The following is a 144,179-nucleotide window of genomic DNA, read 5'->3' as shown; positions in this document are numbered from 1 at the left end:
GAAGATATGCCCGAGATCTGGGAGAAATAATCAGCAGCTATGTTGTCGGATCCTCGAACGTATTGTACATTAGTTGTGCATTGTGAAATGAGGTCGAAATAACGGAACCTCCTAGGAAGTGGGTCGGCTGGAGGGTTTGTGAGTGCTTGGGCGAAAGGTTTGTGGTCTGTAAAGATCATGAGGGAACGTCCCTCGATGTCTTCGTGGAAATATCTAATGGTTTCGTAGACAGCTAAGAGCTCTCTGTTGAAAGCGGACTATTTGCGCTGAGAGGGGGAAAGTTTTTTTGAAAAGAAATTAAGACGTTGCACCACCTCTCCTCTGTGTTGTTGAAGTACTGCGCCGATAGATATTTCGCTAGCGTCTGTGGTGAGCGAAAGTGTTGCATCCAGGTGTGGATGGGCAAGCGTGATGGCTTCCGCGAGTGCGGTTTTCAGTTTTTTGAAAGACGCGTGCATGACCCCTGTCCATGGCACGCACCGGTCGCCTGATGTTTGCAGCCCGCACAGTGTGTCTGTGAGTGGGACCTGTAGTTCGGTGGCTCTAGGGATGTGGCAGAGGAAAAAATTGATCATTCCTAATAACCGGCGGAGTTCATGGTATGTTTCTGGTATCGGTAGCTGTTTGATAATGTCTATTTTCTCTTGTGTGGACCGGATACCATTGACTGAAACTGTGTGTCCCAGCAAAACAACAGAATCCTGTCTGTTTGCATTTGTCTTTGTTGACGATTACATCGTGTCAAACAGTGCCCGGATGTGAAGCTCATCTTTCTCCCCAGAGGAAGAAAAGATCAAAATGTCATCCAGGTACATGTAGCAGAAAGGTAGGGGTCATAACACTGTGTCTAAGAACCTCTGCCAGGTTTGGGCGGCGTTTTTCAATCCGTAAGGCATGTAAACTTATTCGAAGAGGCCGAAGGGTGTGGTGATGGCGGTTTTAGGGATATCTTGTTCGTACATTGGTATTTGGTGATACGCTTTCTCACAGTCTACTGCACTGAAAATTTTAGTGCCTGCCAGCTGAGAAGCGAAGTCCTGAATGTTCGGTACTGGATAATTGTCCATGATTGTGCGGTCATTGAGTCGTCTGTAGTCGCCACAGAGTCTGTAGGAACCATCCTTCTTCGTTGTGAGATGAATTGGTAACGACCAGTCACTGGAGGATGGGCGTACAATGCCTGCTTTTAATAGGTCTGAGACGATTGCTTTCGCCGCTCTGAGTTTGTGTGGATTCAGGCGTCGCGTTTGGTGTCTGTCCAGAGGGCCCTCAGTCATATTGAGTTTGTGGCATGCGCCACTTGTGATTGATAACATGCTACGCGCGGGGTTCGTAGTTAGCGTTCGAACACTCGTGCAATGAGTCAATGATTTGAGCGCACGCCGGTTTGTTCGAAGAGCGAATACCTCGAAGTGAGACAAGTTCTGATTTCATGCTCTGTAATGTTTGTTTGGTATGCTTGATAAGGGAGGTGAGCTTGGCCTGCGTTTGCTTGAGTTCACTGATTTCTTGTCATTGTAGTAGCATGTCGCAACTTTTACTAGTTAACTTGGCCGCAAGAAGAGCACTGCAATAGTGAAATGTCAATGTTTGTTGACCGAATGGGTGATAGACGCAGTGGCCATAAGGGCGATAGTCTTTTGCGAAGGTTGGTGGACTAGTGTCCTTCGCGGAATGTCTAGCAAAAATTTGTGGTGTCGCTGAAAGTCAATGCCTAAGACCGGACAAGTCACCCGTGCCACATGAAAAGTCCACGAAAACTCAAGTCTTTTGACAGTTTGAGCGTTAAAAGGCGCCATACCTGACACTTTGATATGAGAGTCATTAGCTGCGTGTAACAGTTTGGGCGAGGAAGTTAACACGGTAGGTGCGAGAGCTGGGGGTATTACACTCGTATCATCTCCATTGTCATTGAGGAATTTAGTTCCTGAGGCGAGGTCAAGAGCGAATAGACAACTGTCGGTGCTTACCGTGTTAGATGCTGTTGCTGCTGTAAGGCGTATTTTTTCCTGTGCGTGCAATGCTGCACTTATGGTGCCTCACGAGCTGTTTTTCCCACCACGCAAGGGCTGCCACATTTCCTGGCTGCGTCGCTAAAGTTGGTGTGGAACCAACACAGCGGCCAGGCTACATTAGGTGGGGGTGATGTAGAACTCCTGGTGTTGGCTGTGTCCATTGTGGAGCGCTGCAGTGTGGTGTCAGTTGTCATTGCAGATGTCGTGGAGGCTGTATCTGGTTACTCGCGACGGTGGGCGGATGTCACCACTGCTGTAGTGTGAACGCTGAGGAAGCGAGCTCGCCTGAATCCTGGAAGGGGAACGGGGGGGTGGCGTGCTGTTGAGATCGCTACCCTCACTCTTCATGCTGTGCGCTCACCTGTTAATAATCCTGAAAGCTCGATCCGCGACCGAAAGCTTCTCATCCAAAGTGCTGTTGGTGAGCGGCAGGAGCTGTAGTTGTAATGCTTCCGGCATTTTGACAAGCCACATCGACCATAACACTGTATCGGGTAGCAAATCCACAGGTGCGAGGGCGTGGAGTCGTCGCCATAGTCCGGATGAGGTGAGGTCGGCAGGTGTTCCTCGTGAATGATATGATGAATAATCTCATCTGGAGCTCGAGAAAGTCTTTCACAAATGAGTCTTTTCGCGTTCGTATATTTCGGTGAAGGCGGCGGGCTGATAACAATGTCGCTGATCAAATCCAAATGGTAATGCAAATGTCCCACCAAACACTTGAAGCGTGATTCTTCTGAGTCAATGCCTGTGGCGGCGAAAATAGAGTTGACTAACGCGAACCATGTGTTGGGTCGCATTTTTGCGAAAGTCAGCAGTTTAGGTAACTTAGTTGGTTTGGAATCCACGACCACTGGGTGTGTAAGAGCCACAGGTGTGGGAGCAGTAAATATGGCGTCTGCCGGGGGGGGGGGGGGGGGGTAGGCCCTGTGCCCCGTAAACTGCTACACCCCTCGGATTGGTCGTTATTGCTGTCTGATCTCTAGCAAAAGAAAAGTGGTTGAGGTACTAGGAGAGGTCACATTCACTATACACTGTTGAGTTCGATCAGAAAATTGAGGCTGTGCGTAGCCAGGTGTGGAACCAATTCGCGGCGTGGATGATGTAGCAGCCGTGTAGTGGCACTGCTCCGAAAGTTGGTGCAAAGTTCTGAGGGGGGGGGGGGGTGCGCACCCCTGAGCGTGTGACGTTAGCGGTGGAATGTCCGGATCTCTTTTCACACTTTGTCCTGTATGTTCGAAAGAATGATCTTGAGGAAAGATGGCGGACGGTACGTATGCATTGTCTGTGATTGTTGTGGTACTGCAATCCACTCGCAGGTCAGAGGGCCTCATGTTAGATGTATAAAGTCCATGCCTAGTGCAGGTGGGTGGCATGGTCGGATTCTGACCGTAGAAATCGTACGGCGGTACACCTCGTTGCGTAGGTCACATGACAATTGTTATTGAACTCAGGTAGAGCACAGGAAGAGTGTCACAAACTGTCGTCGGGGTCACCAGTGTGGGTGGTTTGGGTCCTTATCGTTATAAATAACAACCCGTCGATCCACTTGTTAAAACAATGAGCATATTTATTGTCACACTTCAGATATAAGTCATTACACATCGAAAGTATCACATAGACAGAACATAATGGCCGCCTTGGCCCAAAGAGTTTTTGCGCACCAGAGATGTCATGGCACGTCAGTGTTGCCACGAGTTCTAATGTTTTCTTACTTAGATTAGAATTGTTACATTAAAATAACGAAGGAAGACATTCTGAAAACTTTATGCACATGCTGTCAACATTGTTATGATTGGAAATTCTTTCCCAATTTTCCCTAGCCAGTAAGAAATTAAAAATTCTGATTTTTTTTTTTTTTTTTTTTTTTTTTTTTTTTTTTTTTTTTTTTTTTTTTTTTTTCAGAGGAAGTTCTTTTTTTTTCAAGTACTTTTATGCTACTGCTGCTACGTGTTCTCTTTAAACATATCACTGTAACAAATGCTCAGTACTCTGCTTGTGAATTTGTAGTTTGTGTCTGTGATGAATATTGATCAGTAGTGGAATTTGTACATTCTGTTAATTTTGTTGGGCAGTTTGTGTTGTGGATCGTATTGAATGCAATAGACCCTCCCTCCTCCCCCTGCACCCTGCATAGCTGTGTATGTTAAAGCTTCGCTTACAGGGCAGGGAGGTGTGCTGGTCTCAGATAGAATCCACCTGGCAACTTAACAGTGAGGGTCAGTGTTGTGCCTGCCAGCCTGGATGTGGATTTCAGGTAGTTTCCCACATCCCACTAGGTTAATACCATACTGGTACCCAAGTCCTACCTTAGCTACATCATTTGTAAAGATTTAGAAAACTTTCACTCACTTCCACATGAATAATGCTATATGCAGGCAGTTGGGATACATCTATTCCATCCCAGGGGGTAACAGGGTGGTGACAGGAACCTTTAAATTAACTGTGCCGAATCAGTTAATAACCATGTCAGTCCTGCACTGATGTGGCACAAATGTGAAAAGAAAAAGAAGACTGTGTTGTGGTCATATTTATCAATGCATTTGTAGCACTGCTGCCTTTTCGAAATAATGTCCCACTCGTATGATGTAATGTACATTGCTCCACCTTGTGAGACAAGAATGTGAGCCAGAGCAGGATTGAATGTGTGTTGCATAATAATGACGTGTGTGTGGTTCTTATGTGGTTTCCCATGCTCATTTAGGTAAATGCTGGGTTGGTCCCCAGTTCTCATCTCAGAAAATACAATACACAAACAGTTAAAATACGTTCCTTACAATTTCTGGAACAATGTATTTGCTGGGAAGGTTTTAAATTTCACACGTAAAATTTGATCACACGGAGAACAAATTTTACACAATTGACATACTGGTGGTGCACACTCCCTTAAATGAGTGACAACTGCGGCAGCAAAAAAGAGCATCTGGCCCCTTGAAATAAAATAAACTTGCTGAGTTCTGAGGACTGGCAGATTGCCACTGGGTGCTGTGCATATGTTTAATAATCATGAAATTAAGTTCCGGTGATTTAATAGTAAAGTTCTTAGTCTTTTGTGATTGGGTCAATACAGTGTTTGAGATAGCAGTAAAAACCATATTTTGAGAACTCTCTGCTAAAACAACTTGCTAATATGTATGTTGCTATTGAAGCTAATTATACTTCATTGTCCTGTAGCCAATGTTCAGTAAAGCAGATTATGTCTATATTCAGTTTATACTGGAGTAGTGCTTCTGACGTTGTAGTTCTATTCTTAAGTGATTGAACATCATGGTGTAATACAATAAAATCTGGGCATTTACACTTCAGTTAAAACGTTTTCTAGTTCTTCGTCCATCAGCATTTGTAATACTGCATTTACCCTAAAAAAATCTGCAGTGACTTTGTTGTGTGGGGCTTTTATTTTCTGGTGGCTATCAGTGAGTTTGTTAAAAATTGTGGTTCATCAAACTCTGTCCTATGCAGTTTAAACCACTTTGTAATCTGCGTCAGACTGATGATTTTATTGTTTACAACTGACACTAGACACTGTAATTTGCATTTGTTTGCTACCAATCCTATTTTCCACATTATTATTATTGTAGTGTAGTAACTCCTGTTCTGGCGCATTTAAATGAAGTCTGTGGACTGCATGGAACCTTTACTGCAAGCTGCTTGTATATGTAATATAGACATTCTTGAAGTCTGTATCTATTTCAGTGATACACTTGTTTACAACACCAATTAAAGCCATTGGCTAAACTTTGGAAGAATACTATGTCATTTCCCCTGTGGACTAATAGAGCTCCATTTCACTGTTTATTTTGTACACACTCCATGGAATTGCTAATCTTGTTTTGATGATGGAACAACCTCAAACAGTATGCATAGAGTGGCTGATGAAGGAGACAGTTGAAGGCTATGTGTCTAGCAACTGCACCATGGCCAGAGGATTAAATACAGAAACACAAAACTAATAAGAAATGAACATCAACAGGAAGAAAATCTATACCACTGAGTACTGGCTGTTCCCAACACACACAAAATATCTCGCATCTCAGGAAATGTTTTTCCCTTATGTATCGAAAATTTTCATAGTTTTTACCAATACTGTTTACTGTAATTATATGGAACACTTAACTTAAAACACAGTCTTTCACAAACCTATGAAAAATTGTCATGACTGCTTGAAATAATGGCTGTTCTTATCGATATGAATGACCTGTACCTCTTTCTAGTCACATAGCACATGCAGTTGTTCCAGTGACTCATGGTAAACTGACGCCAGTGTCAGTTTTTCTACGTATTCAATATAGAATATAATGGGAATCTTGTCAGGTCTGTAGGCTTTTTTTATTGGACAATTTGGTCTATTATTTAATTCTGTCTCATTTATCTCTCTATCTTGTAGGAACTGTGTTGTGCTCCCTTATTTTCAAAACATAGAATTTCGTATTGCAGTCGTAATTACATCACTTTCCATTTTAGTGCCCTCTTGGACAGACAGCCTTGTTCTATTGAATGATTGTATGTAGAATCAAGTGCTAAATGCTGCAAATTGACTTCGTTAAAATTAACTCCTTATGTGTCAAAATGAAGTTCAGATTGCTCATTGGTCACATGATCTGGTAGCACTGTTCACAGTATTTGCTTAGACACATGAAGACCCGTTATTCACATTTCTCATTGACAAGCTAAACCATGGAAAATATGTAGTGTGGACTCTATGATAGTTATTTTGATGACTGTCATCATTCATGTGCATTAACTGAATCATGATAATGAAATTTTCAGAAAAGTTTGCTGTCCAGTTTAAAGATAACTACAGTCTCACCAACATGCTATCCAATGAATAGAATGTCTTCGCCATGTCACATGACAAAATTGCTGTGGATGGCATTGGAGGCACTGTGGGAAGAGCTGTATGGAATAAACTAAAATCCCACACACACATTGTTGATAACTGAAGATTTCATTTTTTAATGTGGTGGAAACCATTTGAAATGTTCCTTTGCGAGGGTTTCAGCAATTGAAGTAAATGGGTGTTGCTTTGTTTGAAGAGAATTTATCCCAATTTCAAAATTGTTTTCCCTGAGGAAGAATAGCCAGGCTCATTATTGTTACTTCAACCTATTCAGAGTTGAAGCTGTCTGTTGATACAACAGGTTTTCAAACAGATAACAAGTCCTAAAAGTAAGAGATTTTATAGAAGTTGTTAAACATGTTATTTGGAAAAAGTTTGTCCAGTTGCAGTCATGTGTGACACAGATTGAGAATATTGACTTAGAAAAGAAGAAAACAATTGATGTTACAGAAAAAATGAAGAAAAAAAAACTGATTTGACTGAATCTAAAATGAGTCCACTTAAGTTAGGAGGGGAGGGAAAGGGGCACAACCGAGTGGTTCCCCATTCAAAAGCTGTTACGTAATTATTTAATGAGGTCTCATTGACTGAGTTCATGACTACATATCCTCTGCTTCTTTAAGATGTGGTGATCCCCTAAAGCCAAACTAGTTATCAGTTCAAATAAATTAAAATGCGCCCAAGGCTGAAAATTCTACCGTTTATTTTGATTACTAATTTAAGTGGCTACTGGGGTTATTATAGGAACCGGGCAGCTTATGAGAGGGTATCTGGTGGCATCTGCATCTACGTCCTTCACTGCCTTTACAGTGAGTCTGTCCCTCCACAAACACCTTTAGAGGCTGTTGCTGTTCAGGTATGGACGCCTCAGGCTGTAACACTGCAGTCTCTATCTTCCACTGGATGGTGATGTCCCGCAGCATGTCCTGGCTGCACTGATAGCCCAATTGCCACCACCTTTTCTGTTACTGGGCGACTTCAATGCCCATAACCCTCTGTGGGGTGGATCAGTGGCAACAGGTTGAGGCAGCATCGTTGAGCAAGTATTGTCTCAGCCCGACCTTTCTCTTTTAAATAATGGTGCCTTCACACTTTTCAGTGCGGCGCATGGCACATACTCAGCCATCGACCTTTCGATCTGCAGCCCTAGCCTATTACCATCTGTCCAATGTAGTGTGCATGACGACTTGTGCAGTAGTGACCACTTTCTGATCTTTCTGTCATTGCCATAGCGTCACTCTCCTGGGCGCCCCTGCAGATGGGCTATGAATAAGGCTGACTGGGACTTCTTCACCTCCACTGTCACTATTGAGCCTCTTTCCCATGACGCCATTGATGTGGTGGTTCATTCGGTCACCACTGGCATCGTTACTGCTGCAGAATCTGCCATTCCCTGTACTTCTGGGTCCTCTCAGCGGAGGACTGTGCCTTGGTGGTCGCCCGAGATCGCTGAGTCAATTAAAGGTCACAGGCAGGCACTCCAGCGTCACAGGCAGCATCCCTCATTGGAACAACTCATCGCCTTTAAACGGCTCCGTGCGCGAGCCTGCTGCCTCATTCGCCAATGGAAGCAGGAGTACTGGGAAAGGTATGTCTTCACCATCGGCCTACGTACCTCTCCATCGCAGGTTTGGGCCGAGATTAGGCTACTCTATGGCTATACTATCAGACCCCCGTCAGCATACCTGTGCTTTCACTGAATAGAGCAGTCTGTACTGACTCAGACACAATTGCAAACCGCTTAGCGGAGCATTTTGCTCAGAGTTCGGTTTCTGTGAATTACCCACTGGCCTTCCGCTCCCTGAAAGAGCGGTTGGAACTTCGGAGCCTTTGATTTCACACACACCACCCTGTGTTGTACAGTGCTCAGTTCAGTGAGTGGGAATTAAAGTGCCCTAGCCGCTTGCCCTTATATGGCTTCCAGGCCAGATCGCATCCACTGTCAGATGCTCTAGCACCTCTCGGTGGACTGCCAGTGATGCCTCCTAGACCTTTTCAATTGTATCTGGGTTGAGGGTGAGTCCCTGTCCCAATGGCGGGAAAGCGTCGTAATTCCCATGTTGAAACCTGGTGAGAACCCACTGGAGGTGGACAGCTACCGCCCATTAGCTTCACCAACGTTGTTTGCAAGTTGCTCGAACGCATGGTGAGCCAGAGGTTGAGTTGGCTACTTGAGTCTCGGGGCCTTCTGGCTCTGTCTCAGGGTGGGTTCCGTAAGGGCCGCTCTGCCACCGATAATCTTGTGTGCCTGAAGTCTGTCATCCATACGGCCTTTGCCCGCCGTGAGCATCTGTTCACTGTCTTTTTTGGCATGTGGAAGGCATACGATACGACATGGCGACAACACATCCTCTCTACACTTTATGGTTGGGATCTTCGGGGTCCGCTCCTGATTTTCATACAAAATTTTCTGTCGCTTCGTTCCTTCTGTGTGCAAGTTGTGGCCTCCCATAGATCCTCCTGAGTTCAGGAGAATGGGGTACCGCAAGGATCTGTCTTAAGTGTCTGCCTCTTTTTGATTGCAGTTAATGGGCTCGCTGTGGTGGTGGGAATGTCTGTCTGATCTTCCTTGTATGCTGATGACTTCTGCCTATACTATAGCTCCACTGGCAATGTGACTGCTGAACAGCAGCTGCAGGGTGCTGTCCAAAAGGCACAGCCTTGGGGCTGTAGCGCATGGCTTCCAGTTTTCGGCTGCCAAGACCCACGTTATGCATTTCTGCCAGTGACACACTGTTCACCCTGAGCCATGGCTATCTTGATGGCGAACCTCTTGCTATGGTGGAGACGCATCAGTTTTGGGATTGGTATTCGATACCCGGTTGACTTGGCTGCCTCATATTCGGCAGCTTAAACAAACGTGCTGGAGGCATCTTAACGCTCTTCATTGCTTGAATCACACCAGCTGGGGCGCCGAGAGGTCTACCCTTCTACGACTGTACCAGGCATTAATTCAGTCCGATCTAGATTATGAGAGCCTGGTTAACGGTTCGGCATCACCTTCCACATTGCGGTTGCTGGACCCCATCCTTCATAGCGGGATCCGACTCGCCACTGGAGCTTTCCGGACAAGCCCTGTCAACAGCATACTTGTGGAGGCAAGTGTCCCTCCATTGCGGTTCTGGCACCAACGATTACTGACTGCTTATGCTACACATGTTTGTAGCTTGCCCAGGCATCCCAATTATCGTCTCGTGTTCCGTCATTTGGTCGTCCATCTTCCAGAACGGCGGCCCCAGTCAGGGTGTACGATCACGCTTCGCGTCAGAGCTCTTCTCTCTGGGCTTGAGGTTTTCCATCTTTCACCTCTTTTTGTGTGCCCTGCCAGTGCCTTCAGCTCAATTTGGCACAGGGCCTGAAGGACTCAGTCCCTCCTGAGGCCCTCCGCCGCTGCTTTCTTTCAATCCTTGCCGCGTTTCAAGGCTCTGACGTTGTCTGTACTGACGGTTTGATGGTTGCTAGTCGTGTCGGTTATGGTCTTACTCTAAGGGATCATTATGAACAACACTCATTGCTGGCTGGCAGCAGTGTTTTCAATGCCAAGCAGGTCGCCACCTCTTGAATGATATATTCACTCTGCAGTGGAGTGTGCGCTGATATGAAACTTCCTGGCAGATTAAAACTGTGTGCCCAACCGAGACTTGAACTCGGGACCTTTGCCTTTCGCGGGCAAGTGCTCTACCAACTGAGCTACCGAAGCACGCCTCATGCCCGGTACTCACAGCTTCACTTCTGCCACCTCTTGTGCGCTAGAGTATATCCGCTCCTGCTCAGGTGAGTCCTTCATTATCTGTAGTGGCTCCCTGAGCGGTTTACGAGCTATCGACCAGCGTTTCCCTCGCGCTCATCTGGTGATGGCAATCCAGGAGTCCCTCCATACTCTTGCCCGTTGCGGCCACTCTGTGGTCTTTGTGTGGACCACGGGTCATGTAGGCATCCCGGGAAATGAACATGTTGACACGCTGGCCAAAAAGGCTTTCGGTGTACCAGCCTTGGAGATTGGCCTTGCGGAGAGTGACCTCAGGTCAGTTTTGCGGCAGAAGGTACTTCGCGCCTGGGGTGAAGAATGAGGTGCCCTGCCTTCACCCAACAAACTTCGGGCCATCAAGGAGGCTACTGGTGCATGGCGCTCCTCCTTGCGGATCTCTTGCAAGGGCTCAGTTGTCCCCTGCTGGCTGCGCATTGACCACACCTGGATAACGCACAGCTATTTATTGCGCCGCGAGGTCAGCTTTGACTGTGGTCCACATCTTGTTGGACTGCCCACTTTTAACTCCACTCAGACGTTTGCACTGCCTGATATGCTTCCTGCACTTTATCAGATGACGTTGCGATGGCAGATTTAGTTTTGAGTTTTATTCGTGCAGGGGGTTTTTATCGCTTGCTCTAAGTGTTTGTCCTTTTTTTCTTTGTGTTGAGTCTAGCATTTGGCCTACGATTTTAGACTGGGGTTTTTAGTGTGTTTTTTGGTGGTTGGCTTTTCCCTTTTTTTTTCCTGTCGTCGGCCAGCCACTGTCACACTCGGTGTGATTTTAATTCCTTTTGTCTGGTCTCTGTCTGTGTCTTGCTTGTCCTGTCAGCTCTTGTCATCTCCATTGTTTGTTTTTATTCCTTGTGGGGGTTTCAAGTTCATGGAAAAAGGCACAGATGGCCCTAATAGTCTGATCCCTTCAATCCCACAAACCAACCAACAAACTAATTTAAGTCAGTTTCATGGGATTAGAGCAAAAATTGCCGTAGGACAAATAAATATTCAGTGTTCCTATTTATTTTTAATGAAGGCAGACTTTACTTTAATATCGTTCAGTATTTCCTGATTAAGAGGGTGGTTTGAGAAGTTCTCAGAACAGAATAGAAAAAAGTACTTACATCACTGAATTTTTGTTATTTTTCAATGTAGTCTCCTTGTAGATTAATGCACTTGATCCAACAATGTTCCAGTGCCTTGATCCCATCTCAAAAATGAGTTTCCTCCAGGCCTGCAAAATAGTTGTCAACTCTGGCTATCAATGAAGTGAATCTTCCTCCACCAAGAAAAATTTTCGATTTCGGGAAGAGGTGGAAGTCTCACGGAGCCATATCAGGTGAATAAGGCAGGTGTGGCAACAATTCATACCTTAGTTTGTGTAATTTTGTGATGGCTACGGAACGTGTGCGGGCGCACGTTGTCTGATGGAAGAGGACTTTCTTCCTTGCTAAACCTGGCCTTTTTTTGTATCTTTCGTTGCAATTTGTCCAGGAGGTTAGCATAGCATATTCCAGTAGTTTTTTGCCCAGTGGGGAGATAATCTACAAACCGAATCCCTTTCGCATCCCAGAACATTGATGTCATGACCTTTCCTGATGAAGGAATTGTCTGTGCTTTCTTTGGCGGTGGAGAATCAGTATGTTTCCATTGCTTTGACTGTCGTTTTGTCTCTGGGGTATAGTAGTGCACCCAAGTTTCATCATTGGTCACAAACCGGTGCAAAAAAATCTTTTTCATTTCTCCTAAAATTGGCCAAACATTGTTCAGATACGTCCATTCACGTGCGTTTTTGATCCAGCGTCAAGAGTCGTAGCACCCATCTTGAAGATAATTTTTTTGTTTCTGATTCTTCAGTTAAAATGTGATATATCCTTTCACATGACATCTGGCAAGCTTGAGAAATTTCACACGATTTCAATCGGCAATCTTCCATGACCATTTTGTGCACTTTTGCAATGATTTCTGGATTAGTGACACATCTTGACTTACCACTGCGTTGATCATCATCTGAGCTCCCCCGACCAAATTTAAATTCATTCGTCCACTTGGCAACAGTTGAATATGAAGGAGCAGAGTCTCCCATTTTTTTCCTCCCATCTTTGCAAATCACTACGCAGGAACAACAGAGCCACATCACCACCACAGCTCTCTTCCAAGAGCACTGATGTGGCACATGTTTACAGGGAACAGTCCAATAAATTTCACGTGAACAACTCGTTGTGCTAGTGCTGACCTCTGGTGGTGATTCTGAGAACTTTTCAAACTACTCTCGTACTTACTGTAAATAGTGTGCTGAGAAAATTGTCCTACCCAGAATGTGTAAATATTTTTAGTGCTCAGGGAACCTAAGCATGTTACCCATGTGCTGTTTATTCTGACTCTTTCAGTACCATATAGAAGTGCTGATTTTGAGATCACATCATTAAATATGATTTGTATTTCTTTCCTCATTTGTTTACTTAAGTTTTTATATTCCACTTCATTTTTTACACTTCATTAAATTCTTCTCCACAATTATTGTGTTTGCAAATTGTGAAGTATGGCTACATAAATATATAAATCACCTGTTATTTTATTATTGATTGATATTTTTACTCTTTGTATTATTCTTTATGGGTAGTTTTAAAATTTATATGCAGACCTTTCTAAATCACCTACACTTTCAGTCATTGGTATCTGATCCTCTGCAAATAAAAATGTTAACAGTAACACCTTTTTATCAATTGTTGCACCAGGTGAGTTCGTGTCTTTCCATTTGTCTGTTATTTGGAAGGTACTGGAATGAGTTGGGAAAAAAAAAAATTCTGGCACAACCAACCTAAAAAAGGATCTGTTGATAGGACACATCTGAGGCATCAAGGATGTGTAAGGTTGCAGTAATTACATAATGATGAAGAGGCTTACACAATACAGACTAGTGTAGGCAGCTACATCACACTAATCTTTTGAACACAACAGCATAGACAACAGCAGTGACACACCACTTCCTTACCTATATCTTTGATTAATTTCTGTGGTTTTTGTAATTTTCCCATGCCCTAATTTTGATGTGTGTAAATTGGTATAAACTTTTTGTTGCATAACTAAATTAGTTCAGCTATTGAAGGATTGAAGGTAACCACCCACTACAAAGGTAAGGCATTGACCAATCTATTGGCTCATAAATCAGATTGAGCATGTTGCTGAGCAGAGATGGCAGAGGTTTGGGAATGTGCCACCAGTCAGCTCACCCTGTAACTGACAGGAAGACTTGTGTGGGGCACCTGAGGAATGGAGTGAATTGGGGAGTGGTTACTAATTGGGTGAAAAGGGGGGGGGGGGAGCATGGAGACAAGTTGAGGTGCTGTTGTCTATTGGAAACTGAGGTTAGGAGGGTTGCTGGGTTGAAGAACGTGTTGTAAGGATGATTCCCAGTTATCTAATTCAGAGAAGCTGGTTTAGAGGGGCTAGAATCCAGAGGCATGGATTGAGAAGTGGCTGTAGAAGTTAAGCATGTTGTGCTCAGCATTGTGTTCTGCCACTGGATGGTCAAATCTGGTCTTGGCCACATTGTGGTGGTAGCCATTCATCTGGGTTGACACCTGGTTTGTGATCATGCCTACATAAAAGGCTGGTCTAAAATTATAGCAGAGCTGATATGACATGGCTGCTTTCACAGATGGCTCTACCTCCAATAGGGTAGGATATGCATATGATGGAGTTGGAATGTGACAAAAATTATGGGCCACTGAGGAGGTTTCAGTCTACCATTAAGAAAAATATATTTGTGTTTCAACGTATTGACTTTAATCATCTGATCATTTACGAAGATTTTTCATAGGCAAAATTATCCAAAGTTTGCCAGGCATTGATTGAATTGTAGCCCACTTAGAGATTACATTTTTTCTGTCATTTTGATGATGATGGGCAGCAGTTTTATTATTAGAGAATGTAAAGTAAGTTTCATCTAAAAATCTTGGAAGTATGCTGTAACAATTTTTAAATAGTGGTATATCTACGTCTACATAGATACTCTGCAAGACACTGTATGCTACATGGCAGAGGGTACCCTGTATCATCACTAGTCATTTCCTTTCCTATTCCACTCACAAACAGCACGAGGGAAAAATGACTGGCTATATACCTCCGTATGAGCCCTAATTTCTCCTAACTTATCTCTGTGGTCCTTAAACACAATGTATGTTGGCAGCAGAAGAAAGGTGGCAGTCAGCTTAAAATGCCAGTTCTCTAAATTTTTTCAATAATGTTTCTAGAAAAGAACGTCACCTTCCCTCCAGGGATTCCAATTTGAGTTTCCAGGGCATCTCCATAACACTTTTGTGTTTTTCAAACCTACCGGTAAGAAACCTAGCAGTCCGCCTCTTAATTGCTCCAGTGTCTTCCTTCTATCCAACCTGGTACGGATCCCAAACACTCAAGAAGTACTCAAGAATATGTTCCACCATCCTATATGTGGTCTCCTTTACAGGTGAACCAATCTTTCCTAAAATTCCCCCAGTAAACTGAAGTTGACCATTCACCTTCGCTACCACAATTCTAACATGCTCATAATATTTCCTATCGCTTTGTAATGTTACGCCCAGATATTTAAATGAGTTGATTGTGTCAAGCAGGACACTACAAACATTATAAGTCTGTTCTTCCTACTCGTTCACTTACATTTTTCCACAGTTTAGAGCTAGCTGCCATTCATCACATCAACTAGAAATTTTGTCTAAGTCATCTTGTATCTTCCTACAGTCACTCAAATGTGACAGCTTACAGTACACCACAGCATCATCAACAAACAATTGCAGATTACTGCCCATCCTGCCTGCCAGATCATTTGTGTTTATAGAGAACAGCAGCAGTTTTATCACACTTCTCCTGATGGTACCCTTGTCACTGATGGACACTCACCATTGAGGACAACGTACTGGGTTCTATTACTTACGAAGTCTTGAAGCCATTCCATATGCTCCTACCTTCATTAACAGCCTGCAGTGGAGCACCATGTCAAATGCTTTCCAGGAATCTAGAAATATGGAATCTGCCTGTTGCCCTTCATCAATAGTTCCCAGTATGTCATGTGAGAAAAGGGCAAGCTGAATTTCATGCGAGGGATGCTTTCTAATAACAAACTGGTTCTTGGACATAAGCTTTTCAGTCTCAAGAGAGACTGCTTCAAACTGAAGTTAGCTATGAATCTGGTGATCCTGTATGTAAAAATGTAAATGTTTTAAGACTTTCATGATGCTGTAATTATTCCTAAGTAGTTTCAAAAACTGGAAGAGCATATCCAGAATATAAACAAACATATTGTTTTTCTTTGCAGGAACTTAATTTTTGAGAAGGCTTACTGCCAGTATCGCTTAAACCAGACGCATGAAGCTCTGAAGACAGTTAATTCATGTTCAAACCTCTCACTTAAGTTGAAAGAGCTTAAAGCTCAAATTCTCTATAGGCTTGAAAAGTGAGTAAAATTGGTTTTGACTTTGTTTCTAGTAATGAATGAAAGTAACTAATGATTTCAAAAGTAGTATTTAACACAAACATGAAGTGTATTAAGGATTATACTGACCCGCTTATGTTCTGTGTAGGTATGAAGAATGTTTTGATGTCTATCGAGATATTATCAAAAATAGTAATGATGATTATGAAGATGAAAGAGAAGCTAACTTATCAGCTGTAATTTCTAACTTGTGTGTGGAAGACCCTGTAAGTTAAAGCCACTTTTATGTCTAAGTTATTTTCTAAATGGCAGTGACTTATAAAACGTAATTAGATTTAGAGACAAAAATAAGACTATCTTATTCCGCATTGAGATTTTTGTTTTTTTATTCTCAGAAAAGAGATGTACCTCAACTTCGTGAGCATACATATGAGCTGTCATATAATGCTGCTTGCCAGCTGATTAGCAGAGGACAATATCAGGAAGCAGAAAAGAAGCTTAAAATTGCAGAAAAACTTTGTAGGGAATCTCTAGAGGATGATGGTGCATCGGAAGAAGATATTGAGGATGAACTGGGAATTATTAAGTAAGTAGCTTTAATTGATTTTTGTTATGAAGCTTTGTAAGTCAGTGGTTTTTATTTGAAGTATTTATTTTGAAACTCTGTTTTTGTAATCAGTAGTGCATTGTCTGAAGGCTTAGAGAACTTTAACATTACTTGAGAACAGTGCAGATTGTATGTAATAAATGTGTGATGGGTCAGTTCTTTACTCTTGCATGGTGCTGCTGCAGGTACAGTTGAGCCTCCATAGTGTATGCACTTATACACTCCCTGTTAACAAACAGTTAAGAGTTCACTTTTCTGGGCTTTAATAGTGTTACAACTGCTCTGCTAAATTGTGCTACAAACTTCAGACATTCTGTTGTCTTAAATGCACATTACAGAGAAACAAAGGATGTGTCTAAAACAATTTGAACAGGTATGTTACTGATCGCAGTTCTCATCTGCAACTACTTGTGGCAACTTGCATCTGTAGTAGCAATGTAATACGACTAAATTGAAGAAAAGAGAAGGGAAGAAATATCCAAAATTATTCTGTGATTGGTTGCTACTGTAGTAGCTGCCCTGGGGGAAAAAAAAACCATCCTTGCCCAGCTGGTAGAGTGCTTAATGCCAGGTTACACTAATGATTATTGGTCATTGAATTATAACTCCTCATGCAACATTTATTACCCTAAAGTTCTTATCAAACTAACAAAATCATTCCTCATATTTATAGAACAAATTAATCACAGCAACACTTCTATTTTGTAAATTATAAAAATACTGAAGAAAATAGGTACAGATTATTAACAGGTTTATGGTCGTAGAGTCTGTTTGAGAGTCGTGCAATGGAATACGAGCACACCAGAGGTTTAGCAGGAATGTCGGAATACTAGGACAGCATTAGAAGGGCCATCAAAATATGGAACTGAGACAATCCTATCAACTGGGCCTGCAGCTATAGTCTCTGCAAGGATTGGGAACCAGCACTGGACCAGATCAAGAAGACACTCAGCAAATACAAGCTGACAGTCAGGGTGGACAGAGTGCATACTTTTGCTCTGCCACAGCATGGGCACCTTGTGTGGCACTGCTGGCCGTAGCTGCTGATGCTGACGCCTATTTGGCTGCAGACGTGCATTATGGATCATGTACAGAGTAGCCCGCGGGGTGGGGGTATATATGTCATCTGTTTGCACCCAGGAGACAGTTCGTCAGTGCACCTGACAGTGTGGACATGTCTGATTGTTAAAATGCTTGGCCCCTACTAACTGGCAGTACACCTGTGAACTGTTCAGTCAGATATAGAATACATTTGATTTTAGAAAATAGAGTTGTTACTACTTTGATCTGTGGTTATGTAGATACTTTTTGTTTGTTTAAACCATATGCATTGCTGTTGTCAGAGCAATTTTTGATCCTCCAAAATATGCAAATTTATTCCATTTACCATTAAGCCTCGAGAGGGAGCACAGTTTTTCATAATATGAGCGGGTGCACAGTGTATTCTGTACACATGTAAAGAATAGCTCTCTGTTACCAAGGTAAATGTGTATGAGTAAAATCAGTTTAATCTTAGTTTAATTAAATGGTGACTTGCATTATATGAGCTAACTCACTGCTTAATTAAATAATAATAAAATATAGTTTCGTTATACAGGGCTATTACAAATGATTGAAGCGATTTCATAAATTCACTGTAGCTCCATTCATTGACATATGGTCACGACACACTACAGATACATAGAAAAACTCATAAAGTTTTGTTTGGCTGAAGCAGCACTTCAGGTTTCTGCCGCCAGAGCGCTCGAGAGCGCAGTGAGACAAAATGGCGACAGTAGCCGAGAAAGCGTATGTCGTGCTTGAAATGCACTCACATCAGTCAGTCATAACAGTGCAACGACACTTCAGGACGAAGTTCAACAAAGATCCACCAACTGCTAGCTCCATTCGGCGATGTTATGCGCAGTTTAAAGCTTCTAGATGCCTCTGTAAGGGGAAATAAACAGGTCGGCCTGCAGTGAGCGAAGAAACGGTTGAATGCGTGCGGGCAAGTTTCACGCGTAGCCCGCGGCAGTCGACGAATAAAGTAAGCAGGGAGCTAAACGTACCATAGGACGGTGCTCCACCGCACTTCCATCATGATGTTCGGCATTTCTTAAACAGGAGATTGGAAAACCGATGGATCGGTCGTGGTGGAGATCATGATCAGCAATTCATGTCATGGACTCCACGCTCTCCCGACTTAACCCCATGCAATTTCTTTCTGTGGGGTTATGTGAAAGATTCAGTGTTTAAACCTCCTCTACCAAGAAACGTGCCAGAACTGCAAGCTCGCATCAACGATGCTTTCGAACTCATTGATGGGGACATGCTGCGCCGAGTGTGGGAGGAACTTGATTATCGGCTTGATGTCTGCCGAATCACTAAAGGGGCACATATCGAACATTTGTGAATGCCTAAAAAAACTTTTTGAGTTTTTGTATGTGTGTGCAAAGCATTGTGAAAATATCTCAAATAATAAAGTTATTGAGCTGTGAAATCGCTTCAGTCATTTGTAATAACCCTGTATAACTCTGTTGCTGGGTACAATTATTATCCCATGGTAATGACCTGCTTGCACTATTAGACAGCGCTGTTGCCTCGGATACCTGGAAACTGCTTATTTGATTACTAATTATCTTGTAGGTAACTGCCTCATTATGGGATTGTGCTGCTAGCATGGAATCTGGATCATTTTATTGCACAGATAGTAAATTTTTTCTCACTTAGCGTGCTGTTTACTTTATATTACTGCTGTTCACTTAGATGTATCGCAACACATTTTATCACTGCAAGAAATAGGTATGGGTTGGCAACTGTAAAACAACAATGAAATGGTGCAAGATAGTGTTGTTTGTGATTGGCATACTTTATGCATAGGCCTGCCTACTTGAGGGTTAAGAACAACATTTTACTGTTACCTGACTGTAATTAATGGAACATGAGTTAAGTTGCTCATATTGCAGAAATGTATTGAGGAAATGTTAGCTGTGTTATTTTTGTTTAGTATAGTCAGTTCATTATTTCAGTACATTTTAAGATGTGTATGCAAGGCTTCACATTTGTGTGTAAGCCATGTCCAGGTGCTGTACACAACAAAAATTTAAAATATGTCTTTGTTTAAATACTTTGGTGCAGGCTTTCATATAATTGTAGATGGTGTAGACGTAATTGTTTTGTGTGGTCTTATTGGGCCGAATTCGTTCACTTCTCAAACCTCATGCTCTTCTGCACTGAATTCTCAGTCACGCCCAGTCAAACACGTGACTTTGCACAGCATAAAGTTGGTAACTTTTAAAATAATGATTAATGGAATTTGGGCATTTAGAAGTTAGGGAGATTTTGCAAAAAGTCAGTTTCCCTGCTACCTCATTTCATTCAAACCAGAACCTATAATTTTTTTTCACCATGTCATCAGATGTGGAATCTTGAGCTGTTGAAGTTCGAGAGAAACATTTTTAGATAATTGTATTTATTAATGAGTTGTTGTGGGAAGTAGTTGTATTTGAATTAAATATAAGTAAAATTTGCCTGGTTGTTGTTTTTATGTTTTTTTTTGCATTTTCATAAGAAATAAGTTTCCTTATAGTTGCAGTATTTTCTGTAGTTGTTCATAGCAATTTTAATAATTAACATCCTAGTGATCTAAATTCCTTTCATATTTTTTGTGTCTTGGTAATTCATTAAATTGTAAACTAAAATTTTACTCAGTAAAGTAAGGAACTTTTAAATGCTGCATTATAGCCTTTTAAATGGAAATTTTCTGTAAAATACTGTTTTTGCAGGTTAGTTGTCTCAAAATTTCCTCTGGTAGCTTCCACACCTCAGGTTAAGCCTAAGGGTCTGTAGATCCTAAATACAACCCTATGTGTACATATGTATTTAGTCTTTGTCAATGCTGAATTGTTTTAATGTGATGCTTGCAAATCATTGCTCTGTAAGTAAACTTTTAGTAACAAGATGTCAAGAACTTGTCAGTATCTTTTTTCATAAATCATTAAAGTGCAGGTTAATTATTAGCTATAATTCTGATTAACACTAAAGACATTTTGCTTTCATTCAAGGGTCCAGCTGGCATATTGCTTGCACGTTCAAGGTCGTGAGAAAGAAGCCCAGGCTATTTACGCAGCAGTTCTGAAACAAAAACCAGCAGATATTGGCCTAGTGGCCATTATAAGTAATAACTTGATTACTCTGAATAAAGACCAGAATGTATTTGACTCAAAAAAGAAAATAAAAAGTGCCACGCTTGACGGTCTTGAACACAAACTAACTTCACGACAAAGGAAAAAGATAGCTCTCAATCATTGCCTGTTGGCACTTTATACAAATCAGGTATTACTAAAATTTTTTCTATGTTTTTTATGGATTTTATAGTGCTATAAATCTTAATAGTGGCCTTCTCAAACTTTTTGCCTTAATTTTTCATTATCTGAGAAATAAGTGTGTCAAATGGAGGTGGATATGTTTTCAGCTGACTTGTACATATATTATAATGGCATTAGATGTTTGATATTTCATTTATCAGAAAGACTTCAAATCCACACTCATTTTACTGTGTTAGTCTCATTTAAACAAGTGTTTTAGTGTTATTTTAAAAATAATAAACTACTTTTATCTAGGTTACGTGTAGTTAGAAAATTTTTCATTTTTGTTATGCTATGCATCAGGCAACTTTTAAGTACTGTTTAAAACTATGTTCCAATGTTCTTTGTACAATCAGGGAGAACAGTGTCAGCAACTATGTGAACGATTACAACAGAATTACCCAGACATGGGTGTAGAAGCAGCACTAATTCGTGCTGTACAGTTGGCGAAAGATGGGAAAACAAAAGAAGCTGCTACTGTGCTGGACAAATGTTCTGTGAAACACAAGGACAGAAAGCTGGCTCTGAAATTAGCAGCTGTACAGTTGCTCCTGACAGATGTAAGTCGTAAAATGTATTTATCACTTACTAAATCAAATAGTACTTCATCCGTACTAGTTTTATTTTATTGTCGTTCATTTTGTAGGAATCAATGAGGTGCCTAAAATGGCTTAGTATTGGTTTTTGCATATTAGATTCTTAATTATTGTTTTTAGTCTGAAGATAAGTCTATCAAAATTACTTTTCTTGTAATCGAGACAATACTGTGATATGCTGAAGTTCACTCCCAAGCATATTTCTAGCTAAATGTATGATTTTTCAGCAACTCATTCAGCCTCTCTTTAAAACAATTGGACTAATTCAGTAGTCTAGTATTTCTAATGTTTCCTTGTTTCTGCATAAATGTCACTTTGTGTCAATAACCATGTTGGCTACTGAATGGTGAATTGTGAGCATTTCACTATTTTCTGTGATAGATTTTCCTTCCACATGAAAGAAAGATTTTTAGCATGTTTGTGGCATTAGAAGTGACTGTTTAGTCTGTGCATCAACTAACATTACAAGCATACACTTTTCAGATAAATTGACATTGAATAATGCTAATAATTGTGTTAAAATTATCAGTTGAACATTCTTCAGTAACTTCATGATTAAATTATAGAAAGAGTAAAGGCAACCATATAAAGTAATTATTAACCAGTGGATAGGCACTTGGACAAGAAGTTGTACTTAGTTATTAATATTCTTCACTGGGGTGGATTAATGAACTTCTTTGTGATGAAGAATAGAGAATGACAAGATCCAGGGAGACTGAGGGACTAGAGGGGAAGAGGGTTGGTATATGGGCGAGGCAAAGTATCTCATCCTGGCAGTGGTAGTTGAGAGCTCACATGCATATAAAGAGGTAGAGCTGGAGCAGAGATAAACAGGATAAAGAAAACAGTGTGGCTGATGATTCAAGGGCTTATGAGAGTGAATTACATGCATAGGCCTATGTACACTCATTCACACTGTTTACACAGCAGCCTGTCTGTATCCTACTCTCCACCTGACACCTCTCCAATTCTCTGCATCAACACTTGTTAGTGTCCATGTTTCACATCTGTGTATTATAACTGGACTGGTCATGACGTGATTCTGTTCTTGGATAAGTGTTCTCTGCTCTTATCCCCTACCTTTGACAGTATGACATCTGAAGGAACTACAGGTTACCACTTGCCTTGTGAAAAAGCAGAAAATGACAAATTGTTACAGTTAAACAGAAAAGGTTACAATGTATGTTATTTACTGCTAGTAATAAACTACAGGCAAAAAATTAACAATACAGGTTACACACACATGTGAGATATGGGGGGGGGGGGGCATTAAAAAAAAGACGGCATTGTGAGGTTTGATCCAGAAGTTTCCAGTTTAGATTGTCACGGTTGAACAGATTTATCTCCAGACTATGGCCAAAAGTGGTAACTACCGGCAGGGTCACCCGAATTGGAGTGGTTCAGACTTAGGAGACAGTGTGCCCCAAACCATAGGGTAGGGGGGGGGGACTCTATAGGCTAGGTCGTTGAGACCACTTTAGAGGAGCTAACCCTGAAATGAAAGCCCAGTCCTCCAGGTTTGGGCTTGAATGCAGGGTTAATACCTCTGCCTTGTTAAAATCTATTATTGCGAATAACTCAACAAGGAATGCTGGACTTCCCCCTACGAAGACAAACTGTGCTAGGAAACAGGAATATGGATTTATCAGTGCTTAAATTTGGAATGTGGAACATGTGTACACTGTTGCAAACAGAAGTGATGAATAGTATTTTAGAAGAGGTGCTAAGATATGGAATGGGAGTTGTTGCACTGCAGGAAATCAGGTGGAAGTGAAGTGGAGAGGTTTATAAGCAGAAATTCTCTCTGTACCATTCAGGAAAAGACAAAAGACAAGGGGAGTTTGGAGTTGGGTTTATAGTCTCCAAGGATATGCATATGTCTGTTATTGCTTTCACCCCACATAGTGAAAGAATATGTACTCTGCGGATGAAAGGCAATGTGACCTTTGTGAATGTATATGCACCTACAGAAGAATCAGATGAAGATACTGTGGACATCTTCTATGATCAACTAAGGGAGGTTTCTAATGCAATACCCAGATATAATTCCAGAACAGCTCTTGGTGACCATAGTGCAAAACTGGGGAAGGAAGAGGCATTTAGAAGTGTGTTTAGTAAGGAAAGTCTGCACGATGAAACTAATAATAATGGTATGGGGGTTGCCCAGTTTCCTTCTGCAAACAATTTGAAGGCAGTAAGTACCTGTTTTCCAAGGAAAAATCTCTACAAATGGACATGGAAAATACCAGGAACAAATGAAGCAAACCGAGTAAACCATATATTAATATAAAAGAGGTGGGCATCCGATATGGAGAATGTGCACACTTCCAGAGGAGCTAATTCTGATTCTGAACATTACCTAGTAGAAGACAAAATGAGACAAACTTTCCATGGCTGCAAAAGGAAGTAGTACCAGAGCAAAGGAATGGAATATAAAACAACTGAAAGATAGTGCTACTGTTCAGGAGTACTAGAACAGATTGAAACAGGAGTTACAAACAAAAGATGGTGGAGATGATATAGACAGAGAATGGAACTCTAGTAAAGATGCCATTAGGACAACGGCACATGAAATACTGGGAGAAAGAAGATGACTTAGGAATGAAGACTGGTATGATGTTGCATCTAGACAGGCAGTGGAACGTAAAAAGGAAGCAAGGTTGAAATGCTTGCAGCAGAATACTAGATAAAGTCAGGCATTATATAATGAAAAGAGAATAGAGGCGGCAAAGGTATGGAGGAGGAAAAAAAGGGAAGCCATGAAGAGAAAGATAAAGGAGATGGAGGAAGAGCTGTACCAAAGGAATGAAAGCAAGATAGACCAGAAATAACAGCTTGTAAGGACAAAGGGGGAAAATTCAATAACAGATAAACAAGATGTTCTGGATGGATGGAAAGAATACTTCAAGAAAATTTTGGAGGGCAATCCTATAAGGAATGAGCAGCCACTCTATTATACCACAGATCTAGAAATCCCCCCTGCGGGTCTGGGGATTAGAATAGGCCCGCGGTATTCCTGCCTGTCGTAAGAGGCGACTAAAAGGAGTCCATCCCCCTCACGGGGGTAGTTAGCGCCTGCGTCCGGAGACGGACGGTTTCACGACCTATAATCGTGGTCTCTTTGGTTTTTCACTTCTCGTTTCTTCCTTCCTTTTGTTGGTTCCTTTCCTTGCTCTTCTCCACTTCACTGTCTTCCTTACTCTTTCCCTTGACTTCTCCTTGCCTTCTCATTGCCTTTTTCTCCTTGCCTTCTCATTGCCTTTTTCTCCTTGCCTTCTCATTGCCTTTTTCTCCTTGCCTTCTCATTGCCTTTTTCTCCTTTCCTTCTCATTGCCTTCTTCTCATTGCCTTCTTCTCCTTGCATTCTCATTGCCTTCTTCTCCTTGCCTTCTCTGGTCTCCGCCTCGGCGTTTGAGACAGTCTGTCCTCTTTCTCCCTCTCTCTCTCTTCTTTTTCCTCTTCTTCCTTCCTCCCTGTGCGTGTCTGAAGGCTGACCCACGCGTTCGCACGCGTAGCCGGTGACGGGGTAACGCGTAAGTCCCCGCCCTGGGTAGACATGTAAGGCACGTGCGTACCCCCTGGTAAAGGCCAGGCCCGGGGAGGGGTGATTGCCTGAGCTGATACCTTCTGACCATGCCGATTGGTCCCTCCGTCTGTTTCTCGGGAGGTGTGACCTGAGGTGTAAACATTCACCTAAGGCGGGAGTGCCCTCTGAGAGGGTCCCCACAAGGAAGGAGCGCGCCATCGGAGACGCTGGCAATCATGGGGGATTCCTCCGCAATGGATTCTACTCCATCGCTTTCGACTTCGACCCAAAAACGGAAACGTGACCAGCCAACAGTGACAAAAGTACTACCGCCTGCCCCACAGTTCCTCGTAGTTTCTCGATCTGAGGACGGAAAGGATTTTTCCTCTGTCAACCCTTTCGTCATTCAGAAGGGCGTAGATGCCATAGCTGGATCTGTCAAATCTTGTACCAGGTTGCGTAACGGTACCTTATTACTTGAAACTGAGAGTGCCTTTCAGGCGCAAAAACTGCTTCGGGCCACACTCTTGTACACGTTCCCTGTCCGGGTGGAGGCCCACCGCACTTTGAATTCGTCTCGTGGTGTAGTCTATAGTAGCTCCCTCGACGGATTGACTGACGAGGAGCTTCAATCTTTCCTCGCTGAGCAGGGTGTGACGGCTGTCCATCGGGTCATGAAAAAGGTCAACAATGACCTTGTACCGACCCGGACACTTTTCTTGACCTTCGATAGTGTAAGCTGCCATCGCGCATCAAGGCGGGCTACGAGGTTATTTCTGTTCGCCCCTATGTCCCGACACCTACGCGCTGCTACCAGTGTCAGCGTTTCAATCACACTCGACAGTCTTGCTCCAATGCGGCTAAATGTGTCACTTGTGGCAGGGATGCCCATGAGGGTGACTGTCCACCTCCGTCTCCTCGTTGTGTGAACTGTCAGGGTGCCCATGCCGCATCCTCCCGCGACTGTCCTGTCTATAAGGAAGAACGCTGTATCCAGGAAATTCGAGTCAAAGAGAAAGTGTCCACCTCGGCTGCTCGCAAGCTATTGGCTAGTAGGAAGCCCACGCTGCTCCCAGTGGGGAAATACAGCACTGTCCTCGCCTCTCCTCGGACTACCCGGGAGGTAGCAACCCAGACATGCGATCTGACCTTCAGCACCACGGTCGTCCGTTCGGCCAGTGCTAAGATCGCGCGGTCGACGTCTCCTCTTCCTCCCGTCACCCCACAGACACCAGCCACTTCCTCAGTTTCTGCTAAGTCGAAGACCCCGAAGTCAGATGCATGGGCCTTCAAGAAGGAACCATCCCGTGCAGACTTCCTCCGTCCCTCGACCTCCCAGCCTTCGACTGGTACTTCCACCAAACGTCCTTCTAAAAAGGCGCATAGGAAGCACAGTTCTCCTTCTCCGCCGCGGCGCCTTTCTTCTCCTGCGCCACCCAGCGGTTGCCGCCCCAGGCCGTCATCCGTTTCGCCTGGCCGCACCGCTGGTAGCCGAACATCTGGCCGTTCACCGGCGGAGGAAGCTCCCCCTCCCGGCCATCCTCCCGAGATGGCCGATGACCCTATAGACCCCATGGACGATGACTGTCCGCCTCCTGATAGCGGCGGCAGTGCTCGCTTGAAGCCAGGCCCTAAGCGGCCTTCGAGGTGACCACTTCTATCATCTTCCTTTTCTTACGATGGCACTTATTCACTGGAATATTCGCAGCATTCGCTCCAACCGAGAGGACTTGAAGTTGCTGCTCCGCTTGCATCGTCCGCTCGTCGTAGCCCTCCAGGAAACGAAGCTACGCCCATGCGATCAAATTGCCTTGGCACACTACACCTCTGTGCGTTTTGACCTACCCCCTGTGGTAGGTATCCCAGCTCATGGAGGGGTTATGTTGCTGGTCCGGGATGATATTTACTACGATCCCATCACGTTGCACACCGGCCTGCAGGCAGTTGCCATCCGCATTACTCTCCCCACTTTTACATTTTCCTTTTGTACCGTTTACGCTCCATCGTCATCTGCCGTTACCAGGGCAGACATGACGCACCTTATTGCTCAGCTACCTGCACCATTTTTGTTAACTGGAGACTTCAATGCCCACCATCCCCTTTGGGGCTCTCCAGCATCCTGCCCGAGGGGCTCCTTGTTAGCAGACCTTTTCAACCAGCTCGATCTTGTCTGCCTCAATACTGGTGCCCCTACTTTTCTTTCGGACACATCTCACACCTATTCCCATTTAGACCTCTCTATATGTACTCCCCAACTTGCACGCCGGTTTGAGTAGTATGCACTTGCTGATACATATTCGAGCGACCACTTCCCGTGTGTTCTCCATCTCCTGCAGCGTACTCCCTCTCCGTGCTCCTCTAGTTGGGCCGTCTCCAAGGCAGACTGGGGGCTCTTCTCTTCCAGGGCGACCTTTCAGGATCAAACCTTCACAAGCTGCGATCGTCAGGTCGCACACCTCACGGAAGTCATTCTCGCTGCTGCTGAATATTCCATCCCTCACTCTACTTCTTCTCCACGTCGCGTACCGGTCCCCTGGTGGACCGCAGCATGTAGAGACGCTTTACGTGCTCGTCGACGTGCTTTACGCACCTTTAAACGCCACCCTACAGTGGCGAATTGTATTAATTATAAACGATTACGTGCTCAGTGTCGTCGTATTATTAAAGAAAGCAAGAAAGCCAGCTGGGCTGCTTTCACAAGCACCTTCAACAGTTTTACTCCTTGTTCTGTTGTCTGGGGTAGCCTGCGCCGGCTATCTGGCACTAAGGTCCACTCCCCAGTTTCTGGCTTGAAGGTCGCGAATGAAGTCCTTGTGGCCCCTGAGGCTGTCTCCAATGCCTTCGGCCGCTTTTTCGCTGAGGTTTCGAGCTCCGCTCATTACCACCCTGCCTTTCTCCCCCGCAAACAGGCAGAGGAGGCTAGGCCACCTGACTTCCGCTCCTCGAATTGTGAAAGTTATAATGCCCCATTCACCATGCGGGAACTCGAAACCGCACTTGGCCGATCACGGTCCTCCGCTCCAGGGCCTGATTCTATTCATATTCATATGCTGAAGAACCTTTCTCCTGCGGGTAAAGGTTTTCTTCTTCGTACATACAATCGCATCTGGATTGAGGGCCATGTTCCCGCATGCTGGCGCGAGTCTATCGTTGTCCCGATTCCTAAGCCGGGGAAGGACAAGCACTTGCCTTCCAGTTATCGACCTATCTCGCTTACCAGCTGTGTCTGTAAAGTGATGGAGCGAATGGTTAACTCTCGATTGGTTTGGCTGTTCGAGTCTCGACGCCTACTTACCAATGTACAATGTGGATTTCGTAGGCGCCGCTCTGCTGTTGACCATCTGGTTACCTTGTCGACCTTCATTATGAATAACTTCTTGCGGAAGCGCCCGACCGCGGCTGTGTTCTTTGATTTGGAGAAGGCTTATATGACACCTGTTGGAGGGCGGGCATTCTCCGCACCATGCATACATGGGGCCTTCGCGGTCGCCTCCCTCTTTTTATTCATTCCTTTTTACTGGATCGACAGTTTCGGGTACGTGTGGGATCTGTCCTGTCCGACACCTTTCGCCAGGAGAATGGGGTGCCACAGGGCTCAGTTTTGAGCGTCGCTCTCTTCGCCATCGCGATCAATCCAATAATGGATTGCCTCCCAGCTGATGTATCAGGCTCCCTTTTCGTGGACGATTTTACCATCTACTGCAGCGCGCAGTGTACACGTGTCCTGGAGCGCTGTCTTCAGCGTTCTCTTGACCGTCTTTACTCCTGGAGTGTCGCTAATGGCTTCCGTTTTTCTGCCGAGAAGACGGTCTGTATTAACTTCTGGCGCTACAAAGAGTTTCTCCCACCGTCCTTACGACTCGGTCCCGTTGCTCTCCCAATCGTGGAGACAATCAAATTTTTAGGCCTTACCTTTGACAGGAAACTTAGCTGGTCTCCACATGTGTCATATTTGGCCGCCCGTTGTACCCGTTCTTTAAATGTCCTCCGTGTTCTCAGTGGTCTGTCGTGGGGAGCGGATCGAACCGTCCTACTTCGTCTATATCGGTCGATCGTCCGCTCCAAGCTGGATTATGGGAGCTTCGTATACTCCTCTGCACGGCCATCCATCTTACGCCGCCTCAACTCCATACAACATCGGGGTTTACGACTTGCGATCGGAGCATTTTATACCAGTCCCGTAGAGAGTCTTCATGCTGACGCTGGCGAATTGCCACTCACCTACCGGCGCGATATACTGCTTTGTCGGTATGCCTGTCGGCTACTGTCAATGCCCGACCATCCGTCTTATCGTTCCTTTTTTGACGACTCTCTTGACCTTCAATACGGGTTGTATGTCTCTGCCTTGCTACCCCCTGGAGTTCGCTTTCGTCGCCTCCTTCAACACCTTCATTTTTCACTCCCTGCAACCTTTCGAGTGGGCGAGAGCCGCACGCCACCTTGGCTCCAGGCTCAGGTCCGCGTTCACCTCGACCTCAGCTCGCTCCCAAAAGAGGTCACCCCCGGTTCGGTCTACCACTCCCGTTTTTTGGAACTTCGTTCGAAGTTCATCGACATGACTTTAATTTATACAGATGGCTCTAAGACCAATGACGGGGTCGGGTGTTCCTTTATTGTTGGGGCACAAAGTTTCCAATACCGGCTCCATGGCCATTGTTCGGTCTTCACAGCTGAGCTCTTTGCCCTCTACCAGGCTGTTCTTTACATCTGCCGCCACCGACATTCTGCTTATGTCATCTGCTCAGATTCCCTGAGCGCCATCCAGAGCCTCAGTGATCCGTACCCGGTTCACCCTTTCGTACACCGGATCCAACGCTCTCTTCAGCAGCTGGTGGACGTCGGTACGCCGGTTAGCTTTATGTGGGTTCCTGGCCATGTCGGTATCCCTGGGAACGAAGCTGCAGATGCCGCGGCCAAGGCTGCGGTCCTCCAGCCTCGGACAGCTTCTTGTTGTGTCCCTTCGTCCGATTTTAGCAGGGTCATTTGTCGGCGCGTTGTGTCGCTGTGGCATGCCGATTGGGCTGCACTTACCGACAACAAGCTTCGGGCCTTAAAACCTCTTCCCGTGGCTTGGACGTCCTCCTCACGCCCTTCTCGGCGGGAGGAGGTCGTTTTAGCAAGGTTACGAATTGGACACTGCTGGTTCAGCCATCGCCATCTGCTGACGGCTGCGCCGGCGCCGTTCTGCCCATGTGGGCACTTGCTGACGGTTAGACACATTTTAATGTCCTGTCCAGATCTTAACACACTGCGCCTCGATCTTAACCTGCCTAATACTTTAGATGCCATTTTAGCGGATGACCCACGAGCAGCTGCTCGTGTTCTTTGTTTTATCAATTTGACAAACCTCTCTAAGGACATTTGATGATGCTGTTTTTTAATCCTATGCCTGTCAGTCTGCCTTTTATCGTGTTTTCCCTTTTAGTTGTTGTTGTTGTCAACTTGTGCCTCGCGGTGCATTCTTAGAGTAGTCAGGGCGCTAATGACCACTGAAGTTGTGCGCCCGAAAACCACAAAAAAAAAAATCTAGAAATAAAGGAACTGACATTAGAGGAAGTCTAAAAAAATTACAAAGCACCAGGAAGTAACTGCAGAAATGGTAAAAAATGGGGGGAACTGATCTTCTTAAGCAGATCCACAAACTTATTAAGCTGATATGGGATCAGGAAAGAATCCCAGAAGAATGGGTGTATTCAACCAATACACATGAAAGGAGATAAGACCTGCCGTTCAAATTAGTGAGAAATTTCCCTGCTGAATGTAACCTATAAGATCTTCTCTAGTATTATCTATAACAGGTTAGCACCATGTGCAGAAGGAATTCTGGGTGTGTATCAGTGTAGTGATTTTGGCCTAATAAGCAGACGAGATATTTGTGTTGAGGCAAATGCATGAAAGGCATACGAGTATAACATTGAGCTTCATAACCTCTATGTATACCATCAAAGTATGTCTCACTTATTCAAGCAACATTGGCTGGTTCCAAGGCTGCAGTGTGAGTGGATGGAGAACTGAGCAAGTGGTTTAACCTTAGTAAAGGAGTCGGACAAGGGGACACAATCTCTACAATGCATTTCAAGCTGACTCTTGACACAACCATGTGGAAGCTTCAGATCTCTTGTTACATAGGCACAAAGTTGACTCAGATATGTGCATATGCTGATAACGTAGCAGTTATTAGTAGGAGGGTATCAATAGAGGACAATATGCAAGCTGAAAGAAGCCACAGAACCTAGAGGCGTTTCTATAAATGAAACAAAGACTAAGTACATGAATTTCACCAGGAATGAAAATAATTACTTGCATGGATTTTCAGCGGGGAGTTTCAATTCTGAACATGTGCAGAACCTTGACTGTTTGGGCTCTAATATTAACAGCACGAATTCCATGTCAACTGAAATAAAACTGTGTGTCCTAAGTGGTAACAGATGCTTCCACATGTTTAAGAAATTGTTGGCCTCTAGGTAATTAAATAGGCAACTGAAGCTGCGCCTATGAGGTCATGATCAGTCCAGTTGTAACCTACGGATGTGAAAGATGGATGCTAATAAGTGTTGATGAGCAGCAGCTCAGGAAATTTTTGAATGGAGAGTGCTGTGCAAGATCTGTGGGGCAGTTCAGGATAATAATGGTTTCTGGAGATCTAAGATGAATGCTGAGCTGGACTGCCTCATACCAGGAGCTGACATCGTAAGACTTACAAAAAGTAGAATAATAGCCTGGCTTAGACACTTCCTCAGGATGGATACTGGAACAACTAAAACTGTTTTTGTATGGAGGCCAACCTGAAGAAGATGGGGGGGAAGGCCATTAAATGGTAGACATTTCACGAGTGTACTGTGAATATCAGGAATCCGGTAAAACATCAAATTGCTGCGGCCAGAACAATATCCTGCTAGATCGAGACCAATGACAACTGACAAAATTGTTCAGTGTGACAGAAGTACAACCCTTCCACAAACTGCTGCAGATTTGAGTGCTGGGCCACCAACAAGTGTCAGGGTGCGAACCATTCAATGAAATATCATAGTTTTGGGCTTTTGGAGCATTGATGACTGCATGACACAAAACTTTACATCTCAGCTGGGCCTGTCAACACCAAAACTGGGCTGTTGATGACTGGAAACATGTTGTCTGGTGAGATGAGTCTTGTTTCAAATTGTATTGAGCAGATATACGGGTATGGAGACAACTTCATGAATCTATGGACCCTGCATGTCAGCAGAGGGCTGTTCAAGCTGGTGGAACCTCTGTAATGGTGTGAAGCATGTGCAGTTGGAGTAATATGGGACCCCTGATACGTCTACATATGACTCTGACAGATGACACATATGTAAGCAAGCATCCTGTCTGATGACGTGATTCCATTCATGGCCATTGTGCATTCCGATGGACTTGAGCAATTCTGGCAGGTCAATGCCTAGATGTCCAGAATTGCTACAGAGTGGCTCCAGGAACACTCTTCAGAGTTTAAACACTCCCGCTGGTCACCAAACTCCCCAGACATGAGCATATCTGAGATCCCTTGAAATGTGATTTTCAGAAGAGATCTCCACCTCCTCATACTCTACGGATTTATGGACAGCCCTGCGGGATTCGTGGTGTCATTTCCCTCCAGTACTATTTCAGACATTAGTTGAATGTATGCCACGTTGTGTTGTGGACTTCTGCAGGCTCGCAGGGGTCCTACACGATATTAGGTAGGTACACCTGTTTCTATGGCTCTTCATTGTATAATGCCTTTTAAACCATTATGTCCACATTGGATGTGCTGACTGACCTCGTGTGTGAGTTGTGCTCAAAGGTTACTTTTTCATTGCTTATGTGTGAATGCAACATGGATGTCAGGATGTCATAACATGGGTTTCCTAGTAAATTAAAAAGAAAGATCTGGTTCATTCACATAGCTTATCCAGGGTTTTTTTTTATTAATGCTAGTGAAAATTAGTACTCTGAGGACTTTTTCACAGCATTGAGATTCACCTAACCATTTGCCATAGCAGGATGAATCCTCATTTTGAAACATTTTCCATTGTCACTATCAGATTTTATTCATATTGGACTCCAATAATACCAGGTGGAAATATTTTTCCATGAGAATTTGTCACATGTTTCATGCTTTTGCATACTAACCCAGAATGGTATGGAATGCTGAGAGGTTACAGCAACAGTGCAGTTTGGCGTGACAGTGGGAGAACAAAGTGCTTCTAACCTGCGATTTGTAAACTATACTGTAAATTGAAAGATTGTTTGGTATCTACTGGTACAATGTCTAAATGATGACAGTCACAAAATTCCCTTCCATTCTCAAAAATTCCGAATCTTATAGAATCTTCACCCTGTCCCTGTCATTATTTTTATTGGTTAGCAAAAAAATAGGAAACAAAAAAGTTTCCTACAGCAGAGTTAGGAGCAGTCACTTTCTATTATTTTGAGAAAAGTTTCTTACACAACTTTATTTACTGACATTGTTGCTGCATGTTTCCAAGTACAGTCTTGTCTCACACTCTCTACACACTATTCAAAGATTCACTAGCTTGAAGAGCATGCTCTTCCACATTTTTCAATTGAGATAATTCACACATTAAGAACCTACTGTGGCATATCATTTCTGGAGGGCATTCTGGATATTTGTAAATTTCATTATAGAGTTAAAATGATTTTCTGTTTTTGCCACAGCAGTGTAAACATGGAGGGGAGTGGGAGGCCTCTGTGTGAATACAGTGTGTGTCTGAGAATATGAAAAAAGAATGTCATCATACATGACAATCTTGAAGACTGTGATATCTTTCTTTATTGGAAATGATATGAATCATTATATTGTGTATTCAATCATAATTGCACACTGAGTAGTCTCTAATAAGTAATGTTGCAACTCAAAATTTGCTTGTACACAGCCCTGACCATGTAAGTGTACCTCCTCCTTTTGCACTTACACTTCAAAGCAAAACTTGTCACACATAATAAAAATTGGTGCAGAGAGATGGTATTCCAAATTAGAAATATGGGGAAAATCTCTTTTAGGCGATGAAGTAACTGTCTTGTTACTTAGATACATTGCTACATCATCATTAAACTATACATTGAATATTGCTTTCAGGGTGATCGCAAAGAAGCTTGCAAAATTCTTCAGACACTTGGTGATGCAACATTTAAACCTGGAATTGTAAGTGCTCTGGTTACCTTGTACCTTGCTGACAACAATCGTGAAGGAGCATCAGTTGTATTGAAAGATGCTGTGGACTGGTATAGAAAGAATAAGGTAAAACTAGAGGTCAACATCACATAATTTTAGATTATTTTATTGAATTTATAAATGTGAAATGTGTCCCTGTTTTTCCAAATAAATGTATTTCCTTATCTTCTACCGTCCCCTGATTAACAGGAGAGCACGCAGTTTTATCATTAGTGAAGTATAAAACTATTCCATGTGTGCTATAGATTTGTAGCATTGTGTTGGTGTTTTCCTGATCAGTGTATGTGATAAATGTTAAAATTTATTTTCTCTTCTTAAAGTAATCTGTTGCAAAATGAGAATTGAAAAAATATTTTACGTGACAGGAATTATGACTGGGTCATTGTTAAACCTGTTTGACTTGAGTGCAAAATATGTGAAACAATCTTAAGCCATTCTTGCAAATTTTGACACTGATATTTCTCTTGAACTGATAACTGGGTAAAAAATGCACAGGTCAGCACAGGAGACTTGAGTACCCTTTGGAGACAAGCTGCAGAGTTTCACTTGCGAGGAGGAGAGCCAAATGTTGCTGCAAAGAGCTTGGAGGAGTTGCTGAGGCTGAATCCAGGAGACAAAAAGACACTTGCTCAGCTAGTTGTTGCATATGCTCAGGTAAAATACTTTGTGTTTGGGGCGGGGGGCTTTAAGAAAGTAAAACTTTTCTGTTTTTGAACATAAATTTTGGAATGTCTGTTACAATTAAAACTAGTCACGCCTTTCTTGATGCCTTAGGAAGTAAAATAATTTCTGATTAGTGTTACTCATTGTATCTGTCAGCCATTTCACATTTTGCCACATCTGAGATTAATAGGTGAAGGGCCTTGAGTAATAAATAGATTCCAGTTTTACATAATTCCCAAAAACCACTCTTAATTGATAACAAGATGTCATAAAACTGATATTTGATGTAGGGCTGTCCCTTTACTGCCTGGTGTTAAAATGTAGTACTACAATGACATTATATGATCATCCTTCTTCAGATTTTTACAGCTGATTTGAGTTCAGTGGCAGTATAGTCAGGCATTTTGTCGTCAGTAGTTGTGTGAATGTCTTTGTCATTGAAATGATACATGGTTTCAGTTTGATCCAGCAAAGGCTCAGGCACTGAGCAAGGAATTACCACCTCTGGACTTCACTAATAGAGCAGATGTAGATGCCCTGGAAACCTCCAATTGGATGATGGGCAGCAAAGTGATAAAGAAAGCAGCAGCAAAGGTGGAGCCCTCACCTAAACCAGAGTAAGGAAGACCCTTGATATGATATGAGAGAAAATGTATTTGTTCATTGTGTGCATGTAATTTGTGAGTTCCACATTTTTTAAAAATGTGTGTACTGTATTTAGACAACTGACATTGGTACTACCACAGCTTTCTTTGTGGATGGATCACCTGGTCATAAATTGTTATTTGTACATGTGTAGATTTAAATATTAATCAGCACTGATGCATTTCAGCTTTTAAGAAAATTGCATTGTATTGTATTGCATTGGTACAGTGACCTAGGTTTTGACACGTACTAGGGGTTTCATCAGAATGAAATGTTGTTGAATCCTGTAAAATAATACATGGGAAATAAAGTATGACAAAAAACACATTAACCCATATGACAAGTTTCATGATGCACAAAGGTTACTTAAGTAAAATTACATTGCTAAAAAGCAATAGTCAGAATTTGGAGCAGCTATGCTCAAGTGAAAAGTAAGATAAAACATTCTAGCCTTTGCCATGCGTGCGGCCCAGCGGGGAACATAATGAGACTGATCAGCCCAGTGGCTTACATTGCTGCCACGAAAACAGTATGTTGTGCCGCCTAACTGGCACGGGCAGTAACATGTGCCCATTTGAAACATTATGGCAGAAATAACTGAAGAAAATAACAGTTAATCTTAAAAACAAAGTATAAAAAGAGCTTAAAGCCTTTTTGAAAATACACAGTAGTCAAGCAGATTAAATATAACAGATAGGTCTGTTAGGCTTTGCAGAAATTACTATTACATAAAGGACATAATGACAGAAAAAAATGTTACAAACTGCTGTACAATCCAGAAAATATTTGCATTAAGGTAACATCAGCAGCATATATCTGAGATTAGAAGAAAATAATGTTTTGAAACCAGAAGCAGGGTAAATGTGGTAAATAATAGCGTAATAAAAGTTTTATGAGCAGTGGATTGAAAAAAAATTTTGTTACATAGTTGTAACTGTTCATTGAGGATGAGGCCATCGTTCTTAGAAATATGTCTGAAAATCTCCAGCTCCTTGAGTACGTCAAGCCTATGACCTTTCCTTTCTCTATATAAAATGGAAATTTCTTCAGTGTGTTTCAGTTTGTATCCGGAAATTAGCAGATAAACAAGCAAAAGTGGAATTGTGTACATTAGTGCCTCTTTTTTTCAACAAGTATTGTTTGTACCTGACACTAAAAGACCTTCCAGTTTGCCCTGTGTAATAAATGGGACACACATCACAAGTGATTTTATGCATCCTAAATTATGTATCGGAGCTGCTGTGGACTTGAGATTGTGAATGAGATTTTGTTGAAAGTTATTGTTTGTAGAAAAGGCAACATTGAATCCACATTTTTTAATCAGAAGATGACAAATTTTATACAAAATATGGCCTAAAAATGGAATCAAGAAAACATTTTTGTATTCGTTACTGTCAGGAATAGCACTGTGCTGCCCAAAGTGGTGACCTTAGTGTTGGTTTAACTTTGAAGATCTTGTCAACTAACATGGGATCATAGCCATTATTAACTGCAGTAGTTTTTATTGTGTTCATCTCATCAATAAGCTTGTCAGGTGACAAAGGTACAGAGGCTACACGATGAATGGCTGAATGGAAAAATGGTTTATGGGAATGAGGATGCACTGAACTATCAGACACAATTTGATCTGTATTAGTGGTTTTCCGAAAAATACCGAAAGTAAGTCTGTCATTGTCAGTAGCAATACTGAGGCTGAAGTAATTAAGCAGTCAGTCATTATTTTCTAAGTCACAAGTGAAGGTTTGTTTTTATATTTTTAATGAAGACTGTAAAAATTTCAAATAAATGCTGAATTCCTTCCTGAGAACCATTGTATACGATCAAAACGTCATCTACATACCGAGCATAATACAAAATACCAAGATGAGCAACTGAAAAATATTGAAGAATTTCTCTTCCCGCAAATTAATGAAAATATCAGCCAAGATGCCTGCCAGGCCGACAGGCTGGTGGTAGAATTTGCCAGCTGAGCACACGTGGCAAAGGCTAGAATGTTTTATTTTACTTTTGACTTGAGCATAGCTGCTCCAAATTCTGACTATTGCATTTAAATCATGTAATGTACAGTGGGGGCCATTAATGAAATATAACAATTTGATTTTTGTTTTTCACTTGATGTTCATCAGTGCCTTCTGCCTGGTGGCTAGTTGCAGCGTCTGTCATGTTGCCCAGAACTAGATAGAACCACTCTGAAACTCACATGTTGAACCATCAGCAGCTAAATTCACATGTTGCTGACGCAGTAACGCTACCTAACTGTGCATATTATGATCTGGCCGACCAATAGGGATGCTTGGAGAGGGTCAAGTGGGGGTGGAACTGCAGCCAGCTACTGGGAGCAAACACGGTGTTCGCTCTCTTCTGCTGGCAGCTTCTGACCCGACCAGACGTTCTCTTCTCCTGCTCTCTTGGGTGGCTGCCCATTCAGTCTCGGTGGCTTCTCCAGGCCTGCCTGCCTTTTTTATGGCAGTAAACATTCGTACAGTAAAAACTGTTTGATTTTTCACCTCAGCGGGTGCCTACTGTTTCCCCCTCCTGGCCAATCCTGACGCATTAACACCAGTTTTACATAAGTAACCTTTGGGCATCATGAAACTTGTCATCTTGGTTAATATGTTTCTCTCCATAATTGATTGTCTATGTACGGTTTTATAGGATTCGACATTTCATTCTGATGAAGACACCCCTGTAGGTGTCGAAACCTAGGTCACTGTACCTACCATTTATGCGCAACCAGTTAACTGTTTAATCCTATGTTGAAACTAGTATACAGCTGCTGAGTAATAGCGATGTTCAAAACTGTAAGCTTTCAAAAGAAGCATTATTGGATTGTGGTATCCCACCTATATAAGATGGAAAAAGTATTAAGTCATATAGCCTCAGGAGGGAATAAGACAAACTCTAATCTTTGTGAGCTCTTTTCAGGTCTTCTCTTATTTAGTTTCACCATTCGTATTGAATGTAGTAGGATTTTACCCAGACCTTTCCTTCTTCCCTTCATCATCCCATACTGTTCATTCTCATTGCGTTTCTTGTTTTCTTCCATCTTTGTCTGTTTGCCAGTCCATCTTCTCCCCTCTTCTCTGCTGGTATCTTTTTGACTTACCTCTTTTTGGTATTGTATACATCCCTTGCATCTTGTATCCTTGTCTAAAAATACGTCCCAAATTTTCTGTTATGTCATTGTACTGCTGCTTTAACTCTCACATTACACCAAGTTTTTTCTTACATCTTTATATGTTGCTTGCTCTTTTACAAACTGATACTGTAGTTTCAACAGGTGTTGTCTTAAACTTTTGCCATTCCTCTTCCCCTGATCTGGGCTCACCTTACGGTATCTTGTCTTTTTGATGCTTTTGTCTTGTTTCTTGCTTTGTTTCCACACTTTTACTTTCTCTCCTGTTTTAGTGTTCTCCTTATTCCTCCATGGTTCTCAGATGTGCAGTAGCAGCTGGTTGTATTTTGTCATTATGTAAGGAATGTTAGGGTGTTAAATTTTACCTCAGTGGCATGCCCTTCCAGTTCCCTGTAAAAGATGATATAATCCACAACAGCCTTCATGCTATCATCTCATTTCTTTCACGAAGAATTTCCAATCGTTAATGTATGAAGAATTTCCTATAGTCAGCCTGTTTCTCCAATCTAATAACCTCCTTCCTTTCTGAACCTTCTTTTTCCAATAACTCATATCCATTTCTTTCCATGCTGATATGAGCATTCAGGTAACCTGTAATGATTGTATTTTGGCAATTTAGCTGTATTGGCATTTTCCTCAATCATCTTCTTTCCTGCTTGGCAGTCTGCAACATCTCAAAACTCTACATCTTTATCTATACTTTAACTTTCATTATCCTGTCATATTTCTGTCACTTCAGCTTTAAGTACAGTTCCCAGAACCACCCCCATTCGTTTGTTTTTTTTTCCTTATTTTGACTGCAGTATACTGGAAACCTCTCCTAAACTCTGTTCTTCTTATTTGCTGAACATTGCCTCTCCTGATCCTAATATGCCGAGTTTCCTACTTTCCATCAAATGTACAATTTCTTATTTTCCTGTCAAATCTGTAGGTTCAGTGTTCCAATTCTGAGTCAGTTTCCACATTCAAGTCTGCTTCCTCCATAATCATTCTTTCTGGGACTTTTTTTGTTTTCTTCTGCTGGTTTGTTAGGCCTAACCAGAGCTCCCCATACAACATTTTGTTCAGGAACCTGTGTGGCATTCACAGGTTATGGTAGCAGTCACAGGGTATATACATTTTCCACTGTACTTCACCCTTAGAATCATTTTGTATCTGTATCCACATCTACACTCACAAAAGCACTATAAGTTCACAGCAGTGTATTTCTGTAGTACCACTTATTACAGTTTCTTCCCATTCTATTTGTGTATGAGTGCTGGAGGAATGATTATTTTAAGGCATTTGTGCACACTGTAATTAGTCTTACCGTATCTTTGTGCTCACTATGGGAGCAATACCTTTAGTGCTGTGGTATGTTCCTAGGTTTCTCATGTAATTTTTGGTTCTTGAAGCTTCAGAAATCTTGTCAGTTCAGGTTTTTCAGCATTTCCGTGATGCCATCCCATGGGTCTAAGAAATCTGTAACCATTTTTGCTGCCCTTTATTGATATATTCAACACAGTTCAGCAATATTGTCGGATTCGTACAAGAGATTTTTAAGCAATCTCCTTTGTAGAGTCACTGTGTTTTCCCATTATCCTACCAGTGAATTGAAGTCTGCCACCTGCTTTACGTACAAAGTGTTACACCCAGGCACTTCTATCAGTTGACTGATTCCAATTGTGCATTATTGCTATTGTGGTCGTAGGGTATTATGTTTCTGTGGTTTGTTAGATGTACAGTTCCACATTTCTCAACAATTAAAACACATTGCTAATATTCACTTCACTTTGTGAAGTGCACAATTTCAAATTGCTGATCATTTAAAATAAGTTGCCAGTCTCTGCACCTCTGTGAAATATTATAAAGATCTGACTGAATATTTGTGCAGATTTTTCATGTTCAAAAAAATCTGACTTCGCTGTTGTCTGCCAGATTAAGACATTATGAACAGAAAGGGCCCCAGTATGCCTCTCTGGGGGCACTCCTGAATTTACTTTTGTATCTCTCAGTGACTCTACATCCAAAATAGCATGCTGTCTTTTGATTGAATTCTGCTACAGTAGTCATTGAAGGCTTGCTCTTTTGACAACCAAGTGTTTTTCATAGGCTTATGTGTTGTTTTACATCTGTTGTGCAGTAGTCCCTGTTTCTTTACAGAGCCTGTATACCATGGAGGGTCACTTCTATTATGAACTGTTATACTGAGGTACAGTTTCTCTATGTGCTGCTGTTCAGAGCTAAATGTTTGAAGTTCCTCCTTGAGCTATGATAGTAGTACCTCTTTATCTAATGTACTGAACATCTTGTTTTAATTACTTCTTCTACTTTGCTAATATTTGTTGCTACAGATGTCTTACGGTCACACTTGGCTTCAGCATGGACATCCTCAAACAGGTCAGATCTGTTTGTTGCCTTTAGAATTAATACGCTACATGATCAAAAGTATCTAGACACTTTTATGTACTGCAAAACTGACCATTAGATGACACAAGAGGCGGACCAACCAGTATAAAACAAGGTGGGATGTGTTGTTTTGTCACTAAAAAAGTAGTAACAGGATGGGTCACTCAGGACAGTTCAGTGACTGTTAGTTGGCATAAAGCATGATGCCACTGGGCAGTGGAAGAGGAAATGAGTGATTTGGAGCGAGGAATCACACTGTATCCTGTGGCAATCTCATGGAAGGGTGTGGGTTTGCAGATACCTGGAGAAAGTTACCTGTCATCATATGTAATGCCAGCACTGAAGTATGGGGGAGGTGTTACAGCATGAGGGTGTTTCTCAGTGTCGGTGTGTGGCCCTCCTATTTCACTTACAAAAATGCTAAATATGTAGTGGTATATGCACATCTTGCAGCATTGTGTGTGCTTACAGTAGAGGAACAGTTCGGAGACGATAATAGTTTGTATCGGCATCATAATGTACCCTGCCATAAAACAGCACCCGTGAGGCAATGGCTTGTGGACAACATCATTTCTGAATTGCAGTGGCCTATCTGGAGTCCTCACCTGAACACAATGGAACACCATTGGCATGAATAAGAAAACTAACTTGGCTGCATATCCCAGCGCCCACCTCCTTCGGTGTCTGTTCTTGAGGAAGAATGGGCTGTGATTCCTCCACAAACAATGGCATCTCATTGAAAGTGATTGAGTAACTTCAAGCGATCATAAAGGTGAATGATGAATAGATAGTGTACGTTTTTGACATGAGTGGGCTTCATATTATTTGGTGTAATCATGCAGTGCAGGCTCTCACAGCCAGTATTTATGTACTGGTTTATTTTTTGTATGGGTATTAGACTGTGGGCTAAGGCATATTTCCATGCTTAATGTTTTTTCTTCTGCTGCAGGAACCATCCTCAGATGTTACTAACCTGTAGATAGTTAAGGTCTTTATGTAGTCTGAGGGTGTCTGCCGCAGTAAGAGACAAAATGTCAGGCATAAAAATGTGGCTTAGACCTTGGCCTGATGTCCATAAAACCAATGTGACAAAAGATATCTGTTCTTTGTAATTAACAATGTAAGAAAAGACAGATTGCTACTTACTATAAAGAAGACACGTCAAGTTGCAGACAGGCACAATTAAGACGTTGTGCCTGTCATGTCATGTTGCAGACAGGCACGATGTCTTAATTGTGCCTGTCTGCAACTTGACATGTCTTCTTTTATGGTAAGTAGCAATCTGTCTTTTCCTACACGTTTGATATTGCTACCCCCAAGTTTCCATTGTTTGATTTTGTTCTATGTAATTTTCAGAGAAAGCATTTAATATTGTTTTACATGGTATCTTGTCACGTTCCCTGCTAACAAAACTAGTTTCATCAATTGAGTGTTAGATGATTAAAGTCTCCTTCAGAGATGAAAGTATAATTGGGAATCACAGATAATACTGAACCCATTTTTTTTCCTCTCTCTAAAGTTTTTGGTTACATCTGGGTGTTGGTCTGGTGATTGGCAGAAAGATTCAGTTAAAAGTTTTTGCCCATCCTTGATGCTGTGTATTGCCCAAACAGTCTGCCATGTGGCTTCAGTTTAGATGTCAATGGATTTGAATTTCTCTTCTGCAACAAATCCAACACATCCATTTCCCATTAGCCTATTCTTTTGATATATATTTTGCTTTACTGCAAAAATCTCACCGGTGTCAATTTTCGATTTTGGCCAAGTTTTTTTACGTAGTAGTACGTGAGCTGCTCTGGTTTTTAGGAGTGCTTCAAAGTTGACTACTTCAGCTGTAGGTCACTGGCATTTTAATAGCCTCATGTGGCATTTCTTTGGATCCTACAGAAATAGTTTGGTATCTCCTACAGCTATCATTGTCTGGAGTGGGTGAAGGGTTTAGAAATAAAAAAAATCCCTAATGTGAGGTCAGCTACCTGGATAGAAGCCTCTGATGAGTAACATATCCCGATATAATTTAGGGGGGCCTGCAGTTCTCAGTCATGTGGTACAAAAGTCACCACCTAACTTGTCACAGAAACTTTGAGGTCTATTCCAACCCTTCCACTTGGCTCAGAATCAGGAGCCTATGGTCAGTGCTGGAGACAATGCTGCAAATGTGAGCTTGTTTGAAATTCTATGAGCAAGGCTGGTATTCCAAGCTTATCTGCTAGTTGCTGGAATGCTCTTCTCCCAATGTCTTGGAGGTAGGGTTGGACTTGTAGGAGACAGTTTCAGTTTAAAATATTTAAAGTCTAACTACACAGTCATTAGCAGTAGATTTCAATACACACTGATGAGTATAAACTAATGGGGCTCTTCAGAGTGAAAAAAGAATAAAACTATTTGAAAAAGAATGTGTAGTCTACTTGCTAGGAACAACTGGAGCAGGGTCAAATAATACACTTAAAAATCATGGTTGCATCTGTAGATATTAGTCTTTGGCAAGTTTGTTGTGGAATCTATGGAAAGTAGGAAGAATAAAAAGGAAATACCTAAAACTATTGAAGGGAAGGAGAAATTGTTACAAACATGAAATATATAGTTTCTCTCCCTAATATTTGATTAAGTATGTTGTGGTTTTTGAAGAGCAGGATTATGTTGCCATACTGGAATGTTTGCTCCCAGGGTTTATTTACTTTATCTGACTGCTAATTTTGTGTGTATCCTCTAGGAATTTCTTTAACTTGTCTTTTGGGAACTGTGACCAGTTTTATCTTGTAGCACTCAGTTAGTCTTTCTATTTTCTTCACTCACATTCCCCTCCTTCCCAGTCTCCCTCATCACAGTACTGATAAAGTTCACAGAGTGGTTAAAAACACTGGACCCGTATTTGGAATGAGGGGGGGGGGGGGGGGGGTGTCCAATTCCTTGTTACTGCTGTCCTGTTTTATGTATCTACAGCTTGCTTATTCAATTTAAACAAATGCCTATTATTTGTATTGTTTTGCACCCTCTGCTGCTCCCTTTCCATTCCTAATTTAGCTAATGCTCCATTTCTAATGACTACAGTGCCAGTGAGAAGTTAAACTCTTAACCTTTATTCCCTTCTTCTAATATTACCATGTTGTCTCCACATTCTACTCCATTAGTGTTGTCTGTATCAAAAATTCTCAGGACTGTGTTACAGTCAAATTTCCCATAGCAATCTTTCACAGCAAAATAAAATATTTGTTATTTTAAATATGTCAAAGGCTTCTATTTTTTAAGATACATTCCTTAATGTGCTCCCACATAACCTTCAATACTACCATGTTCATCTTTTCTTTTACCAACTATACAGTTTCCAAATACATCACATATGATCTAATTATTCTTTCAGTCCACACATTGTGTTTTGCTGATTTCATTGTAAAGCCAAACATTGAGGGATAATGAGTGCCAAAAGAAAGAAATTGGCAGATTTAAGACTAATAAAAAGTTACTGGTTATTATTAGTTTTCTTGGATATTGATCAAAAGCTTTAAAGCTGTAACTGGTAATTAATTTGACAGGTCTTTTGTGCAGTGTCAAAACTTACTATTATAAATCTTGATTACAAAATGTGTGTGTGTGTGTGTGTGTGTGTGTGTCCAGGAAGTCGTCACTCATGGCTACTAGTTCAGTAGAGGAATTATTATGTGAGAGATGCATGCAGCATATTCTCCTGGTTGGAGGTCCAATGTTAAAGTATCGCCTTCACTACTATCTCTAATTTTGTCCGGAAAAGATGATGCGCCATTTTAAAATATACTGATCCAAGTTTGTGTTTCATCAGTTTGCAAAAATGATTTTCTCTAGTTCCTCCTAAAGTATGCCCATGTTAAAACAACTCCTTTTGTAACGCTACCTTTCTTTCAATTTCTTCTTGGCTGATGAAAGCAGATTTAATTACATGAATGCTCTCACCGCAGAAGTAAAATAGATTGGGCCTCCAGTGAGGACAACATGCTGAATGCATTTTTGAAAAACTTATGGACTGGAAATGTCTGTTAGACTACTGCTGAGGAGAAGAATGCTTTAATAAGATTTATTCACCCAGAAGTCTCAGCAAATTCATTTTATTGCCCATCAAGGAGTGACAAGTGTTGGATTCCGTAACAGCGTGTTATTGCAGTTATTATAGCACCATCAGTGGCATTGTCTGACTGGCAGTATAGTTTTCGTCATGAAATTATACAGAAAATCAATAAAGCTGTAAAAAATCCATGCTGCTTGAGGGGAATATAATCTTAGGGTCCTAAAAAGATAGCTCTTCTAGTTTTAAAGGAACGTACAATCAGACTTGGAATCCTGTATCTGGCTTGGGAACCTGTGGTGAAGAAACCCACCAGTGGCTGCTGTTGCACAACTATTGGGTGTGGCCCCTGTGATGATGGGGATGTTGGTTTTCTCAGTTTAAAAGAAACCAGTAGTGGTTAAGCCACCACTTACACAATTTTTCATCAGATCACATAAACCGCAAACTATGCGAAAACAAAATACTCTTAAACTATCACGTCGGTAGCACTGCACATTAAAACGACTTGCACAAAATTCTCTATAGCAAAAATCCTTAAAAAAAAAAAAAAAAAAAAAAAAACACACTGCTCTGAACTTCCCTACAACTGATGCAGTGTGAAGTGGTGTAAAACTTTAAAGCAGTTTATATGTTGTATGTCACAGCCATTGTACACCAATTTTACTGCCTTGATGCCCAGTGCCTTGTAAATGCACAGTAAAATTTTGAAGTTTATAACCATTTTGATTCTGTAGTTAACATAGCAGAGAAACAGACTAAAATTTTGTGATGAGCCATGATAAAAATACACCCTTTTTTCAGTATCTCACATCCTAGTAATCAGGACTTTTGATATTACTTTCCCCAGAGAGTGGTAAACAATTGTGGAACATGATAAAAGATGCCAGATTTGAGTACCAGTGGAATAGGGCACCTCCACCTTGTCATTTTTTTAGGGCCTTTATGCTTGCATTGCAAAACCAAATCTAGTTTTTTAGGTGATTTAGAACATGATCATACTAATGAAAAGCTTTTAAGAGTTTGCAGAAGATCCTTCCTTTTTTTCTTTTTTTCCTTGACATTATTAATATGAAAATTGCTCAAGAAATCTTGAGAGAACAAAAAGTTGTACACGACTGTTTAATATTATTTCTTTACAGAAAATATTGCCAGAGATTTGTCTCAAAGTTGCCAAAAACTCAGGGTGCAATTTTGATAGTTGCACTATAGCGCCAAACAAATGACTATATCTCTGGAAGTATTATATTGGCAGAAGTAAAACTTTATCCATCTTTCAGAAAAACCTGTGGTCCTGCAGGAACCCCCAGACCACTTGGCATGGAATGACACCATTGATTTTTTCATGTAAAATGTACAACTATCTTTCTATCGCACACATGATTTGTACTCTCTCTCTTCTCACATGTTTATTGCAATATCTAATTCATATCCCTTCAACAGCAATTTATCCAATAAGGTTTTGTGATTTTTTTTTTTCCATTGTTCTCTTCTGTGATTAAGCAGTATATCTAAATTCAGTAATGCATTTGTTAACTAGCAAGAATGAGGGAATAGACATTATGAACTATTATCAAAATTGGGGCAAATTTCTATTAATAGTATATGATCCAAATAAAAGTTTTATGTGGGTATTGTATTCCAGTTTATCTGTTTGAGTGAAAGACACACAGCTTAACTATTTGAAAGGCCATATAACCAAAACAACTGGAGATATAGTTGACACTTGGATGACCTTATTGTACGTGTACAGCATGTACCAACCAAAAACAAAATTTGATATCAATACTATCTGCATGCCATGCCAAGAAATATTCCCTTTGTATTGTAATTGCTTGGATCTTCTTGCATTATATGTAAACTTAAGTATCAGCTGCTACATCAAAATGGGATTTCAAATGAAGGATCTATCTTTTAGCACACCTCGTGATGAGCTTCTGCAGAAGAAAAAATCCAAACGGAAACGTAAGCCCAAGCTTCCAAAGAACTATAACCCTGATGTCCCTCCTGATCCAGAGCGCTGGTTGCCACGGCATGAGAGGACTGGTTACAGGAAAAAGAAGGATCGTCGAAACAAGGATATTGGAAAAGGTACTCAGGGAGCAGCAACAGGAGCAAGCGACATGTAGTAAGTATCTCCACCTCATCTCCTGTCTTATGCTGAGTAATTTGGAAGATTTCATCCTGAAGACAGCTTTTCTTGTATGCAGTGGGGAACTTACTTTTTGGAAAAGTGTGTGTGTGTGTGTGTGTGTGTGTGTGTGTGTGTGTGTGTGTGTGTGTGTGTCTGGCTTTCTCAATTTTGATAAGTGTAGCCACAAAATGTAACGTATGGTTGTCAAGTACCGAAAATAATTACAATCAGAAAAGAGTTCTATTTCAGAACATTGTTGCATAATTCAAATAGACAAAAAACCAATTTAAAGGAATTAATGTTTCATACAGTCTTTGCTGTTAATAGTTGCTGCACATATTGTACTAACATTTTAGAAAAGTGTTATGACATTTCACACTTGGAAATGTGTATGGCAGTTAAATTACATTTTGCAAAAACAGACATAATGTCTTATGGGATAACAGCAATCAGTGATTTTATAATGTTACTTAAAATCCGTCTTGATTGAAAATGTTTTTTTTATTCGTATGACCGGTTTCGGTTCATTCAGAACCATCTTCAGATCTGATATTTCAGTTACAGGAGTACAGGGTTACTCCTGTAACTGAAATATCAGATCTGAAGATGGTTCTCAATGAACCGAAACCGGTCATATGAATAAAAAAAAAATTTGCAATCAAGACGGATTTTAAGTAACATATTTAAATTACAGTTTTAAGTGCTCCAGCAATAATAAATTTCGTTGTTGCTTCTCATATTATCACATTAATCTTTTCCCTTTCTCAGTATTACAACTGCATAAACAAACAAGATTCAGTTGCACAGAATGTAACTAAAACATAAGAAACATGCTGGACAGGACTCACACTTTGTATAATAGTGACCCTAAGAGGATGGGAATTCACTAAAACTCACAGTTGTGAGGTAAAATTATTGTTTAATATGAAGACAGAAAATAAAAGGAATATGAAGTGGCATAAGAACAACATTTTGATACTTTCTAAACAATTTAAGATTAAAGAGCATATGGGAGAAGGTGGAGCATGGCTCCATGTGAAATGATTAGTGGCTGAGCAGGACAGCCAGAGGTACATTGAGAACAGTTTTGAATATTTCTGAGCCAGTATCTGATTCCCTTTTTAGTATTACGGTGCATTCTCAGATGTAATGTCTTGAGATATTTTGTTTCTCTCTCCTGCTTGGATTTCTTTTTGAAATGTTGGAAAAAAAATGGTTTTCATATGAAAACTTGTCCTATGAAGAGTGAAAGTGTTTTGTTACGGTCAGTGATATGAGGAAAGACAACCACTCACCATATAGAAAAAGTATTCCACATCATACAGACATTAAACCCCTTACTGTAGGTAAGTTCAGCTCTTGTATTCTTCATTAGGGCATGCTTATTGGAGTTTTCTCAGCACCTCTCCTACACTGTGAATGTTCTTCCTTGATATTGTAATTCATATTCCATGCAGGCTTTTTCAGAGTTCTGGAAGTTATATAATTTTTTGTAGTTTTGTCATTGGTAAACATAGGCCAGAAGTAGTAATATTATTTCATTACATCTAAATACAATGTACTTTGTTAATAGTTCACATATATCCTCATGAAAGCACAGTTTTTGGTAATGCTGAATGTATCATTAAAATTACTGACAATAAAACTTTGTTTTAGTGACATCACAAAGATGCCAAGTCAGCAAGTCAAAGCATCTCCCAACCCTCATGGAAGTCCTGCACCAGAAAGTGCTGGTCCAAGGCAGCAGCAGAGGAAGGTGCAACAAAAGAAGAAGAAAAAGGGTGGAAAATGGTGATGAGATTTACAAGATGACAATGACAATTATAGTTCATGTATTAAATTACAGTATAAATGCTCTGTGCTCATGTCAGATTGTATACAGTTTCAAATAAACATACTTTTTGGTTGAAAAGCAGAAATGGAACTTCAGGACTTAACCTTTTCTTCATTTTCTTTTACATGGATTTTGTTACATGTCAGAAATTCCCTATTGTTTAAAATCTTATAAGTTTCATGTCAGTAAGCTTAGATAGGTAAGAAAACATGGGTATCAATTTTCCACCATCTTTACTGTACTACACTCATCTGTACACAGAAAATTACCAAGACATTATGTGGTTACTCCAAATTACTATACATAATAGTTATAAACTGTACTAAATTAACTTCATCTAACTGCAATGTTAATTAAGTGAGAACAGTAACGTAATAAAATCTTTAAATAACAAAATACGATTATTTGAGATTTTCTTTAATACAGTCAGAACATTTGAATTACTGTTGGTGTGACAATCTGTAGAAATATTGACGCACTTTGTTAATAAACAATTAGTACATTTTGTAAGAGATGCTGTCAGGATGTTGGCAGTCTTCCAATTACACATCTGTGCATTTCAGCAGTATCATTGTGGACGTCATATCTGCTGGGAAGATTAGAAAGAAATGACTAATCTTCTGTGTACTGATGATACATCAAAGACAGGGATATGTCATGTTGAAACTAGAGGAGACAAAGGTGTGAGTAAAGAATTTTTGAAAGTATGGTTGCAGGGATTTGTTGCAGTATTTTTTAAATAATGGATAAAAGGATACCAGCAAGATCACATATTATTTGTATGTGTGAAATGTATGTGTGAAAACTTAAAATCCTATGGATGTTTGTATGTGAACAACAGGATATCCTTGATGAACAGGGTGAATAATCCCAAAAAATGAATGGAGTTAAGTTTTTGACAACCACCTTGACACACAGTCACAGAAAACATTCTGACAGTTATATTGAACTTGTGGTCATGGAATAGGATGTGGGGGTGGGGGATGGGGGTGAGAAGGGGTGGGGTGACATAGGGAAGATAAGCAGGGTGGTAGAGTAAGTCTGTATACAATGGACATAATGTTTTAAAGTTATTTACAACTGCTCCTATTGGGCTTAGTGGTTATTGTGAAGTACAGTTGTCAAGATGGTGCAGAGTGAGCTGAAGATTTTAGAGAGGAAAATTTGCAGAAAACTGGTGTACAAACTAACTGATCAAGCATATTCTTGGGAGCCAATTTACTGAAGCTTGTGACTGTATGGACTTGTCTCTTGGTGGTGTCAACTGTGACGTACATAATGTCTTTTACACAGTTGGTGATGGCTTCTGTACCTGGTTTCCATTGTCCGTGTGAAATGCTCCCTCTCTGGCAGTTAGAGCTGTTGTGGCTCTGGACAGGCCTTTCTTCACTCTCTTTGTGCCACTGGCAGGGAGGTTTTGCACTTTGGCACAGAAGCAATCTCTGAACTCTAGCAGCTGTTGTAATTGCTGCTGCCAATAGAGGGCATAACTAATATACTGTCTACTCAGTGATCAGTTGCCAGCTGACTGATGATCTCTCTTCTTCACCACTAGTGTTTCTGGCTGGAGGGGGGCGGGGGCAGATGGGGTATGTTGCTCTGGTTAAGTGGTACTGCCTGGCATCTGGTGGGCACCAGCAGACTCTTGACACGTCTTCTTCTTGGCATTGTTTTCTGTGTGATATGAAGGTCTTGCAGCATTGCAGCCAAGTTGACTGTCACAGTTAGCTCGTCTGCATATTACACCCCCCCACTCCCACTAGCCTGTTTGCCAAAACATTTGAGACAGGCAGGATTGCACCCACCATACCCACTTCCTGATATGCTAGAACGCTTGACATCAGAAGCACTGCTGGTCTCATTTGAGGCCTATTCTCATCAAGATTCCCATTATACTGGAGATAGAGAATAGCCCTTCAAAGTCTGGCACCACTTTTTGCTGGTTGACAGGTGGCTCCAGTGGATGAATGCTCATCTGCAGGATGAACATTGGTGGCCGCTTCTGTTTTGTAAGCTGGTACTGATGGACAGTGCTCCACCAGTAGTCCAACATACAGAAGAAAGCCACCTACATAACACCTATACGTTCCATCACTATTCATGGTCCTCAGATGTGTGATACTGGATTGCTTGTCTTACTGCATTGCAATCTGCAGCTGTAGTCAGACCAATCTGCAGAACATGGCCATTGCAGATTTCCTTGCTGGCAAAGCCAGACTTAGCGAGCCTCATAAAGTTTTATCTTGGTCCCTGAGGTGTTGCCTGTGTATTGGATGGATACAGGTGTCAGTGGAGTCATCTCGCCAAGCACCGGCATGTTCAACTGACTGAATTACCTTGATTTCACTGGTTCTGAAGTTTAACTCTGCACCAATGCATGCCAAGTTCCATGCTTAGCTGTAAAGATCATCTTTGTCAATTTTCATATACAGAATCTGTATGTTCCAAAATTTTTTTCGAAATAGCTAAGTCAGATGGTGAAAGTGAATGTTTTTGAGATCTGCATCACTTGCAAAATGGTTTTAACATTCTGAAATGCCACTAACTGCAGGAGCCTAGATACTTGAGGCGAAATGGGTGTCTCCAACCTAATACTCATAGGTTTTATTCTGGATAGGTTAATGTTTCTTTGTGTTGTTACTCACCAATGGTGGCTTCTTGCTCTACAGAAGCAATAAGCCTGTCCTGGGAAATTAAAAGCAGTTGGGGCATTATACTTTTAACATCAACTTCTTAGTACTGGAGATATTTGCTGGTGGTCAGGACATTCTAGCTGTCATCCATGCCCAAATTAATGCAGAATGTTTCAACTAAAACTTGCACTGCTCATATCTGCTTCTCTGGAGGACTAAGAGTTGAGTTGGAGTAATACCAGTGTATAAGGCAGAGCAAGCAAGATAACACAGACAAGTGTACGATACACCAAAGCTACATTGCTCACAAAACCACCATACTGATACAACCGAACGCATTGATCATATATCAGCAGTTGCTGATTAAGTGTGAGAGATACAGCTGCCAAAGCAGGTGTGGAATCAACCTCCATGAAGATTCTAAAATGTGGATAGTATCTCCTTAGAAGGGGAGCCAAAAGGATTTAAAAAACTATATTGGTATTACTCTTTTAGCATTGTGCAAATGTATTAGAAAAGAGTCAGGATAGAAGAAACTGGAGAACAGTGGAAAAGTACCTGAGAGAAGAAAAGTATGGTTTCAGGTCAGAAAGGTCCATAGTATATCTTGTATTTGCAATTGGGAAGCTGCAGGAAAACCACAAAGTATGGGAGAGATCTAGTGAAGATCTTCGTGGATTTTGAGAAAGCATCCAGAAGTAAAGATTGGCAGGCATTAAGAAGGAAGTGGGTTGAGGAGCAGACTGCTGTTGATTGAAGAATTTTACAAAGAAAGTGAAAGTTGGGTGACAGTTGTTAAGAGAGAACCATGTGGCTGATGCATGTCTGAAGTAAGGAAGCGCATAGTCTGTTATTTTCATAATGGTGATGGGTAACAGCAATGTTATTTTCTGCTCATCTGATGGTGTGGGGGAACTAGGAGGAGGTATGAAAACAATTAGATGTTTGGAAAGAGTGCAAGAGAATGACCGAAAATATACTGCTAATAAATGTGAGCTGGTGGCTCGAGATAAGAGCATACACTCTAGTAAGTGTGACATTAGGAGAGAAGCAGCTGAGAATAGTGAAAAGTTTCAAGTACCTGGGAGGAGTATAATACAGTAAAACAGAAGAAATGACATATGGGTGAATGCACAAGGCAAGCTGGAAGCTCCACAAGTAGTGTGTGAGGAATGATATGGGAAAAGAAATTTGCCAGAAAACTAAGAGAGTGATACACCAAACATATTATGTATTAGTTGTATCCAAGAATAATTTGGTTAAGGAAACTAATAAATTGAGACAGAATTGATGGCCAGTACTTATCTTCTGTAGATGAAGTCAATAGTACTGCCATAGACATGCATAGAAATAAGATACACTACCTAGCATTTGTTAGGAGGGGAGATGGATATATTGGGAAGGCAAAAAGAATGGGTTACTAAGACCCCAAGATGAGGCACCCACCTGTAGTGAGAACGGGTTGAGAAGAAATGAAGGGGAAGATGTCAGGGATTTTGCAGTGGTAAATACTGTTCCAGCCTCAGTTCAGAGATAAGAACAGAGTGAGAAGTGAAAATAAAGGGCAAGAGAGAAGTAGTGCAATTAAGAATTAAAACAGAAGTCTCCATAAACAAAAATGAATTAATTGGCCTCTTAAATGTGAAGGTCAGTGTGAAAGTCTGCAATCGTTTTTATGCAACAGTGGGTGATGATCCAGTAATTCACTGTTTTCTCTTTGTGATAATAATTTATATGCATTTACACTAATGTAAACAAGTTAAGCATCACCAGAGAATGAAAGCATATATATTGGACAGAAAAGTGAAATAAAATACTTTCCATGCAGTAAATTTGGTGTAGAAAATGTGTGATTAAGGAAGTTCCCAAAACAAAGACACATTTCAGAAAAAAACAATATCCTTCAAACAATAAAATTGATAATGTGGAAACATGCTTATGGAGTTTTTGATTATGGCTATTGTTGATATGGTATGCCCAACACACAAGTGGCATCAAATCAAAATTCAGATTTTCAAAGACTGTTACCAGCATTGCCATCAGGAAATCAGAAGTGGGATATGTTTGGTCCTGACATATATGGTGTGATGTGTAAATAGCTATATTGGTATTCAGTCTCACTTTGGAGGAAGAGCTTTGTTGAGATTGAAGAGACTTTGATGGCAGCTAATTAGCTACAGTTAGTCTCCCCCACACATCCTGGACACAATGTGTAGAGTTCAAACCATGAGATCTCTCTGGCTAGTCCATTTGCTGTAGATTTCTTTTTATTTTTGTATTTTGACATACATAGATGTGTTGGATATCTTTGCCTATGATAAATTCAGCCAGCAGAGCAGCTCAGTGGTGGCTGCAATTGAATTTTGTGCGCTCTCTTACCATGTCACTGCCATCACTTCACATAACCATTGCTGTGTTTGTTTTTTGGCCTCTTTCTTCCACGGTTGCTGATGTACAAGTTGTACAAGTTGTATAGGTTAAAGACGGTATTTAACCTATACAACTCTTTTTTTCCCCACAATGATATACTAATTTTGCTTGACACAAAGGAATTAAAGACATTAGCTGCCATTGGCATTGATTAATATCAATGGGGCAAGTTGAAAATTTGTGCCACACTGGGATTCAGACTCAGGTCTCTTGCTTACTGCGCAGATTCAATGACCACTACACTATCTGAATGCATTGGTCACCGTAACCACATGAACTAGCCTACCACTCATCTGCAGGAGATCTGGGTTTGAATCCCAGGCTGGCACACATTTTGAACTTGCCCCATTGATATAAATCAATGTCCCCCAACATCTAATGCCTTTAATTCTTTTGTGTCTTGATCCTTCGTGGCTACAGGATCAAAATGTCTGTTCTCTCAGGTATGTCCAAAAGACAGATACCACATATACAATTTGACACGCTATCACTCTGCTTCCAGACAAAAGTGCAATGAAATTTATTATGCAAACTGAAGTGGGATTAATCTGTGAAGAGCACATATTTCCCTCAGTTGTGCAATCTCACTGCTATTAGCATGAGAGACAAAAGCACATCGGCATGTAGACCACCTGCTCTGAATCTTTTGGGAAACTGGATTTCCTGAAGCATCTGGCAGCCCTGCGCGCTATTGCTTTGTGGACATAACTGGATTTCAGTCTTGCTCAACAAGCTACTGCTTTACAGTGATACAAGCACCCTGTGACGTTCGCCTGCTTTATTTCCTCATTGATTGTCCTCGGTACCGAAGTACTGCGTTGCTACACTGGCTGAAAAAATGGGGGGGGGGGTGTGTGTAAGTTCAACACTGACTACTTTAAATTATATAGCCGACAGGTGCACATTTGCATTCCACAGTTCTTTACTTTCAGTGTTCACTACCCCCCCGCCCCCTCTGGCCAATAATACACAGTTATATGGCCAGCCCACTATTGGTTAACTTTGATAAGCCTCATTAATAGGTTGCGAGCAAACATCAACATACTGCTACAATAGTTTACTGTTGAAGATCTATGAGGAGTAAAAACCTAACCACACACTTAACAGTTCTTGCAGAATAATACGGTACGTATTGAACAGAACTGTCATTGTTTTAACAAACAGCCTATTTGTCTTACACTTATCTCACAGTTAAGTTAATGCATTGTTGTTGACCTAACCAGCACAGGTTTCTCATCTGAAAATCGACCATGGACTGACTGTCTCTAGCCCAAAAACTGGGCCTTTATATACAATAATAGGTAGTGAAACTACAAATTGTTTTATGTTTAATTTACAGAAATTACAGTTAAGACATTACTCATTAAATTAACTGACTGTGGAAAAATTCTTTCTTTTTAACAGTTTCTTCTACTATGAGGGTTAAGCCAAATTATTTGTTTAAATGGTGAAATTAACAGACAATGCTTTTGGCAAATCTGGTAATTACTTTGGAATTAATTAAGGGCTGGCTTTGTTAATATATATATTTGAACAGAACCAAATAAATACTTAAAGGATGCTGTTAGTTGTTCCTTCAAAGGTTCATAATTAGTATAGAATTTATATTTATTTATAAGTCAACAATAGTCACTCATTTGGATATCTGGGCGGGGACTACTCAGGACGACGTTGTTTTCAGGAGAAAGACAACTGGCGTTCTATGGGTCAGAGCATCGAATGTCAGATCCCTTAATCGGGCAGGTAGGTCAGAAAATTTAAAAAGGGAAATGGATAGGTTAAAGTTAGATATAGTGGGAATTAGTGAAGTTCAGTGGCAAGAGGAACAAGACTTCTGGTCAGGTGAATACAGGGCTATAAATACAAAATCAAATAGGGGTAATGCAGGAGTAGGTTTAATAATGAATAAAAAAATAGGAATGTGGGTAAGCTACTATAAACAGCATAGTGAACGCATTATTGTGGCCAAGATAGATACGAAACCCACACCTACCACATTAGTAAAAGTTTATATGCCAACTAGCTCCGCAGATGAAGAAGAGATTGATGAATGTATGATGAGATAAAAGAAATTATTCAGATAGTGAAGGGAGATGAAAATTTAATAGTCATGGGTGCCTGGAATTTGATAGTAGGAAAAGGAAGAAAAGGAAACGAAGTAGGTGAATATGGAATGGGGGTGAGGAATGAAAGAGGAAGCTGCCTGGTAAAATTTTGCACAGTGCATAACATAATCATAGCTACCACTTGGTTCAAGAATCATAAAAGAAGGTTGCATACATGGAAGAAGCCTGGAGATACAGACAGGTTTCAGATAGAATATATAATGGTCAGATAGAGATTGAGGCAGTGCAAAATGGCTAAGCAAAATGGCTAGAGGACAAATGTAAGGATGTAGAGGTGTAGATCACTAGGGGTAAGATAGATACTGCCTACAGGAAAATTAGAGAGACCTTTGGAGAAAAGAGAACCACTTGCATGAATATCAAGAGCTCAGATGGAAACCCAGTTCTAAGCACAGAAGGGAAAGCAGAAAGGTGGAAGGAGTATTTAGAGGGTCTATACAAGGACAATATTATGGAAATGAAAGAGGATGAAGATGAAATGGGAGATATGATACCGCATGAAGAGTTTGACAGAGCATTGAAAGACCTGAGTTGAAACAAGGCCCCGGGAGTAGACAACATTCCATTAGAACTACTGATGGCCTTTGGAGAGCCAGTCCTGACAAAACTCTACCATCTGGTGAGCAAGATGTATGAGACAGGCGAAATGCCATCAGACCTCAAGAAGAATATAGTAATTCCAATCCCAAAGAAGGCAGGGGTTGACAGATGTGAAAATTACCAAACTATCAGTTTAATAAGCCATGGCTGCAAAATACTAACACAAATTGTTTACAGACAAATGGAAAAACTGATAGAGGGCGACCTCGGGGAGGATCAGTTTGGATTCCGTAGAAATGTTGAAACATGTGAGGGAATACCGACCCTGCGACTTGCCTTAGAAAATAGATTAAGGAAAGGCAAACCTACATTTCTAGCATTTGTAGACTTAGAGAAAGCTTTTGACAATGTTGACTGGAATACTCTGTTTCAAATTCTGAAGGTGGCAGGGGTAAAATACAGGGAGTGAAAGGCTATTTACAATTTGTACAGAAACCAGATGGCAGTTATAAGAGTCGAGGGACATGAAAGGGAAGCAGTGGTAGGGTAGGGGGTGAGACGGGGTTGTAGCCCATCCCCAATGTTATTCAATCTGTATATTGAGCAAGCAGTAAAGGAAACAAAAGAAAAGTTTGGAGTAGGTATTAAAATCAATGGAGAAGAAATAAAAACTTTGAGGTTCGCCGATGACATTGTAGTTCTGTCAGAGACAGCAAAGGACCTGGAAGAGCAGCTGAACAGAATGGACAGTGTCTTGAAAGGAGGATATAAGATGAACATCAACAAAAGCAAAACGAAGATAATGGAATTTAGTCGCATTAAGTCAGGTGATGGTGAGGGAATTAGATTAGGAAATGAAACACTTAAAGTAGTAAAGGAGTTTTGCTACTTGGGGAGCAAAATAACTGATGATAGTCAAAGTAGAGAGGATATAAAATGTAAACTGGCAATGGCAAGGAAAGTAAAGTGTTTCTGAAGAAGAGAAATTTGTTAACATCGAGTATAGAGTTAAGTGTCAGGAAGTCGTTTCTGAAAGTATTTGTATGGAGTGTAGCCATGTATGGAAGTGAAACATGGATGATAAATAGTTTGGAGAAAAAGAGAATAGAAGCTTTTGAAATGTGGTGCTACAGAAGAATGCTGAAGATTAGATGGGTAGATCACATAACTAATGAGGAGGTATTGAATAGAATTGGGGAAAAGAGAAATTTGTGGTACAACTTGACTAGAAGAAGGGATCGGTTGGTAGGACATGTTCTGAGGCATAAAGGGATCACAAATTTAGTATTGGAGGGCAGCGGGGAGGGTAAAAATCATAGAGGGAGACCAAGAGATGAATAGATTCAGAAGGATGTAGGTTGCAGTAGGTACTGGGAGATGAAGAAGCTTGCCCAGGATAGAGAAGCATGGAGAGCTGCATCAAACCAGCCTCTGGACTGAAGACCACAACAACAAGAAGTGAACAATAGAATTTAAGTTACAAAACAATTACTGATTTCACCCTATAACAATAGTATTAAGTAGGAATAGTCAAAATAAATTACAAAATCTATTACATACATAAAACTAAGCACAAAATTAGATCTGGTGGTATATTCTTTAAGACTGAGGGCCAACCTTTCTCTTTTATGGAGAAGCTGAGTAAGCTCATGTAAGTTAACAGTAATTAGTCAAAAATGAATTTTAAGGTGGCAGATGGCAAAACAAGAGGGGAAGTAAAATTATCACAGCTTGCTTTGTCACAGTTCTGAGATAATTCGAAGTCCAACGGACCCCAGAAAAAGAATGATTGAGCTTGATTTAATAAAAATTAAGGAATTAAAAAAAGTTTGAAGTAAGGGTATCCTCTCCAAATATGAAGTTAAAAACTATCACTGCAGTTTCAATAATATTTGTATATATTAGAAAGCAACAACTAGAACTCAAGAGAAAATTTATGTTTTTACCAAGTTTATTAAATTTTATTTATTTTAATATTGCAGATGAAAGACACTTTCAAACCAAAAATACATAAGGAAATTACAGTTTTATTCTGCTCAGAAACTGCTCATCTTATCCTGCTTCAGTGACCTCGAGCATGCTTGGTCATGTGCATTTTCTATCATTACCAAAAAACCGAAATATATCATATACTTCCATTCTAAGGATGTACAAGCACATTTCCAATGATGACTTTGTTTTTGAGTCACAGATGGAACTCTCTCTAGTTCTCCTTCCAAGTCACCTTCATTTTTGGCACCCGGAACAGCTGAAATTTCAACATTAGTCAGGGTACTGCAGACTTCCTTATGATAATGTTGTAATGTTTGAAAAAAGCTGTGCTAATAATCAGTCAGATATTGATAAGATTTGAAAGTGGTGCTTTAAATGTTCAAAAATGTAAAATTGTGCACTTCACAAAAAAAAAAGTAGTGTCCTATGACTATAAAACCAACAAGTTACAGTTGGAATCAGTCATTTTACACACATACCTGAGTGTAACACATGTACATGTTATAAGACTCAGTAATAGAGTGCAACTATTCAAATCATGAACCTATCGGTATCAGACTGAGATTGCTTACAAATCACTTGCGTGACTCATCCTAGAATATGGTTCAAGCGTGTGGGATCCATACTAAATAGGACAACAGGGGATATTGAATATAAACATAGAAGAGAAGCATGAACGGTCTCAGGTTTGTTTGACCAGCGGGCAAGTGTCACAAAGGTGCTGAAGAAATTGAACTGGCAGGTACTTGAAGATATATGCAAACTATCCCAAGAAGTTCTACTTACAGTGTATCAAGAATTGACTTTAAATGATGACTAGGAATTCACTACAGTTCTCTACATGTCATTGCCACAGGGATCGTGAGGACAAAACTAGATTAATTATAGCATGTGTAAAGGCATTTTGAACAATCATTCTTTCCACATTGCATACATGAATCGAATGATAAGAAGCCATAATAAATGGAACAGTGGGAAGCACCCATTGCCATACTCTTTACAGTGGTTTGTGACATTTGGATACAGATGTAGATTGTCAAAATCACCAGATGTCCCATTTTCTCCTACCTCTCAAACTTCACAGAAACACTCCTGCGAATTTTGGAAGGTAGGAGATGAGGTAATGGTGGAAATAATGCTGTGAGGACAGGTCATGAGTCGTGGTTGGGTAGTGCAGTTGATAGAGCACTTGCCCATGAGAGGCAAAGGTCCCGAGTTTGAGTCTCGGTCCAACACACAGTTTTAACGTGGCAGAAGTTTCACATCAGTGAACACTCCAATGCAGAGTGAAAATTCATTCTGATCTACAGTATTTCCTAATTCCTATTACACTTTTTTATCACAGAGGAACTATATTCACTTTATAAGTATTCTCTTACATACACGTACTATGTGACAAACAAAACGCAAATTTGTGTCATTGACAAACGAGTTTAAGTTCTTCAGAGATGTTTGTATAGTGAAGAAGCTTGGTTTTCACAAAGTAGACGAGTCAGTCTTGTGGGAAAAGTTAATGTATAAAGATTTTTTTTCAGATTTTGTTAACGAATTTATTCTAGCAGTTTGCAGCTCCGTTATACAGAATGGAAAATAAGAATCTATAGTTCACTAGTCTGCACCGCAATTGAAACAGACAGTTCACCAGCCTCTTGCATTACAGACGTGTGGAACCACTGAGCTAATGAGACGCTGCTGGGAGCTGGTCTCTCTCATCTGAATATTGTTCACTGAGCCTCAGAAGAACAGTTGTCACTTATGTGAAGTATGACAATCCTGTAGTCCACAAATTAAATGTTCTGCCTCAGTGTCTCTTCTTACATGAGGATTGTATAGCACAAGTCAGCGAAGTGGAAGGGAATTCTAAGTGAATTTAGAGGAACAATCCAGAACCACATACGGAAGTAAATGCAACATCACAAGGTTGCCAAATATTTGCAACCATGTTGCCAAGTCTTAAGTTTGCTAGGGACAGATATGTGGTGAACTGCTTGTGGTGTTCGTCTCACACGGGCTCAGAGAGTATACACGAGTGTGTTTAGCTTTTATGCAGCATTACCACCTGACACTTTCTAATGTCGCTTTCAGGCTATCTATATTTAGGGGTTCAATTAGAAATCTAGAATTTGTCATTTTTGAAGCTTTCTGGCTTGGAATGGAGATGTTAATAATCACGTTATGCAATTTCTGCACAGGGACAGCAAAGCTAGTGATATTAGTTTTCACTCATGCAGCGTATGGCATCTGAAATGTTGAGACATATAATTTTCCATCACAATTGCAGTTTCCTCAAAATACAAACAAATAAAACACCTATTTTACAGTTTGTGATAGAAAGTAATGGAATAGAAAGTAACTGGAAATCAACTTTAAAACACATCACAAAACAGTAAGATATCAAATACTTTGCACCTCGAAATCGACTGTGTCTATGTGCAGTCAAGTACCATGTACAAATAGAATTTTATGACTATCAAAAGAATGCCAGAGTATATTGATGGAGATGGAAGCAGGAAGAAACACAGTCAATTAATTATTTGGTGCCATACAGTAATCAACTGATTTAGGATTCATAGAAGAAGAAACTGAAAATTATGTTAATTAGCACAGAAACTAAACTGTTAGTGTGGGCAGTGTGCAGTTCTGTGCCTTCATATCCATACCTGCAAGGGTAGTTTGATAAGTCTCCTTTAAAAAAAAAATAATAATAATAAAAAAAAAATACCTTTTGAAAAATAGGTTCTGCAAATTCTGCAAAATACTTGGCTAAAGTTTCAAGTTGGGAAAAGGATAAGATCACTTAGGGCTAAGTCTGGTGAATAGGGTAGATGAGGAACCAATTCAAAGCCCAGTCCATGCACCTTCGCAATTGTCATCGCTGCTGTGTGAGCAGGTGCATTATCCTGGTGCAAGACCACTTTTTCTGTTTGCCAAACTTGGTCTTTTTTCGACCAAGTTTTAAATGATCCAGCTGTGAAACATAGTAGGGTCCAGGTATGAATTTGACTTTTTCCAGGTAATCTATGAGGGCTATTCCTTGGGGATTGCTAAAAACAGTGGCCACCACCTTACCAGCTGACAAAATGGTCTTTGCCTTCTTCAGTCCACTTTGACTAGCTTTTGTCCATTGTTTTGGTTGCTATTTTGCTCTGGTGTGCAATCATGGAACCTGGTTTCACCAACAGTCACAAATCAGCGCAGTAGATCTTGCGGATTGCGGTTAGACATCACCAGACATTCTGTTGAAATGTTGCACCAGATACGCTTTTGGTCGAGTATGAGCAGTTGCACCACCCACTTTGCACACAGCTTCTTTATAGCCAATAGTCCACATAAAAAATTATGCACTCACTCAATTAAGATGCCAACAGTTTCAGCAATCTCACAAATTTTTATTACTATGTCATGGATTTTGTCAATGGTTTCCTTCGTGGTGACCTCACTTGGTAGGTCAGTGCATGTTTCATTTTCCGTACTTGTCCAACAATGTTTAAATTCATTAATCCAAGAGTAAGAGGCGTTCAGTGACAATGCAGAGTCAACATGAACTTCATCCAGTCCTGTTTTGATTTGTGCAGCAGCACAGTCCTTCAAATGAAAATGTTTAATACATTACAAAACGTGGTTTTCTTGATTTTCAGTCATCGCACTGGCTAGTTCAGACAGCTGTCGACAATGAACTGTTTGCTGTACATTGTTGAAAATCTTTATACGATCCTTGGAATAATCAAGAATAGCAATCAGAAAGGGGCAGCAAAAATATTCCATTTTTTCAGGGAAATTTACCAGCTTGTCAAAGCATCCTCATATAGTACATACTAACTCACCTGTTCATTACTTTCAGAATTCTGCCTTCTTTGTTGATCTCTAAATGATGGAAATAATCCAAATCCATGTCAGTGATAGTTCCTTCGAATCTTCCCAGTGACTTTTTTTTGTGTGTTGTCGCTTGGTACTGATAAAGTAGACCGCTATGCCTGTTCAGCCAGAACATTATGACCATCGACCTACTATTGGCGTAAACCTGTCCAGGCGATAGCAGTGTCACCTGGCAAGGAGTGACTGCTAGTCAGGCAGACTTACAGTTCATGTAGTATCAGTGAGTATGCTGTATGTGTGTACAATGGGGAAGGCATGCAGCCTATCTAAGCTTGACTGAGGGCAGATTGTATTGGCCCAGAGGCTCGATATGAGTATTTTGGAAATTGCACAATTTGTCGGGTATTCAAGGGGTGCTTTGGTCTGTGTCTTCAGCATGTGGGAAAACCAACACAAAACCACTAATGTGCTACACGTGGCTACCCATGTCCTGCCTGTGCTAGTTCACGTTGTGTCAGGGTTCCTCCTGCAAAAAATCAGCGTCATTCAGTGAAGCCTATATATTGCACCCTGGGCTACCCTAGTCACTCGGAATGCCTTCATCGTGATTTTGCTGGGTGCTGGGTTAATACCTTTATCGGTTTTCTGGGCAAGGACAAAGCCACATCCTACCTCCTTCCGTTTATGGGTAAGTGTCATTTGTAATGTTTGCCAGAAATTCGTCTTGGCTGGCTGCAGTTTGTTTGAAGCAGTTCGGTGCATGCCTTCTACTTGCTTTTCAATTTCAGATGTGCGGCATTACTGCATTTAATTGGTGATTATTTGAAGGATCCCCTAGCAAGTACTCAACTCTCTCCTGTGTGGGAATTGGCCGATCTGTTTATAGTATTTTTTTTTAAATAAAAATTTGGGTGCCTAATTTTAAGTAAAAGTTCAAACTGTTGTTTTCTTGTGATTTTGATTTTAAGGCCTTGTGGCTCAATTGTAATTTTACACTTTATCTTGCCACTGTGTAGAACTTAAGGAAGGGGAGCCTCTTTAATTCGTGGCAGTGACTTGGTTTTTGCAGTCAGCAGTAAATCGCCCTCCTCACTCTTTAGTGGAATATTTTGTATGGTACTCAATACTTGCATTAGATTTAAAATATAAATAACCTCCGATTCTTGGTTACCCCCTTGTTACAATCACTCTAAATGTGATATCTTTCAGAGTTGCACTAAAAGATTTAGTTTTGCTTTATCCTTTCACTGTTAAGGGAATATCTGCTATATATGTTGTACATTCCATTTACTCTCACTTGCCTTGTTGTCGCCGGGATTGGGGACCCGAGGTCTGGGCCAGGGGCTGTCGTACAGTCAGCAGACTTGTGCCCCGATCTGACATCAGGCTGTTCAGTTGTAATTCATTAATATTTAATGTGTTTGATCTTTTGTAGTTGTTTTAAAATTGTGAATCATGTCTAAATTGTTTAATGTCTGGTATTTGAAGTTTAATAATTTTTCTTAAAGCTGGTCTTTAATTTTTTTCTCTTTTTAAATAGAAAAGAATAATTCTCTCTAGAAGTAATGCTGATTTACCAGTTTCAAAGAAAAAGTATCAATTAATTTCTTATTGGGTAATAAAATTTTTGGAGGAGGTACTTAATAACAAATGACATACAATGATTTTCCCCAGCCCTTCCTCTAGGACCTGACTGTTTGTGTCCTCTACGTACACACCCTTGTTACCTGTTCCATTCTGATAGCAGAGCATGGTTACATTCTATTCTAACCCTCCTTTTTTGAACATAATTTGTTTCTTGTAAATTTTCGTACTGCGTCATAATGTAAAAAACTATACCAGAGAAACCAACATTCAGTCACAGTTACAGTGGCCTTTGTCTGGGTCTACTCAGTTTGGCTTGCAGTGAAATTTTATTTTAACAAAACCAAAAATGTGTGCAAAATGACATTATCCAAAATGTCAATACACATTATGTTTACTGCAGACAGACTGTATCCATGTCTTGTCATACACGACTAGAATATCAGGAATACCACCAAAATAATGAGATGATATGGATAATAAGTCATGGTTATAGAGTAGATACATAGAGGAAAATGGAATGTATGACTATTGATGCAGAAAAGAAACAGTAGAAATAAGCAAATGTGCACTTTCACACTTTTTCACTTCTGGATCTACCATAGGTCATACCTGCTAACAACCTTTTTCATTTCTTCTGTGATCTATGGTAGAGTAGTCAAAGAGGCGAAAATTATGTGGAATGGCAATTTGATAAGAAACTCATCTAACAAAATGAGATCTACGTGGAGAGTTATAAAGAAAGAAACTTGTAATTCAGCACCAAAGGAAATTAACACTACAAGGCTCAAAAATCACAGACCCAAATTCAGTTGTGGAAAAATTCAATGAATACTTAACTTCACTAGCTGAAGACCTCATTCAAGTACAGTGTCAAGGACCAGTCTCAAGTTTCTCCAGCAAGTCAGTGATCTCGACTGCTTCTATGTATGTTTATGAAACAAACCCCAATGAAATTATAAGTAAAATTAAATCATTATGCAATTAAATGTCAAGTGATCTTGATGAAGTACCTGATTTCATATTAAAAGCATGTGCTCACCACATAGCAAACACCTTGGCAAAAATTTTCATCTCTTTAAAAACTGGTGTATTTCCAGATATTTTTAAAATCGCAAAAGTTTCACCACTACTTAAAAAAAAGGTTGTTCTGAAAAAACATCAAACTACCAACCTGTGTCACAGTTAAGTTCCTTCTCAAAAATTCTATAAAAACTCTTCTATGGCAGGCTTTTAAGTTTCATAAAGACAGCAGTTTTCGAATTCTTAGATTGCATTTTAAAATTCCTTGATCAACATAAATTAACTGCAGGTATTTTTCTAAATCTGTCAAAAGCCTTTGAAGCCCTGGACCATAACATTCTGCTGGAAAAATTACAAAGACAAGGAGAAAGAGGTGTAGCACATAGCCGGCTGTGTTCATACCTAAAAAACTGCAAGCAGAAAGTATCACTTAAGTATGAATTCAACAAAATGAATAAAACAAGAAACAATTCCTTTTTTTCCTAGCAAATTACCAATAAAATATGGTGTACCACAGGGCTCAATCTTAGGTCCACTACTCTTCTTGATTTATGTGGACGACTTAGTTGAATATATGAGTCCCACAAAAACTACCCTGTTTGCTGAAGACACCAGCATATTGCTCACTGGATCCAGTCCAGAAACTTTGCAGTCCACAGCAGAAAGTACTATAAAAAGACTTTCAGAGTGGTTCACAAAAAACAAACTCATTATAAATACTGAAAAAACTGTGTGTCGATTTTCATTTGATTCCTCCAACTAATCAAATGTCTATTCAAGCACAATTAAAAAAAATAATCCCCTAGAAAATGTGGTTGTCACAAAATTTTTGGGTCTATGGGTTCAGCAAGACTTAAAGTGGGACACATATATAAATAACTTGTCTAGAAAACTATCATCTGTGTGCTGCGGCCTAAGAATTTTAAAGGCTACAACAAGCAAAACAACAATACTGCAGGCATACTATGCACAGTTCCACTCACTAGTCTGATATGGGATCGTTTTCTGGGGATACTCAACTCACAGTGTAAAAGATTTTAGAATGCAAAAAGAAGCTCTAAGAATAATTTGTGGCCTTAAAAAGATGGAGTCCTGTAACTCCCATTTTACTGAGCTTGGTGTTCTAAATGTTCCAAGTTTATTCATTTATGAAACTATCTTGTTCACTAGGGACTACCTCCTGAAAACAGGCAAACTGATACAGAACAAAAATGTACACAACTATAGTACCAGAGAGAAATCAAATATACATCAAAAATATCACAGAACAACCACCTATCAGAGGAGCATAATTAACATTGGAGTAATACTACACAATAAGATATCAGAGGAAATAAAAATGCTACTCATCCAATATTTAAAGCTAAACTAAAGCTATTTCTAATAAGGCACTGTTTCTATTCTGTCAGAGAATTTCTGAATATGTAACAAAGTTAATTGTAATAGGTACCTATTTTTAATTTGCCTTCTATTTTGCTAATACTGTGTATTATTGTAACTTATCTTTGACCTGTCCAATATCAATTTTAAAATTTGTGCTGCATGATAAAACTGGACCAATAAAAAATCAAATCAAATCATATCTCATCTTGCTTGATACCTAGACGATCAACAAAATACAGATTCTTGTCACTGATAATTGCTTCGGTTCTGTTCAGACACTTTCTCTTGTTTTGTTAGTGATATAAGCTGAAATCACAAAGCAGGCAAACTAAGGTCACTGCTGCGGGGTTGCCAGGAGATGTATGACATGGAGGATTAAGATTCATCAATTACTTATAACAGTTAGCAGCTCAATTAAAGTAATAGTGAAAGAAGGTGAGAAGATACAGATTTTGCAGCAAAATTGGAACTGATTTTGAAATTAGCTACTGCTTTAGATGATGAGCACTTTCCAACTATATAAGCAATGCATTGCTGCAGTAAACACTCTCTCATTGCCATAATCATAGATGAGGTACATAGTTCACAACAAGAAAGGTGAGAGCAGGGGCAACTTACGCAGTAAATGACCTTTTTGGAATCCTAAAGTTTACTTTACTAACCTAAAGTAATATCTTAAATGGGAATTATTCAGAATATTTCACTGAGCTCACAAAAACAGGCCAAGTGAATTTAGCAAGATCAGTCTGTCCCTCACCTACAAATTACTGTTACGACAATGGAGTTGCCAAAACAGTGCCTTACATATTGTAAAGCCTTGACTAAGCTAGTGGCAATAAGAATGTGTTGTCAGAGTTAGAATTGTGCGTGATCCATTCCGGAAATACTGTCTAGTGTGACACAATGTGCTACATTGTTTGTCCGGATCCCATCAGGCATGATCCCAGCTACGAAAACGCATTCTTCTTGTCACTATCACAGTCAAGACATTGCAATGCCATGGGCACTGTTTGACAACTCTGTTGTCATGATTGGTCCTGCTTATTCAGTTGACTTTTTTGTCATCTCAGCAAAATACATTCATAATTCCACTTAAGATACCACATTGGGTTTCAGGCATAAGCTACTCATATTCTCACTTTTCAATGTTGCAAGCTATTTATCTCAGCAACAATATATAATGAGAGAGTGTTTACTGCAGCAGTGCCTTGTTCACATAGCTGTAAAGTGGTCCCTTTCTAAAACAGTAACTGATTTTACAGCAAAAGCTGTCTCTTATCACTTCCTTTTGCTACTGCTTTAATTGAGCTGCTAACTGTCACAAGTAACTGAAAGATCTTAGCCTTCTGTGCCATATGGCTCTTGGCAACCTACCAGGAGTAGCCATAGCCATCTGCTTTGTGAATACCAACTTACATCACCAATGAAACAAAAGCAAGTGTCTGAACAAATCCAAAGCAACTTTCAGTATTTTGTTCACCACATTGGTGTCAAACAAGATGGGATAAATCATGAAACCAATGAATAAGCTTTTTAGTACATTACCTATGGCAGATCTCGAGGTAAAAAAAGTGTGAAAGTGCAAAACTTCACATTGCCTATTTCTTCCATTTTGTTTGTGCATCAATAGTCACATTCCATTTTTCCCTGTGATTCCACAATTTAATGTACTACTCTGTAGCATTGATATCCATAATATATAGATATTTTGGTGGTATAGTTGATTTCTAGTTGTTCATGACACAAGAACAGACTTAGATACAGTCTGTTTGAGGTAAACATTGTATGGTAACTTACTGTTTCTAGATATTTTGGACAAGGTCATTTTGCATACATTTCTAGTTTTGTTAAAATAAGCTTTTGCCTTGAGCCAAACAAGATAAGTGTGCAACTCAGTTGTATTTTTCAGTGGTGTGATCGGTATAATCTGCAGTTGGTTTGAAGCTGTCCCTTAGACTGGCATTGGTAAAGCAGCTCCACTGTGGCCTAGCTGGGGAAGGCAGTGAGAACATCATCAGCTGCCCACAAAGTTCTTCATATTGCTAGTAAGGCCGAGACTTGGCAGTATTACAGATGACGTTTGGCACCTCGTGATTGTTCACTCATTTTCAGGGTTGGTACTGATTTTTTTTTTTTTTTTTTTTTTTTTGGTAGGGTTTAAGGGCACTCAACTGCTGAGGTCATTAGCGCCCAGTCACTGGTGTTAGAGCAAATGGAATCTGCTAAAACTCAAGGGGATGGGGGGACACCAGAAGTACCTGACAAAGATGCAGATAAAATAAGTAAAAAGGTTAAATGTCTTTGGACAAGCCAGTTAAAGTTATAAAACGCAGAATACGAGCAGCTGCTCGAGCGTCATCAGCTAAAACATCCGGTAAAGTAGATGGTAGGGACAGGATAACACGAAATTGACTAAAACGGGGACACGACAATAAAACATGGCGCACTGTTAATGCCTGACCACAAGGGCACTGCGGGGCTGGATCACCGGAGAGCAGGTAGCGGTGGCTAAACCGGCAATGCCCAATCCGCAACCTGGTCAGAAGGACCTCCTCGCGCCGAGATGGTCGGGAGGATGTTGTCCAAGCAGTTGGGAGCGGTTTTACTGCCCGGAGCTTGTTTCCTTGGAGGGATGACCAAGCATCCCACCACAACGACACAGGCCTCTTACATACAGCCCCACGAACGTCAGATGACGGGACACAATGGGAGGCTGGCCGAGGCAGGAGGACTGCAGCCTTGGCTGCAGCATCCGCAGCCTCATTCCCAGGCACTCCTACATGTCCGGGAACCCACAGAAAGCTGACAGAACCACCATTATTAGCGAAAGAATGGAGGGACTGCTGTATCCGTTGAATCAAGGGATGGACCGGATAGGGAGCTCCAAGGCTCTGAAGAGCACTGAGTGAGTCAGAGCAGAGTACATACGATGAATGGCGGTGGCGGCGGGCATACTGAACAGCCTGATGGAGGGCAAAAAGCTCGGCCGTAAAGCTGGAACATTGGTCGAGGAGCCGGTATTTAAAGGTGGCGGCCCCCGGGTTGGTGCTGAGTGATCCTGTAAATGCTCACATTTTCTTTTCATACTGAAGAAGTAATCTGAATCATCATGTTTACATAGTATCGATACTGTATAATTAATTTTTACTCTAGGAAGGTAATTCTGTGCTTAAATTTCAACTGGTTTTGAATTTCATGTTGTGAACTGTCTGCATTAACTACCACCAGAACAATGGCAGAGAGCTAAAGGAAGAAGTGTCATGTTTGCTTCGCGGCACCATGCTTATCTCGTGATGTAAGGCAGGGGTAGTTGCTGGTTCAGATCTCATTGTACTACCATGTATATTGCTTCAGTTTTTATTTCTTTGTAAATAGCCAGAATGGTAACAAAGTGCTAAGGAAACCTTTGCATTGTGGCAACTGAATGATCAGCCTATTTTTATTTTTGTCAACCTTCTCCTCTATCGTTACTATTGTTGTAATTATTCATTCACTCGCAAGAGCTTTCCTTCCGATCCCTAATTTGTGCCAGAGCAAATGACCACTGAATCTGGAAGAAAGGAATGTTGGATCTTTCGCCATGCAGAATACACAGTTACCTTAGCGTCTCATTTCCAGGGCAACAGGAAAAGTCCAATAACAAAAGATGAAATGGAAGGCTGGTGGCATAGACGGAACTCTGCAAGAATTTCTGTTGATTTCATAATGTGATGACGGATAAATTCATGTCACAGTATATTACTCAACATTTAAACAGGGTAGTATGGAATCTGCCACTGCTAGAGAGAGCTACAAATTTGTGACCACAACCATGGTTACCATCGGCTCAGCTGCTGGTTGTATTGTTAGAACTGTAAATGGTGGACTGTGTTTGATAACTTTTTTCTGCTGCTGTTCGAAATAAATAATTATGCCAGTGGACAGATTATGGATTCTTCTGCTTTAATTTACACAGTACATAAACTTACCATGGGACTTCTGAGTACTCTTGTGCTTGTTTCACTTTTGACATTCAATTCTGTGTACAAGTCATAAGCCTTCTGGCATCCTCGGTTGGATCAAATACCTCTTCAGAACAGTCACAGTGGTCTCCTTTACAATAATCAAGCAACAACCCACAATAGAAGTCGCTGAAAGATTTAAAGGAACCATTGGTGACATGGATTTGGATTATTTCCATCATATAAGGACCAAACAAGAAGGGAACATTGTGAAAGCAGTGAACAGGCAAGTTGGTAAGCATTACGTGTCAATCTCAAGGTGAAAAACATATGGAGGCGCAGAACTGCTCACTGCCCACATTTACAGTTTGTGTGTTAATGAACGCAATTTTCCATTTCTTCTCTTCTGAATCATCAACTAATTAGTTAAGTGTGTTTCTCCTTGCTTTCATCCTCATCAACATACTTCTGCCTTCTCGTGATAGTTATGAAATTCTATCTGCATGTGCATGTGACTGCACAAAGACACAGTCAACTTCGAGGTGCAAAGTGTTTGATTTATCTTACTTTCTTGTGATGTGATGTGATGTGATGGGGATGGTTGATTTCCAATTACTTTTGTTGAAAACTAATACGTGTTTTATTTGTTTGTATTTTGGGGAAATTGTAATCATGATGGAAAATTATATACCTCAATATTTCACATGCCGTACACTGCACTAGTGGAAATTAATATCATTTGCTTTGCTATCCCAGCGCTGAAATTACAGCATTGTTAGCAGCCCTATTCCACACCGGGAAGCTTAAAAAATGAGAAATTCTATATTTGTAATTGAATGCTTTAAATATAAATAAATTGAATGTCAGGGGAAAACACTGTATAAAAACTAAATGTGCTCACACATCCCCTCTGAGCCCATGTAAGATAAGCCCATTAAGCATTTCACCAAATAGCTACGCCTAGCACAGGTAAGACTTGGCAACATGGTTGCCAATATTTAGCAACCCTATGACATTGCATTTACTTCTGTATGCTGTTCAGAACTGTTCTAAATTCACTTGGCATACCTTTTCCACTTTGATGATCTATGCTAAATAATCCTAATCTAGGAAGACACACTGAGACAGAAAATTAAATTTTTGGACTCCAGGAATGTCACACTTCACGTAAGTAACAACTGATCTTATCTTTAACATTGTGTCATAAGCAGTGAACTCTATACTACCTGGGTGTTGAACTTCAGCTGCATGAACGTGCCAGCCATAGATGCTCATGTTTTGTTTCTTACCAAACTACAACATAGCTGCTACAAAAGACATTAAAACATGAAAAGAAAATACGTTCCGATTCCGTTCCCACATCAGCCTATTACATCACATGTTGACATAAAGTTCAAAACAAGAGACCAGTCTGCAATTCTTTGTCACATACAGACCAACGAAAATTTGTGTGCCAAACTACCTCATGGTGGACAATGCAAAGCACATGGATCTGCAGTCACTCTGCAGGTTTATACTCAGAGACCAGACTTCTACATCCAGATTGTATAGATACCACTGGTAATGAGGCTCAGTAACCAATGCTACCATGAGAGAGGCCAACTCCCAGCAGTGTCTCATTAGCTCAGTGGTTCCATATATCTTATGATGCAAGAGCGGCATGAGCAGTCAGCTCCAATCGTGATGCAGACCAGTGCAGCCTAAGTTCTCCATTCTATTTAATGGAGCCGCAAACTGCTAGAATAAATTAATTAACAAAATCTGAAGAAAATCTTCACACAAGCTCAAAGAATTAAGCTGTGTTACTGTCATAGACGTCTGCATTGTATCACGCTTCTTCATTATACAACCGTCTACGAAAAACTTTGGCTTGGCTGCCAATGACATAAATTTGAAGTGAAGTAGTTCCTCTGTGCTAAATCTGTGTAGTCGTTTGCTGACACCAGTGTTAACAACCTCCTTCCACGCTGGGTAGCTTCAAAAATGGGCAGTTTGGCTAGTCTGAATTTAATTCAATACCATAACATACCACTTTCAATCAGCATTAAGTCATTCCTGAATCCATATGGGGACCTCGAAAGGTGCAGTGTGCCTGCATTGCTACAGATCAGGTACTGCAAGGTGTTAACACAGTTTATCACATACATTTACCATAAGATATCAAACAGCAACAGTAAAATTCATTACCCCACAGTTACCCACTGTGGCTTGATGAAAACGTACGAATTCCTAATGAAAAATTGTATGAAGGAAAAAATATGAAATATAAAGCAATAAATTAATAATATTGAAAATGTAGTGAGAGGTATTCTGATTGGATCATAAAATATAAAATTACAAGTCTTACTAGTGTCTTGCATATTGGTAACATAATACTCATAATATGAAAACGATCTCTGCCATGAAACTTCCTGGCAGATTAAAACTGTGTGCTGGACCGAGACTCCAACTCGGGACCTTTTGCGGGTAAGTGCTCTACCGCCTGAGTTCGAGTCTCAATCTGGCACACAGTTTTAATCTGCCAGGAAGTTTCACATCAGTGCACACTCCAGTGGAGAGTGAATATTTCATTCAGGGGTCTCTGCTGCTATCATGTGTGAAATACGAGTCAAAAACATTTCTTTGTGGAGCATCATTTAAAAATATTAAGTATTTTATACTTTCCAAAGTGATGAGAGGTAGCTGATGCTTTCGACACAGGGTGAGTGAGCACAGTTCAGCCACAGCAGTCGCTGCTGGGTGTCAGCAAGTGTATCCTGGACAGATCCGTCTCATGTGGCGTTCAAAGGCAAACAGTATGTCAAGAAATCTGATGCAAAAATGTTATTAGCCAGAACTGTTAGAAAGAGAAAGTGAAGTACATTGTAGCTGCACTCAAGACTTCAGCATTCCAATGAAAGACACTATAAAAATTTAAGCAACGAGCGGTTTTGACTGTGATACATTGGTATCAAAAGAGGCACTGTTTACCACTAGACCCCAGGTGTAGATGTAGCAAACACCTTGAACAGAAGAAAACAGTTGCTCCAGGTACTGCCGCAGCCTACAATGTTGCCAGATTGCGCAGACAGCCGAACTTACGGCATTTTCAGTGTGACTATGTTATTTGCCCCCTTGCAACTGGTGTGGACTAACACTGTGGGAGTCGGCCACCGGCATGGTTTTATGTCAAAGAATGTACCTAAAATTCATTCTGATAATGAGACTTTGTATAAGGAAACAGGTGTTTAAAGAGTGAAAGAAGGGAATGATTAACTTCTAGCATGTCTCCACCCACCCTTAATGTTGGTATTGCCTCGTCGGTGGCTCCATTTTTGGGTAAGATGTTTTTGTCTTGTTTGATAGTTTATATAGAGCCATGAACTTAACTAACTGCAGTAGCAAGCAGCTGTTAAGGGTGGCTCGTTTAAAATTAGTAATGTATGGGCTCCAGCCTGTCATTTTCAGTTTAGTTCTTTGTCTGAAGTAGTTACTTTAGTTGTGATGGTGTTGTATAAATATCACTACATTTAATATAATAGAGGGAAACATTCCACGTCGGAAAAATATATCTAAAAACAAAGATGATGTCACTTACCAAATGAAAGCGCTGGCAGGTCGATAGACACACAAACAAACACAAACATACACACAAAATTCAAGCTTTTGCAACAAACTGTTGCCTCATCAGGAAAGAGGGAAGGAGAGGGAAAGACGAACGGATGTGGGTTTTAAGGGAGAGGGTAAGGAGTCATTCCAATCCCGGGAGCGGAAAGACTTACCTTAGGGGGAAAAAAGGACGGGTATACACTCGTACACATACACATATCCATCCACACATATACAGACACAAGCAGACATCCCTTAAAACCCACATCCTTTAGTCTTTCCCTCTTTCCTGATGAGGCAACAGTTTGTTGGAAAGCTTGAATTTTGTGTGTATGTTTGTGTTTGTTTGTGTGTCTATCGACCTGCCAGCGCTTTCGTTTGGTAAGTCACATCATCTTTGTTTTTAGATATATCACTACATTTAGTTACTTCAGTTTTCTGAGAGACAGAAAAAGTTCCTACACTCAGTTTGCATCCAGTGATGGTCCGTCTCTTTGCTTTCTGTGACATGTTAAAATATGCACTGCAATTGAAAATCCCATCATTTGTGAGGTGCATTCTGTGATTAGGTTTTTGTTGGCAAAAAAACTGAAATTTATCACGGCCTTTATGATGCATATGTAAAAGCAACTATGAGTAGAAGACGTGTGAGGTAATAGGCACCGATTTTAGAAATGGGCATACCAGTGTTCACGATGATGACCACAGTGGTAGGCCTAGCCTTGAAACTGGCGAACTGGTGATGAAAACCCACGACAAAGTTTGTGAAAATCATTGTTTCATGGAACTTTCGCATTTTCCCCAAATTTCACTGAGTTTGGAGCATGAAACTGTAGCTAAGAAACTTAGTTACCACAAGTTTTGTGCTAGGTTGGTTCCCAAAATCCTAACACAAGACCACTACCGCCTGCAGCACTGACCTCCTTTGAAGATTATGAGAGAAAATGTAAAGTTATCAAATATCAAAACTGGGAACGAGACTTGGGTGAAGCTTGACAACTGAAACAAGAAAGCAGTCAATGAAATGGGACACACAAATTCTCCCAAGAAACCATGGAAACATTCGCAAATGCTGTCAGCAAGAAGGATCCTGGCTACCGTGTTTTAGAACACTTAAGGGAGTGTTCTCATTGCTTTCCTTGGACATGGCACAAAAGTTAACTCACAGAGGTATTGTCAAATACTGACAAAGTTAAGGCAGGTGATACAAAACAAGCAGAGAAAACATAGCACAGAAGTTTTGTTTCTTCACGACAATGCATGTCCACACATAGCCAACCATAGAGTCTGCACAGGATATGGTCACTGATGTGCAGTGACCAACTTTTGTTCAAAGCACTGGACGAGTTCATTCATTTGATCGGAAGAGGAGGCTGAATGTCTGCCACCTTTCGGTCAACTGGCGATGACAGAATCAAGGCACATGCCTTGCCTCCTTTCTCAAACAATTTTACAGAAACTGTTGGGTATAAAAATGTCATTTTTGCTTTGCTTGCAGCTTAATGTACCAGGTTCATGATGATGTACCAATCATTTTATTAAAAAGTCATAATTATTGTAACATTTACATGGAAATGAGACACTGCACGAAATTCGAAAAAGTTTTCAATAAGAATAGGGGTCACTATGATTTTGAGTCTGGTGCATATTACATAATATATTGCAGCATATGAAATTTAACTATCATACTGAATTTTTTTTAGACTTGGATGGAAGTCTATCTCTCACTGACCTGAAGAAAATTTATCTGACATAGCACACTGCATTGTGGTCAAGCGCGCCAGTGAAATGTGTTAACTCTGCTGTGATTTGGTAAAAGAAGCAAACTTTAACACAAGAGAAATGTGTAGGTTTTAATCAAAATTCGCCACTCACGATGCTTCTCTGAGAGTTACAAGTCGTTAACAAGTCCAGCAAAAGTAAATCGCTGCATTTTTGGTGGAATTCTTTTTAGATACAACCAAAACAGAGGTGACAGATCTTTTTGAATGGTCACCATGCAAGCATGGGCATGGAATGGACCCACTTAATATTTACAAAAAATGTGAGTGTAGGCTTCAGTTTAGAATGGCACTTCCCCTCCGGGACTCAGCATTTCCCCTACAGCGCCTTGCTGCAACCCCCATCACTACCGCTCTCCCCATGCATTCCTGCCTTCTGCACGTCTACCAACCATGGTATTCCGTGCAGAGACTGCCAAAAAGCTCGCGTGGTGTTTTGGATGGGAGGTGTTTGATCATCCACCATACAGCCCAGATCTGGTGTTGAGCAACTGCTACCTCTACCCAGCAATGAAGACACGGCTCGCTACACGATGCATAGATACCGACACTGAACTGCATAGAGGTATAAGCCAGTGGTTGTAGTCACAAGTGGCAGATTTCTACAGAAATTGTATTGAAAAACTTGATGGATGGGTGCCTCAATTTGAATAGCAATTATTTACAATAATAGCTTAAGAGTATACCTCTAAAATGAGTATAGCAAAATTTGGTTTTTCCATATTGTCAGTTTTTTACTTCAGAACCTCTGTTACTTTCTGGCTAGCCCTCGTATTTGTGTTGTAGGGACACTTCACGGCAAGAATCTTTGTAGCCCAGTACACGTATAATCCTTAACCCCCTCTTTTGTAGCAGTAGTACTCTGATAATGTGTACATCTGCAGCACAACCCTGTATTTCTATGTGATTCGGTAGGCATTTCATTTTTGTGAGAAAGGCTGTGAGCTGTGATAGGATAACCGTCCCTACTGTTGTTGTTGTGGTGGTCTTTATTCCAGAGACTGGTTTGATGCAGCTCTCCATGCTACTCTATCCTGTGCAATCTTCATCTCCGAGTAAATATTGCACCATACACCCTTCTGAATCTGCTTAGTGTATTCATCTCTTGGTCTCCCTCTACAATTTTTACCCTCCAAGCAGCCCTCCAATACTAAACTGGTGATCGCTTGATGCCTCAGAAAATGTCCTACCAACCGATCCCTTCTTCTAGTCAAGTTGTGCTACAAATTCCTCTTCTCCCCAGTTCTATTCAATATCTCCTCATTAGTTATGTGATCTACCCATCGAATCTTCAGTATTCTTCTGCAGCACCATATTTCGAAAGCTTCTATTTTCCTCTTGTCTAAACTACTTATCGGCCATGTTTCACACTCCATACATATACTTATAGAAAAGACTTCCCTGACACTTTAATCTATACTCCAGGTTAACAAATTTCTCTCCTTCAGAAATGCTTTTCTTGCCATTGACAGTCTACATTTTATATCCTCTCTACTTCGACCATCATCAGTTATTTTGCTCCCCAAATAGCAAAACTCGTCTACTACTTTAAGTGTCTCATTTCCTAATCTAATTCCCACAGCATCACCCGGCTTAACTTGACTACATTCCATTATCCTCGTTTTGTTGATGTTCATCTTATACCCTCCTTTCAAGACACTGTCCATTCCGTTCAACTGCTCTTCCAGGTCCTTTGCTGTCTCTGACAGAATTACAATGTCATTCGCAAACATCCAAGGTTTTATTTCTCCTCCACAGATTTTAATTCCCTCACTGAATGTTTCTTTTGTTTCCTTCACTGCTTGATAAATATACAGACTGAATAACATCGGGGTTAGGCTACAACCCTGTCTGACTCCCTTCCCAACCACTACTTCCCTGTCATGCCCCTCAACTCTCATAACTGCCATCTGGTTTCTGTACAAATTGTAAATAGCCTTTCGCTCCCTGTATTTCAGAATTTGAAACAGAGTATTCCCGTCAACATTGCCAAAAGCTTTCTAAGTCTTCAAATGCTAGAAACATAGGTTTGCCTTTCCTTAATCTTTCTTCTAAGATAAGTCGTAGGATCAATATTGCCTCATGTGTTCCAACATTTCTACGGAATCCGAACTGATCTTCCCCAAGGTTGGCTTCTACCAGTTTTTCCATTCATCTGTAAAGAATTCATGTCAGTATTTTGCAGCTGTGACTTATTAAGCTGATAGTTTGGCTATTTTGACACCTGTCAACACCTACTTCCTTTGGGATTGGAATTATTACATTCTTCTTGAAGTCTGAGGGTATTTCGCCTGTCGCATACATCTTACTCACCAGATAGTAAGAGTTTTGTAGTAACCAAAACCAACTGCGGGAATGCCTTGGGCTGCAGATCGGAGCCACCAGGCGGGGAAGCCGGCGGCGGTGGAGCACGCACCACCGGGTAAACACAAGACGAGTCGGGTGACAGACCAACGACAACTGACAACAACCGACCACGACCGACACAACAAGGAAGAGATAAACAACGGAGGCTTGTGGAAACCACAACACCAAACACCAACAATAAATCCACTCAGAACCAGAGCCAGGCAAATGTCAACAATGAGCAACGACCAGAACGCAGTACCGCCAAGATAGAAACAAAATCCAGAGCGAGTACCAGACTGACTGGACTAGGGCAGAGCGGGTCCCTATATACGAAACCGGAGGGAGCGGCTATTGGCCGCTATCTGCACGTGGCGTAGTGGTGGCGCCCTCGCTGCGTGAGAGCCGCTGCTCGGAATAGCCGCCTTGGAGGCGGGGCCCTCTATGGGCTGACCACGTCCATTTGTTCTGGCGCGTGTTCGACTTCTGCGGCGGAAGGTACTAGAAGTTTTGTCAGGGCTGGCTCTCCCAAGGCTATCAGTAGTTCTAATGGAATGTTGTCTACTCCCAGGACCTTGTTTCGACTCAGTCTTTCAGTGCTCTGTCAAACTCTTCACGTTGTATCATATCTCCCATTTCATCTTCATCTACATCCTCTTCCATTTCCATAATATTGTCCTCTAGTAGATCACCCTTGTATAGACCCTCTATATACTCCTTCCACCTTTCTGCTTTCCCTTCTTTGCATAGAACTGGTTTTCCATCTGAGGTCTTGATATACTTACAAGCGATTCTCTTTTCTCCAAAGGTCTCTAATTTTCCTGTAGGCAGTATCTATCTTACCCCTAGTGATATATGCCTCTACATCCTTACATTTGTCCTACCCCTGCTTAGCCATTGTGCACTTCCTGTCAATCTCTTTTTTGATATGTTTGTATTCCTTTTTGCCTGCTTCTTTTACTGCATTTTTATAATTTCTCCTTTCATCAATTAAATTCAATATATCTTCTGTTACCCAAGGATTTCTGCTAGGCCTCGTCTTTTTACCTATTTGATCCTCTGCAAACTTCACTATTTAATCTCTCAAAGCTACGCATTCTTCTTCTACTATATTTCTTTCCCCTGTTCCTGTCAATCGTTCCCTAATGCTCTCTCTGAAACACTCTACAACCTCTGGTTCTTTCAGTTTATCTAGGTCCCTTCTCCTTAAATTCCTACCTCTTTGCAGTTTCTTCAGTTTTAATCTCCAGTTCATAACCAACAGATTGTGGTCAGGGTCCACAGCTGCACCTGGAAATGTCTTACAATTTAAAACCTGGTTCCTAAACCTCTGCCTTACCATTATATAATTATCTGTCCCTAATATTTCACAAAGGTTGGGGATTAGCGTTATCAATCTATAATTAGAAAACTGTTTTCTTCCTTTCTTATGAACTGGCTGAATTATCGTTATTTCACTGCCACATTTCTTTACGTTATACTAGACGAGTTAGTCTCAACATTTTGGTCTCCAACAATACTAAGGTCAGCGCGACGTGTTTGCCTAATTGCCCTGGTGAGTCTATCAAGATACTATGAAATATCAGTATTTGAAGAGCGACACTTTTGAACAACTTTGCATTTAGCAAATTTGACTGCTGCAGACATGCTGTGCATTAGAGCTACAAGATTCTGCATTACCAGTGTGTGTTGTCTCCCCCCTATACTGATTATTTAAGGCTGAGATGCCTCATTGCTTTGTCCTTCAATTCCTACTCTTTTGCCAGAATAACTTGCACTGACACCACCACCCACAAGTTTTAGTACTTACCTTAGGGAATTACATTTTAAGAATCACCAATAGACAAATGCATTTGCAAAATTATCCCAGCTTTTGAAACAATTAGTTCCTTCCTCAGGAAGGAAAGAGGGATAGATTGGGAAGGTTCAAAACAAAGATCAGGTCACTCTGACTTCAGAATGAGGAGGACTCACCTGTTGCAAGGAAACTGTCAGCACTTGGGGAAAGGTAGGGCACTACATCTGCAACATTCTGACAGTTAACAAGTGACTCGCATTTATCTGGTGATTGCAGTAATACAGGCAAAGGGAGAATGAAATGGTTGGATTGTAAACTGAATTCTGTTCCCTCGATTATGGAACACATATTTTTGTCATTATGAATTACTTATACATATAGGAGCTTTATCGGCCATACATTTACATAACAGTTGGTGGTTCACCAGTTTTGTGGGTAGGAAAAACTTGAGCTGACTGCTGTTTCAAACTTTTCTTTTATACCAATACATCTGAACTGAAATATCATTGCCATCAATATACAATGTAGTGTATGAGAACAATATAATTAACTGGCAACATTAAAGAAACGTCTGCCAATATCTTCCTATATTTTACATCTTAAAACTCTGGTCCCTGGTTTATTTTTCTGAACATTCCCCACTGAACAGAGGACAATGAAACAGGTGTTGCTTGCATTTTCAGCATTATTACCATATTGTGTGAATTCAGCTTTTCACAAAACATATGAACAATCAGATGATGATATAAAAGACAAGGCATATTAATGTGATTCATTGTAGTAGATTGTCCTCCCTTCACCCGTATGGGGCCATTTTAGGCATTTAAACCTGCAGTACAAAAGACCGCAGTAAGGACAATAGCTGCATCAGATTCCATTCCTTAATCTTCAACAACTCTGCAGTAAATATCCAATTCTATATTTATTTTAAATATTTGAAGCTTGTTTATACTGGAATCGTGTAACATTTGTTCCAAACAAAAATGTATCAAAATTATGTTATATCGGGTGTAACAATCAGAAGATGATGCTACTCAAGTTCCAAAATATTTAGTAAGAGCTTCTTACAAAATATCATTGCAGTGAACAGTTTCATTGATTAATGGCACTTAACAGGTATCATTACCTGCCTCTCAGTAAGGAACATCACTGCATAAATTAACAATATTATAATTATGTAACTATGAACTTCATTTTGTTACATTCTATACAACAGTGCCACAACTCTGAAGAATAACTATTCAGTAAAAACATGTACATGAATTTAGCTTTCATATTAAAATATTATACAAAAATATTTTTTGTTATTTGTCACTTAGTTTGCAGAAAACGTTCCTTCCCATATTTCATCTCTCTGTTTTGCTGCTAACCGTTTCTTCTCTGTAACAAGAAAAAGAATCTTCATGTTAGCATTATCTATAATATATGTGTGTTTACATTATATAAATTTCAAGATACAGCACTCATATTCATTACCTCTGGCCTCCCTTAGAAGTCGTCTTTCAGCTTCACGCTCTTCTCTTGTAACATTTACTTTGACACCCAAGGCTCCAGTAACCAGACGTCGAGCCAGTGCAGCACACGTTTCTGGCCTTACTTTGTAAGGCTGAAGGAATTCTGCTGATCGCCGTGCCTTCATTCGTGATTCATGGCTTGCCTCTCTCAGCGGACGAGTTTTAACAAAGGGATGTTCTGCTGCCAAAACTTCAGCAGCTGTGAAAATTACAGCAAACTTAAAAGAGTAACGGAACACAGGGCGATCACTAAAAAGTGACATTACAAAGGTAGAATAAAGAAACAACTTTAAAGACATAACTGCCTTTTTCACTTCAAATAAAGAAAAAAATAATTAGTTTAATTCTTGCAAGTGATACTGTGTATCCAAAGGACATAAAAGTTCTTGTCCTCAGACAGATTAACATTGTTTGAAACAATGATTAAAATGAAAGTTGATCTGTGATAAGTATTTCATTTTAAAGGGTTTAACCTTAAATGTAATGTAATAGTAGCGTCCACTGTCAGCTCAGTTTGGAACGGGCAGTGGTGGAAATTTCCAACAAGGACAACCTAGACAATACATACTGGGCGGTTTTCTCAAACTTTCACTACCAGAGCCGGTGTAGATAGTAAACTATTAACCAGACAGGTAGCATACTTTATAGAAATGAGGTTCAGACTGTGCACTGCAGGATTTGCATTGTTAGTAGTGTTTGTGTATCAGTGTGCATTACAACTGCAGATAATCAACAAGGAACTGGATAAGGTGAAGAGGGCTTTCCTTGCAAAACTGCTGTATCAAAACAACAGCGATAGTACTGCTGCTCTTCATGAGTATCATGCATTGAAGGAATACATATTGGTTCTCTTTCTGCAATGAGGTTGAAGAACATGATTAGGAAGTTTGAATTAACCGGCAATTTAGGAATTGCTCCTGGGATGGGGGTTCCCAATAGCCAATTGTGTCACAAATTGTTGAAGAAGTTTCTGTTGCCACTGCTGAGAGTGCTGGATGCAATGTGTGATCTTCAGGCAGTGCATGAGCTATTTCATGACAGCTGAACATTCCATGGACCACCACTTAAAATCAAAAGTGCCGCAAACAACTGTGGAAGACCAATGACCTCAGCAGTTTAAAGCTGTGATTTGATCTGTGAGGCATGTTCAATTAACCATTGTAGATTTTCAGTAATGAGACAATCCATGTCATTTTCCTAACTGGCACTATTTTGCAAGTAGTAAAACTGGTGAGGTCATTTGGACAGGCACTCTATCATACAATCCCATAACAGTGTAGCTATTGTTGACTCAAAAACATTATATATCAGAATATTCTGTTGGCTGCTGACAAATTCCCCCCCCCCCCCCCCCTCAAAAAAATCTTAACCACTGGTATAGACAGACATCAACACTGTAAATATGGTACCCAAAGACATGTCAATGAGATGTTAGTAATATTATTATTTTCTATGTTTTGAAATTTTAGGTCGACAGGTTTTGAACATCAGTAAATTAATAACGAAATTGAGACAGGGCAAAATATCAAGATGGTGGGCATTTTTTATACATATAGCATTTTGATAGAAATTTTAATCAAGGGGCAAACCTTAGTGGTAGCCAATTGCCACTACTTACCAACAAGTGAGCTGCTAAAAATTCCTAGTGCATGTGTATTATCCACCCATTTAATTTCAAAGCCACCATTTTTATAAGGAGAAAATATGGTGACCAGATCTTCCGTTTTAAATGCTGCTGGAAAATTATATATTTCAACAACATGAGAAAATTCATCACCAGGATCAAGAATAATTTCTGGCTTATTTTGGTAACCATTGTAATCAGACTTGGGCTTCTCAATTTTCACTGAGCCAACAGCATTTGTTATCTGTGGATCAAAAACAAAAGTAAGTATGTCACTTTTGTCAGAAAATTTAGAATTGTTAGTTTATAACTAGGCATTGTAAAAATAGTCAAAGAAACTGAAAATACAACAAATACAGCACTAAAAACACTACTCTTAACACGTCTTACCTAATGTTATACCCCTTAGAAAATGCTCTAAACATGTGAGGAGGCTTAAATTCATATAATGATAAAGTGTTTGAGCTTCTTACATGGTGAACATAAGGGTCAAAATTACTAAAAAAGAAGTATAAAATAAAGTTTGTAGAAGTGCGCGTACGAGTGTGCAGGAGGGGCGGGGGCTTGGAGTTAACCGCGCTCAACGGCTAGGTTATCAGCAGGGGAGTGAAACTCTTATGTGGGACTGCCCATAACATGATGTTTGTTTGCTGCCGGGCCACTTTGAGTGCTACAAGTTTATCAGTCAGTCATCTTGCTTTCCTATTTTCCTCCACGTTTGTTCTTGTTTCGTAGTTAATAGAACTGGTTTCATCACATTGTACTTCTGATTACAACTTCTTGCGTGTATTGCTCTCTTTTTGAACTGCTTTGTAAATATGTCACTCATATACACTCCTGGAAATGGAAAAAAGAACACATTGACACCGGTGTGTCAGACCCACCATACTTGCTCCGGACACTGTGAGAGGGCTTTACAAGCAATGATCACACGCACGGCACAGCGGACACACCAGGAACCGCGGTGTTGGCCGTCGAATGGCGCTAGCTGCGCAGCATTTGTGCACCGCCGCCGTCAGTGTCAGCCAGTTTGCCGTGGCATACGGAGCTCCATCGCAGTCTTTAACACTGGTAGCATGCCGCGATAGCGTGGACGTGAACCGTATGTGCAGTTGACGGACTTTGAGCGAGGGCGTATAGTGGGCATGCGGGAGGCCAGGTGGACGTACCGCCGAATTGCTCAACACGTGGGGCGTGAGGTCTCCACAGTACATCGATGTTGTCGCCAGTGGTCGGCGGAAGGTGCACGTGCCCGTCGACCTGGGACCGGACCGCAGCGACGCACGGATGCACGCCAAGACCGTAGGATCCTACGCAGTGCCGTAGGGGACCGCACCGCCACTTCCCAGCAAATTAGGGACACTGTTGCTCCTGGGGCATCGTCTCCATGAAGCTGGGCTACGGTCCCGCACACCGTTAGGCCGTCTTCCGCTCACGCCCCAACATCGTGCAGCCCGCCTCCAGTGGTGTCGCGACAGGCGTGAATGGAGGGACGAATGGAGACGTGTCGTCTTCAGCGATGAGAGTCGCTTCTGCCTTAGTGCCAATGATGGTCGTATGCGTGTTTGGTGCCGTGCAGGTGAGCGCCACAATCAGGACTGCATACGACCGAGGCACACAGGGCCAACACCCGGCATCATGGTGTGGGGAGCGATCTCCTACACTGGCCGTACACCACTGGTGATCGTCGAGGGGACACTGAATAGTGCACGGTACATCCAAACCGTCATCGAACCCATCGTTCTACCAATCCTAGACCGGCAAGGGAACTTGCTGTTTCAACAGGACAATGCACGTCCGCATGTATCCCGTGCCACCCAACGTGCTCTAGAAGGTGTAAGTCAACTACCCTGGCCAGCAAGATCTCCGGATCTGTCCCCCATTGAGCATGTTTGGGACTGGATGAAGCGTCGTCTCACGCGGTCTGCACGTCCAGCACGAACGCCAGGTGGAAATGGCATGGCAAGCCGTTCCACAGGACTACATCGAGCATCTCTACGATCGTCTCCATGGGAGAATAGCAGCCTGCATTGCTGCGAAAGGTGGATATACACTGTACTAGTGCCGACATTGTGCATGCTCTGTTGCCTGTGTCTATGTGCCTGTGGTTCTGTCAGTGTGATCATGTGATGTATCTGACCCCAGGAATGTGTCAATAAAGTTTCCCCTTCCTGGGACAATGAATTCACGGTGTTCTTATTTCAATTTCCAGGAGTGTACTAATTGTGTTCTGCTTGCATTCGTAATATTGGGCATGGGAAATGATTCCATATAAAACAGAAGCTGCTTTTGTTGCATTGTGTTCTGTGGACTTCTGTGTATTTGTTACTGCTTACATGCCTGTGTGTGAACTGCTTAATTTAAATGCACTGTAAGTACACTGATTTTGTTCTTCTTTAATTCTGTTTGCATCTACTTTCCATACTTTCTCCCAATTAATGGAAAACTCCACGTTAGCAGGTTTTGTCAGTATTGGTATTTAACTTTATTACATCCTGTCTTAGGTGCCAATAATTTTACATGTTATTAACATATACTATAACAGTACATTTTAAAAGAAGTCAATGAAAATTTCGGTGGGGACCGTTAAATGTGAGAGTACAAAAACTGGATGAGAAGAGATGTAACATAGAATATGAGTAATACACTTACAATGCAATTAAATTGAGCAGCTTAGATACAGATTTGTTAACAGTAACAAATAGACCCGAGTCCACAGAATACCATGAGACAAAACCAGCTTCTGTTTAGTGTGGAACAAAAACAAATATGGAATCATTTATCCCACCCAATATTGTGGATGTGAGCACAAATTAAGCAGAATATGGAGCAAAATATCTACAATGCAATTCAAAGAGTGCAATACACACAAGGAGCTTGTAATTAGGAGCATTATTTCGACTTGATAACAGGCACAGGGTCAAAATTTCAATATTAGGTTTTACAGCTTAACACACTTTCCCACTAGACTCGCCCATTGAAGCATACATGAAAAATATTATCATCTAGTACTCTTATGACACAGCCCAAGAATATAGATAGTTGTGCCTTATTTTCCTGAATTTGGTGTCTACTGCCAACCCACTTTGAGCACTGTCAGTCGCTGTTTCCTTACCCTAACATGGGTCTTGCAGTGCTATTATTCTGAAGTCCTATGGTCGTCAGCACCCTTACACATATTAAAGGAAATGAATGTAGATAAAATAACTGACACAGTTGTCACACAGTGCGGAGGAAACCTATACAACACCACTCATTCACTCAGGCCCACCTCACTCGCATCAATCCACACACTCAGTCTCTCTCACAAGTTACAAGAAAACAGAGATAGGAGAAAGGGACTATATATGGAATTAAAACATAAGTAAAATGACAGAGGAGCTAAAAGTGAGACACAGGGAAATGTGACCAGTTGACCACTTATGAAAAACATGGATGAGCCTGTCATCCAGTTAATACATTAAGAACATCTCAAAATTTTAGGAAACAAGTTGGACATATCATAAAATCTTAAAACTTTAACCAAATTCATTTGAATATCACTTAAAATAGATGTCAGACCTGTCAGCAAATCTGCCACTGCCTTCAGGTCTGAAAATAAAACACAGTGTAATAAAATGTGATCGGTAGTCATAAGCACCACTGGAGGGTCCTTTCCCCGAACAAGAAGCCACATGTCATAGGGCTGTGGCCTAGGGGAAAAGAAGTGGAGGACCTCGTCCTGTCTGCATGGCTGGAAGAAGGCACACCATAGCCGCATTGTGGACTTTACTAGATGGAGCTTATTGTCTGCACTTCCAGCCATACATCTTCCCATCGATGCACGACTCTACGTCAACAATGAGACAATAGCCTGCAGGGGGATGGTACACGGAACTAAGTGAAGATCACAACACGCCTCTTTGGCTGCTACATCCACCCTTTCATTCCCCACAAAATCCATGTTTCCTGGCACCCAGGAGAAAGACACCTCCTTCCCCAGCCTTTGTAAGTGGAGAAGGGCATCATGAATATCCCGGACTACTACGTCGGCTGCATACCAGCAGTGCAGAGACTCAAGGGCATTCAGGGAGTTTGAACAGATGAAGAATTTAGCAGGCATGGCACAACTCATCTGCTCCAGTGCCCTCAGGATTGTAGATAATCTGGCATTGATTACACTGAACTCTGGAGGCAACCGCGAGGACACAACTGGGGAAACAACAGAGCTGTCAATGGAATCCATTTTTAGACACAGCCACATAGCTCTAGTGATAATTTGAAATGTCAAAATATCACACTTTCTCTCCTGTACAGCATGAAATTTAAAATTACTCTGGGTGACAATCAGTTAAAACTCCAGATTTGAACCTGTACGTGCCTGACACCAAGAGACTTCAACACAAGTCGCACGTCGCCCAAATAGCCTCACTGCCCATGGAAGACTGGTAAGGAGGTGCTCCATAGCTGGATGAGCAATGGTGTAATTGCTGGTGAACTGGGAGTGGAGAGCAATGCACACGTATGACACAAAATGGGGAATTGCCGTTGGATGGTAAGAGGCGGTTCATCAGCCTCAGCACAGAGACTGGGTACGGGGTTGGGCCTTTAAGCACCCATGGACAGCCTGATCCATTCATGGTGAATAGCGTCAATTATTTTCAGGTAAGGCAGCCTTGCTGACCTGTACACAGTGCACACACAATTCAGTCGCAATCAGTTCAGTCGCAATCACACAAATACCCTACAAAACTGGAACAGATTTGTCCTGTCCACTCCCCAAGCTCTGTGGCTAAGACACTTCAAAATGTCCAGTGTCCTCTGGCCCCTTGCCTTCAGGTGTTGACAGTTTGGAATCAAAATTGAGGTCCAAAAACCACAGAGCATCATTAAAAAAGAAGAATGGCGTTCTACAACACAATTCCAGTAAATTAAAAATACAATGAGAGAGTGATTGAAATGAGCATGCAAGCATGCACGCACACACACACACACACACACACACACACACACACACACACACACACACACACACACAATTTCTTTGCAGAAATGTAAAACCAGTCTTTGCAGCCCACTCCTCCAACCTCTTTAGTACAAGCTATGACTGATGAGTTGCTGCTCTGAGGAACACCATCCACCTGCTAAAAACTATTCAATAACAAGTCACCAACTTGGTACCGAAAAGAGCGCTTTGATAAAGACCAAATGAAAATGGGGCGATGGCCACGGAAGACCTGCTGGTGTCGCTGCCATAGAATATTGTGTCTCCAAGTAGTGTCATATGCCTTAGTGATGTCAAAGAATATACACATACAATTGTGTTTACGTAAGAAAGGCGGCAGCATAGCTGCCCCCACCAGCACAGTCAGGTTGTCAACAGTGGATCAACATCCCATGAATCCACACTGAGACCATCTTAGGAGCTCCTTGGTCTACAACATCCAGACCAAAGAATGCATAACTATTCACTCCAAGGCCTTTACTACACAGTTTGTTAAGGCAACGCTGCAGTAGCCACTGGGACACATTTGTTCCTTTCCTGCTGTATCGGATTTGGTCATGACCAGGCACAATATCACAAGCCACAGACAGTGCTGACTCTTGCTCCCACAAGGAGAATGGGCAGTTGTAGAACTTCGAGCTGTTGGACTTGGAAGTCCAATTCACCCCGTTCCATGGTGGCATGGTAACAACAGAACAATGGATCCTGGCTGGCAGTGACAGCACTGATCACACACTTTTACTTGATCCCTGAGCAGAAGGTGTTGGGAGCGGAAGCTTGCGATTAGCTCATTGCACATTGGCTGCTGGGATGAGCCTGTCTTCTTTTACCAGATCCAGGAGCTTATAGCATATAAAAGAAATGAATGGATAATGGATTAATGTGCCACAGAAATGATATGATAATTTGTGGCAAGGGGCTGGAACAACCAGGTACAGCCTCTTCACTTAGATTTGTAAATAAATTTTACAATCATTACACAAAACACAACAGACAGTGCTACACTATTAATAATTTTACTATGGCTACTTATTGTTGAAGGTGCACAATACTGTTGGGTAGCTAAAGTTGGCAATGAGCATAAATATTAGAATTCCACCGATCATAGAGAGGATAAGTTAAAGTGTGTGACCTGCAGTCATTGCAAAATGCTCTGCTGTCTGGGCGATGTCTCCAGGAGTTTTTTGGAGACACCAGTTTCAACAACGCCACTATAGGTAACCATCTGCCTACATCGGAAATCCTCCAGACAGCTTCCCATGCTGTAGTTGTCGAGCAGTACAGTTGATGGAGTCCAGGAGAAATTGTCATGACCTTTTCTTGTTCTCCTTGAGGACGCATCAAGCGTTGGCCCTGCTAAGTGAAAGTCTGAGAGGTTTTCTGATGTTGGGCAGCACTTAAAACAGTCGCACCCACACGTCTGACTCTGATTGCTGAACGGCACTCTTCAGTCCACCAAAGGACAGACAGTCATGACATGTCAGCAGCCTGGTGTACCACTCGCGTGATGTGGTCCACCCAATCTTGGATGCTGTCAAAGTTCAAATACAGACAGCTGGTTGAACACAGTCCAGTTGGCTCTTCTGATCATCCATCATGGCTGTATACTTTCAGGGAGAGCTTCATCCAGCAGGTGAAGTGGTCAATGGAACGAAAGTCATATGTGACTTCCCACTGAGTCCACAAAGGCTAGAGAGCTAAAAGAGAAGTTGATGGCTGAGGATGACCCAGTAGCACAGAAATGGGTGGGAGTTGTTGAGGATGTCATGAGGCTCTCCAAAACCTGACCCCTGGGGCAAGTACAGGTCGAACCCCACAATATATTATGGCCACTGAAGTTTTCCAGTAGCAGAAACTGTCAGGTAAGATCCACGAGAGCCTCAGAGTCTATTAAATCTTGCGTAGGTAAGAACAGTGCTCAAGCAAGCAGTGATCCTCTGATACACATGAATTTCAATTGCAACTGCTTGTCGGTCTGTAACCAGGAGGAGAATAGCGGAGTAGTGTGCGTTATCTACTAACACAGTGACTCTTCCCCTAGCCCTATCCCAGTTGGGTCATTCTTGCAATGGAAGGTACAGTCCTGTAGTACCAGATGCTTTAAAATGTATTTCCACAAGCACAGAAGCACAGGGGGTGCTCTTGTGCTAGGAGTTTCAATTCTTCCACATGGCGTGAACCCATTGATGTTCCATTATAGTATGGGAGCCATTTATCACAGGGGTAGCACTTTCACCCCATCTTTCTGATGGAGGGGTGGAGAGGGGGGGGGGAGGAGCCCACAGTGGGTGGAGGTTTGGTCTCAGGGCAAGATGAGTGCCCCAGGCCGACATCAAGGTCCATCAGAACTGAAGAGTAATCACGAGAGATTCAGAGCAACATCGACATAGTCAGACTGCTCACTTCCCACCACTGTCAGTGGCAGATTCTTTGACTCTGACTTCATTTTTTTGCTTGGGAATGCTTGAGAGAGACAACTACTGAAGTGGTGGTATTGGCAACATTGCATTGCAACATCGACCTTCTGATGTTCTGAGGGGAGGTACGGGTTTCTAAGTAACAGCTGCAACACAAGTTTATTGATAAACACAGGTACTAGTGCTGACACTAGTTGCCTATATTTGTGTAGCAACATTGGTGTTCAGAATTGGCTGTTTAAGAACAGAAGCAAAGTAGTAAACGTGGGGGGCAGCATGGCCTTGTACACCTTTAGGCCTCATCATACGGCATGTACTTTGTTCTTGTACCTTCTGTTCTTCAAGATATACGCTGCAATCCCTACACCAGACAGGGTGATCCCTGGAGTAGTTCACACACTTCAAAGGATATGGACAAGCGACTCCTTCATGGTTGTCTTACCACATTTGATGCAAACACGTGGCTTCTCCTTTACACCCAAGAGTACTATGCCCAAAGCACGCACTGGGTACAGGACAAACTGCCACACGCCTGCGAAACCTGCCTTGATGTGCTCTGGAAGTTTTATGCTGTTAAAAGTGAGTATGACTTAACCCTGATAGCCATCTACCCTTTTCATTACATTTTGGGTCAACAATGGCTTCTTGGGCCCATTCAGGTTTATGTTTGTCTTTGGGAAGATGAACCAGATCCCTCGCATCAAACATTTCTACTGTCATTCAAGGTGATACGGAGCTCAGTCTTGCTGGCAAGTCCCCAACGCTTTTGGCTTTCTGTATGTTTGTCACTTTTTGGGAACTTGAGATTTCGACCAAGTGTCCCATTTCGCAACCGCTTAAGCGATTTCAATTCATCTGCAATCCCCTCTAAATCCCTTCGAATTTGAAAAGGCAAGACATTTTCAACCTGCCATCTTTGCTTTTAACTAATAAACACATTCTAACTAATAGCATGTATTTTGTTACTATGTACACCAGAGTTCTGAAATATTCCTGAGTCTGGATGAATCGCTACATAAGACCTCTGGTTAGATTTGGTGTTAATCCACCAGTTCTGAGGAGGGGACGGGGGAAGGGGGGGGGGGGGGGGGAGCAAATTCCAAGTGTTTCAGCTCAGCCTCACAAGCAGCTAGGGCTGTAAGGGTACACCCAGACAGAGCTCCACTGACGTGCAGCGGTTTCCTCAGAGGCTGCCTGCTAATGATTGTTCTACCTCAACAGCTCTACATCTCGTAGCAAACAGCACACCTCGAAATCAAGTGATTTTTTATATAGGTTTTTACCCTCCTTGCAATCTGGGCGGCCAAGCCAAGATCCCCATTCCCTGTGACATACCGTTCCACCATCAAACCACACATTGGTTGCTGAAGCATGCCCGGAGTTTACTGTAACAGAGGACTCATGGCACTTACCAGTCCTCAGTTCAGGAGCATCAGTGTTGCCAAACCCCTACCCAGCAAATGAATGATGAGACCCTGAGGATTTTGTAGAAGTGCTGCATCCAATGTCTACAGGAAAAGATAAGGGCTGGGGCTCTGAAATCTAGCAAAGATGCAAAAACCCAACCACAACCATAATTACCAAGTATAGTAATCACAGCTTGGTGACAAACTCAATCACACTGGCTGTACAACATTCGAGCTGGAGGGAGGGGAGGGAGCAGTGGCAGCAGCAGGTGGGGGGAGGGGAGGGCACAAGGAAAGGGATGCGGTCAACTAATAAATGTATCATGTTAGCTGACAAACTGATTTCAATACAACAATCACATCAGATTGGAAGTGGTTCAACCGACTGTATTGTGTACATCCATGGTGTATTGCCCAAGTTGCCATGACAGAAGATACTGATATGGCTTCAAGATGAGAAAATTTGTTACCTTTCATAACAGAATTTGATAGTTACAGACAATTAATATTAGCAGTTTCTTATAATGTAGAAATAAAGAAACCGCTGCTGTTAAAATGAGGCGGAGCAGAGAAGTTTTGGAGAGACTTTTAATTTTTTTTAAAAAAAAAAAAAAAAGGGAAAGAAGTTTTGGAAAGACCTTTGATTTGCAGCAACATATACGCTGCATATTTTCGTATTACGAAAGTATAAATTTGAATTGCACCAAACACAGCACGTTAGTTTCCGGAGCGTAGAAACCAAGGTTGCGATGTCCTTTTGTAAGCGAGTCATATCTCAAGCCACGAGATCTCGCCAGCTGATGACAGCAGCTATTCAGAGCAGAGGACACGTGTTATAGTCAGCCAATAGCAACCAATAGCAAGATCACTGGTTACATAGCGCGAACACTTAATAGGAAAAGTTAACGGTTTACATTAATGTACACAGTACTGTATATCTACAAGAAAAGCTAAGCTTTCACATATAATTTTGGCCTCTAAGATTGACACGCTACAACAAAGCTAAGTTTTCACATGTAATATTGATTTTTTTTTTTTTTTTTTTTTTTTTTTTTGGCGTGTGTTATACTTTAAGATACATCACACAAATGTGTCAGTAAATTTAAAATTCTGACATAAATGTCTCGGCTCGAAATTCTTGTAAGTGGCTGGTCCTCAAACTGTTCAGTTTCAAATGCTCTGTGATTTAGATATCCATCCCACTTTCTCACACGTAACATAATTCATCTTGCGTAAAAAGAAATTTACTTTGAAAGTAATGCTTTTCTAACCACCGTTCGCAATACTATCCGGAGACTGTTAGAAATAGGTTCAATTTACCAGTTGCCAGAGAGCGTCAGAAAAACAGGCATTATTGTGCGTGTGCAACTGTATCTGTGTAGGAAGCCCGCAAGTTCGTGTGTATAAGCTTGTCAGTGTCGTTTTTGGGATGTAAATTTTCTTGGAATACCAGTACTCTGCAATCTCATTTTTGGTTCTTTATTATGGCATAATGCCATATATGGCAGAAGATGATAACGTGCACTTGAAATTCAGCTTCGCTTGGAACTAGGCAATATTGTAGAATGAAACACTTCGTTTCAAATAAAATGACTGCCTCAGCGGAAAGATTATTAAAGCCAAATTTCTTTAGCAAACTTGCAAAATTAACTTCACTGTTCTGCAGGGCGATTAATGCTTGACTGCTACAAACTTGGAAATAAAATAAAATCAGAAAACTGAAATTAATAATATACTTTTGCCCTCCGTAATTATGTGAATGTATTTTAATTCACTTGATAACTTCCGGCCACAGAAATCCGTTTTGTTTTCATTTGATGTGGGAGCTGTACACAAAGAGAAGCAGCGAAATCACTTAACGTAAACACGGGTCACGTGGAGAACCCCCTCCCCACTACAACTCTGTGCAAGCATGAATCTGGCAGCTAGGATGCGGGAGAAAAATTTTTCTCGTTTGCATCTGGCTGCTTGCTGCTACTACCGATACAGCTAACAGCCAAACTTCAAGTAGTGGGAGAAGGTACTGCTTATACGCGAGTCAAGTGCGCATGCGCAACAGACCACTGGCAATTGGTCAAACGAACCTTACATGAACAGTTGTGACGTCATGCTCATAGCAAGCCGTTTATTGTTACGAAGAATTATAGTCTGCGCCCTATGGCCTTTGACATATTTTTGCCATTTGCAGACGCTTGTGCGTGCACGGTGTTTTGTTGTTGTAAATTGCACATTTCCTTTGCCACTAAAGTTTTATTTTTTTCCCTCTCGTTTATATTTTATTGCTGCAGTATCATTCTCCAGTAGCAGGGCACAATAACATTCTTTGCTAGAGAATCAATTCTCAGTCAAAATTACAAAAATTTAACTGAAAGCTAAAACAATGAAAAATTCCCGGGTTTTTCCCGGATTTTCCGGTTGTCCCAGGTCGTAGACACCCTGAATAATACTGATGAAGTTCATGACTTCCGTAAATTAGTAACAAGAAATTCATTACGGAGTTCTACAAGCAAAAGAAAATAGTACCCATCATGTCAGAACTTCTCCTGCTGCACGAGATGATATACTGGTGATGGGACATTCTCTCTTAAAGTACCTAAGCAGACTGGACTGTGTGGAGATCCATACTTGACAAAAGAAATTGTTACCAGAATGTGGTGATAGTGGTCTTACCGTGACATTTCCTTGTGCTAATCAAAAGCATTAGAGATGTTCGCAAAGACATCAATAGCAACCCAAACTTGTGCCACACCAGACTCACTGCACCATGCACAAATGCATGGCGCTGAGCAGCACAGAATGGTGCTTAGCAGTGCATAATGGAGCTTAGTGCTCGTAGGTGCATAGCAATGTTTTGATGCACATGCGTGCAGTTCAACAACAATAGAAAATGAGAAATGCCATCCCAACAGAGCTGCACGGGAACAAAACATTTCCTCTGATGTGCTGACACTACACAGAACTTATTCTTTGTTGTGCAGAGGGGATACTTCCCAGCTTAACAACTGCACTGGCCACTGATGGTAGAAATTAAAAGATGTCATGGGTGTTACGGCATGGAGATGTGTCTCCAGAAGAATGACAATGGCAAGTGTTCGATCAAAAACTGTATTTGTCAGGCAAGAGGAGCTAAATACCTGGGTGAAATGGACACAAGGAGACTATCATGGGCAAATGATTTCTGACAATTTCCAGAAAGTATATTTGAAGATGGTGCTCCCGAATCTGCTGCCCAATTTTGTCACTGCCATGGACTCTTGTTGTAGGCAGGTGGACATAATACCCATAATACCTCAATATTTTACCCAAGAGTGTTGATAATCGAGTGACTGGACGGGGGGGGGGTGGGGGGGGGGGGGGGGGGGGGGAAGAGGAGCATAAAACACAATGAAAGCATTAAAAAGGCTGGCCTACGTGCTCTAGCAAAGGCAGGCAAACGTAATGAAAAGAATCAAGCTGTCAATTTATGCAAAAGAGTGTAGATCACACTGTGCTTCATCTGCCACTATAGAAGTGTGACCTGAAGGCTGAATTGGCATAGAGAAGATTAAACATTATATACGGGGAGCACTATTTCTGATGAGACGTCTGCAGTAAACCCTCAGACAGCATCTTTTACTCTATTACTGCAAATGACTGGGAAGAGTGTTGTAGAAAAAAGCAAGAGGTGGAGCATAATTAAAGGAGGTGCGATAGTGTCATAAAAGTAGCATTTGGTGACACGATGATAAATGCTAATGACTAATGATCTTACAAAGACATGATGGAATAGAGGTTTCATCTCGCACAGGCACAGCCTGAACGAACTGTCCTGTACTGACACAGTCAAAAGTGATTAATGCAAGTCATCAAACATTTTTCATGCAACCTGTATACATGATATAAGTTGTAAACAGTTAATTGATCATCTTGGCTGTCAAATATCTGTAATTGGTCTTCTATCAAACATTTAGTTTGTCTATAATTTCATATTGTTCATGGTAACTAATATGTGCATTTTTTAGCAATGTATATCTTCGCCAAACATGTCTAGTAATACAACAGTTTTAGTTTCCATTAAACAACACATTTTGGTTTTCATTATCACCATCCATGAGATCTGCTTTCGCAGATGCTCAAAACAGGGGTGTTGGCAGGTTGCCTTACGAGAGATGAGTGGGGCAGATAGTGACAACGAGCTTTAGACTACCATAGATACTACAAATAATTCAAATAATTTTGTTGGGATGATGATGATAATAATAGTACATCTACATCTACATGATTACTCTGCTACGCTCAATAAAGTGCCTGGCAGAGTGTTCAATGAACCACCTTCAAGCTGCCTCTCTACCATTCCACTCTCTAATGGCGCGCGGGAAAAACGAGCACTTAAATTTTTCTGTGCGAGCCCTGATTTCTATTATTTTATTGTAACAATCATTTCTCCCTACGTAGGTGGGTGCCAACAGAATATTTTTGCAATTGGAGAAGAAAACTGGTGATTGAAATTTCATGAGAAGATCCCGTCGCAACGAAAAATGCCTTTGTTTTAACGATTGCCACTCCAATTCACATATCATGTCTATGGCACTATCTCCCCTATTTCGCGATAATACAAAACGAGCTGCCCTTCTTTAAACTTGTTTGATGTCATCCGTCAGTCCTACCTGATGCGGATCCCACACCACACAGCAGTACTCCAAACTATGGTGGACAAACATGGTATAAACAGTTTCTTTAGCAAAACTGTTGCACCTTCTAAGTGTTCTGCCAATGAATCATAGCCTTTGGTTTGCTCTACCCACAACATTACCTATGTGATTGTTCCAATTTAGGTTATTTGTAATTGTAATCCCTAGGTATTTAGTTTAATTTACAGCCTTTTTTGTGTGACATATCACGTAATTGAAATTTACCGCATTTCTTTCAGTACTCATGTGAATAACTTCACACTTTTCTTTATTCAGGATAAACTGCCACTTTTCGCACCATGCAGATATCTTATCTAAATCATTTTGCAATTCGTTTTGGTCATCTGATGACTTTACAAGACGGTAAATGATAGCATCATCTGCAATTAAGATGGCTACTGAGATTGCCTCGTATGTCGTTAATATAGATCAGACACAATAGAGGGCCTATAGCACTTTCTTGGGGAATTCCAAATATTATTTCTGTTTTACTTGATGACTTCCCATCTGTTACTACAAACTGTGACCTTTCTGACAGGAAATTGCGAATCCAGTCGCACGACTGAGGCGATATTCTATAGGCAAGCAGTTTGGTTAGAAGACACTTGTGAGGAACAGTGTTGAAAGCCTTCTGGAAATCTAAAAATATGGAATCAATTTGACATCCACTGTCGATAGCACTCATTACTTCATGAGTATAAAGAGCTGGTTGTGTTTCGCAAGAATGATATTTTCTGAATTCGTGCTGACTACGTGTCAATAAATCGTTTTCTTTGAGGCACTTCATAATGTTCGGACACAATATATGTTCCAAAACCCTACTGCAAATCGACATTAGTTATATCGGCCTGTAATTCAGCGGATTACTTCTATTTCCTTTTTTGTATATTGGTGTGACTTGAGCAATTTTCCAGTTTTTAGGTATGTATCTTTCTGTGAGCAAGCAGTTGTATATAATAGCTAAATATGGAGCTATTGTATCAACATACTCTGAGAGGATCCTGACTGGTATACAATCTGGACAGAGGCCTTGGCTTTATTAAGTGATTTAAACTGCCTTGTTTCACTGAGGATATCTACTTCTATGTTTCTCATCTTCGCAGTTTTTCTTGATTGGAATTCAGGAATATTTATTTCATTGTCTTTGGTGAAAGAGTATTGATTGCGTCTTGCCACTGGTGTGCTTTACGTACGACCAGAATCTCTTTGGGTGTTCTGCCACATTTCGAGACAGAGTTTCATTGTGGAAATTATTAAAAGCATCTCACATTGAAGTACACGCTATATTTCGAACTTCTGCAAAACTTTGCCAGTCTTGGGGATTTTGTGTTCTTTTAAATTTGGCTTGCTTTTTTCGCTGCTTCCGCAACAGTGACCTCACCCATTTTGTGTACCATGGGGTATAAGTACCATCACATATTAATTTATGTGGTATATATCTTTCAACTGCCATCGATAGTATCTCTGAAATCATTCCCCATCTTTTCTACGCTTATGTGATCAGATCGGAAGGAGTGGAGACTGTCTCTTAGAGGCGTTAAGAGCATTTTTATCAGCTTTTGTAAATAGATGTACTTTGAGTTTCTTTTTGATGGTTGTGAGTGTTATGGCATTCAGCCTAGCAGCAACTGCCTTGGTGTTGCTAATCCCTGTATTCGTCATGATACTCCCTACTTGTCCAGGACTGTTTATTGCTAAGAGGTCAAGTATACTTTTGCAACCATTTACGCTTCACATGGTCTCATGAACTATTTGCTCAAAATAATTTTCTGAGAAAGCATTCAGTATGATTTTGGATGACGTTTTGTGCCTGCCGCCAGCTTTAAATGTATAATTTTTCCGGCATATCGAGGTAGATTGAAGTCACCACTGACTATAACTGTATGAGTGGGGTACCTATTTGAAATGAGATTCAAATTTTCTTTGAACTGTTCTGCGTCGTCGGGGTCAGTAAAACAATCGAATTAATAGTTTAGTCCAATTGTCACATATAACCTCTACCCATACTATTTCGCAGGAACTATCTACTTCAGTTTCACTACCAGGTGAACTACTACTGACAGCAATAAATATTCCACCACCAACTGTATTTTCTGGATACTTTTAGATCGTTTGAAAAAATTTCAGCTTAACTTATTTCCAGCTTTAGCCAGCTTTCTGTACCTGTAACTATTTGAGCTTCAGTGCTTTCTATTAGGTCTTGGAACTCTGGTTCTTTCCCAACACAGCTACGACAATTCACAACTACAACACCGAATCGTTTCTACACATACTTTACTGTGTTTTACCTGCCCCCTTTTAGATGGACGATCTTTCTGTGGTTCCCTAGGACCCCCTAACCTAAAAAACCGCCCAGTCCCTTCCACACAGGCTCCGCTACCTGTGTAGTTGCCTCTTATGTGCAGTATATAATAATAATAATAATAAACAGCAAGCATATTATTAAAGATCCCAATACCACAACAGATAAATGCAGACTTTGCAAACAACAAATAGAAACAGTAGATCACATCACAAGCGGATGTACAATACTAGCAAATACAGAATATCCCAGAAGACATGACAATGTAGCAAAAATAATACATCAACAGCTTGCCTTATAACATAAACTTATAAAACAACATGTTCCCTCATACAAGTATGCACCACAAAATGTACTGGAGACTGATGAATACAAATTATACTGGAACAGAACCATTATAACAGATATAACAACACCACATAACAAACCTGACATCATACTCACCAATAAAAAGAAGAAATTAACACAACTAATTGAAATATCCATACCTAATATAACAAATATACAAAAGAAAACAGGAGAAAAAATTGAAAAATACATCCAACTGGCTGAGGAAGTCAAGGACATGTGGCATCAGGATAAAGTTGACATTATACCACTTATACTATCAACTACAGGAGTCATACCACACAATATCCACAAGTACATCAATGCTATACAGCTACATCCAAACTTATATATACAACTACAGAAATCTGTAATTATTGATACATGTTCAATTACCCGAAAGTTCCTAAATGCAATATAACACATACCGTACAGTTAAAAGGAAGTGACACTTGATCAAGGTCCGCGTCACTTTACATTTTTAACCAGACTTAATGTCTGAGAAAGTAAAGAAATAATAATAATAATGTTGTTGCTGATATGCCAGTACTACAGGTTTCAGAAAAAGATAAAGAAAAATTGAATCAATTGGAAAGTATTTCTTTTTTAATGTTCGTTTTAGAGTCAATGGAAGTATCACTGGCCCAATCAATGCTGGAGTCATCTACGCCGTATCAGTTCTTTTTTACTGACGAATTAACAGCAAAAAATGCAGGTAAAACTGATTTTTACAGCACACACAAAAACCCAAACAAAACATTTAAATTTAATGTTCATGCCATTCATAATTTTATAGGCATATGCTTCATTAGCTTTTTGGCTCCTCTTTCCACTGTTTGACAATATGAAATCACCAGACCCTGAGAATTTATATCATGACAAATCGTACAAAATTGGGCCTATCACTGTTCATGTGAATAAAAAATGTCTCGACTGCACTGAGCAAGCATTTGTCAATTGATAAACAAATTTTTGTAACCAAAACAAGGCACAACATGAAGATGTATAAGAAAGACAAACTACATAAATAAGAGGTGTAAACTTTTTGTTTTATGTTGGCAAATGTGGTTTTCACACAAAACTGAAATTTACAGTGGGAACGAAAATAATCCAAACTTCAGAATAGATAATGAACGAGATATTGGAGCACCCAGAAACTTTGCAGTTCGCCTCTCAAGGGAAATTCCAAGGGACCAGAACTACAAGATCTATTTTTACTCATTATATCGATAAGGACCTAGTTGCATATCTATTCAAGCTAGGGATTCAACGTGTAGGAACGATACAAAAGAATATAATACTAAACCGCACATTCCAAAACGAAAATGAGGTGAAGAAACAAGTATGTTGAGTGTTCTAATGACTACATTACTACCATTGAAAAAGTGGACATTTCTTCCATTTTGTCTGTTTCTTGTATACTTTTGGCAGCAAGATGGCAAAATCTGAATTGAAAACGATTGACAGACAGGAGAGAGAACACAGAATAGCACCATGTCCTGTTGTTGTAAATGGCATATTTCCTTTGCAACTTAAGTTTTGCTTATTTTTCCCTCATTAATTTTTTACTGCCGCAGTGTTATTCAGCAGAAGTGTGAAACAGTAATATTCTCTGTTGCGTTTCACTTCTTGCCAGTCACAATTACAAAAAAATTTAAGTAAAAACTTAAACAACAAAAAATTTCCAGAATTCTGTAAAATTCGCGGTTTTCTCCTGGATGAACAAATTCCCAAATTTCTCCTAGATTTCCCAGTTGTCCCATTGTATATACACCCTGTAATAGTATCATTTTCTATGCTGTACACAACTGAGAAGTACATTTCTGTTCCAAGCACCCTTTCACCACAACGTATTTTATTTTCTATTTTTGTCACTGTCTTATTTATGCGTCTGAAAATCCGTAATGAAAATCGCAAACACATTAGCATCCAGCCCTTCTTCTCCTACATGCCAAACATAACATACAATTGACCAAATAACAACAACTGGCTTGGGTTGCAGATACTAGTTGTATTGCTTGTATATCCATAATAAATATACAACACTTTCCTACTTCAGCTGCCTTTTCATCATTTGAATTGTTCTGCCTTGTCCTCTCTTTCTTCATCTTCTCTGAAATATTATGTAATATTAAGAAAAATAGAAAGCACATTCATTTTTCTTTAGCTGAAATTAACCAACATTACATTCCCTTATTTCTTTTACAAATTAATCTTTTAAAGCAGCTGGTTAAACATTACCACTAAATCAATTAATTTTGAATGCTCTGTACAATTTACTAAATGTGGAAAATGTGGCTCAAACTAAAGCTTACATGTAGAGACTCAGCAATACTGGGGTGGCAACTTGAGTATTTCATTTAAAAATTTAGAAACATTTTCTTTCAGTGTATTACTTTCTTCTTTCCAGTCCCTTCCTGTTTTGAAATAAGTATCCTCTTTATTCAGTTTAACCCACGTGGTGAGTGACCATACATAAATTCCTAAAGTTGAAAGGAACATTTCATTACATACGGGTAACATATCATCTTATACTTTATAATTTATCCTGAAGATAACCTTTTGTTCCTGATTCTCTTACTTTGGTATTTTTGTTTAACTTTTTTCCAGTGAACCAATGTAGCACAATACACTTGCCATTGCTCGTAACCCATGTTGTTGTTGTGGTCTTCAGTCCTGAGACTGGTTTGATGCAGCTCTCCATGCTACTCTATCCAGGGCAAGCTTTTTCATCTCCCAATACCTACCGCAACCTACATCCTTCTGAATCTGCTTAATGTATTCATCTCTTGGTCTCCCTCTATGATTTTTATCCTCCACACTGCCCTCCAATACTAAATTGGTGATCCCTTGATGCCTCAGAACATGTCCTACCAACAGATCCCTTCTTCTCGTCAAGTTGTGCCACAAACTCCTCTTCTCCCCAATTCTATTCAATACCTCCTGATGAGTTATGTGATCTACCCATCTTATCTTCAGCATTCTTCTGTAGCACCACATTTCGAAAGCTTCTATTCTCTTTTTGTCCAAACTATTTATCATCCATGTTTCACTTCCATACATGGCTACACTCCATACATATACTTTCAGAAACAACTTCCTGACACTTAAATCTATACTCGATGTTAACAAATTTCTCTTCTTCAGAAACGCTTTCCTTGTCATTTCCAGTCTACATTTTATATCCTCTCTACTTCGACCATCATCAGCTATTTTGCTCCCCAAATAGCAAAACTCCTTTACTACCTTAAGTGTATGTTTTCCTAATCTAATTCCCACAGCATCACCAGACTTAATTCGACTACATTCCATTATCCTCGTTTCACTTTTGTTAAAGTTCATCATATATCCTCCTTTCAAGACACTGTCCATTCTGTTCAACTGCTCTGCCAAGCCCTTTGCTGTCTCCGACGGAATTACAATGTCATCGGCGAACCTCAAAGTTTTTATTTCTTCTCCATGGAATTTAATACCTACTACAAATTTTTCTTTTGTTTCCCTTACTGCTTACTCAATGTACAGATTGAATAACGTCGGGGATGGGATAAACCCCGTCTCATACCCTACCCAACCACTGCTTCCCTTTCATATCCATCGACTCTGGTTTCTGTACAAATCGTAAATAGCCTTTCGCTCCCTGTATTTTACCCCTGCCACATACAGAATTTGAAACAGATTATTCCAGTCAACATTGTCAAAAGCTTTCTCTAAGTCTACAAATGCTAGAAACATAGGTTTGCCTTTCCTTAATCTTTCTTCTAAGATAAGTCGTAGGGTCAGTACTGCCCCACGTGTTCCAATATTTCTACGGAATCCAAACTGATCTTATCCGAGGTCGGCTTCTACAAGTTTTTCCATCTGTCTGTAAAGAATTCATGTTAGTATTTTGCCAATGTGACTTATTAAACTGATAGTTCGGTTACTTTCACATATGTCAACACCTGATTTCTTTGAGATTGGAATTATTATATTCTTCTTGAAGTCTGGGGGTATTTTGCCTGTCTCATACATCTTGCACACCAGATGGTAGAGTTTTGTCAGGAATGTCTTTCCCAAGGCTGTCAGTAGTTCTAATGGAATGTTGTCTACTCCCGGGCCCTTGTTTTGACCATATTTGAAATATTTTACTATATTTCTCCTCAGATACTGAAGAACATGTTCTCTTCTTCCTTGATTTGCAACAGAATTTTGATAATCATATTGTTTCACTTTCCCTAGGTCCTTTTGTTATTTCAATTTGGTCTCCTTTTTTTCTTATGAACAGCACTTCTATATTCTCTCTCTTTTGGGATCAACTTTCTTCCTCTGCTTTCTAGAGTTAGGTACAGATCATGTACTTCTGAGCCATAAGATTCCTCTGCTGTTTAGTTTCATAGGTAGTACCAAATCTATAAAAACCCTGCCTTCTAAATTATTTACATTTAAGTTAGTAGATACTGGAAGTTCACTTGCTGGTGGGAAGAATGCTGGCAGTACACCTGGAACGTCTGGGCATGAAAATATACCAGATATGACATCATTATATTCTGAACTACTTACATTTAATATTCTAAAACTGACATCTCATTTGTTGGTGAGAATGATGCTGGCAGTACTGTTGGAACTTCTGAGCAGGAAATGTCAGATAACTGTACAGCCATCTTCAACATTCTAGCTGCCCTTGATTTGGAATTATTTACTTGCCTTTAAGTTTCCTCCAACATCAAGAGAAACCTCCAGAAAATTTGATGACTGGAAGTACAATTTATACAATATGTGCTTCTGGACCACACTGTACAATTATTATACACCAGCAGCATGGTATTACTATGATCTACACAGAGAAGTGTCTACGAAATTAAAATTAAGATTTGGTACGACAAAACAAAATAAGATCGAGAAAAAATAACACAATTCAAATTTAAGTTAGCCTTGTTTTTGTTGGTGAACTCTATTTTATAGTTAGCATGCCTTGTTCTTGTGTTCTTACTGAAAATAGCGTACTTAATTATTTGTGTGCTTAGCGGTTTTGGGTGGTCTATTTAATCTTCTGCACACATTAGATAATAATCTGCACAATTATTAATTTACTGCATATTAATCACTACACTACAACACTGTTAAATAATACAAAGAATGTTGCCTAGTCACCAACAAACTCTTAATAATTATTATATTGGCACTATGACAGAAGTGTAAGAAATATCCAAGCAGAAGGTTTTGAAACTTTGCAATACGAGGGTAATCCCAAAAGTAAGGTCTCCTATTTTTTTCTAAGTACATAGACCTGTTTATTTCTACAATGGTTTACATCAGTTTACAGCTTGAACATTTAGCTATTTTTCGACATAATCACCATTTCTGTCGGTGCATTTTTGTTTATTGTATGCCCATGTCATACCAGCTTGCCGCCCTACTGTTCAGAAAGTTATGAACCTATTCTTTCACCTCGTCGTTGGAGCTGAATCACTTTCCGGACAAATGTTCTTTTAACCTAGGGAACAGGTGATAGTCACTGGGTGCCAACTCAGGACTATAGGGTGGGTGGGTGATTATGTTCCACTGAAACTGTTGCACGAGATCAATGGTTTGCCGAGCGATGAGTGCGTGAGCGTTGTCATGGAGAATGTGCACGCCTTTGCTCAACATTCCTCTTCTCCGGTTCTGAATTAGCCGTTTGAGTTTTTTCAGAGTCTCACAGCACATGTCAGCGTTAATTGTGGTCCCAGTGATTTAGCTCCGATGACGAGGTGAAAAAAGAGGTTCATAACTTTCTGAACACCATGGCAGCGAGCTGGTATGACATGGGCATACAATAACTGCCACAGTGTCTACAAAAATGCTTCGACAGAAATGATGATTATGTCAAAAAATAGCTAAATGTTCAGGCTGTAAAACATTGTAAAAATAAACAGGCCTATGTACTTATAAAAAAATAGGGGACCTTACTTTTGGGATTACCCTTGTAGAAGAGCTAAACATACCTACATGGGCTTTTCCATCTTATCTGAGATACATTTCTTAACTTGTAGAAATAACCAATTCAAAATTGACAATTTTTGAGTTACGAGCTTTTGCAATCTTAACAACAGTATGCTTTGGCTTTTGAGGATTCATTGTCCATACACATACCTGCCAACCTTCAAAAACAAAAAAATCAGGAGACTGAGTTTTACAAACCAAGAGGGAAAAATAATCAAAAACCATGGCTTATTTTCAGTATAATCCCAAGACAATTGATGTTAGTCTTTTTTCTAGACATCACAAAGCCATATAATGAATAAAAAAGACAAATGAAAGCACTAGCGCTACCTGAAATGTTGATTCCATATCCCTTATTTGTAGCATAGCCCAGGTAATCGTCATTAGGTTATGATGTTCTTGGTTTAAAATAAAATAAAAAAAAAATGTGTTTGCATAAATCAGTCTCCACCATGTTGTTTTATGAATATAATAGAGGGAAACATTCCACGTGGGAAAAAATGGTAGATTGTAACCGCCCCCGGTGTAAAACCTGTCCCTTGCACTCTCCCACCACCACCTACTCCAGTCCTGTAACCCGGAAGGTGTACACGATCAAAGGCAGAGCCACGTGTGAAAGCACCCACATGGTTTACCAACTGACATGCTTACATTGTGAAGCCTTCTATGTGGAACTGTCCATTCACATGAACGGACACAGGCAGACAGTGTTCGTTGGTAATGAGGATCACCCTGTGGCTAAACATGCCTTGGTGCACGGCCAGAACATCTTGGCACAGTGTTACACTGTCCGGGTTATCTGGATACTTGCCACTGACACCAACCTATCAGAACTCCGGAGATGGGAACTTGCCCTTCAATATATTCTCTCTTCCCGTTACCCATCAGGCCTCGACCTCTGCTAACTTCTAGTTGCCGCCACTTGTACCTCACCTGTCATTCAACAACATCTTTGCCTCTGTACTTCCGCCTCAACTGACATCTCTGCCCAACCTCTTTGCATTTACATGTGTCTGCCTATATCTGTATACGTGCGGATGGATATGTGTGTGCGCGCAAGTGTATACCTGTCCTTTTTTCTCCCTAAGGTAAGTCTTTCCGCTCCCAGGATTGGAATGACTCCTTACCCTCTCCCTTAAAACCCACATCCTTTCGTCTTTCCCTCTCCTTCCCTCTTTCCTGATGAAGCAACCTTGGGTTGCGAAAGCTTGAAATTTGTGTGTGTGTTTATTGTCTCTATCAACATACCAACACTTTCGTTTGGTAAGTTACAGCATCTTTGTTTTTAGATATATTGTTTTATGACATACACACAAAATTTATGCAAAAATAAAGCATTTCAGGGATTCCGGACATGATTTCTACTGATCACAAAAATGTTGAGTAATAAGCGACTTCATTTCAGCACAATGACAACAAACAAATATGCCCAAACAGAGTAAAACATTGAACGATATGAGTATACATTCTACAAAACGTGCAGGAAATACAAAAAATAACAATTGATGTACACATTATGGATGACTTCCTGATTTTTAGAAACTCTGATTAAAAACAACTAATGAGTGAAGGACTTCCGACCATGGGGGGGGGGGGGGGGGGGGGGGGGGAAGAAAAATAAATGTCTTAGGTTTGATGATAATTAGCTAAAAATCAGGAGAAATAATGGAATAACTCTGAGGCGGAGGAAAGTGGAAAGCTGCGAATTTGGAATGTATGCATTCATGATCACTGGTGATTTGTGGCAGAATGATTAATAGATAATTCTATCATGCTTCCATTAAAGAAATCACATACAGATTCATCTCAATTTGTCATGAATAAATCCTGCTGATGCCACTTCACTGACTTTGAAAGGAGCTTCTAGTATTTAGTAACTGTATGGTGAAAATAGTAAAGGTAAAAGATTTGACAACTTTGCAGGTGTGCTAAAGTTAGGACATGTGTGTACCAACAATATGGAAACCACACCCAGAAATGAAAATGAATGAATACACAGTTACTTGCAGTCTACATACAACTTCCTTCCTTTATATCTTTCCACTTGTACAAACCGCTATTTTAATGCACTGTCCCACACAGTTTCAATACAAAATATTATCAATCTGTGTTTAGAATGCAGCATATATAGTAATCTGCATAAATATTTTCAGTAACCTTAAGTTATAAATATTTAGTAAACCTCACCTCCTCAATGAGTTTAGGATCCAGACAGTCACCATTGTCATCAAACATCATTTCCCACGTGCATTCATCAGGATTCAGTCTCATTTGTGTAGGATCTGTTGACACGGAGTTGTCAGCTGAAGGTGTAATCTGCTCAATTTGTTTTTCTTGAGCTGTGGGTCCAGACGTATTTCCAACACTGTTGTTACTACCTGATCCCTTTGAATCAAGTGATATACTTGGTTCAAGCAAACTGTCACTGTTGTCTGAAATAATAAGTACATCAGATAAGACACTGCCCTCTGACACAGGAGCATTCTTATCTACATCCTCCACACTGTCCTTTGCAATATTGGCATTCTTGTCTTCTACCTGTTCTTGAGGCACTTTCTGGAAGAACGAATTTTGTTCACTTGTATTGCTACTTGTTTCCAAAGTTGGCTTATGTGAAATGTCTTCCACTACACCCAAGTCCCTACTTTCTTGTCCCAGACTACAATCTTTCATATCTTCTTCTTCTTCTACTGATCTCTCCCCTACATTTACTATACTCTCTTCAACACTATCTACATTTTTTAGTGAGTCTAAATTAGGGGGACATATACCAACTTCAGAATTTTCATTTATGGTATCTACACAGTTTGAAATATTACAGTCGCACAGTCTTAACGTCCTATTACAAGTTTTACAACAGTCTTCCACTTCTTCATGAAAGTCAGTCACAGTTTTAGCACTTTCCAGTACTGGTTCACTTACATTTTCAGCACATAAACCAGATGGGAAATCTGTTCTGCATCCACTGATCTCACATTCATGTTGTTCTCTTTGCACTTCATCACAATGGCAACAATCTTCTGCTAAACTGTTGGTGTGAGTTACGGGGACCGCACATCTACTAAGAATCTCAGCAACGCACTCTACTCTTTCCTCATTTTGACTCTGGTCCGAAATTACTTCTACACCAACTTCCCCACAAATGACTCGATCCCTTCGTTCACTGCTTCTAGTTAGAGCACTTCTATCAGCAGCAGCGGATGGTATATCAATATTTGTTTCATAAAAATTATCCACATTTTTATTATTGTTCTTGTTATTAGAAGTAATACTTAGGTCCTTTCTATCATCACTGGCAGGTTGTAACTGCTGGTGGCATGAAGATTTATCATCAAGTTGTTTAGTTTTAGATAGTGTCCGACGAGAATCCTTGTCATCACCAGATTTCTTTGTGCTTGAAGTCTTTTTGTTTTCAGGTGGTGTAGAACGTAATGCAGCTGGTGACCTTTCATTATGTTCTGGAGTTGCAAGAATTCGTTTTGCTCGAGGTACATAAACCTGAATATCTGGCCTACGTTGCTTCGCCGGCCTGGAAATAAGACTGAAATGTTAATGACAATGCAATTAACATCACTCGCAGACTAAAAAATGTTAATTTAATTGTATACTCTACTGAAGTACAAAATGCTGAATGAACTGTAGTAAATTAAAATGCCAGTCTCAGTAGGTACCAAATCAAAGAGGTGATAACTGCCAAAACAGAAAATTAGGGAAATATTTCAGATTCCTCTAAAAATGTGTTTGGCAGCTTATTAAATTAGGATAAATGATTTTACCACCAAATGTGCTGTACTGTAAATAAAATTTTCATTAATGATATAAAACAGATTAATTACTCCTTTTATCAGTCCTGTCTAAAAATGGATGAGAGATTTATTTGCAAGTGATAGTACAAAGAGAGAGACATTTATGTTTTCATACACATCAAATACATGAACACTAAGAAAGAACGAACTGGGAAACTATATTTTCAGTATTTTTCTAACAGTACAGTAGTAAAAAAAAACAACCATGTAATTACCTGTTCATATTAATGCAAGGAATCATGTTTCTTGCTCTCAGCTAGACCAGATTCTCAAATCATAAGATGAGTAACTTTTTTTGCTTACTAGATAGCCTGTTGTGTGAACTGGGCTGCTTTATAGCCCTTTATTTTGATGTACTCTTTCTGTGTTTCTTTACTGGCTCCAGAAAATCTGCCCTCCTCAAATTCACATTAAGGATTTCTGTGATTCAAACTATCAGTAATAGAGATTGTGAGTTCACAAAACATTCTGAGCTTCCAAGACAGATGTATGGCCACTGGGCTAGTAATTAAATATTGGTGTACAATACTGTGAAAATAATATTGTTTTTATTCCATCCTGGATTTTCCACTGTTTAATACAGGTTTGCAGCCATACATTTTTCTGTGAAACAGCCACTTATCATTCTCTTTTGTAGGACAGCTACAGCAATTGTGTCTGTTGTGAACTATACCTGGCTCAGAATAACAAAATGACTGACATCTAGCTGTTCACAGGGCTGCTACCATAGCCATCCTACTTGTCTCCTCATTTACAAATCAAGGAAATCAAACGACTAGCTGGAGGAGGTGAACCACGATAAGTTTTCTGAATTGGTTCAAGAGGTAACTAACTACTGGGAAACTTAAATCAGACATCTGTGATTGCAATGGATAATGCCCCATACCATTCAGTTATTAAAGATAAAGCCACAACAATGGCAATGGAAAAAGCCAACATTGTTAAATGCTTGAAACTCCACAATGTGAAAATTCAGGACGATTAATACAAGGTGGAGCTCATGAAAATATTGCATAAAAATAAGCCACAATTTCAACAGTAAGTTGTTGATCCAGTAGCTAAAGAACATGGCCATAAGATTGTTAGGTTTCCACCATACCACTGTCACTTTAATGCCATTGAAATGATTTGGGCACAAATTAAAAATTACATGCCAACAAACAACAGAAGCTTTACTGTGGTAGAAATTCAAAGACTATTAGAGGAAGCAGTGGCACAAACAATGCCAAGAAATTTTTTACATCACACAGAAACCACTGTTAAAGAAACATGGAAAAGTGAGATGACTGTCGAGAGTAATATAGAAAATGTAATTCCAGTGGCTCGTCCATGGACCATAGCTCCAATAAAGACAGTGTCAAGGAAGTGATTCTGAACAAAGTGGCATTTACCCTTTGCCTTCACTGATGTTTATTTTTTTGTCTGTATTTCTTATTTTTGACTGAATGGTGTGTACTGCAGTTGCACAGTAAATCTCATCTCATGATTAAGGAATACTCCTCTGCACAAGTACGACACTCTGCATGCACACTACAATGATTGGTAAGTACTCAAGCAGTTTATATTATTACAATGGTGTTAGTTATTGTATTTACACGAACGATTCAGATCCATTTTAACACCCCTTACGTATTGAATACGACAAGTGAATGTGAGTCACTCTGAGTATTGTAGAAACAGTGCACTTGCTGTTGCTTTTGTTGAGATATAGAAATATCAGGAACATAGAATCATTTTATACATGGGAGTACGTTTGTTAAGCCACAAGGATATAACGAACCTGTAATGTGAACTCATTACCGCACATTAAAAGGTGGCGTGACAAGATAGTCTGAACTGCACAGCTATTACTGCTACAGGCACTGGCAAACTGATATCATCGCCTCCTTCCACACTCAACTGTGCCTTGCTGTCAATCACTCTGTTATTCTGATTCAGGCATACTTGTAACTGACATGTGAAAGTCACACACATTCTAAGATTAGGATCACACCACCACCATTTCGTTGCTGGATAAATATCTCCTTTGTAGTTACTCATGCACTACAGCCTTTGGCTACACACATCAATGTCACTCCTGGATTTTATTCTAATGTTGTGTATGTACTTTCCATTAAGTTGTATGTCATTTTTTACTCCCTTGGAATCTGGCATAGAACTTCTTTGGTCTATCTACCATTCATTTGCCTGGCTATGTGTCATTGTAATAATGCTCACAATACACACCTCTCCATTGCTTACTGGGCAATCCTCAACCTTCACATCCTTTTTCACATTAAAAGTCCATGTCTCAAGTCAAAACTATTAATACAGAAGATGCCAGAATCTTCATTTTATCCAAGAGAGAGAGAGAGAGAGAGAGAGAGAGAGAGAGAGAGAGTTTATTGAGCAAGCACTGTACCAGTAACGGAGCTTCGTGTGTAACGGAGCAGAAAGAATCGATGGTAGCACAGGGTTAATATGTTGAGACGAAAGCATTGATTTCATGTCCTAGAAGTGGTAAATGTATGGCTACAGTTGCTGGCCACTAACGAGACGTCTTCACTTCAATTCCTGTATGGAGCTCTCAATATCCACCTTATCATCCTTTTTGCTGCACTTCCAACATACCTTAGCACATACATAATTCAGCACAGACCATAATTTAAAATAATATACCCTTAAAGAAAGATACTGTATGCACACTAAGAAGACTCTTGACAAGGTCACTAACAGGAGTTGGAGCACTGAAACAGGCCAAATGATGCTGACCAGTACTGACCACTTTCTGGTCACTGCCTAATTAAGTAACAGATAAATACTGTGTGTAAATGTGTATTATCCACCATTTGCAAATAAATAAAATGTGGAGGTAACAATTGCTGTAATGCTATCTATAACCGAGAATGAAATGAACTTATTAACTGAAATCAAACAATGGAAAATCCAGGATGGAATTTAACAATTTCTTTTTATTTTTATTTCTCTCCTTTCCGCTACTTACCCCCTCCCCCCTTCTCTCCTGTCCTCCGTCTAAACTGCAACACTTCACTGTCCACCACTCCCACCATACTATCCCTCCCCCTCCCCGCCCCAGCCTCCTCCTTACCCCCACCCAGTCGCCACTTCCACCATGCACTGGTGCTGCCGCTCGCAGTGTAGTTTCAGCTCTCTGAGACTGCAGATGTGTGTGCAAATTGCACTTGCATGAGTGTGTGTGTGCGCGCGTGTGCGTATGTGTGTCTACTGCTAACAAAAGCCTTAATGGACGAAAGCTATGATTGTGTGAATCTTTTTATTGTGCCTATCGCGACTCAGCACCTCCGCTGTATTATTAACTGAAATGTTAGATACCATATTTACTCGAAACTAAGCCGCACTCGAATTTAAGCCGCACCTGAAAAATGAGACGTGAAATCAAGGAAAAAATATTTCCCGAATCTAAGCTACATCTGAAATTTGGGACTCGAAATTCAAGGGGAGAGAAAAGTGTTAGACCGCACCTCCAAATCTAAACAAAGTTGGTGCAATGTAACACGAGACACAATTTATGTCGAATGGATGAAAATACGGCTACCCTTCCTTTTTCACGTGCTTCATCTGGTTTGAATCCATCGCTTTGATCTGATAAGTGCCATTCTCTTTGTCATAGGTGTGAAAATGCATTTTTGTACTGTGCCATGCATTGTTTGTCGCATTCTGATAATGAGTGTTTACGACCTGTTGCTGCTCGTGGCATGGCTTGCCTTTGTGCGTGCTACTGCTTACAATAAAAAACCCAGAGAGAGAGAGAGAGAGAGAGAGAGAGAGAGAGAGAGAGAGAGAGAGAGGAATTTTCTCATTAGCTAAACAATGGCAATGGCAAGACACTGCTATTTGTTGTTACTTCACTGCTGCTTTCTTTGATAATGACCAACAAGAACCAAATAATAGACTGTGTATGATAGATGTTCTGAACGAGAGTTGGCGAAAAATTTTCTCCGTATGAAAATCTTTGCAGATGCCTCTTTAGTACATCACATTCGGCACAGAAATTAGAGTCATCTTAGATTTAAAAATCTAGTCAGTTGCCATGCCTAATTTCCACCTGTATCACTATTCAGAATAAGAATCATACAAATATAAACATGACATGATATGTATATTCCTCTGCGTTTGCTGTTCTCTCACTCTAGTTTCGTAGTTTATTAGGCAGACAGGATTTAAATGAGATAGCAGCATACACGAAAGAATACATGGCATAGTGTTTACATTCATATTATTCTTATGGTGAAGAGAATACTGCATGTGATTCACGATTCATAAAAGTTCCTATTAGCAACCACCTCTTGTCACAGGTAGGAAAAAATTCAGAATGTAGAGTTGGCCATATTGACATACATCCCAAACTGTCTTGCCAGTCATATTTTCGTAGTAGATTTTTAGTGATGACTTCAAATGCAGAGTGTATTGTTGTTGTCTTCAGCCTGTAGACTGGATTGATGCAGCTCTCCACGGTTTCTACCCTGTGCAACGCAGACTAGCAACACTTACAGAGTAAGAATAAAAATAACTTAGAAATTAAATGCTGAAATTTAAAACAAAATTTTATTAGGTTTGTAATACATCTTATACGAAATGTTTAAAATATCAGTAATGATTCTGAATCACTATCACTCTATTCTTTTTGCTCATTTCTTCATACAGAGCATCGTCCCCCATACCATCTAGTGCATTGGATATCGAACATTTTTTAAATGCTTGTTGCACAGTCTGATTTGGAACACACTTCCATGCATCATAAATCCATTGGGACACTTGTGACAAACTTGGGCGTTTTACATGCCCTGTTGGTGTCAGTTGTCTGTCACTTTTCGAAAGCCAGTCTGTGTACAGGCGTTTAAGCTTGTCCTTAAATGGTTTATTCAAACAAACGTCAAAGTGGTTGTAGAACTGACATCATCCCGCCTGGAATTACTGCCAAGTCTGTTTTGCTTTCCTCTAATTTTCGTTTTACTGCAGGTGCTGTATGGATTGCGTATGCATCTAATATCAACAGACTGTGTAAACCAAGCATTGCGCCAGGACGACGATTCCACACACGCCTAATCCATTCCAGCACCATGTCCTCCGAAAACCACCCAGTTTCGTTTGCTCGTACAATTACAGTTTTTGGAAACACTTCCGATCTCGGTAAAGTCTTTTGCTTGAAAACTATAAATGGGGTAATTTATGTCCATCTGCTGTACAAGCAAGCATGACGGACATCCGCTGTTTTTCACCCCATGATGTAAGAACACTTATGTCTTTCTTTCCTTGGGCATCAATCATATAATTAGATGGTATGTCAAAATATATGGGAATTTGGTTGGCATTTCCTATCTGACCAAGAAGGTACTGCTTTTCTGTGCACCGTCTAATTATGAAGTGCTGAAATTACACAAGTTTTTCTTCATAATTTTTCGGCTGCTTCTGTGCAACTGAAGTTCGCCTCCAAAGTGAAAAACCCCAGCGCTTCATTAACAGATAAATCCAGTTGCGACTAGTCTTAAAATTTTTCATTTTTTGCTCTCTAGCAATTTCACGTGCTTTAATTTTTAAAATTTCGGCATTCATAGGCAGGAATTTCTGACGCTGTTCCTTAACAAATTAATTTAAAATCACTTCTAGTGCATGATATAGGCCACACTTTGGCCCACTAAATGCTTTCCTGCTACTTGAACATTAAAATAATTTGTCTCTCCGCAGTCGCCATCCCCTGACGTTGCTCTCATCAATCCCGTATCGCAGGTCTGCAGCACAATTAGAACTTTGTTCCGCAAAAGAAAAACTCCCATCTTGAATTAGGTACTACAATGAAAGCGCTTCATTATGGTTCACTAACACTGACAAGCACTTCACAAAATTTCACGAAGCAATAGGTGCTGCTATGTGAAGTCTTAATGAGCCCCAGCGTATCAACTCTTGCAACAATCCTAAAGCCTTGTGCAACGTTGGTATTTTTGTGTAAAGAAATTTATTTCTGTTGCTACGAATATTTGAAAGGCTGCTACATTCGAAGATGAACAACACGGAATTTCTATTTACTTTGTTGGATAATGCATGAAAATGCAGTGGTCGAAACTCGAGGCAGAGAAAAAAGCTCGTCTTCTACCTTTTTTCTTTTTAATTTATTTACTGACGCAGAGGTTTTGGCGCCAGTATTTATCTTTGTGCCTGCAAAGCATGCCTGTGTACCGCTACATATATTCGACGACAGAAGTTAGTTGTGGCGGCACCTATCAACATTTCTCAGAACTTCCGCTTACTTTGCAATCAATTTTAAGCCACTGGCGGTTTTTTGGATTACAAAAACAAAACAAAAAAAGTGCGGCTTAAAATCGAGTAAATACGGTATACTAAACACAGATGTGACTATGAAAGTTGGTAGCAACTGCACATCACAACATGTCTTTTTCCAATTTATAGTGGGAATACAAATGTCTGAAAAATGAGACCAACAGGAAGTGCAATATGCCGAAGCAGGGATGGCTAGAGGACAAATTTAAGGATGTAGAGGCTTATCTCCAGAGGGGTAAGATAGATACTGCCTACAGGAAAATTAAAGAGACCTTTGGAGAAAAGAGAACCACTTGCATGAATATCAAGAGCTCAGATGGAAACCCAGTTCTAAGCAAAGAAGGGAAAGCAGAAAGGTGGAAGGAGTATATAGAGGGTCTATACATGGGCGATGTTCTCTAGGACAATATCATGGAAATAGAAGAGGATGTAGATGAAGATGAAATGGGAGATATGATACTGCGTGAAGAGTCTGACAGAGCACTGAAAGGCCTAAGTCAAAACAAGGCCCCGGGAGTAGACAACATTCCATTAGAACTACTGACAGCCTTGGGAGAGCCGGTGCTGACAAAATTCCATCATCTGGTGAGCAAGATGTATGAGACAGGCGAAATTCCCTCAGACTTCAAGAAGAATATAATAATTCCAATCCCAAAGAAAGCAGGTGTTGACAGATGTGAAAATTACCGAACTATCAGTTTAATAAGTCACAGCTGCAAAATACTAATGCGAATTCGCGGATGACATCGTAATTCTGTCTGAGACAGCAAAGGACTTGGCAGAGCAGTTGAATGGAATGGACAGTGTCTTGAAAGGAGGATATAAGATGAACATCAACAAAAGCTAAACGAGGATAATGGAATGTAGTAGAATTAAGTCGGGTGATGCTGAGGGAATTAGATTAGGAAATGAGACACTTAAAGTAGTAAAGGAGTTTTGCTTCTTGGGGAGCAAAATAACTGATGATGGTCAAAGTAGAGAGGATATAAAATGTAGACTGGCAATGGCAAGGAAAGCGTTTCTGAAGAAGAGAAATTTGTTAACATCGAATATAGATGTAAATGCCAGGAAGTCTTTTCTGAAAGTATTTGTATGGAGTGTAGCCATGATGAAAGTGAAACATGGACGATAAATAGTTTGGACAAGAAGAGAATAGAAGCTTTCGAAATGTGGTGCTACAGAAGAATGCTGAAAATAAGATGGGTATATCACATAACTAATGAGGAGGTATTAAATAGAATTGGGGAGAAGAGGAATTTGTGGCACAACTTGACTAGAAGAAGGGATTGGTTGGTAGGACATGTTCTGAGGCATCAAGGGATCACCAATTTAGTACTGGAGGGCAGCGTGGAGGGTAAAAATCGTAGAGGGAGACCAAGAGATGAATACACTAAGCAGATTCAGAAGGATGTAGGCTGCAGTAGGTACTGGGAGATGAAGAAGCTTGCACAGGATAGAGAAGCATGGAGAGCTGCATCAAACCAGTCTCAGGACTGAAGACCACAACAACAACAAAGTGATTCTCCTACTTCCCTCCACTACCTTGCTGAGTCTTTTGAGTGTACCTATGAAAAATGTATTTATATTCCAAACAAACATAACAAATGTTACATAAAAATATTGACAGAACAACACTGCATCCAAAGACAGACTTAAGACAGATGAATTCAAGTTTCACATTTATGATAATCTAGATGAACTGTTTCTGTATTTCTCTCAATGACTGCAAGAATTCACTTTTTGTTCACAGTACAGATATGGCTATCAGTAACATAACAATATTTTTGAAAATGTCAGTGGAAAAAATATGAATAACCAGGAAATTCCCTAATGCACGTAAATACCAGTGATATGCATGTACAAAACTGGTGCTGGGAAAACACGTGAGAGGGGTGGAAAGTACCATCTTACAGTGACATATGGATAGCATTATCAGATGAGGCAATAGCTTTATTACAATGTACAATGGTGATGTACCATAGTTTCCAAGTAAGAAGGTGTTCAAAAATGAAGTTACAACATTGCAGTCCACAAATTCGTATGTTAAGACAAGGATTGTTGCTGTTTTACTCATTCTAACAGAATGTTGAAATGTTTGGTTCTTTGATTACAAAAACAATCTGGGAACTGGTTTCTTGAATAATACCTGTATCAAGTCACAGTGGTGCTCCAACACATAAGCCCAAGATGAAGACCCAACAAGAGGGATTTGTTTCACGGTCTCACATCAGCACATGAGTAAGAAATAAATAAATAAATAAATAAACAATCTACTTAGCCAGATTAAACTCAAAAAAAAGGGGAGAGAGAGAGAGAGAGAGAGAGAGAGAGAGAGAGAGAGAGAGAGAGAGAAACTCCTCCCTTATAACCCCATAACCCCATGGTGTCGCAAGAGACTTGCAGCTTTTCCCAAATGAAGACTCGGTTGACAGAAAGCTGTCTTATGCCTCCTGATGGCATGGGACAAGTATTTTGTACAGGTGCTAGAACAGAGTTTCAGAAGGAGAAGGTAAGAATGATACTGTAATGAACTTTTTTTCCAGTGTTCTTCGCTAGAACCAACTTTTTTCCAGTGTTCTTAGCTAGAACCTAAGTAACATAACAGGTATGGTTGAATACAACTCCTATCACATGAAAAATGAATATTACATCATCTTGTAATCACAAAGAATATATACTTGTGTATGATTACCCACACAGGCTACAAAAAGAGAATAATCCGTTGCTTAGAAACAATTTCAAATTTTGCTTGTATTATTCAATGTGCTTGGACATGGCTTCTACTCTATAGAGTTCATCATGACCTAAGTATGCTGCATTCTTCTTACGTACATACTTTCTTTCAATAAAAACCCACTGACCAGTCATTATCCAACACAAATTTCAGTCTTATTTGTTACAAATTTTTCTTATGCCTTCTGAATTATCTAACTGACAAAGTACAAAAAAATATTCCTGTAATATTGTTAGAAAGAATTATCTGCCATTTTCATTAAATATTTTAAACTTGAGGTCTGTAACAATTATCGATACACTCTTGCTGTATCATCTATATTTTGTTAACAGGAAACAAACTATGTGGAGCCACCTATCATTAGTGCACGGCATACCTGAGTCTCTCGGCCTTTTGGACAGGAACAATCTCTGGACTAGAATCACAGCTTGAGACCTCCAAGGCTTCATTCCGTTTGCGCAAAGCAGGTGGGCGGTATATATTTAAAGGTGCACTGGACCTCACTGAAATTTATTTTAAATTTGTAAAGTTAAACAAGTACTACACTGCCAGACAACTGACGTATCTTATGATTTCTTTTGTTTACACACACACACACACACACACACACACACACACACACACACACACACATTTTATGGACTAAAAAAGCGAAATTTTTTATCATTAGACTGAAAAGACGGATTTAAAAGAAAATCTTAGTTTATGAAATTGAAATGACCTTTAAAATCCCTGAAAATAATCATCCGAACCTCCTCCTTCGTCACCATTGCCCTCTTCATATGGTCTTCACTGACATCGAGAGTGTTAGTTATACTGCACTTCTTGAAATAGTTCACAATGTCTTCTTTCACTCTAGACGACTGTTTTATCCACTGACATACTGGTTTGATTGTAGGTTGTTTTAAAGTTCCCTTCAGTGTGAATTCAAATTTGTTTCAACCATCACCCAATTGTTCCATTCCTCTCTCATTTACACTTTAAATGTTTTATTTATTGAGACATCAAGAAGTTGCAATTGTGAAGTAAGTCCTCCCGGAATAAAAGCAAGCTCTGCACTTCGCTGTCTCAAGTTTCTCTTTCACAGAAATCTTCCAATGACTACTGACTGATCTAGCACAAGAGAACTCTTCTTCAATAGAACACCTTTTATTCTCTTCCACACACCGATAATCCATAATTTCATACCAGCCTCATCCATCCGATCCTTGTCATGTACATGAACGACACCACCTGGCGGTATCTCAGGAGGTTTTGGCATTGTTTTGCACTTGAAAATGAACACTGGATTATGTTTAGTACAATCAGCACAACATGAAAGGACAACAGTGTAGTGCATTTTTCATGTCAACTAGTTTTTTTAGTTACAATTTAACACCTTTCATGGCAACAGTTTTGTTACTCGGCACATCGAAAATAAGAGGAATTTGATCATATTCGCTACTTGTCTTAGTTCCACACTGGTTTTCTTTCAATGTTGTCTAATGAAGCAATGGAAAGCTAATATTTTCCTCTCCATACTCTTGTGGCATTTTCTGAGATATTTTGGTTTGCACGCAAAGTCCATAACACTTCATAAACATGTAGCACCAACCAACTCCATTCTTCAAGTCTGTGTAAGTACCACTGTAGCACTAGCTTACAAGCGCACATTTGAATCACTTCTGTATTAATTCCAATGCCATTTTGACGGCGTCCTTGAATCGATTTTAATACCTTTTAATTTTGGCCATTTTGCATTCAGTTCTCTATTTGCACATTTAGTCTTCCTCCTTTTTTTCAGTTCTTCTTTACTACCTACCAATTGCGAATGATCTTTTTCTGTTGGTGGAGGGCCGAAATACCACTCAACTGCACTGTTTCCCTGTTGTTCTGCATGCGCCATTACTTTAAATTTATAGCCTACATCATATAAATACCTTTCATTTTCTTCCATTATGAACCTAATTACTAACAAAAATATTGTACTGTTGCCTATAATAAAAATCACTTTCAATTCAAGTTCACTGGCACCATAGACCGCAATGACACATCATAGCCTAGACAATGTTATGGGTTTGTGACGGCAGGGTGGGAGGGAGACAGTGTTAGCAAGCTCAAACATTGGATATTTTTATATTAATTTCAAGTGTAAGAGATACCTGAATTTTGGAGGCAATTTTTCAAAGAAAAAAGTGTGTCTTATAGTCCATAAAATACACTAAATGAGGCAATTTAGAATTTGGAATTAATGGGATATATTTTAATTCAGCCAAAGATTCAGTGGATATAATAAGCTGCTGCAATCGATAATAGCTAACCTTTAAAAAACAAATGGAATAATAAAATCCCTCACTAATCTCAATATAAGGAAGGTCAAAACAATTTATGTCAATAATGTGAAGTAAAATAATGGGGATGGATTCTCAATGGTATATGAAATGCAGTGTGGTGCACTAAGACTGAAGTCACCAACAACACATACCAGTGGACCCATTTACTAGTGGGCAGTGCCCTATTCTCAGCAACTGTTTTAATTTGCTACCCTGTACTTACAATCATTTAATTTTCCACTGACACACTTTATATGGGTTATATTTTGAATAACAGTAGGTCAACAATTTTCACAGGGAACTGTTAACTACCTGAGGCCACATTTTCTGAGAACACACCTTACCTTGCTATATGACCTTCATACGAAAAGCGGAGTTATATGTATTAATATTCAAAGCAGCTTTATTCTCTGCTGGATAGTGGAATGTGCAATCATTTACAGACAACTCTTAACTGTTACAAGAATGTTTCAAGTCATCATGATAAGCTGACAAACATCCAGTTTGTACTTCAACAGGGGGGGTAGTGTCAGGTGCTTAAAAACTGCACAGGAACTTTAGTTACATGTATGCAATTCACGTGACTAGCGGCAGTATATTAACCCATTTCTGCCTAGCGTAACATACATGTCACGGAACAGCCTGTCGTCGTTTTCTCTCGTTGGCAACAATGCCTGCGTTTGGAGTGGCTATTGTTGTATGGCTTTTCAGATAAGGAGGCTTTGTTGTTCACGTTTAGGTAGGTTTCAGTCAGTTGCAAGCATTAAGTGGCCAGTGACTGGCGCTACAAGTACGGAAGACTTTTTTGAGTGAGATTATGTCTTGGAATAAGAAGTGTCATATTTTATAGCAAATTATAATACAATTTGTTTAAATTATGGTTGATTATAATGTTAAAAGTACTGAAATTTATGTTAATGGTTATTTACAAAATGCCATTCTTATTTTTTGTGGCTCCAAATACAGTTTTAATTTTGTGTTGCATATATGTCACGCTAGGCAAAACAGTGAAAATAATGATTTGTTCTCTTTAGAGGTCTATCTCTCCATGAGATCCTGGTTATTCTTGAAGGGGAGGAAGAAGATGCAACAGATTTATTTATTGAACCTCCTGAAGCAAGTCACAGATCTTAAAAACTGTAATCAGAGATTGGGAAAAAATACACCAACAACAAGGATCTGCGTGATGTTAGTTCTGTATTTTCTGAGAGTGATTATAGTAAATACAGAAACTTGTCTCCAGTTCAGTGCTTCGAATTATTTTGGAATGACGAAGTAATTGAATTTCTTCTCACTGAATTGATGAAGTATGCTTTGTTCAAGAACTGCTCAGATCCAAATATAACATATGAAGAGATAAAAGGTTTTCTATGAATTCTAATTCTTTCTGGCTATAATCCTTTACCTAACAGAAGATATTACTGGCATTCTGGATTGGACATGAGAAACGAATTGGACCACAGTACAATGAGAAGGGACAGGTTTGAAACAATTATGAGACTCATTCACTCGTGTGACAACACAAAAATAGATGCTAATGATAGAATGTGGAAACTTCGTCCATTAATAAATATGCTAAGAAAAAAGTTTGCTCTCCACTTTCAGCCTGAGCAAGATTTGTCTTATGATGAGAGCATGATAAAGTATTTTGGCAGACAAGGATGTAAACAGTTTCTGAAAGGTAAGCCCATTAGATTTGGGTACAAAGCATTGTGTCTAATTCTCTTCCTGAAAAGAGCAAACATCTTCCCTACAGGTTTTATTTTGACAACATGTTTACATCACAAACATTGTTGATTTACCCGAAGCAACGAGGTTTTGGTGCAACTGGGACTATTCGTGAAAATCGTCTGCCTAAAGAGTGTCATCTCATACCTTCTAACACTATGTCCAAAAGGAATAAGAGAGATTTTTATTACAAGAGCAGCAAGGAAAGTGGAATAATCATTGCCAGATGGCTAGATAATTCTACAGTAACAATTGCTTCCACAAGCCAGGGTATCAGTCCACTCAGCACCATTGCCCGATACTCTAGACAAGAGAAGAAACAAATACTTGTATGTGGTTTTCAAGTACAAATGGTTTCATGTTTAAATACACACAGACAGATAAAGATAAAATCAACATACATTATAACACATACATAATGTCTCGTCTTATGGACATTCAATTAAGGATAAAGTAGGCATACACAGGTTGTTACAATAAGGTATCTTGTCATAGGTAAGATAAAATTATCATATAGAAATTGTTGCTATAAGGTCATTCAGCAATCACATATATGGAATCTATAGTGTCTCTTTAAAGTCCTATGTCTAGGTTTTCCATCCACTCGACGGCTGCTGGGGAGGCTGCATAAATTTCTCGAATGGATCCTTTAAACACACGTTTAGGGCATTCCTGAATGATGTGCTGGATCGTTTGCTCTGGATGTCCACAATCGCACTGTGGTGAATCTCATATGCTCCATCTACAGAGCATCTCGCCACTTCTGCCATGACCAGTTCTGAGTCTATTGAGTATAACCCAAGTTCTTCTTGGCAGGTCTGTACCAGGTAGGTTTTCACCAGGTTATATTTCACTGCAGTTCTTGGATAGTCCAGTCTGAGACCGTTCATTTTTCCATGAATCCATAGCATCATAAGACATAGCCATAAGGTTTTGAGCTGTTCTCCATGGTGGTCTTCTAGATCTTAGTCGGGAAAGATTTGGGGCAATGTCCTGATGGATTGGAAGGTTGGTATTGGAGGAGATTTTACGCCATTCATTAACTAAGGCGGTTTGCCGCTTAAGATGCGGTGGAGCTGTACTGCAGAGAACAGGAAGCCTAGGTAGTGGGGTGGATTTAATGGTCCCAGTTGTGGTTCTCATGGTATTGTTTAATTGAGTATACACTTTAAACATGTGGCTGCTGTTAAGCCAAACAGGGCTGCAATATTCCCCAACAGAGTATACCAGCGCTACAGAGTATGTACATCAGCTCCCCAGCTAGTATCTATTAGGTGTGGTTTGAATGTAAGCGATCTATCCAATTTAATACCAAGATATTTTGGGTTTGGGTTGGGCTTTAACTTTCTACCAGCAAAGGTAACGTCAAGGGATCGGGTTGCCTGTTGGTTGTTTAAATGAAACACTGTAACTTCTGACTTTATTGGGTTAGGAATTAATCTCCAAGATCTGAAATATTTACCCATTGCTCCGAGGTCTTGGTTAAGGGAGTTTTCACACTGTTCAAAACTTTCATGTTGCACAGCCAGGGCCATGTCATCTGCGTAACAGAACTTCTGCGCATTTGTTGTTGGTATGTCGCTTATGTACACATTGAAAAGTAATGGTGCCAATACAGAACCTTGTGGTAAGCCGTTGTTTGAAACAATGGTTCGACTCTTCTTTCCTTCTGGATGAACTTCAAGGGTTCTATTGCTGAGCATATCACTTAGTAATTTGTACAAGGTCTGGCAAGGGATATCTCAAGTATCTTGCTAAGAAGACCATGCCTCCACACAGTATTGTATGCAGCGATTAAATCTACAAATGCAACAGCTGTTTTAAGTTTCCGTTCATAACCGTTCTTGATATGTGTTGTTAAAGCCAGTACTTGGTCGCAACAGTTATGTTTTGGTCGAAAACCAGCCTGCTCGATGGGGATTCTTTCATTTACAGTCATCCCAATACGATTATACAAGAGTCTCTCCAAGAATTTGAAGCAGGTGCTCAGGAGAGAGACTGGTCTAAAATGTTCAGGCTTGTCTGGTGTTTTCCCAGGTTTTAATATTGGCAATACTTTAGATCTTTTGAATATCTTAGGCACTCAGCCTTCTTCAAGGATGTTATTATAGAAGTTCACGAGCCAGTTGATAACATTTTTCCCACTACACTTAATAAATTCTGGGTATAACTCATCTGGCCCAGCTGCCTTCCTAGTTTTGATGTTCGAGATAGCCGTTTTCAGTTCTTCCACTGTGAAAGGTGCTGCAGAATGTGATCTTTCAGTAGCTTGTCTCCACCATGTTTTAATTAGTTTCTTAATGTTTCTGGCGATTGCCTTGTCAAGAGCCTAATGTAATTGGAGAATACAACAATAATATGGGAGGAACTGACTGAATGGATGAAAACGTAGCGTTATATAGAGTGAGTGTCAGAGGAAAGAAATGGAGGTGGCCAATTTTTACATGGCTTCTAGATATCTCTATACATAATGGGTGCCCCTTCTTCATAGAAAGACTGGTATAAATATATCTCAGCTGCACTTCCGGCACTACACTATGAAATGTTACCTGACTTCCAATGCAGCAGTACCAAGAGGTCCTGGATGCTCTGCAGGTAATTCAAACCAAGGCAGAGTACTGCACAACGTTAGATATGATGAAACAAATCATCTGGTAGCCATGGTGCCACAGAAACAAAGAAGAAGCTGTGTAGCGGAAAACTGTAAAGGAACCCCAAGAACAATGTGCTGCAAATGTGACCTTGGTTTGTACATAGAATGTTTTGTGCCATATCACAGAAAGTGAGTACTGTCACCTGAACTTGATGTAAATCACATACAGTGTACTATTTTACTTGCTGTCATACATTCTGCCTAAAATGTATGTTATGCCTAGTGTGACATATATATTACGCCCTTTTTTGTTTCAATTATTGATTATTTTTTTGTTTTGATTGTTGGATAGCTTTTCTCTGATGACAATAAACACATAAATGTCTAATTTGTAGAAATCAGAAGGAAAAAATTATGGGTTAATATCGTGCACCAAACCAGCCACGTGTCACACAGATAGGCCCAGCAGAAAATCCGAATTTTAACTTTGTTTTCTGAAGTATTCTCAAAAATGTTTGTTACGATAGCTGAAACTGCAGGGGCCATTGTCATGGCATCTGCAACTTTATAGATGGCCCTTTACAGGGGCATGCTGTTAACAGGCTTTCACTCAAAATGAAATAACACAGCACTGAGATTAATGTGTCCATGAGGGTACACTGGTAAATAAATAAAGCTACTACAATATGGCTCAGACAGACAGAAACATACCATAAAAGTATATTATACAGTCAACAAATTCCTCATAACTACACATGATTTTTGAAGTAGTCTACTTTTGACCGCAAAACTTTGTTCTGTACTTATTTAACAACTGCTCGATATTTTTTCTCATCAATAATATGTATATCAAACTGACCTTTCTTGGTGGCAGAAGTGAGTACAGGAGCACCTTCATCACTATTTGTCAAGTGTTGTCGGTCTACAACCATTCTTCCTGTATGGTTGGGCAGACCTGTCACCGTTGGTTTATCTGAGGCATTTCTTTCTAGCTTCCTAAATACAAACAGAATTAAAAGATATATAAAATTTATGGTCTTAAAATCAATGATACTATAATATCTTATGTTTTTAAAAATGAATTTTGTCATGAGTGACAAACAGTAACTGAATTGAAGTTCTTGTCTACTGTGCTGAAAGGAATGCAATTCTACTCCATGGACTTAAGCACTACGAAGTTGCTATGTTAACTAACCTACATAGACAAAATGCGTCAATATTCTCAATTACATGCTGAACATGATTTCTTGTAAGGCACAAAGGAAGACTAGTATTTAATGTACAGGTGATAACACAATTGTCGGAGGTCTAACACAAGCTCAGTTTGGACTCTGTGGATATAGGCAGCAGACTTAAAATCAAAAATATTTAATTTTCAATTTTTGAAACTACAATGTAACTAGATAGATAAAAAAATCTACTCGCTAAGCAGAGGCAGCAGCAAGAGGAACACAATGGCCCTCAAGAAGTGCCGACTTCTTATGCCCCTTTCTTGTGGGAGTGGACCAAACAACAGGTGGACCAAACAACAGATGTACCAAACAAACCCACACACTCTGGATGAATTATAGGAACCAAACAAACCCACACACTCTTGATGAATTAGAGGAGAGGATCACACTTGACCTCAGAAAGTTACTTGTAACTTTTTTGTAGAAATCAATTTATAGCATTCCTATAAGTTTACATTGTTTTGTCAACAGCGCATGAGCATGTATGCAATTGTAGTGTACAACATATATTCTCTCAGTCGTGAGAAATGACAACTTCTTCCATGTGCAAATATTCATTAATAAAAAATTTATGGACATTTAAAACAACAGTGTGACTGCTCATCCACCTTGTACATAGATTAAGGAAACCTCAAAGCTTTCAAAGCCAGTGGCTCCTTCTTTGGCAGAAGGGTTGAAGGGGAAGGAAGAGGGATGAAGACGTTTCGAGTCTTTCCTTCTTATCCCATCCGGTAGGTCTCCCCTGACCCAAAGTTCTGGACGACTCTTCCAAACTCTCCCAATTTCCTAAACCTCACCAGTCCTACTTCATCCCTCTTCATTCCTCCTCAAACCAGAGGAGTAGCCATTAGCTCTGAAAACTTGCAAATTTCCTTAACCTTTATATGGGTGTTTTCTCCTGCTGCCTGTTGGTGAGTAGATTTTTTATCTATCCAGTTACATTAGACCTAATATTCTGAAAGAAACCAACTCTCAAACAAAATATGAATTGCCAGGAAACTGATCTCTGCTGACCCCAAATTGTTATGTGAGAATGAAATAAAAGATGAGACAGAATAATATTTTTAAAATTCTCAAAAAATTGGCTATTGTTCAGTTGACTCATATAAACAACAGAGAGAAGAGTGTCATTCCACCAAAAGCAAAACCAAGCTCACCAAAACTTAAAAAAAAAAAAACCTGTTTATTGTAGGCAAATTTGTTGCAGTGGAGTCCAAACTTGGATACTCTCCATAAAATACACATGGGAACACAGTAATTCCATTGTAATTGGGGATGAAAACCTAGGTATCTGTTAATAAGAAAGCAAATTCTTGACCAATAGTTTCAGAAAACAGGTTTCTACAGAATGCTGCCATAATTTTTTTTTGTAATTTTTTAATTATATAGTACTTTATTACTAACAAGTAAAATTTAACTGTTGGGTTTTAAACGCAAAAATGCCTATTAATGCATTCAAAACACTGTATATTCTATTGTCCCTTTCTGTAACAGCAAAACAATTAAGTTTATATTATTTAAAAAATACTAATAATATCTTCAATGCAGGTATGTTTCATCAGTAAGAAATACTAGAGGGAATCGCATAATAGACAAATAATCAGCAAGACTAAGCTTCGAACTAATTTTTTGTAACTTGTCCTGTTCAATCACAGCTTCAGACTGGTTCAAAGGCACATAGTAGATGTTTAATTATGCCTACTTTTAATCAACTTCAAGTTGCTACTTTGATAAAACTAAAAGAAGAAAATCAAAACATTTGTTCATTAAGTACTATTTGATAATTTATCAGGCAATTTACTAGTTATGCAATTTATTAGTTCTACAATTAGGAATAGGTCTATTGTTCTTGAAGTAATACTGTTCTATTTAAAATTAGCCTCAAACATCAATCAATTTCAACAGCTTCATTCTTCATTTCATGCAGCACCAGACACTCTTCCTGTATATTGTGTAGATGCCCTACCCCTGTACAACAACCTGAGTGCATTCCATCAAAAAGTCAATTAAGCACTTCACAGAATAATTTCTCACAGTAGGCACTGATGAACAAGAAGTGAAATTCATTAGAAAGAAAAGTGCAAGCAACAAATTTACATTTAAAGCTGATAGTGTCAATACCACCATCAGCTTTGACCCGTGACATCATCAAGATGGCATACACCACTATTTCGCCCTTATACAATATGTCAACCATGACGTCACACATTAATAGCGCAAACAGACAAAAACAATGCAAAATATATTCGACTGGAGAAAAAGCAACTAACAGAACATCTGTCATAACTAGTGTTGGTAGTTAGGGGGTTTTGGGCAGGGGAAAACCAAACATTCAACAATCTTAATATTATGGGCATACCAAAATAAAAACCTGTTCAAAAATCCAAAATTATCAAAAATCCACAATACCCCAATACAAGAAAATCGAGACAGAGTGAACCCTGTGCTAGCAACACAGAAATGAATCTGCAAAAAGAAAAACTTGTATCAGAAATTTCACATGATCTATATGGTGCAAACATAACTTGACTAAAACGGTGAAAACACACTCCAAATCCCAATCCCAATCTTAATTTATGTTTATTAACTGCAACTAACAACATAACCCAGATATTCATTAGAAAAGTCAGGAATGAGCAGCACAGACTTCTCAAACCAAGAACACCTATGAACAGATTGTCATGACACACCACCACATATATTTGTCCCTGTTCTGCGAAACAACAACTTTCGCTAATTTTGTAATTTCAACACAAATATGTACCCTCATATATCCAGCCATCAACCAACACAACTGCAAAACTTACTAGCTGTCACCATACTGTTGTGCATTACAGCATACAGCTGGTTGCTGCTAAACTTTGTCGTCTTATCCATAACAAACAAACAAAAAACTAAATTAACTCTTCAAGCATGAAACTAATCATTTCAAAGCCAAAAACCATCTATAGCCAATGGCTACTGACATTAAAATAATTTGTAAATCTACAAGTCCATAACAGACGCTACGTGCAACAGCCACTGAATGGAGGGTAACCTGATTAAAATAATTCACTAAATAATCACCAAACACTTAGTTCCAATATGAATCCCGACAAATGGCACTTCACCAGTCCAATGACTCACTAACATCATTCAAAAACAATTTTGCTACATACACATCCAACACCAGAAATCATCACCACATACTTCAAAATGCCCTCTTCACACACGGCCTGTTGCAAATACACCACACAACCATTACATTACTTAACACAGTTTAGTAAGCAGTCAAAGCTGATGATCTGTTCCACACCTTTTGATCGACCCTACTCCATGGGTACCAAGAAGTGATATTCTACAAATTCTTGATATGTCTTATACTGACTATTAGTGAACGTTACCAGACATGGACATTCCAATCCATTTCATACAGCCAGTTCTCCTTTTTTTGTTAGAATGTCCTATTTTTTTATTTGTTTGTATATGAAATCAGTATTGCACAATGTATGTCCCATTCCATTACTTGAAGAAATAATTTTACTATTAAACTAACAGAAGGAAGTATAGAAATTACTGTAATACTGATTGGAGTACTAACTACATGCACAAAACATTTCAGACTCCAAATGAGTGTAAATTTACAAACTTTTTATTCTATATTACCAGAGATGGATTTTATATTCTGCCCTAGTCCTGTTCTGCAAAACATGTATTTTTCTTATTTACACAATACATTTATATACTTTTATTTTACTAAAATTATATTTAGGCTGATACCATTTTATGGTCACAGAAAGATAGCATTTATTCAGTATAAATTAAATTTTAGACCATAAACCATGTTAAAATGTTACACACATGTCCCAGTCCATGCTCCACAATAATGGTCACAAAAAAGAACTCTTGAGACTAAACTCACACAAGCTGACCGGCACATATGAGTCCAATGTTTGTATCATGAACAAGCCACTGTGAAATCATTTAAAATAATGATCACGATCTTCAGGGAAATTAGAATCTGAAGACTTTCTTTATAGAAGTAATTCATAATAGTATTATAGGAGACATCTTCAAATAATGAAGTTTCCTCCATGTCCGACATACAAGATCAACAATGACTGCATTCTACCAGGTTTGCCTAATGACTGTGTGACATGGCCCCAAAATGCAAAAACCAAATTTCATACACTGAGGATTGCTCACGGAGCAAAGAAGTGATATACGTTTAGAATATCTTGGATATACAAGAAAACAAATGGGTCAAAATGGAGTAGAAGATGTATAATGATGATGAAATTGAAGGTTGACAGGACATGTAGGCAGATGACTGGCTTTAAGTAATCTGCTGGACTCTGTGACATAAAATAAGACCAAGAAGAGGACCTAATATGTTGGACATGTGACATTAGAAAATATGCAGGAATAGCGCAGTTGGATGTAGCTGAATACTTATGATGATGCCGGTAATGGATGTCAAATTGCTTATGATAACAGAAGATACAAATAGGACTTTATGACTTTTTGATGTCATATATAATTAGGTGGCCTGTCAAAGAACGTATGAAAGTGGCCAGCTTAATTCTTCAAAGTAATCTCATTTTATCTGCAATTGAGACAGGTTTATTACAACAGCAAAATAAATTCTGTTACATTAATGGGATAATATACAGAACTGTCAACGACAAGGTGACTTGGAGACCTTAAAATTATTCCAAGTTTATGTATGGTAAGTGTGCACAATAGACTATGCAGTAAGATAGTCTTCTGAGATTTCTCTCTTTTAGGCTTGCAATAAAATATAAAAAGAATTGATTTGTAATTTTAATCATTCATAGAAAACTGTATTAAAAATGAATGCATGTTAGCAACAATGGTTTCTGTTGTAAATAATAAGTGGCTGAACCATTCACAAAGCAGGGTTTTCATGTCATAATAAGGTGTATATTATGTTGTATTTATCGCACTCAGCCTTTGCTGTATGACAGCTTTACCTGTACATTAGAAAATGAAAACCTGAACCAAATACACCACAGTCACACTTAGAAAAATCAAAAGAAGAAATCTATAGGATGCACACTGTAGTGCACATTTGTCTTTTCCAAAAATGCATGGCCAGTAAATGAAGCAAGCAATGAAGCACAATAATTAAACGTGATGTAAACAATAAGATAGTGGAATAGCAAAACAAATGGATGCCATGTGAATGGAAGTTGGTAGCATATCATTAGTTTCAGTATTCAACAATATAATTTGTAAAAAGACAAAAAATGTTAGGTTGATTAAAGAAGAGAGAGATCAAAGACGCAAACCAGGCATATAAAGCATACAAAAGAGAAGACAACTGGCAAATTCTTATTGCAGATTGAAACAATATAATGATATAATATATTCTATGAGTGGAAGAGAGTGTGTGTCTAAATTATGATTGAAAGGGGTGCGGTTTTCATTTAGGAATACATAAGATCTGCCTGTACTATGATTATTACAAAACAATGAACTTTGGAAAGGAGTTAGAGCAGAAAAAATATTGTCCTCATATGCCTGTACATCACTGCAATGAATAAAAAAAACCACCATCTAAGTATTTTGCCACACTTTAAAGTTATTTATGTATTGTTGACTTGATATAATAAACTAACTTGATGAAATCATTTGTTCAGCGCATCTAATGTCATTCTCCAAACTGTAAATGCCAGAAAATACTGGTACAATGTAGCACATGTCAATTTACTGTTGAATATTTTATTCTATATGGGCCTACACAAACTTCAATTAGAGTTAAGTAGAGCCTGCCCCCTTGCAATTTTCATAGCTTGTGTACGATTTATGTTGACCTACATAATATAAACTAAAATACAATTCAGAGGTTTGTCTATTATCTAATATAGCATTTTTAATTTCCCTTTCAGTTTCAGATTTTGTAACGAAAAGTTCATTAAATGTGTAGTGAATTTATACTTTGGTATGACACAGGTCAATCTATTATGTCTGCACAAACTAAGTTGAGACCCTGTGCAGCAGCTGATGAGAGCTACCATAGAGGTATTTCCCATTTACAGCTGGTGCCATCAGCCACTGCACTGAGTTTAATCTCAACCTGACAAGGTAGTAACAGAAACTATTTCACATTCACTTTTGTTGGTTGTGTCAACTCTCAACCTAGAGCTTGGTTATGCAACAGACAAGTCCTTCCCCCCCAGCCAAGATTTCAAGATGAGGGGTTGTGGCTCTATCACACTCTAAATCAAATTTAACATCCCTGAAGACTGACCAAGGTAATGCATTCAAATGCAACAATAATCACACACGTAAGATCAATGACAAGGCAAAATATGTTTCTGAAATCTATATGCCACATAGTGTCAGAAAGATAATCTACTTACCAACAGACATACCTCTATGTACATACTCAATGTTCATTTTGTTAAAAAAGCAAGTCAAAAGAGAATGGTTTGCCTGTAATACACTGCAGAAGCTACTATTATTTAATACATACATCAAGATTTCTTACCAAGCCCAACTAATGGTGTTAACCTGGACCAGCCAATTCCAACAAGGAAGATCCTGGTGGGATGTCAACTGAAATAATATAGTTGTTGTTGTTCTGCAAATAACTTGCCAAGAAACAATCTCTTGTCAATGACAATGACAATTTAAACAATACTAATTCTCTACACAATTTTTTAATTTGATGCTACAATATCAGCTCCCTGATGGAATCACATCTAGTCAGTATTAACCAGGTTAACGATTTAAATAAAAGATGCATGCAAATTTGGTAGAACTACAGTAAACAAAAGGGTTAACTACTCTTATTTTAGAGAAGATATTTTGCTTTAAGTGAAACTACACAATCACTGGAATGAATGCTTACAGAATACACCATAATAAAACTGCTCTGTTTCCCAAGATAGTCCACAAGCGAAATACAAGCACCATTTTAAAGTATCAAGAAAGAGAAAATTCTGACTAGAACATTTATTTCATTCATTTCTAGATACAACTGTAGCTTGGAACAGAGGGGTTAGCTGCACATCTACTCATATAAAATACAAAAGAATAAGAAGAAATGTCAGCGACCAACCTGGATGAAAATGTTTACATCGCGGTTTACCTGATTAGATGTTCCTGGAAGCACACCACAGTTCTTCTTGCCAAGCCTTGTCCGACTGAGAATGTTTTCAGGTTGGTGTACGTTTCCTCGCACAATTTGTGGATTAAAAATCGCCTGTAGTTACTGACCGGCGGGAAAATCAGCACGCTGAAAGAGAATCGAGAGCAAAAGTGGTTCAACGCTTGACGTAAGTACTGCAGCGGGCTCCGCTTGCACTATGAGTCTTTCACTTTCTCTTTCGTGCAAGGCGCTACGCCTCTTCCTGCTCCCCACTATTTTATCCCCTCCAGGTAAACTTCTCCCTCCCTGTCACTCGCTGTTTTTGTTTCAGAAGAGAAGCAATCATAATATACAAACCAAACAAAAGATCATTTTACACAAATACACTCGCCGACAATACTGCTCACAGAAGACATACCTTCGCTGATTTTTATGTGTCGTAACGAAGTGCTGCAGATCTGTTGTGACATTATGAACGAATTCGTTATCTTGTAGATTGAGATATCTACCGCCCACTGTGTTATCCAGCTTGGCAAACAAAGTTTTAACTACTCTTAACCAACAAAAACATCAAGCCACTAGCATCCAGTACCACTCACGCAACCACGACCACTGACGTCACGCAGTTGACAAATGAATAGCGCCTCAGCAGTTTGCGACATTTACGGCGACCAGCGATCCGGCGAAGAGGCGCGGAGTTTCATTGATCACGTGTCATAAACATGTTATTGTTGGTGTGTTTGTTCATATATAAACACACAACTCTTGCTGGAAAATGGTCTTTGAGTGAAACCGACGCACAATAAAGAATAAACTGAACAGTAGTTCAAGGTGTTACATAATACCATGTCTACTATTTATAAAAGTTATGGAACACAATCAACAAACAGTATTTTATATTATTAACTAACGATAGTTGTAGCCCATAAACGTTGAATTTATAGTTTACTGCCGATGGCATTCCTTATCGATGGGCGGAAGTGTGTTAGATTGGCGAATTTGTTTAATTGAAATATTTACTTCGCTGTTGCGGCAGCAGTTAATGCCATATACAAAAATAAAACCAGAAACTTATTTGATATTTGGCAAATTGCAACTTTACTGAGAAATAGTGTCCTATAACCGAAAAAATTAGACGAAGTGTTTAGTGATGCATTAAAATGTTCCTGTGTCTCTTTCTAAGTAATGCGCTACAGAGCCTGCCTTCAGCAGTGACTCTAATAATTATTTTATTGAAATTGTTCAGAATGATTTCAGATTTACATTATACAGTACACGTAAGGTAATCACGTTATATTTTTCGGCAATCAGTCTCAGGTTTACCATAAGCAAACAATGGAAACATTTGTTCTGTAGCGTAATTGTTACGGCAATGTTTCTCGTGACAGATTTTTGTAAAGTGGAAAAAAGTGTACGACTGAACACGTGACGGTACTGAGCCTGCGTTATTGGTCCTATCAATACCGACCCGTTTTATAACGTGTATTGCCAAAGTGAGGGGTGGGGATCGTACTTACCGCCCACCCTAAAAAAAATAAAAAGCAAAATCCCTTATTTATTATTAACTTACATTAGCAACATACTCTGTGATGAGATAATGGTGTGTAAATAGGGAGCAGAACCTGAAAATATGCCTTAGCACACACTCTTAGAAAAAAAACCAACACACCCTCGTTTGGAAAAAAAAACCAAGGGTGGAATGGAGGGGGGATACTTTATGACTACTAGCAACAACGTTTTAAAAATTCAAATGTCGTCAATTATTACTGTTGACATTTACTCAGGAAACACGTTTTAAAGAAAATTTAAATGGCTCTGAGCACTATGGGACTCAATTGCTGAGGTCATTAGTCCCCTAGAACTTAGAACTAGTTAAACCTAACTAACCTAAGGACATCACAAACATCCATGCCCGAGGCAGGATTCGAACCTGCGACCGTAGCGGTCTTACGGTTCCAGACTGCAGCGCCTTTAACCGCACGGCCACTTCGGCCGGCACGTTTTAAAGAGATACTGATGTGTATGTTCGGTCCTAAACGTGGAAATATTGAAAATGATATGTGCTGTGAACAGTTGTATCTATTACTAAAACTTACATTGTTCGGTTAAGTTTACCTGAAAAATTAAAAGAATTTTTGGAATCTGGTCGAAGACTTAATTAAAAAACAATAAATATTTTCTTCAAAATTTTAATATATAAAGTACCTGTCTAGATTATTGTATTTCAAAAAGGTGGACATAAAATACCCTCCCTCCCCGCACCCGCGCCTTGATTATTACATTTTCAAAAGTTTGGGCTAGCGGGTATAACGAGGACTATTAATATGGTGAAACTGCGTACTTTAAATGATAACGAGACAAATTTCGACGAGACGAATGTGATTGGCTCCAGCTCGGTTTCCAGGTACGAAAGCTGGAAAATTTACAACCAAAATGCGAAGGAAGGTTCGTATGTGGAAATTACGTTCTTTCTACCTGCTTAATGTACGAGGGCTATATGGAAAGTAAGGTCCGATAGGTCGTTAACTGGAAACGACAGTGAAAATCTGATGAAGCTTCACACAGGCATGTTGGGTAGTGTCTCTAGTATGCCTGTCCATCGTGTCACGTCGCTCTTTTCAGTATTGAGCTTATAGTGAGCACGTAAAGATTCCTAGAACAATAATGTCTCCCGTCAAGTACGGATGTCCGCTGCGAGGTTTCGCCTGATTTTATGCAACCCCACATAACGTACTTGTCATGCATTTCCTTATTCATGACAATTCTCAGCCACAGACAGCATGGACAACGAGGACCCCCCCCCCCCCCCCCCCCCTGCAACGTTTTAAGTGTGATGAACCGCTGGCTCTGGGCTGCAAAGGCTAGACTGCATCGTTGAAATGCTCTTCTTGTTATCGTGCCGCTCACACATAATAACAGTTTGGAAGGAGCGCCCACCGGCGTGTTGCACAGGTCCTTGCTGAGTCGTGTCACATCAGAATCCGGATTCTCCGCAGGTCGGAGCTGCTGTTTGCACCTACTGGCGTATTTGACTGCTGTGTGTCAGCAACGGCGGGAGGTAGCTGTGCCTTACCGCGCTATACATGGGAGCTGCTAATGGCGTTACGGGCGCTGACACAACATGATAGCTAATACAGCAGCGGGGTTGGAACACGGACTGATACTTCTACGATACCTGGGGCTCCTGCTGGAATTAGCGGCTTTTCGCAGATAAAGGCACACTAAGAGGTCTAACAGTGTAGCACAGCGAGCTGTAGTCTACGACACGTCGTCAGACGAATGGAGAACGAGTGGATGCAGTTGCATATTATTTGCCTGCAACTAACATTTATTCGGAGTCCACCCATATACAGAGTGATTCACGAAGATATGCAAATATTTTATTATGTTATTCTACAAGTAAAACTAAAGAAAATATTTCAAACATCGGTCCGCAAATGTCTTGTTACTGAGTTACGGGTAATAAAAGATTTTGCCTGAAATTTAGCAACTTCGCTATTTTGAAGCCATCACTAAACTCTTCAAGGTTAAACTAAAGCACAATTTCCATTTATTTTGTTGTTATTGGTCTGGTTAATCTAATAAAACATGCCCCAGACGTGTATCTGCAGTAGTTTTCCAGAACATGAAGAGAAGCAAAGATTATTATACACGTAAATTTGTTTACTTTCCATTAAGAATGTAGAAACGTTTATGTCATTGTTGGCAACCGTAAGTGAGTTGTTTCAGTCGTTTCCTAACATTGAAACGAGTAAGTTTTCTGGATTGTTCAGTGAAAGAACAACAGTGTATTTAAGTGAAGCCACTTAGTAGCTGTTGTAGTTTGTAAATTATTTATGAAATAGGTATGCCTTATTTCTCCAAAATTAAATTCTCTACAACTTCTGTTGAAAACTTTGTGAAATTATCTGGAATTAAAAAAAAAAAAAACAAATTGGGCCAAGTAGTTAATAAATTAAAAATTTTACGAAATTACGTCTCTGCTTCTCTGGATTTTGTGGGAAACTACTGGAGATACAGGCCTGGGACTTGTTGTATTAGATTCATCAGATCAATAACAACCAAATAAATGGAAATGGTGATTTATTTTAACCATGTACAGTTTTGCGATGACTTCATATTAGCGAAGTTACTAAATTTCAGACAAACTCTTTTATTAGCCGTAACTCCGTAACTAAACATTTGCTGACCTATGTTTATACGAACTTTTTTCTTTAATTTTACTTGTAGAATAATATAATGAAATATTTGTATATCTTCGTGAATCACCCTGCATAATTTCGTTTTAAAAATCTCTCAAGGAAAACGTCGCAAAGATTCCATGGAAGAGATGTTACCTTTGAGATAGTCTTGTCGGTCTTCATTAGCAAATATTTTACAAATTACAAGAGATATTTAGACGACTTTGTGTCATTTCCAAGGAAAACCACGAGGACTTAATCTCATTTCGACCACCATCAACGTATTTACAAGACTGTAATGAGTATGACATGTGATAAACTATTTCACAGTCCACACAAATGTATGTATGTTCCACATCACCTAGAATGAAATACTGTGGCGGTAAGAACCATCATCCTCCAGTTGGAGTGGGGGTGGTAAACATGGAGATAGAAGGGGGAGAAGGAGACAGGCAGACAGAGAGGGGAAGAAGAAGATGGGAAAAGATAGGAGGGAGATAGAGACAGATTGAGTGAGGGGGAGGAGAAAATGGACAGAGAGAAGGGAGAACAGGGGGCGGACAGAGAGAGGAAAGAAGAGGAGATGGACAGAGGGCGGGAAGACATGGCATAGAGAGGGAAGAGGAGGAGATGGACAGAGAAAGGAAAGATGAGGAGGTGGACAGGCAAAGGAGGGACGAGAAGACGGGCAGGGAGAGTGGGTAAGAGGAGATGGAGGTAAAGGTGGATTGAATGAGGGGGACGAGAAAATGGACAGAGAGAGGGGAGAGTGGGAGGTGGACAGAGAGAGGAAAGAAGAAGGGAGAGCAGGAGGTGGACAGAGAGCTGAAAGAAGAGGAGAGGAGATGGACAGAGACAGAGGGCAGAAGAGATGGAAGAGGAGGATATGGACAGAGAAAGGAAATAAGAGGAGGTGGAAAGGCAAAGGAGGGATGAGAAGATGGGCAGGGTGAGGGGGTAAGAGGAGATGGAGGTAGAGGCAGATTGAGTGAAGGGGACGAGAAAATGGACAGAGAGAAGGGAGAGCAGGAGGTGGACAGAGTGGAAAGAAGGTGGAGGGCAGAAGAGATGGCATAAAGAGGGAAGAGGAGGAGATGGACAGAGAAAGGAAATAAGAGGAGGAGATGGACAGAGAAAGGAAAGAAGAGGAGGTGGATAGGCAAATTAGGGATGAGAAGATGGGCAGGGAGAGGGGGTGAGAGGAGATGGACAGAGAGAGGAGGAGGAGTAGATGAGCAGAGAGAGGGAGGAGGAGGAGGAAATGGAATTATAGAAGGTTGGTATAAATACATATACAGGCAACGTTGGGTGCTCAGCTAGTACATACAAAATTTCCAATGGTTGTCATATTATCTTCTTCACTGTAATGTCTGTCTGTAGGCCACACAAGTCGAAACGGTTTTAAATTGCCATCTATTTCAAATCTTTTTGATATCTTTGTAAAAGTCCATCAGCCTTAATTGCTGACTTCTTTCTTGCTTTCCCATCGAAGTTTAAGACTAATCAGTCAAACTGGTGGCCGTTGTACTCTGCTTCTTCTCGAAGACTGTTTTTACTAATGATTAAACATTTGAATGAACTTTTGATATTAATGTATTTCTCCATTGGTTCCATCCTTGAGCGACATTGTCATCTTCCTCTGCAGTTCCACATATCTCTTGGCATATGCTTCTTATCGATGCATTGGTTCAGTAACAGCTGTAAAAGTCTTGAAGCTTTTGGTTTTCAGATGTGCTCTCCTGAACAAAAAGCCAACCATCATCCAACACTTCCAGCTGATGATATGCACCACACATGCTGAACGCATTCTTATACACTCCTGGAAATGGAAACAAGAACACATTGACACCGGTGTGTCAGACCCACCATACTTGCTCCGGACACTGCGAGAGGGCTGTACAAGCAATGATCACACGCACGGCACAGCGGACACACCAGGAACCGCGGTGTTGGCCTTCGAATGGCGCTAGCTGCGCAGCATTTGTGCTCCGCCGCCGTCAGTGTCAGCCAGTTTGCCGTGGCATACGGAGCTCCATCGCAGTCTTTAACACTGGTAGCATGCCGCGATAGCGTGGACGTGAACCGTACGTGCAGTTGACGGACTTTGAGCGAGGGCGTATAGTGGGCATGCGGGAGGCCGGGTGGACGTACCGCCGAATTGCTCAACACGTGGGGCGTGAGGTCTCCACAGTACATCGATGTTGTCGCCAGTGGTCGGCGGAAGGTGCACGTGCCCGTCGACCTGGGACCGGACCGCAGCGACGCACGGATGCACGCCAAGACCGTAGGATCCTACGCAGTGCCGTAGGGGACCGCACCGCCACTTCCCAGCAAATTAGGGACACTGTTGCTCCTGGGGTATCGGCGAGGACCATTCGCAACCGTCTCCATGAAGCTGAGCTACGGTCCCGCACACCGTTAGGCCGTCTTCCGCTCACGCCCCAACATCGTGCAGCCCACCTCCAGTGGTGATGCGACAGGCGTGAATGGAGGGACGAATGGAGACGTGTCGTCTTCAGCGATGAGAGTCGCTTCTGCCTTGGTGCCAATGATGGTCGTATGCGTGTTTGGCGCCGTGCAGGTGAGCGCCACAATCAGGACTGCATACGACCGAGGCACACAGGGCCAACACCCGGCATCATGGTGTGGGGAGCGATCTCCTACACTGGCCGTACACCACTGGTGATCGTCGAGGGGACACTGAATAGTGCACGGTACATCCAAACCGTCATCGAACCCATCGTTCTACCATTCCTAGGCCGGCAAGGGAACTTGCTGTTCCAACAGGACAATGCACGTCCGCATGTATCCCGTGCCACCCAACGTGCTCTAGAAGGTGTAAGTCAACTACCCTGGCCAGCAAGATCTCCGGATCTGTCCCCCATTGAGCATGTTTGGGACTGGATGAAGCGTCGTCTCACGCGGTCTGCACGTCCAGCACGAACGCTGGTCCAACTGAGGCGCCAGGTGGAAATGGCATGGCAAGCCGTTCCACAGGACTACATCCAGCATCTCTACGATCGTCTCCATGGGAGAATAGCAACCTGCATTGCTGCGAAAGGTGGATATACACTGTACTAGTGCCGACATTGTGCATGCTCTGTTGCCTGTGTCTATGTGCCTGTGGTTCTGTCAGTGTGATCATGTGATGTATCTGACCCCAGGAATGTGTCAATAAAGTTTCCCCTTCCTGGGACAATGAATTCACGGTGTTCTTATTTCAATTTCCAGGAGTGTATAATGGTGTATTTGTTCGTTTTCGTTATACATAGGAACAAAGCTGCAACACTGAACCTGTTTCGACAATCACTGATTAAAAAAATTGCAAAATGTAATTTCTGTTTCAGGAAACAAATTTCTATCTGAGTGGATGATAGAAATTTCGAAGTTCATCACAGAGACGCGGGGTTGCATCCAAACACGTTGGTTTTAATATTTAAAAAGATAGGTTATATTTTTCTCGCTTTTTCTTTGGTGTGAAAACATTGAGAGTTGGAATAGTGTTTGTTTCCTCCCAGGAACTTCTAAGATCGGCGTGAAGTATATACAACTGTCCAATCCTTGATCGTTCAATCCACAAAGAATGATTCACAGCTTGTAAACGTGATTTTCCCTTTTCGCTGGCAGACACCAATATTCTCTCGTTCGGTGACCAGTTGCCATATGCAAATAAAAAATTGCTGCCATCACAGATCATTAAATTATTTTCTTGAAAGAGGCTGGCTCTGAGCACTATGGGACTTAACTTCTGAGGTCATCAGTCCCCTAGAACTTAGAACTACTTAAACCTAACTAACCTAAGGACATCACACACATCCATGCCCGAGGCAGGATTCGAACCTGCGACCGTAGCAGTTTTCTTGAAAGAATATTACTACAGAATCGGTCGGATCTTCCGTAGGTCCCACGTATTTTATCCTAATGCGATGCACCTAGTGTTTCGCACTTCTATGTGATGAGAAGGACAGGCAAAGGAAGGACAAGAAGATGGGCAGAGAGAGAGGGGGTAAGAGGAGATGGAGGTAGAGGTGGATTGAGCGGGGGGGGGGGGGGGGGGGACGAGAAAATGGACAGAGAGAAGGGAGAGCAGGAGGTGGACAGAGAGCGGAAAGAAGAGGAGATGGCCAGACGGAGACCAAGAGATGAATACACTAAGCAGATTCAAAAGGATGTAGGTTGCAGTAGGTACTGGGAGATGAAGAAGCTTGCACAGGATAGAGTAGCACGGAGAGCTGCATTAAACCAGTCTCAGGACTGAAGACCACAACAACAACAACATGTGATGATATCGATGTTAATGAGCTGTGGCCTCGACTGAAGAGCTGCTGTACTTCGTCAACGTAAACTGATGAACATGTAGTAGTATTTGTTTCTTTTGCAAACTTTTTTGCGCTTACAAAATTGTTTCGTATTTCATTTACTGCTTCACCTGGAATACAAGCACGGCTACCTTCGCATAAAACTGTCTTATTTTTAATGGATAGGATTCCTTTGCATTCGTTCTTTATAACGTTTACACAACGCTAGTAAACTACATCTTCTTTGTTGGTGTAGTCCACTGCATACTGAATCCGTTGTAAATTAAAGAAAGCTTTCCTTTGATAGTCACGGTGAACTCCATCCTCACAGCATCTAGAATTTGGAACGGTACTTGCCGGTCAGAGATCAACTGCATTACCGAACTCTGGGAGAAAACCAAGTTCCACAGCCGTCTGTCCATAAACTGGTGTGCAGGCTGGTTTCTTAGTACAGAAAATGACATTTCCCAGTGATACGTCGCAGGTAGACATGGACAGGCGGGGCCCGCTACCTGAAGAGTCCTAGTCTCCACAGACGTGTCACAAAACGGAAATGAAATGATCGTATGGCACTGATGGCCGGAAAACCCCCCAAAAATGTTCAAATGTGTGTAAAATCTTATGGGACTTAACTGCTAAGGTCATCAGTCCCTCAGCTTACACACTACTTAACCTAAATAATCCTAAGGACGAACACACACACCCGTGCCCGCGTGCCCGAGGGAGGACTCGAACCTCCGCCAGGACCAGCCGCATAATCCATGACTGCAGCGCCCGAGACCGCTCGACTAATCCCGAGCGGCGGAAAACCCCACCTGGGGTAGTTCGGCAACCGAGTTGCAAGTCTTTTCAGGTGACGCCACAACGGCCGACTTGCGTGTCACTGATGATGAAATGATGGGGTCCTCTGCGAGGTAATCAGACGCGCTGACCACTCAGGTAAGTAGACGAACAGAAACGTCAGGAACTCGGCAGGAACTGCAGTCGCTGCGGCCATTCGCCCTTGCCTGTGTGAGGTCTCTTGCCTCTGAATGCCCCGGCCATCTGCTGCTGCGTTATCAGCACCGCCAGACCGCATTCTGTCTGACCAGGCCTTTATGGAAAGAATAGTATGAGTGGCGCAGAGCGACGTACCGCGAAGGAGCTATCCGAATGGAACGGAAGTTGATGTATGAGACGTTCATGTGCAGACAGACAAATGATTACAATTTCACATGATTACAACTGGGTAGTGTGTTCAACAGAAAGAGCTTCACAAATTGAGCAAGCAATCACGCGTTGACCCACCTTTGGCCCTCATGCAAGCTGCCTCTGGACCTTAGTAGTTAGTCGGCTTGGCACTGATTAATAGAGTTGTTGGATGTCCTTCTAGGGACACTGTGCCAAATCTGCCCATTTGGCGCGTTAGGTCGTCAAAATCCCGAGCTGGTTGGAGGGCTCTGCCCATAATGCCCCAAACGTTCTCAGTTGGGGAGAGATCCGGCGACCTCTGCTGGCCAAGATGGAGTTTGGCAAGTATGACAAGCAACAGAAACTACCGCCGCTTGCAGGCGGGTATTATCCTGCTGAAGTTTAAACCCAGGATGGCTTGCCACGAACGGCAACAAAAAGGGGCGTAGCACATTGTAGACGTACCACTGGGCTGTAAGCGTGCTGCGGATGACATCCAGAGGGGCCCTTCTATGAAAAGAAATGGCACCTTCGACAATCACTCCTGGTTTTCGGGTCGTATGGCGGACAACTATCAGGCTGGTATCCCATCACTGTCCGTGGTATCTCCAGCCACGTCTTCGCTAGTGATCGGGACCTGGAATCTCATTGACTGGAGTAGAGTTGTCTTCAGTGATGAGTTCCGCTTCGAAATGAGCCCCTATGACCAGCGATTTGATTTCTTAGAGTTATCATTTTTACTGCCGAACACAGCCTCTGCAACACATTTCTCAGAATATTATATTATAACTTTAACATATAACTAAAAAGTTTTGTCTATCTTACTTTTTAGATTTGTGTTAAAGTGTAATTTAGGCGTGATGCTATATTTCTTAGAAAGCTTTGGATCAATTTTTATATATATATATATATATATATATATATATATATATATATATATATATATATATACGATGTTAAATACTACCACATGACTTGCTAAAATAATTGCGAATATAGTGTGAGTGAGGTTGGCGAATATAGGTATCGACTTGTAATTCATGTTAATCCCCGGAAACCGAAGAAAGTGGGGCCTCTGTATGCATTGAAATGATCGTATGGCATTGTTGGCCGGGAGGCCCCATTAGGGGAAGTTCGACCGCCGTATTGCAAGTCCTCTTTAGTTGACGCCACTTCGGCAACTTGCGAGTCAATGATAATGACGGACACACAACACCAAATCCCCTGCTGGGAATCGAACCCGGGCCCCCTGGGTGGTAGGTGGTGACGCTACCGCTACGCTACGGAGGCAGACGGAAGAAGATCCGTTGACGCAGTAATATACACTACCAAAGAACGTGAAGCACCAAGAAGGAGAAGGGGAAACGAAATTACCCACACAGTTGTCAGGGTACGAGGTGTTCTT

The 144,179-nt window shown here is 40.3% G+C and overlaps 2 protein-coding genes across 2 annotated transcripts in view; one reads left to right on the top strand and one right to left on the bottom strand.

Annotated features, from left to right (window-relative positions):
- The window catches only part of LOC126481226 (signal recognition particle subunit SRP72), a 54,923-nt gene extending 5,692 nt beyond the window's left edge, over window positions 1–49,231 (top strand). Inside the window, exons 3-12 of the mRNA XM_050104832.1 lie at window positions 15,918–16,055; window positions 16,183–16,300; window positions 16,430–16,620; window positions 20,685–20,955; window positions 21,344–21,547; window positions 34,210–34,371; window positions 34,801–34,959; window positions 35,428–35,585; window positions 47,092–47,301; window positions 48,964–49,231. Coding sequence (XP_049960789.1) covers window positions 15,918–16,055; window positions 16,183–16,300; window positions 16,430–16,620; window positions 20,685–20,955; window positions 21,344–21,547; window positions 34,210–34,371; window positions 34,801–34,959; window positions 35,428–35,585; window positions 47,092–47,301; window positions 48,964–49,102 — 1,750 coding nt within the window. The 3' untranslated portion in view covers window positions 49,103–49,231. The remainder of the gene's footprint in view (window positions 1–15,917; window positions 16,056–16,182; window positions 16,301–16,429; window positions 16,621–20,684; window positions 20,956–21,343; window positions 21,548–34,209; window positions 34,372–34,800; window positions 34,960–35,427; window positions 35,586–47,091; window positions 47,302–48,963) is intronic.
- Window positions 49,232–81,025: 31,794 nt separating this feature from the next.
- On the bottom strand, window positions 81,026–133,695 carry LOC126480850 (uncharacterized; the record flags this gene model as incomplete). The annotated part of the gene is made up of 8 exons (XM_050104212.1): window positions 81,026–81,502; window positions 81,599–81,835; window positions 83,255–83,504; window positions 107,515–108,856; window positions 118,541–118,667; window positions 125,657–125,793; window positions 133,126–133,272; window positions 133,544–133,695. Coding segments are annotated over 8 exons (2,457 nt in total), but the record flags the coding sequence as incomplete, so codon positions are not given.
- Between the last annotated feature and the right edge of the window lie 10,484 nt (window positions 133,696–144,179).

Source organism: Schistocerca serialis, chromosome 5, assembly GCF_023864345.2.
Source record: "Schistocerca serialis cubense isolate TAMUIC-IGC-003099 chromosome 5, iqSchSeri2.2, whole genome shotgun sequence".
Taxonomy (NCBI): domain Eukaryota; kingdom Metazoa; phylum Arthropoda; class Insecta; order Orthoptera; family Acrididae; genus Schistocerca; species Schistocerca serialis.
This window is presented reverse-complemented; position numbering and strand designations above follow the sequence as displayed.